This window comes from Dreissena polymorpha, chromosome 1 (genome assembly GCF_020536995.1).
Source record: "Dreissena polymorpha isolate Duluth1 chromosome 1, UMN_Dpol_1.0, whole genome shotgun sequence".
In the NCBI taxonomy this organism is placed as follows: Eukaryota; Metazoa; Mollusca; class Bivalvia; order Myida; family Dreissenidae; genus Dreissena; species Dreissena polymorpha.
Window position 1 is genome coordinate 66,739,198 of NC_068355.1, and position 128,179 is coordinate 66,867,376.

At 35.6% G+C, this 128,179-nt stretch overlaps 4 protein-coding genes, 2 long non-coding RNA genes and 1 other non-coding gene across 10 annotated transcripts; 4 read left to right on the forward strand and 3 right to left on the reverse strand.

The window, feature by feature from the left end:
- Window positions 1-3,910: 3,910 nt before the first annotated feature.
- Window positions 3,911-52,119, reverse strand: LOC127833220 (zinc finger CCHC domain-containing protein 8-like). 2 transcript variants are annotated; one of them, XM_052358390.1, is made up of 14 exons: window positions 51,703-52,119; window positions 43,833-43,875; window positions 43,283-43,345; window positions 37,818-37,911; window positions 36,845-36,925; window positions 31,799-31,902; window positions 28,874-28,954; window positions 27,545-27,682; window positions 16,917-16,985; window positions 12,309-12,454; window positions 8,028-8,122; window positions 7,616-7,693; window positions 5,672-5,759; window positions 3,911-4,774 (listed from the first exon to the last, which is right to left on the reverse strand). In XM_052358390.1, the coding sequence occupies exons 1-14, from the start codon at window positions 52,091-52,093 to the stop codon at window positions 4,209-4,211; spliced, it is 2,037 nt and encodes a 678-aa protein (XP_052214350.1). In that variant the 5' UTR covers window positions 52,094-52,119; the 3' UTR covers window positions 3,911-4,208. The 2 variants fall into 2 exon arrangements, with proteins under 2 accessions (XP_052214350.1, XP_052214341.1); XM_052358381.1 differs by having other exon boundaries at window positions 3,911-5,014.
- Window positions 38,854-38,935, forward strand: Trnas-aga (transfer RNA serine (anticodon AGA)). Its single transcript has one exon. It is a non-coding gene; the product is annotated as a tRNA-Ser (tRNA).
- LOC127833414 (uncharacterized) lies at window positions 45,630-51,691 on the reverse strand. 2 transcript variants are annotated; one of them, XR_008027404.1, is made up of 6 exons: window positions 48,299-51,691; window positions 47,522-47,985; window positions 47,233-47,351; window positions 46,372-46,495; window positions 45,981-46,242; window positions 45,630-45,841 (listed from the first exon to the last, which is right to left on the reverse strand). XR_008027404.1 is itself a non-coding variant. In XM_052358649.1 (4 exons), the coding sequence occupies exons 1-4, from the start codon at window positions 46,946-46,948 to the stop codon at window positions 45,677-45,679; spliced, it is 624 nt and encodes a 207-aa protein (XP_052214609.1). In that variant the 5' UTR covers window positions 46,949-47,202; the 3' UTR covers window positions 45,630-45,676. The 2 variants fall into 2 exon arrangements, 1 of the variants encoding a protein (XP_052214609.1); XM_052358649.1 differs by lacking the exons at window positions 47,233-47,351; window positions 47,522-47,985; window positions 48,299-51,691 and adding an exon at window positions 46,876-47,202.
- Window positions 52,120-55,100: 2,981 nt separating the features above from the next.
- Window positions 55,101-76,251, forward strand: LOC127833476 (protein Daple-like). Of its 2 annotated transcripts, XM_052358744.1 has the most exons (11): window positions 55,101-55,171; window positions 59,130-59,297; window positions 60,301-60,428; window positions 61,229-61,306; window positions 62,024-62,070; window positions 62,533-62,594; window positions 64,542-64,654; window positions 65,762-67,495; window positions 68,272-68,421; window positions 73,968-74,048; window positions 75,199-76,250. In XM_052358744.1, exons 1-11 carry the CDS (start codon window positions 55,141-55,143, stop codon window positions 75,337-75,339), a joined length of 2,733 nt encoding a protein of 910 aa, XP_052214704.1. In that variant the 5' UTR covers window positions 55,101-55,140; the 3' UTR covers window positions 75,340-76,250. The 2 variants fall into 2 exon arrangements, with proteins under 2 accessions (XP_052214704.1, XP_052214711.1); XM_052358751.1 differs by lacking the exons at window positions 55,101-55,171; window positions 59,130-59,297; window positions 60,301-60,428 and adding an exon at window positions 60,939-61,069 and having other exon boundaries at window positions 75,199-76,251.
- A 264-nt stretch (window positions 76,252-76,515) lies between these two features.
- LOC127833485 (uncharacterized) lies at window positions 76,516-81,778 on the forward strand. Its single transcript, XR_008027442.1, has 2 exons — window positions 76,516-79,179; window positions 79,337-81,778. It is a non-coding gene; the product is annotated as an uncharacterized LOC127833485 (long non-coding RNA).
- Window positions 81,779-89,834: 8,056 nt separating this feature from the next.
- LOC127833490 (pantetheinase-like) lies at window positions 89,835-92,886 on the forward strand. Its single transcript, XM_052358774.1, has 2 exons — window positions 89,835-90,593; window positions 90,944-92,886. Exons 1-2 carry the CDS (start codon window positions 90,375-90,377, stop codon window positions 92,321-92,323), a joined length of 1,599 nt encoding a protein of 532 aa, XP_052214734.1. The 5' UTR covers window positions 89,835-90,374; the 3' UTR covers window positions 92,324-92,886.
- Window positions 92,887-98,671: 5,785 nt separating this feature from the next.
- LOC127866458 (uncharacterized) lies at window positions 98,672-105,482 on the reverse strand. The gene is made up of 3 exons (XR_008043013.1): window positions 105,354-105,482; window positions 99,549-99,611; window positions 98,672-98,773 (listed from the first exon to the last, which is right to left on the reverse strand). It is a non-coding gene; the product is annotated as an uncharacterized LOC127866458 (long non-coding RNA).
- Window positions 105,483-128,179: the final 22,697 nt, after the last annotated feature.

The following is a 128,179-nucleotide window of genomic DNA, read 5'->3' on the forward strand; positions in this document are numbered from 1 at the left end:
AACATCATTGAGAAAAATTAAAATGTAAACATTGCCAAAAAAGGTTTAAAGTGTAAGGCTATGGCCTTAGGAGGTTAACCTTAATGTCCGTAATTATTTAAGATCTCCTCAAGTCTGATAATTCAGAGCAATAATTTACGAGACTACTTTTAGTCATTTGAATCTGAAGTGATGAGAGGCCAAGGGTACGAAGGGGCCGCAAACATGTTTAGTTGTCACCGCGGTGTCAAAGCCTGCGCATTCAACAAGTAGTTCCAAGAACACTTTATATGCATTGCAAAGCGCATTCATTGAATCTTGCTGTTATTCAAGCGTTCAAAGAGCCCTTTGCAAGAAACATGATGACGACCGTCTAGGAAATAGCATTTCTTTCCAGTACTTCAGCCAAGAGGTTATTACGGTTTCAATAATTCCTTAGCAATAGTGATGAGGATTGGATTGAGATGGACAAGAGGACCAAACTCAAAACTTTGTGCGAGACCCGGTGGGCGGCCAGAGCCGATACCCTTTTCACATTCAAGGCTTCATTTGGAACGGTTGTGCGCACACTTGATGATTTAGCCAAACACTATGATGCAAAGGCTGGCGCTTATAAAGCAGCTATTTCACAGTTTAGTTTCATTTTTACACTGGTGGTCGTAGAGCATGTTCTGTCTGCGTGTATGCCGCTCTCAAAACAACTTCAGGCTACTTTATTCATGCGATCTTCTGCAAGCTGCAATGGAAGATGAGGTCGTTAAAACACAGGTAGAGACAAAACGCAACGATCCCCTTCTATGGCAGGCATTGTTTGGAAAAAGCCGTTGAAATGGCAAGCTCCGTTGATGTTGAACCTACATTTCCACGCGCAGGACGACAGCAGAACCGCCCTAATGCACCGGCTGCTACCGCATTCGACTACTGGAGGGTCAATATGTATTTACCATTTGCAGACCATTTACTTGCAGAGCTTCAACAACGTAAGGCTTTTACAATGAAATGAAAGATATGCCATACAGTACCTATTACCAGATCGTGTCCAAGACCTCAATGATCAACGAACAAAAGCAATCGTCTCGGCAGCAAAGGCGGATTTGAAGTTAACCTAGAAACATTTCATATAAAAAAATCATTTCGAAATTCTGCTGTGAACAGACACAGATTCTATCTACGCCTTCTCTGGAAACCACGCTGCTCGCTCTACCGGAAGACTTGTATCGGAATGTTGCTAGGTGCTTCCACCTGTTGCTTGCGATGCCAGTATCAACTGCTTTAACAGAACTCTCGTTCAGTACCATGAGACGCCTTAAAACCTACTTGAGGTCAACTATGACTACTGGATGCATGTCTGGAGTTGGTCTCATAAACGTTCAGGGATAGGGAACTGAACGCAGCTAGAGTTCATGAGATATTTGCAGAAATGAGGAAAAGGCGTTTGGCACTTATCTTTCATGACAATGGAACTAGTAGATTTATACACAAGCCAAGCTAAATGACAATGACATACAATGTCTATCATTTGATAAATTAAACCAAAGAGTCAAATAGCAGAAATAAAGTTTGAACATAGTATTATCATTATTAGTTTATTAAGTCTCATGACTTCTTGGCCTGTCCCATCAAGTGAAAGCACTTTTCAGATAAATACAGGATGTAATATTAAGTGCCAAATATCCCCTCAAATACACCTCAGCGCCTTCCATTTATGTTATGATTTTTAAAAGTTTCTCGGGAGAGGCCCCCCGAATCCCCACCAGCGGGAGGAGGTCACCCCCTCCCCCATTTGTGCATAACATTCCTTTATGTCTGGCTACGCCCCTGTTACATCGAATCCAGCAAATGTTCTTTTTATTTTATGCTTGTTTCATTGTTTATTTACATTGCAAAAGAGTTGAACTGGATAATTTCGCTGGATTTATGACGTCATTTCGTCGAAAAAAAATGACGTCATTTCACAGCAAAACAGTGAAATACCAGTTTTATTTCACTGATATTTCTCTTTAAACCACCGGAAAGCATATAATAAAAATTTAAGGTCTGTGTTTGCATTTAAACTGTCATTTTGTAGAATATACTGTTATGTATATAAATATCATGCATATCACATGGACTTGTATGACACATATTGCTGTCGAATTTGTCGCATGTGTCATAATTAATTTCTGCAAATATTTTCATCTTGCTAGGTTTTACCAAAGGTTATCTGCTTTGAGTATTGTTTCAAACAAATGTACTTATACTTCAACGTCAAAGCATTCAGTATTCATAATCGCATGTTTCTAGAATGTCCATTTAACTGTGAAATGTCTTATGACACACACTCAATTAAAACTGCACTGGTAAAACTGAACATCAACTCCAACCTGTAAATATCATTCCATCAAAAAATTCATTCTTTGCTTATGTTTTCTTCAGTGCCAATACGTTGGCAATCGTTTGATGTCATGATTGTATACAGAATAACTTTAACAATCTTTAACGTCAGAATTCAGTTCATTATTTGTATTCTTGTCAAAGTATATCGGTGAAGGATGTTGTCAAAAAAACCACGATGCTTTCTATTTGGGTTTCCGAAAAATAAGCTATGTCGGGAACACATCGGGCTTGGTCGTGTGATCATTTTAGCATGTATTCACAGAGACATTTGAGATAAATTGCGGTATACACCCCGATACAAAACCGAACGAGTCGGATGAGACGCGGAAGGATGCCGATGATCAAAGAAAATGTTCTCAACTGATAACCGATCGTGCTGAACGGTTGTGGTTATACTAAAAAACAAGCTGAAGAATTCGCGATTTGCATTCTATACATAGATGGTGACGACACTACGTTATTGTCACAACAGTAAGACCGGTGTGTACACAATGCGCGATTTGTTGTTGATCGTTAACCGAAGTAGTGCCGATCTGATTATCGCTTTATATTCGTGATCGGTTGCTATTTGGATACTATGCGTATATGAAGTTTGCATGCCTACATATCGTTCGTGAGATTGATATTGCTTTTGATGTTGATTAAGAGTGGGATATGGTGGTGCAACATGTATATATATACAGATCACTGTTAATATGTGAGTGTCATTAAAACAACACATATGCTTCATTTTTGACACTACGCCATTTTACGTCGGTGTTCAATAACTGACGAAAAATTAAATAACGTGTATTCAGCTTTTCTTTTACATTTGTAAATTAGCAAGTTAAATACTGTTTTTCCTTTACGTTTTCAATTAAAATGTGACAAAACATTAATGTTTTCGTTTACTGTAGAAAATTAATTTTCTAACAAAAAACAACCTAGTGTCTTTAGACAGAACTGTAACAACCCGTTGTGCAATAAACCCGTTTTGCAATAAATTTATTGCAAAACGGGTTGGAGTGTGACTGTCTTATTGCAATTTCCTTTCTTTACAAAAACCCGTTTTGCAATAAAATCATCGCGCATTTATTTGCAATAATTTTATTGCAAAACGGGTTGGAGTGTCTTATTGCAATGTGAAAATTGTATAACAACCCGTTTTGCAATATAATCATCACTCTTTTATTAATTAATTTAAATGGATTGGAAGAGTTAAAAGGGAGTTTCAAGTGGTTTTAATTAACACAGACAAAATAATTGGTTAAACATCTCATAAACCGCATAATTGCAAGATAAAGTAATGGAGACTAAACATATAATAAGTAAATACACCTATGCAACATTCCTTTAAGTTTCATTAATTTCAGCTTAATACCTGTATTGACGCCAATAACTCTATGGTTCGAGTTTTAAGTTGTATCAAGACCCTGTGGGCCAATTTAAGATTGGTAATACCAGTCTTAAATGTTTGCTTGGAATTTAAGCAATATTTAACAAATTTTAAGTCATATAAACGTACCAACTTGAAAGTAAAAGTACAGGAAAAGGAATATTTAAAAGACATGAAAAATTAGCAGCCAGATTTTCTTTATTTATGACAGTTAAGTATTTTTCATGCAATTCATCAATAAATGAAAGTGATTTTTGAGTGAAAACCAAATGTTTGATATAAATTACAGATGTGAGATAATGAACACCTACTTGCATCTGAATATATATACTACAACACTCTTCACAACAATAGAAACATGATTTTTTACTTCAATTCATGATCATGAAACTTTTGTAATGAAATGCATGAACATGGTGATTAAAAAAATATATAGTCATACAATTTTAAAATCGCTGGAGCGTTTGAAAGCGCAGAATTATTCTGTCGCTTTCTTTGAAAATGATGGCTTTATCTTACGAATTTTGTTCATGATTAAGTCGCGCATTTTTTCGTAATTTCCAATTGCATTGGGCAGGTTTTCAAACGGTATGTGATCCTCGATTCCCACAGCAAACTTGGAATCGGAAGGCAAGTGATCAACGCTTCCTGAGCGTTTCATGATGGGGGTGCTAAAGTCACGGGATTTTGACACGGAGCCCTTAAAATCTGCCCTCAGATCATGGAAGGGGCTGTGAGTGGGCGTGCTGGGCTGAGAACTGATTGGGCTTCCAGTGCCCAGTTCGCCAAAAGTCTGTATAGAAGTAGTGGAACCTGATTTGTGAAGCCTTGGCTTGACAAATTCAAAATCATCAGCAGTGCTGTCTATTGAATCGTTGGCAATTTCAATCAGACACTTTGACGTTCCCCCATCTGTTTCATTAACGACGCTCTCCTGAGTGGTATCTAGATCTATTGGGTTTTGCGAACTCTCTCCTGTATTGGTATCATCCTCGCAACTATCGATCACCATTAAATCATCCCCAGTAATGCTGTCATCATCTCCTACAAGTAGAGAATTTTGTAACAGTTTGTATTTCTCTTCCAGTTCCTCCAAAGATGGAGACTCCGACCTAGTTTCCGAAGGTGCATGACTGGATTCACGTGAAAACTGGGGCAGCAGCGATTTGTGGATCGTGTCATCTGGTGTTGGGGGTGGGGTGGAGTTGGGTACAGGTGGGCGGGAGGGTGGTGTTTCAACAGGCAACGGGGGATCTAAAGTCTTGTTAAGAAAGTTGTCGCCTTCTGAAATAGTAAAAACGCCATATTTTTTTTGTTTTTTAATGTGTGTGATTATAATGTTGGACTGTCAAGGCTATATGAGTTAAATAAACATCAATTATAATTGTATTATACCGAAAATGCCTTGTCATTATATACATTGGTATGATTTTTATTCATGCATCATTAATGAAGTCAATACTGACTCTTTGAGTTTTATTGATCACAGCAGCACACTGAGAAATGCAGTTGTTGATACAAAAATCATTTCACACAGCACAAAAACACATGCAGGGTGAAGAACTATACAGACCTTATCTTTCATTCCAATCCCCATAAACATGTATGAAATTATATTTATAACAAATGTGTTTATATAAATGAGTCGAGCTCTAGGAAAACTGGGCTTAAAGCATGTGTGTAAAGTGTCGTCCCAGATTAGCCTGTGCAGTCCGCACAGGCTAATCAGGGACGACACTTTCCGCTTGTATGGTATTTTTAGTTTCAAGTTAGTCCCTCCTTACCGAAAATCAAGTTTAGGCGGAAAGTGTCATCCCAGATTAGCCTGTGCGGACTGCACAGGCTAATCTGGGACGACACTTTAAGCACATGCATTAAACCCAATTTTCTCAGAACGCGTCTCAAATATGTTTCAACTAAGTACAAATGCACTGCTCATACCATCTAGGTCCATGTCAGACATTTCCAGTTTCAGCTTCTTGCTAGACAGCTGCATCTCCTCATCATCATTCTGTCTTTTAGAAGCTGCCTGAAATAGCAAATAGAAAAAGTAGCATGTATAACTGCTTCAAGTGGTAAACTCTCAGGAGTAGTCCTGTACCATGTATAACTGCTTCAAGTGGTAAACTCTCTAAAGTAGTCCTGTAGGCAAGTGGTAAACTCTCTAGAGTAGTCCTGTAGGCAAGTGGTAAACCCTCTAGAGTAGTCCTGTAGGCAAGTGGTAAACTCTAGAGTAGTCCTGTAGGCAAGTGGTAAACTCTCTAGAGTAGTCCTGTAGGCAAGTGGTAAACTCTAGAGTAGTCCTGTATGCAAGTGGTAAACTCTCTAGAGTAGTCCTGTAGGCAAGTGGTAAACTCTCTAGAGTAGTCCTGTAGGCAAGTGGTAAACTCTCTAGAGTAGTCCTGTAGGCAAGTGGTAAACTCTCTAGAGAAGTCCTGTAGGCAATCAAATTAATTAAAAAAACTTCTTACTGGATTAAAGATTTAAAAGCTTCATTTCCGACCTGAATATACTGCTGAGCAGCAAACAGCACAAAATCAGAACAGCCTGTGAGTAACTCGTGGTCTGTTCAGGTTGCTTACAGTCATTTTCACTCTACTTGTAAGTGGGAAAGGGTTTAGGGGTTGAGGGATGTTTGTCTTATTCCCATCAAATAAATGCAAAAATAAGTAACAAATAGTCTTTCATTTCAAAGATCTATTTTGAAGTTTACAGTTTTGGTCAAGCCTGAGATAGTGGTATGGTATTTCTCTACACTGAAGTGTTACTTTGAATTAAACCACTTAAAAGTGAGCTGCCATCTTGCACATTTCTACTTACAGTTTATTTGGGTGGAATAAAAATCTAGACCGATTTTGATTTCAAACAAGGGCTGTTTGTAAAACATGCATGCCCCCCCCCCCCCAATATGGGCTCTCCGTTGTAGTGACAGCCATTGTGTAAATATGTTTTTTGTCACTGTGACCTTGACCTTTGACCTAGTGACCTGAAAATCAATAGGGGTCATCTTCCAGTCATGATCAATGTACCTATGAAGTTTCATGATCCTAGCCATAAGCGTTCTTGAGTTATCATCCGGAAACCATTTTACTATTTCGGGTCACCGTGACCTTGACCTTTTACCTAGTGACCTGAAAATCAATAGGGGTCATCTGCGAGTCATGATCAATCTACCTATCAAGTTTTATGACTTAGGAATAAGCGTTCTTCAGTTATCATCCGGAAACCATTTTACTATCTCGGGTCACTGTGACCTTGACCTTTGACCTAGTGACCTGAAAATCAATAGGGTTCATCTGCGAGTCATGATCAATGTACCAATGAAGTTTCATGATCCTAGGCATAAGTGTTCTTGAGTTATCATCCGGAAACCATTTTACTATTTCGGGTCACTGTGACCTTGACCTTTGACCCAGTGACCTGAAAATCAATAGGGGTCATCTGCGAGTCATGATCAATCTACCTATCAAGTTTCATGATCCTAGGCCTAAGTGTTCTTGAGTTATCATCCGGAAACCATTTTACTATTTCCGGTCACCGTGACCTTGACCTTTGATCTAGTGACCTCAAAATCAATAGGGGTCATCTGCGAGTCATGATCAATGTACCTATGAAGTTTCATGATCCTAGGCCCAAGCGTTCTTGAGTTATCAACCAGAAACCACCTGGTGGACCGACCGACCGACAGACCGACATGTGCAAAGCAATATACCCCCTCTTCTTCGAAGGGGGGCATACAAATATTTAATAAAAATCTGTATAAATTTGAAATTTTAGAAAACAACAAAGTAGACAACATCCGCTTTTTTCCAGATCCATCAGTTTCACAGTTTACATGTTCTACTCAGATATTGCCAACAAAACAACAGATCATGTAACACTTACCAATGAGCTGGTCTGGGCTAGAAGGGTTGCCTTGAGCTGATGTGGCTGAAGTGGAGGCAGTCCATACATTTCCCACTCCTAAAATAAATGCACACATTTGCCAGAAAAAAAAACGAATTAAACTTTCAGCTTTTGGATCAAAAGCTTTTGACACAGAGAAAAAAATACTTAAAACATATTAAACAGAGTAAAAAAGAAACAAACGATCTTATAATCTTATAATACATTTAATATTGATGTTTACAATTATAACCCTTTTTTTTTATAGATATCATGTATTTTCAGAGATTTAGAGATGGGAATTAGGTTAGGCAAGCCGCCTATAATTAACTCATATTAAGATCCCTATACCAAACTAAGTCCTGTATCAGTTTTTAATTAATAGTTCACTTAGTCTATAGACACCACTTACATCGGCATAACCATCTGGAACTTCCACAGTGAATCCTGGGTATTCTATAATCTTGTCAACATCTAGTACGGCTTGTGCCTCTATTTCACTGTCATCTACACAATAACAACAATACTTAAATGATCATTTGACAAGTTTTTTTTTTATATAATACAAATATTTTATTGATGTATAAAATTGGAATGAAATTTACTGAATATTATTTTAATGAGGTAATGACGCTAACTTTTAATAGCTTACATTTGGTATACCCGATTTTAATGTTTTGCTTTTTACAGCAGATACTGTTTACACACTGTTCATATAGTTACATTTATTCACAGTAACAGTAAACATTTAAGTAGTACAAAGAGGGCCACGATAGCCTTAAAACATTCACTTAAGTGTTTACCAAGGTACATCAACTTTTGAAGACTTTACCTTGTTACATAATTTTGACCCAAATAGATCCAGATTCACAAATGACCTTGATAATGTAATGATAATCATAACAACCAAGTTTTCTAAAAACTGAATCATAAACACAGTTTCTTAAGTGGTTATATTATTTTCTTATTTGACCCGGTGACCTTATTTTCTGACACACTTGAACCAGATTAAAACATGGCCCAATATTGTCAAGATAAACATTTTGATCAAGATTCATCACAATTGAGTCACAAAATGTGCCTACATGGAGTGTTAACATTGAGTTTAGAAAGTCTTTCTGGTTTATTGGTCATAATCAATGTAAATTAGAAAGTGCTGTCAGAGGCCAGCGCGCTCGACTATCCGAGTGCTTGACAGTATAACGTAAGCAATCATGGGGAAATTGTTCATATTCAATAAGCCTAATAAGGTCAAGGTAATATAGTCATATTCTTAGTGGAAGAGGACCATGACTGAAACATATTGATCGCTTATGTGTTATAGAAGTTGTACTTTATAGACGATTCTGAGTTCAGGTATATCTTCCACAATCTATTGAACATTTGTAAAGACATAAAACAAACTAATAAGATTTTATTTCAAGTTTGATAGCAATAGCTTGGGTGGGATGGTTGGACGGTCCTTAAAAATAAAACAAATAAATATTTGTTGTTGTTTTTTTAACATGTTGGGTGGGGGTCGGGGTGGAGAGGGGGTATTATGTGGGTGTGTGGTCATTTATTAGATGATTTTTCAAAAATAAAAATAAAGGAAAAAAATATTATTTTTGTTGGGGGGGGGGGGGGGGATTCTAGGGTGGGTTGTGGGGGATGGTTTGGGAGGAGTCCATTGTGGTATATTGTCAGGTAAGTGTTGTTTTGTCAAGGTATGAATGAAATCTCAAATCTGATCATAAATAAAGAAGTTTTGGCAATTTAATTAAAATTTGTAAATTTGACCTTGAGAGTCAAGGTCATTCAAAGGTCAATGTCAAATTCAACTTGCCAGGTACATGCAGTACCCTCATGCTAGTAAGAAGGTATATGAGGTTTGGAAGCAATAGCCTTGATACTTTAGAAGTAAAGTGGATCTAAACAGAAAACTTAACCAAATGTTAGATTAAAAGTATAAAAGGGGCCATAATTCTGTCAAAATGCCAGTCAGAGTTACATAACTTTGCCTGCACAGTCCCCTTATCATAGTTAGTAAGTGTTGCAGGTATGAAAGCAATAGCTTTGATACTTTAGGGATACATTGAGCCTTAACACAAAACTTGACCAAATTTTCAATTTTCTTAGTATAAAAAGGGAACTTAATTCTTACAAAATGCTTGATACAGTTGTCTGCTTTTGTTTATAGATTAGGGTGATGTTGGTAAAGGAGTATGCAAAATATAAAAGCTATATGACAAGGTACATAGACAATATTTGAGGTGGTACGCAAACTTTAACATAGATTTATCAAAAATATGCATATTCTAAGTGGGAAAAGGGCCATAATTCTAACAAAATGCTTGTTACAGTTGTCTGCTCTTGTTTATAGATTGGGGTCATGTTGGTTAAGAAGCATGCAAAATATGAAAGCAATATGTCAAGGGACATAATATTTGAGGTGGTACGCAAACTTTAACATGGATTTATCAATAAAATGCATAGTCTAAGTAAACAAGAGATGTGTTTGTCAGAAACACAATGCCCCCTATTGCACCGCTTTGAAGCCATATATTTGAGCTTTGACCTTGACCTTTCACCACTAAAAATGTGCAGCTCCATTAGATGAACATGCATGCCAGATATCAAGTTGATATCTTCAATAATGCAAAAGTAATTGCAAAACTTTAACCAAGGTTAAAGTTTTGGGACACACACAATTAATGAATGACAGATAGACAGGCCAAAAACAGTATGCCCCCCAATCTTTCGTTCCGGGGGCATAAAAAAAGGGCCATAATTCTTACAAAATGCTTGATACAGTTGTCTGCTCTTGTTTATAGGTTGGGGGTAATGTTGGCAAAGAAGTATGCAAAATATAAAAGCAATTTGTCAAGGGACATTGAAAATACTTGAGGTGGTACGCAAACTTTAACATTCATCCTAACGCCGACGCCGGGGTGAGTACGATAGCTCTACTATATATATTTCATATATTATAATAGTCGAGCTAAAAAGTAAACTATCCAGTAAAAAAAATGTAATGTCCAAAGTTTTGTTATCATCAAATACGCAAAAAAACATTACTTATATATGAAACCTATTTCAAAAAGATCTAACAAAAACATCAGAAATTCTTCCAAACAAGGCCCACATAACAATCCCATGTTTATCACCTACACAATGTCCATGTTTATTTCCCATGTTTGACAATACCCAAATACCATTTCCATGTTTATAACCTAGACAATGCCACCTACCCATTCCAATGTTTATCACCCAGACAATGCCCACCAACCGTTCCCATGTTTATCACCCAGACAATTCCAATGTATCCTCTCCATGTTTATCACCCAGGCAATACCCACCAACCATTCTCATGTTTATCACCCAGACAATGCCAACATATCCTTTCCATGTTTATCACATACACAATGCCCAACAACCGTTCCCATGTTTATCACCCAGACAATTCCAATGTATCCTCTCCATGTTTATCACCCAGGCAATGCCCACCAACCATTCCAATTTTTATCACACAGACAATGCCAGTGTATCCTTTCCATGTCTATCACCTAGACAATGCCCACCAACCATTCCATGTCTATCACCCAGACAATGCCCATGGTATCCTTTCCATGTTTATCACCCAGAAAATGCCCTATAACCATTCCCATGATTATCACCCAGACAATGCCAACCAACCATTCGCATGTATATCACACAGACAATGCCAACCATCCATTCACATGTTTATCGCCCAGACAATTTCCACATTCCATTATTATGTTTATCAAACACACAGACTATTCCAAAATACCATTACTATGTCAGACAGTGCCCATGTACCATTCCCATGAGTATCAAACCTTCATAGTGCCATTTCTGTGTACATCAAAAATATTCATACATACTATTCCTGTGTTTATCAAACATTCTGACGTACTCCCATTTCCTTGTTTATCCAATATTTCCATGTGCCATTCCCGTTTTTATCAAACTTTACAACATACCATTTCCATGTTTATCAAACATTCCCAGGAACCATTCCCATGTTTATCAAACATTGCCATGTACCAATCCCATTTTTATCAAACATTCCCATGTACCATTTCCATGTTTATCAAACATCCCAATACCTTTACCATGTTTATCAAACATTCCCACGTACCATTCCATGATTATCAAACATTCCCACATACCATTCTTGTGTTTATCAAACATTCCCACATACCATTTCTGTGATAATCAAACATTCCCACATACCATTCTTGTGTTTATCAAAAATTCCAACGTACCTTTCCCGTATTAATCAAACATTCCCATGTACCATTTCCGTGTTTATCAAACATTCCCATGTACCTTTACCATGTTTATCAAACATTCCCACGTACCATTCCATGATAATCAAACATTCCCACATACCATTCTTGTGTTTATCAAACATTCCCACATACAATTTCCGTGATAATCAAACATTCCCACATACCATTCTTGTGTTTATTAAACTTTCCAACATAACATTCCCGTATTAATCAAACATTCCCACGTACCATTTCCGTGTTTATCAAACATTCCCACCTACAATTACCCTGTTTATCATAAATTCCCACATACAGTTTTCATGTTTATCATCCAGATAATTCCCACATACAATTGCCATGTTTATCAAACATTCCCACATACCGTTCTCATGTTTATCATCCAGATAAGTCCAACGTACCATTGCCATGTTTATCAAACATGGAAAGTCCAGGTGCAGACTTTGCGTCCTCCATCCAGCCAGGTGGGTAGCCCATTGCCCGCATCTTGTATATGTACAGGGGCAGCTGGTCCGCTTCTAGGCCCAGGGCACTCCTCAAATCTTCACTGAAATCAGTGTTCGTTTGAAGTTTTGAGAATTTTACAGTTTTTAAATTACTTCAGTCATAACATACTCAACCTAGGCAGCCTTTGATTACAAAAAAATGCACTGAAACAACGTTGACTTCTCCAATTATATTGAAGCCATCCTTGACTTATCTATGATGGAAGAACATCAGAGATGTTTCGATTTAAGATGGTAAAGTTTAAACTCTTGGACCAGCCCTTTTCTAGTCCCATAAAACTCCTCAACTTAGCCAAGCAGTAATGGCATCTGTGGCTGAAGAAAAAATATTGATAATTCAAAAACTAGAGTTGCTACATTAGTAGTGCCAACCTCTTGATTTGCATTTCATATTGTTCAACAAGTTGTAATAATCATGTAATAGAAATTATAAACAAGAGCACCGCCTTGCGGGTGCAGACCGCTCATCTACCGGTATTTTCTTTTTAAAGGTGAAGGGACTCTCATTTTCAATAACAAAGGAGGGAGGGGTGGAGTGAAGAGGGGTGTATAGTGTGGGGGCGTGGACATTTATTACATTATTTTCCAAAAATGCGGAAAAAAAAATGCAAAAAAAAAAAATTCGAGGGGGGGGGGTGGGTGGGTGGGATTCTTGGGTGCCATGGTTGGACGGTATTTCAAACATAAAATAATAAAAATAAATATTTGTGTTTTTTTAACAGTTTAAAAAAAAAACCAAGGGACAAAATTGTCACAAAACCAGGTTTTCATTGTGAAAAAAAATCTGATAAAGGGAGAAAACTCAAACTGAACTTTTGAAATGAACAAACAAAATTAACCCCCTTTGTATTTTTTTTTTTTTTAATCTATTTTTAGTCGTGGCGACCTTGACATTGGAGATATTGATGTGATTCTTTCGTGCGACACACCGTCCCATGATGGTGAACAAATGTGCCAAATGATTTTAAAATCTCACAATGAATGACATAGTTATGGCCAGGACAAGCTCATTTATGGCCATTTTTGACCTTTGAACTCAAAGTGTGACCTTGACCTTGGAGATATCGACGTAATTATTTCGCGCGACACACCGTCCAATGATGGTGAACAAATGTGCCAAATGATTTTAAAATCTGACAATGAACGACATAGTTATGGCCCAAACAAGCTTGTTCCGCCCGCCAGTCCGCCAGCCAGCCAGCCCGCCAGCCCGCCTGCATTCGCCAATCTAATAACCAGTTTTTTCCTTCTGAAAACCTGGTTAAAAATTTGGGGGGGGGGGGTATAGTGTGAGGGTGTGGTGGTCATTTGTGAGATGATCTTAAAAAAAAAAAAAATTAGGGGGGGGGGGGGTATTCTTGGGTGTGATGGTTTGAAGCTATTTCAAACATAAAATAATAAAAATAAATATTTGTGTTTTTTAACCGTTACAAAAAAAAAATAAAATTGGGGGGGGGGGGTATGATAAAGTGTGAGGGTGTGGTGGTCATTTGTGAGATGATCTTTAAAAAAAAAAAAAATTAGGCCTGGGGGGGGGGGGGAGGGCACGGGCGATGGTTTGGGTGGAGTCTATTGTGGTATGTCAGGTAAGAGTAGTTTTGTCAAAGTATCAATCAAATCTAATCATAAATAAAGATGTTATGGCATTTTTAGCAAAATTTAATGATTTGACCTTAAGAGTCAAGGTCATTCAAAGGTCAAGGTAAAATTCAACTTGCCAGGTACAGTAACCTCATGATAGCATGAAAGTATTTGAAGTTTGAAAGCAATAGCCTTGATACTTTAGAAGTAAAGTGGATCGAAACACAAAATTTAACCATATATTCATTGTTACCAAGTCAAAAAAGGGCCATAATTCCGTAAAAATGACAACCAGAGTTACGCAACTTGTCCTTTTACTGTACCCTTATGATAGTTTGCGAGTGTTCCAAGTATGAAAGCAATATCTATGATAGTTTAGGGGTAAAGTGGACCAAAACACAAAACTTAACAAAATTTTTAATTTTCTAAGTATAAAGGGCCCATAATTCCGTCCAAATGCCAGTCCCCTTATGATAGTTAATAAGTGTTGCAAGTATGAAAGCAATAGCTTTGATACTGTAGGAATAAAGTGGACCTAAACACAAAACTTTACCAAATTTTCAATTTTCTAAGTATAAAAAGGGCACATAATTCTGTCAAAATGCCAGTCAGCGTTACATAACTTTGCCTGCACAGTCCCCTTATGATAGTTAGTAAGTGTTGCAAGTATGAAAGCAATAGCTTTGATACATAAGGAATAAAATGGACCTAAACACAAAACTTAACCAAAATTTTCAATTTTCTAAGTATAAAAAGGGCACATAATTCTGTCAAAATGCATGCCAGAGTTATCTAACTTTGCCTGCCCAGTCCCCTCATGATAGTAAGTAAGTGTACCAAGTTTGAATGCAATAGAATTGATACTTTCTGAGAAAAGTGGACCTAAACGCAAAACTTAACCGGACGCCGACGCCAAGGTGATGACAATAGCTCATAATTTTTTTTTCAAAAAATAGATGAGCTAATAAAAACTGAGCATAACTTTTGCAATTTTAAAGAATGATAAAAACATCCAAAACTTCATATGATAGACAAATACTTACAAGTTCAAGTGTAGAAGTTTGGGGCACTGTTTACTTTTTTATAGATATTTCTTGATATCAATAATTTCATTTTTGCATAAAACTTCGGTTACATTATCTGATATAAAAAAATGAATTTCTGATATCAATAAATGATGATCTGATACCAACAAATTAAATTGAATTTTTGATCTTAGGGAATACTGACTATTTATATTAACAAGAGAACCGCCTAACGAGTGCCAACGCTCAGCTACGGGTGCAGTTTTGAATAAATGAAAGCTTGTCAGAATATTTTTTTTAGAGGTCACAGTGATCTTGACCTTTGATCTAGTGACCCAAAAATTGGTGTGGCGTGTAGAAACTCATCAAGATGCATCTACATAATATGTATTATGATTATGATCATAATTATTATGAAGTTTCAAAGTTGTAGGTGGAAGCACTTTGATTATACATGTAGAGCAAAATGTCAAGGTTTTAGCACAACGCGGATGACACGACGAGCTGGCTATGACAATACCTCGGGTTTTCTCCGAAAAGCTAAAAAAATCAAGTAACTGATATCATTAAATTATTCCCCATATCTAAACAGATTCCTTGAAATAAGAAAATCATGTCTTGATGACAATGAAGGCATTTCCCTCATGAAAATGATATTTAACACTAACTGATCTTTTTTTTTTAAAGCAACGTGTTCAATAGACAATTGCCTGTTCAACCCTGTTCAATTAATTAGTCTGTTGTTGCTGTTTTGCCATTTGCAAAAGAGAAAATATATTGGACAAAGTGACTTGATTTATAAGACAGGAAAAGGTTGCATTTTTTAAAACTTAACGTAACAGTATCCCAGACTATATGCATTAAAAAAAACATAATTCAAGTATGTATCTTGTTGAATTCAAGCCATATGTTTTATATACGGTAGTTTTCACCTAATACAAACTTTGTCAGGAATGTGTAGGTACTTCTGGACATTCCATATAGTCAGACCAAAAAACACCGTTCTCTTGATATCAAGAAATGGATTCTGATTTTTGATATTCATAATTCTTTTTCTGGATATCAATAATTGACATATATAATTCCAGTTCATGATATAAAAGGAATTTCTGATATCAAGAATTAGATTGATATAAAAAATTATTTCTGACATCAATAATAACAATTCTTGAGGTAAACAATATGAACAATTTCCTGATATTTCAAAATATTTTTGTATAGCAATAATTAAATTTTTGTTATCAACCATTATATTTCTTCATATGAAGAATTATTTTTTTTGTTATCAATAAATTAATTTATTGATATCAATTATTACGTTTTTATTTTAACAATAACAAGAGCTGTCACCAAAGGATGACTTATGCCCCCTATAAACGCCCGATAGAAGCTATGAGCTTTTTTCAAAACCTAAACGCAGATTTCAAAACCTAAACGCGGACCCTAAGTTCAAGGTCAAGGGGTCAAAATTCGTGTGCGTATGGAAAGGCCTTGTCCATATACACATGCATGCTTAATATGAAATTGCTATCTGAAGCGACATAAAAGTTCTGAGCATTTTTCGAAACCTAAACGCAAAGTGTGATGGACAGATGCACGGACAGACAGTCCAATCACTATATGCCCTCCTTCAGGGGCATAAAAATTGATAACAAGAATTTGAATTATTTACATGTATTTTAAAATGTCTCAAAAATTTTAGAACTGCTTCCATATTGTACTTTGTTGGAACTATTTCTGATAAGTATGAACAAATAAATTTGTCTGAACAGTTTTGTCTATGGATAAATGGACAGACAATTCCAGTATAAACCCACTACTTCATTGCTGAATTTACATTATAAGTTTAATTATATTGTTTTGCAACATGACCTATGACTACTGTCTTTTCACCAACCTTATGACACCTGGCTTATACTTGGAATATCTTGGATCTTCATTTGCATCCACATGGTAGCGACCACCTCTGCAACATTAAACAAATATCTCTGTATTTATTTTGTAACAATGGCAACTTCAATTTATCCTCTCTTGGTTAGTCGGGGTATAAGGGCCCAACATCTTTCTAAGAACTTTCCTTTTTTCCATGTCTACAAACATATTCAGAATATTTTTTCCACTTATAGTGCAGACTTTGACAAGGACTATATTTGTTGTTTCCAAAAAGAAGTATTTTTTGTACAAAAAATGATTACATCAATAATATTCTAAAAGTCAGTCTAATATTTTATATGATAAAAGAAACAATTACAACAATTTTTTTTTATTTAAAGACTAAAGTCATAATCTGGCTTGATAAAAACATGACCTTCCACCCATCTTACTCAATAGATACTAGATTTGCAAAGATTTTACACATAGTGGAAGGTTGGTTATCAATAAAACAAGCATGAACAATCTAAAATTACTTTTTATACACCAATGCATACTATAAAATATATGATCATTTGTGGCAATGTACTATTTCTAAAAACAAGGTCTGATTGATCAAAGTATCGTTGATTATTTCTAAGTTTCTGGCATATGATGTTCTTAAACAACCAAACTAGCATGGATTTTTATCAATAATTATTAACGTTAAAATATAGAAATAAATTAAACAATAAACCGTTGGAGACGGGTGATGCTTCCCAATATTTTTTTGTCATAATATTGCACTATATATTCAGATAAAAGGAAACGTCTTGAGGGGCATAACTTTGGACAAAATAATACGATGGATGGTTAAGCAACTTAAAAATTTCAAAGGCCATAACTCTCTAAACTAGGCAAAAGCGTTCTTGAGTTATCATCCGAAAATCATTTTACTATTTCAGGTCACCGTGACCTTGACCTTTGACCTAGTGACCTCAAAATCATTAGGGGTCATCTGCGAGTCATGATCAATCTACCCATGAAGTTTCATGATCCTAGGCGTATGCATTCTTGAGTTATCATCCGGAAACCATTTTACTATTTCGGGTCACCGTGACCTTGACCTTTGACCTAGTGACCTCAAAATCAATAGGGGTCATCTGCGAGTCATGATCAATCTACCCATGAAGTTTCATGATCCTAGGCGTATGCGTTCTTGAGTTATCATTCAAAAACCATTTTACTATTTCGGGTCACCGTGACCTTGACCTTTGACCTAGTGACCTCAAAATCAATAGGGGTCATCTGCGAGTCATGATCAATGTACCTATGAAGTTTCATGATCCTAGGCCCAAGCGTTCTTGAGTTATCGTCTGACAACCACCTGGTGGACGGACCGACCGACCGACATACCAACAGAATGACATGAGCAAAGCAATATACCCCCTCTTCTTCGAAGGGGGGCATAATAAATCATCTAACCAGAACCCACTAATAACATGCGCATCTCCTCAAGGTAGTTAAGCTTCCCATAAAGCTTCATTGTATTCCAGTCAGTAGTTGGGGAGAAATAGCCCGGACAAGAATTGCACTATATGTACAGTTTATAGAAAATTTCAAAGGGCCGTAACTCTGTGAAAAATCATCCGACCAGAACCGGCTTATAATATGCACATCTCCTGTTGGTAGTGAAGCTTCCCATAAAGTTTCATTGGATTGCCGTAATAAGTTGCTGAGAAATAGCTCGGACAAGAATTGCACTATATGAACAATGGAAAATTTCAAAGGGCCATAACTCTGTGAAAAATCATCCAACGAGAACAGGCTAATAATATGCACATCTCCTCTTGGTAGTGAAGCTTCCCATAAAGTTTCATTGCATTCCCGTAATAAGTTGCTGAGAAATAGCTCGGACAAGAATTGCAATATATGTACAATGGAAAATTTCAAAGGGCCATAACTCTGTGAAAAATCATCCGACGAGAACCGGCTAATAATATGCACATCTCCTCTTGGTAGTGAAGCTTCCCATAAAGTTTCATTGAATTCTGGTCATTAGTTGCTGAGAAATAGCCCGGACAAGAAATGCACTATATGTACAGTTAATGGAAAATTTCAAAGGGCCATAACTCTGTAAAAAATCATCCGACCAGAACCCGCTGATAATATGCACATCTCCTCTTGGTAGTGAAGCTTCCCATAAAGTTTCATTGAATTCCGGTCTTTAATTGCTGAGAAATAGTCCAGACAAGAATTGCACTTTATGTTAAGTTAATGGAAAATGTCAAAGGGCCATAACTCTGTGAAAAATCATCTGACCAGAACCTGCTGATAATATGCACATCTCCTCTTGGTAGTGAAGCTTCCCATAAAGTTTCATTGAATTCCGGTAATTAGTTGCTGAGAAATAGCCAGGACAAAAATTGTACACGGATGGACGGAAACACGGACGGAAACACGGACGGACGGAGAGACGAAGCGGCGACTATATGCTCCCCCCAAATTCTTTTGGGGGAGCATAAATATTAACAAGAGCTTTATCACAGACAAAACAGCAGTATCCTACAAGGCAATTGTTGTTCAAGTAAAAAAAGGATCTCTATAAGTTTCATTAACCTAGCTTAAACACTTTTCAGTAAAGGCAGGATGCAGATTTTGGGTTTTCAAAAACTGTCTGCAACCATAGCAACCATTATAATGGTATGATAAAAAACTGAAATAACATTCATATTAAGCATAATTACATTTCTCCACATGGCGAGTTTCTTCAAACAAGCTTTACTATTTTTTGAGGATCCTGATTTTTCCAGATAGATAAAACCGAAATAAAATGCTTACTTCCCATGTGGGCCTCTATCAACTTATAATATCTCATCAACATAACTATGTACTTTGTGAACAATAGCATGATCCAGATTTTAGCTTGTAATTATGCCTGTACCCGTAGCATATGTAACCATAGCAAACACACATTTTTTTCACCAAAAAAACACTTAAATAACATGCATATTCCCCCCTTAGGCCCTCTACCAACACATCAAGTTTAATAAACCTAGATTGTAGTACTAAGGCCCTCTACCAACACATCAAGTTAAATCAACCTAGATTGTAGTACTAAGGCCCTCTACCAACACATCAAGTTAAATCAATCTAGATTGTAGTACTAAGGCCCACTACCAACACATCAAGTTTAATTAACCTAGATAGTAGTACTAAGGCCCTCTATCAACACATCAAGTTTAATCAACCTAGATAGTAGTACTAAGGCCCTCTACCAACACATCAAGTTTAATCAACCTAGATAGTAATACGAAGGCCCTCTATCAACACATCAAGTTTAATCAACCTAGATTGTAGTACTAATGCCCTCTACCAACACATCAAGTTTAATCAACCTAGATTGTAGTACTAAGGCCCTCTACTAACACATCAAGTTTAATCAACCTAGATTGTAGTACTAAGGCCCTTTACCTCTACCACTGTTGGAGTGGTTTTTAGATCTCCCCCATAGACACCAAGTACTGGTACTCGTATAAGGAAACAGACTCAAGAGCATTTCAAATAAGAAGTAAGTACTTTAAGGGATGTTGTGGCAGTTAATTTAACTGAGAATATATTTATAGCAACACCAATGATGCTATTATCACAACTCAATATTTTTGTTATCAGTATCATCAGAAATGACCGAGTTAGTTCATAATTCAATGGTCAGTGGTTCGATCCCAGGTGGGGGTAACTTTTTTTTGTACTTTTTTTTTATTTCTTTAATTTCATTCTTGTTTTATACTGGAGCTTTTTAGTCATGTCGTTTAAATTTATCAATTTAAAGCATTTAATCACAAACTTCAAATCAAGCCGAAATTTGTGAACAAGTACATGTAAGTTATTAATGATTAAGGTCGAGTTTGATACTGTATGGTATTATGTTTTGTGATTTAATATTGTTTTTTATTAATGTCTTTTGGTAAGCTATTGTGATTCCAGTTAAGACAATTTCAAATGTTTATGCATATTTCTTACAATCTATGTACCGGTACTTGGGTTTTGCCTAATTGATGTATTTTTATAAAATTTGAAGTAGTCAGTAGGGATAGTTAAAACAAAAATTCTCGTTTAAATTGTAGTGACCCCTTTTTTTATTTGTGTTTTATGATGACAACATGTATGAACATATTTGAGTAGTTTTGCAGAATTCTATTTGACATAATTTTTAAAAATAACATTTTGGTATTAAAATAGGAAAAAAATGATATTTTTTGGGGTGACATAAAAATTAAAAAAATTATTTAAAAAACAATTTAACTTGTGTTCTCCATTTTTTTGGCATTTTGTTTATATAAATAAATAATATTTATTTTTGCGGAAACAAATGTTGTTTACTGGTTTCTATAGATACGATTACGGATGTAACGTTATGTACGGGATGCTTCGCTGAGTTCGTTAAAACAATGAAATTACGCATTTCTGAACCATGTGATATTACGTCATTCCTCCTTTTGCAAACTGCCTCTGCTTTCGTTCGGATCGTCAACAAACTTAATTTAATTTAAATCTCAAATCATCTGAAATAATGCCGCGTGGAACAAAGTGGAAATTACCGGAAAATGTGGAGGAGGATGGAGAGGATGATACCCGGTTCTTACAACCAGACCCAGGTAGAGGTTTTATCGATTTTGAGAAGATAATAAGGGCATCTAAAATCATTCTTCCTAATAACAATACACGTAACGTTGAGGGGTGTGGTGTTAGCGGGGAATCAGCGTCAACTCTAAGTTTCCCTGGTTATCGAAAATACACAAGTTCAATCTCTTGCTTTGGCTATTAATCGGGGTCAAAACATGATCAGTTGTCAGGAGTTAACGCGCTTATCAAATGAGGACTTAGCTGCGCACGTGCCAGCCGCATTGAAACAACAAATTTCTAAAGGTGAATATGTCAATGTGACTTTACTGTTAAAAGGTGCCTTCGAATTATCCGCTTTTTGCAACAGTAGTGTTTTGCAACTTTCGGCAGAGTGCACTCTTGAATAGCGCCCTAAGGAGTGTAGGGATAAAATCCATAACATTGAACGGTGGTCATACGCTTTCTTGATTTATGCTTCTATCTACCTTAGCATGCCACCCGATAAAGTGCAGGAGATTTTTCATTACATGTAGACAATTCGCGAGTGTGCGTCACGTCAGGGGGGATTTGCATGGCGAGAGTATGATGAACAGTTTCGTCTGCGCCAGGCCTTGCACCCTACGTCTTGGGCGTCAATCAATAATGATCTTTGGTGGCGATGCATGCAAACACGGGCCCCTGAGCGACAGGGGACGCCAAAAGCTAATAACTTGTGTCACCACTATAACGAGGGACACTGCATGTGGCCCAATTGCCCATGTTCAGAATGCGGATCTCAACATCCGGTCATTAACTGTTCTTTGCGCCTCTGCCCTTTCAGCGTCGCGGGGGCGCCTCGTTTTCAAAGGGGACGGGGATTTAATCGATTTCGGTCACGGCCCCAATGGCGCGGGAACAACCGTGGCACCCCAAAAAGGTTCTATATCGATCGCTATTTTTCCCTGTAATCATGACCTACTTAATCTCGCACCATCGCCGGTGAATATCAAAATACTATGTAAATATTTAACATTGTATAATTCTACAGATCGAAATGACCTTTTAAATGGTTTTACAAATGGTTTTTCAATGCATTATGACGGACCCAGAGTCAGTAGATTTAGTAATAACTTAAAGTCTGCAATCGCAAATGCGGACATAATTCAAGATAAGATAAATAAGGAGATTTTGGCGGGGAGGATGGCTGGGCCTTTCAGCAAACAACCTTTTTCTAATTTCATGGTTTCCCCGGTTGGCCTGGTGCCAAAAAAAAACACCAGGTGATTTTAGGATGATTCATCACCTTTCTTTTCCAGAGGGTTACTCGGTTAATGACTTCATTGATAAAAAATACTCATCCGCTCAGTACACAAATTTCGGCGGTTCACATGGTTCAAGATTTAGGGCGACACTGTAAACTTCACAAAATGGATCTTAAGAATGCATTTTGCCTACTCCCAGTTTGGCGAGAAGATTTCGAAATACTTGGCATACAGTTTTATGGCATGTATTATGTGGATAAAGCACTACCATTCGGAGCTTCAGTCAGTTGCAAAACATTTGAACAGCTTTTCTCGTTCCTTGAATTCTGCGTTAAGAGTAAAATGTCATCGGGCAAGCTTATACACTATTAAGACGATTTTCTGGGTGGCGATAAATCTGAGCTAGGATGCCGCAAGGTGATGAATTCGTTAATCAATTGCATGCACGAGCTAAACGTGACGTTAGCCACGGAGAAAACAGAAGGGCCCACGGAAATAATCGTGTTCTTAGGCTTAGAATTAGATTCGGCGGAATTTCCGAGTCCGATATGGTCATGGATCTTATTCGAACTCTCACTTTAAGATGCTTGGAAATAAATGTTATCGTTCGGGCCTGTCACATACCAGGATCTCGGAACGTATTGTGCGATGAGTTATCTTGGTTTCAGATGAACAAATTCCGAGAGCTGGCACCGGAGGCCGATCCCACTCCGACACCGTGTCCGGGCCATCTGTGGAACGTCTTGAACATACAGCAAAGGCGTTAATGTTAAAAATAGTATGTCGGTTAATTTGTGGAGTTCGTATCATACCGCTTGCAGTGTGTTCAACAATTTTCGATCTGCATATAGTCTAAGCAGCAACTGGCCTGCAGATCAACAACATGTCGTTCTCTTTGTAGCCTATTGTTTTGAAAAGGGTCTATCACCTAAATCTATCAAGAGCTACATTTCCGGGTTGAGTTATATTCATAAATATATGGGCTGGTACGATATAAGTAACATTTTTGTAGTAAAGAAAATGCTTGAGAGCTGTTCTTGCTCGCGACAAACGGTTGATACACGGGCACCAATCACTCGGAAGGTCTTGACGGCTATTATCTCGCAATTAGCAATAGTGTGTTATAATGACTTCGAGCGCTCACTATTCAATACTATGTTTGCTCTGGCATATTTCGTTCTGTTCAGAGTCAGTGAATTGGTAGCAACAGCAACATGCAGTAATCAGTTGCTAATAGCTGACGTTAGGGTCACGGGGGATAAACACGCCATACTGGTCACACTCAGGAAACATAAAACAAATCAGCGCGGTATTCCGGTCACAATTAGGATCCCATACAAGCCGGAGTCTGCGTTGTGTCCAGTTTGGTCGTTTACAGACTATCTCACAGTACGACCCCATAGCATCGGCCCATGTTTTTGCCATGTCGATGGTCGCCCAGTCACTAGGAATCAATTCGCATCTGTTTTATCAAAGTGTCTTTTGTCTGGTCAGCTAAATAATCAGCATATCAAAACACACAGCTTCAGGATAGGTAGAGCCACGGACCTAGCCTCAGAGGGTATTCAGCCAACCACCATCAAACAGATGGGGCGTTGGTCATCGGGGGCGTATAACGCGTATATTCGATAGATTTCCGGAGTTTTCGTTGAAAGCAAGTCTTCTATTTTTCAGATATATGGGTAATCGGGGACTCAATCCCGTATTGGGCCGGCGTTCGCGCCTTACAGACAGGCAAGAGCGACCTGAGAACCCCCTGCGACAAACAAATCGGTTGGTGGGGCATGCGCAGAATGACGTGGGCGCAGTTCCGGCATGCAGTCGAGTCGAACGTGCTGTTAAATAAAGCACCCAACATTCTTTCTATTAACCTAGGGGGTAACGATCTTGCAAATACATCAGTGATTAAATTAAAGAACACCATTAATAGAGAATTGAACTACCTTCGGGCAGCCCTTCCAGATTCTGTGCTTGCGTGGATTGACATTTTACCTCGACTCACTTGGAACGGCGCTGGTGTTTCTGACCAAGTGATGGACATTAAGCAAAAGCTCATCAATCGCTGGGGTTGGCTGCGCGCAAAAAAGTTTACCAAGCACAAACTAGTGTCAGTGCCGATTGATTCCGCGACGCCAGGGTTTTTTCGGAGCGATGGTGTGCATCTGTCCGATGCAAGGCCTCGAACTGTATGGATTGCATTCGCAACGTCATCTTAAAGTTCTGTTAAAGGGCTAATCCAGAATTTGTGAGGGATAAATTTGTGAAATTTATTGTGGCGGAAAATTTTGTTTGCCGGGGGTGGGATGGGCATGCGCATTTATTCTAAAACATTTATCTGAATGGACTCTGTGACTACTTGCTTAGTTTATCATCTTTGTTCTTTCAGGTAATTCCAAGTTATTAAAGTTTAAGCTTAAAAAATAGAAGCAATACCTTAGGGGAAAAACGTTAAGGTGTCAAATCGCTGGTTGAGCGATAAGTTGTATTTTAATGTCCGATTAAGTATGAAAAAAGGTACAAGAAATATTATAGCAAGTGTGGCGATAAAAGTGTGATCACAAGTGTAATGATGAATGTCCGATTAAGTATGTAAAAAGTACAAGTAAAAGTATAATCGCAAGTGTGGCGATAAAAGTGTGATCACAAGTGTAGTGATCAAGTAAAAGTATTTTCGCAAGTGCGAAAATAGTGTGATCACAAGTGTAGTGATCAAGTAAAAGTATTGGTGTGTCATCAAGTGTCATGTAAAAGTGTTATATCGCAAGTGTAGCGATTATCATGTAAAAGTGTGATCCAATGGTCAAGCGATTGGTAGAACTAGGTTTAGCCCAGCAAAGTACATGGTTCTTCCTAGTTCGGTCGCTTGATGAGCAATAGCATTTTTTATTTTGGGCACACAGTGTTGCTACTATAACGGTGTTACTTTACGTGTTGTAATTTTAACGTGTGCTCATCCCCTCCGGTAGGCATATTTTCAAAGTAGCAGGTTTCCACGAGTGAGTAGCCGATCTTTCGGGGCTCGTGGTTTCCACCGGCTGTTTTTTCTTTGTGTAACGCTGCGGCCTTTTATATCCCACTTTTTACTCGTATAATATATTAAAGAGATCTGTTAGTGAATACTTTATGCATTCTATTACATTTTTGTGATGTTTATTGGGAGGCAAAATATATTGGAATCGGGTCATTAAACTAGTTAACTGGAGTAATGTGTTGTTTTATTGTGCAGTCGTAAAATAAATTGTTTTTTATGTATCTCAGCTTATATAATATCTATATGTTTTCTATTTCATAGGTTATTAATTGGTTTGAGGCAATTAGAGATTTTCAAGTTTAAACGAAAAAGTACATGTTATAAAATGGTGAATAAAATCAAAACAAGGCCAGTGACCCCATATTTTTATTTTATTTTTCATATAGTATTTGTATATAGTACTTGAATATAAATTTTGAACAAAATCTATTTGGTGGAAAAAAATCAGCAAAACTGCAGCAACAGTCCCCTTAAATGCAATCAAGCTAAACTAAATAGGTTAGAACTAAACATGCACAGGAGGTAATCTATAGCCTAATAAACTTACTTAAATTGACATTAATTTACACATTTTTATTTTATTTTATTTTTTTTAACAAATACAAGATCAGGCTCATAACATAGGCATTCGATGTCAATGACAATGTTTTTTTTAAATTTATTGATTTATTTTTTTGTTACCCGTTGTTTATTGTAATGCATACAAATACTAAATTAATACAAATCTTCCCACAAAACGTCTTCTTAAAAGAAGATAGTTCGACTATGTATGTATAGATATTGACAAGGTAAATCATTGCTATTTTCTAAAGCAACGGAAGTGCGTCATTATGCATAATTTAATCGCTGTCACCCCGCTCGCTTATTGAAATGCACGCGCACGTCCGGAACCTCGCTCTTTATACACAATAACAGCCACTAAACACTATGGGCGCCAGATTTGTTTTTTGATGTGCTGATTTTTTTTCTGGAAATCACCATGGCAGACGAAATCAAGTTAAACAATTGGTAAGGAATGATTCATGTGTATGCAGTTTACAATATCTTTTGTTGATTGCCCCATTAATTGAGTGAAGCAATAGTTACAAGGATTTATCACATCGTCTGTGGATGTATCTATTGAAACTGAAAGTAGATAAAGAGCGAGATTCCCGGAGTGCACGTGCATTTCAATAAGTGAGCGGGGTGAAAGCGATTTAATTATGCATAATGACGCACTTCTGTTGCTTTAGAAAATGGCGAGTGATTTATCTTGTAAATATCTATGTACATAGTCGAACTATCTTTTTTTAAGAAGACGTTTTATTGGAAGATTTTTATTAATTAAGTATGTGTATGCATTATAATAAACAACGGGTAACTAAAAAATAAATTAAATAATAATGAAAAACAAAACATTGTCATTGACATCAAGCGCCTATGGCTCATAAATGTATTTTTGTTTATCAGAAATAAATGCCGCCCTCATAATGTGAGGAGCAATAGAATATGTTATAATGTTTGTACTATATAAATGCTATGCATTTGTAATTACTTGAGCCGCACTCTATGGAAAGAGGGTTTATTGGATGTGCGTAAAGTGTCGCCCTGGATAAGCCTGTGCAGTCTGCACAGGCTAATAAGGATGGCACTTTCCATCTTAACTTGATATTTGCTAGGATGAGACTTTTTGAAACAAAAACATCATAAAAACAGCACATGCTAATCTGGGATGACAATTTACGCACGTCATGCATTAACCCCCTTATTCACACAGCACTGCTAATTTGTATTTACGTGGGTTTAGATCGCTGCTGCTGATTGCTAGAGGCCATGAATATCTTCTTGTTCTCGCTGATCTTTCCCTGGTTGCGTGGCAGCTTGCACTCCAGCAGCATATGCTCTCCGTCACAGTTCCAGCACTTTGGCTTCGCTCTGAAACACATTAATTGAACAGTGCTCAAGGAAAACAGGGCTTAATGCATGTGTCCTCCCAGATAAACCTGTGCAGTCCGCAAAGGCTCATCAGGGAGGACGCTTTCTGCTTTCATAGAACTTATTGTTTAAAAGAAGTGTGTAAAGAGAAGGCTTTCCACAAGGAACAGTAAACAACAATAAACAGTCCCTGACTTGGCCCCTAAATAAGCTGTTATTTATTAATAATAGTGCAAGCATTTTGATTTGCTTTTAAACAAATAAATTATGCAGAGTTAGAACAGTTTCAATTTCATGCACATACATGTAAGATTACTATCTGGTAAAAATATTAAATAATGATGCTCTATTTTACAAGTTCATACTTACATGAAAAAACTATAAAATCTTCCAGAACTAAAAAACCATACATTAGTAAACAAGAAACTGTCGGAGACGGGTGATGCTCCCCAAAGTTTTTTTGGTCACAATATTGCACTATATATTCAGATAAAAGGAAACGTCTTGAGGGGCATAACTTTGGACAAAATAATATGATGGATGGTTTAGCAACTTGAAAATTTCAAAGGGCCATAACTCTCTAAATAAATCATCTAACCAGAACCCACAAATAACTTGCGCATCTCCTCAAGGTAGTTAAGCTTCCCATAAAGCTTCATTGAATTCAGGTCATTAGTTGCTGAGAAATAGCCCGGACAAGAATTGCACTATATGTACAGTTAATGAAAAATTTCAAAGGGCCATAACTCTGTGAAAAATCATCCGACCAGAACAGGCTGATAATATGCACATTTCCTCTTGGTAGTGAAGTTTCCCATAAAGTTTAATTGAATTCCGGTCATTAGTTGCTGAGAAATAGCCCGGACAACAATTGCACTATATGTACAGTTAATAGAAAATTTCAAAGGGCCATAACTCTGTGAAAAATCATCCGACCAGAACTGGCTGATAATATGCACATCTCTTGGTAGTGAAGCTTCCCATAAAGTTTAATTGAATTCCGGTCATTAATTGCTGAGAAATAGCCCGGACAAAACTTGTGCACAGACAGACACACGCACGGACGGACGAAGCAGCGACTATATGCCACCCCCCCCAAAAAAAATTGTGGGAGCATAAAAATGTTTCTGGTTAAGTAACTAACTTTTCAATTAGCTGTTTTTTATTGTTCATCCTATTCAAGAAACATACCTTTCTCTTTCTTTCTTTTTTGCATTTGCCCGTACCAACTCCATGTCAAGAGGCAGCACATCTGTGAATACTTGTTCATATCTTGCTAGGTTAAGGAATAACAGGTCATGTATTCAATAAACATACATTTTTAACTGATTGAAGATTATGAAATACTTGTTCATATCTTAATAGGTCAAGAAATAACAGGTTAAGTATTCAAGAAACTTAAATTTTAAACTGATTTGAGATTATGAAATACTTGTTCATATCTAGCTAGGCCAAGAAATAACAGGTAAGGTATTCAAGAAACTTAAATTTTAAACTGATTTGAGATTATGAAATACTTGTTCATATCTAGCTAGGTAAAGGAATAACAGGTCATGTATTCAATAAACATACATTTTTAACTGATTTGAGATTATGAAATACTTGTTCATATCTTGCTAGGTCAAGAAATAACAGGTAAAGTATTCAAGAAACTTAAATTTTAAACTGATTTGAGATTATGAAATACTTGTTCATATCTAGCTAGGTTAAGGAATAACAGGTCATCTATTCAATAAACAAACATTTTTAACTGATTTAAGATTATGAAATACTTGTTCATATCTTGCTAGGTCAAGAAATAACAGGTAAGGTATTCAAGAAACTTAAATTTTAAACTGACTTGAGATTATGAAATTCTTGTTCATATCCAGCTAGGTTAAGGAATAACAGGTCATGTATTCTATAAACATACATTTCTAACTGATTTGAGATTATGAAATATTTGTTCATATCTTGCTAGGTCAAGAAATAACAGGTAAGATATTCAAGAAACTTAAATTTTAAACTGATTTGAGATTATGAAATACTTGTTCATATCTAGCTAGGTTAAGAAATAGCAGCTCAAGTATTCAATAAACTTAAATTTTAAACTGATTTGAGATTATAAAATACATGTTCATCTCTTGCTAGGTTATGAAATAACACAAAAAGTATACAAATAAGTTCAATTTTGAACTGATATGCAATGATGAAAATTTATCTCTGTCTCTTTCTGCTTAAGATCAATCAGAAAATTAACGCATAGAAGTACATTTTTTTAAATATATTTAACACATAAGACACATATAAACATAAACTGAACTAGGAACTATTGTATCTGACATTGAAAGCTTTAGAAATACAACTGCCACCAGAATCTAACAAGGGACAAAATTGTCACAAAACCAGGTTTTCAATTTGAAAAAAGTCTGATAAAGGGAGACAACTCAAACTGAACTGATTGTTTATAATAAGCCCCCTTTGTTTCAAAATAAATATACTTTTAGTCGTGGCGACCGTGACCTTGGAGATATTGATGTAATTTTTTCGCACGACACACCGTCCAATGATGGTGAACAAATGTGCCAAATGATTTTAATATCTCACAATGTACAACAAAGTTATGGCCCAGATAAGCTTGTTCCGCCCACCCGCCAGCCGACATTCCCCAATCTAATAACCAGTTTTTTTCTTTGGAAAACCTGGTTGAAAAAATCAACAAGAGGGCCTAGATGGCGCTTGTTCGCTCACCTGAGAGGAGTCGGTTCATTCAATCTTTGTCAAAAATATGACCTTGTGATCAAGTGTTTGAGCTAGATGAGTCAGATACGATTATTAATTTGAATTGCATCAAGAAAATCATTCTCTTTAAATGCTCAAGTATTAGGTGAACAAGCTGTGCTTGTAAAACACCATGTCCCCCATATCTTTGACCTTGAAGGATGACCTTGACCTTTCGCCACTTAAAATGTGCAGCTCCATGAGATACACATTCATGCCAAATATCAAGTTGCTATCTTCAATATTGCAAAAGTGATGGCCAATGTTAAAGTATGATGCAAACCAATGTTTAGACCAAGTTTCATGATGATTGGGCAAAAAATGTGACTTCTGGACTGTTCACAAGCCTTTTTTACTATATTAATATGTATAAGGAAAACTGCCCCGTCCCCCTGACAACCATGTTTTTCAACGGACCAGAACCATTTTTGAACTCTACTACGTATCTAGGAAACGTTCTGACCAAATTTCATGAAGATTGGACCAAAAATGTGACTTCTAGAGTGTTCACATGTTTGCACTATATACATATAGAGAAAACTGCCCAGACCCCTGGTTGCCATGTTTTTCCACTGATCTGGACCATTTTTGAACTTGTCCGAGATATCAATAAAACCAATGTTTTGACTAAGTTTCATGATGATTTGGCAAAAATTGTGACTTCTAGAGTGTTCACAAGGTTTCTCTATAGCCAAATAAGGAAAACTGCCCAGCCCACTGGCGGCCATGTTTTTCAATGGATCTAAACCACTTTTAAACTCAACCAACATATCATTAAGACAAACATTTTCACAAAGTTACATGAAGATTGGGCTTTAAATGTGACTTCTACAGTCTTTACAAGGTTTTTCTTTTTTTTGACCTAGTGACCTAGTTTTTGACAAGCAAGACATAGTTTTGAACTCAATCGAGGTATCATTGGGACAAATCTTCTGACCAAGTTTCATGAAGATGGGACAAGAAATGTGGCCTCTAAAGTGTTTACATACCAAAGGTGGACGGACAACGGACAAAGACCGATCCTAAAAGCTCACCTGAGCAATCAGGTGAGCTAAAAATTGTGATGTCTTTATTAAATTTGTGAGCTTTTATTTGGGAAAACTGGGCCAAATACATGTGCATTCAGTATTGTCCAAGATTGACCTGTGCAATCCACACAGGCTAATCAGGGACGACACTTTCCACCTAAACTGAATTATCCCTTAGAAAAGTCTTCCTTTAAACAAAAATTGTAGTGCTTTCCCTGATAAGCCTGCGCAGACTTCACAGGCTAATCTGGGACGACACTTTACAATCATGCATTAAGCCTAGTATTCCCACAAGGCAGCTCAATGGGTGCTGCTTTGGAGAAGATACGTAGGAATGTCCCAGGAGTCCGTGAGAGATGGGTTGTATTCCACCAATGGCCAGCCAAGGGTGTCCAGCAGACAGCAGCGATAAAACTGGGAGCAGCCTATTATCTGAAAATCAGTAGCAAATTGCAATCATCTGAAAAGCCATATCAAACTGCAAGTATCTTAATAGCAAATTTTTAACAAGAAATGTGTTTGTCAGAAGCACTATGTCCCCTTCTGCGCCGCTTTGATTTAGTTTTTTTTACCTTTGACCTTGAAGGATGACCTTGACGTTTTACCACTCAAATTGTGCAGCTCCATGAGATACACATGCATGCTAATTATGAAGTTGCTATCTTCAATATAGCAAAAGTTATTGCAAAATGTTAAAGTTGGCACAAACCAACAGCCAGACCAGCAGACAGGGCAGAAACAATATGTCCCCCACTATAGTGGTGGGGGACATAAAAATCTGAAATCAGTTTCAATTTGCAAGTATCTGGATCTCAAAACGCAATTTGCAAAATTCTTAAGATCTACACATGTATATCAAAGTTCTTCAAAATAAATGCAAATTGCAAGTATATGGAAATCAAAACACAATTTGCAAGATTCTTAAAATCTATATGAAAGCACTTCAAAACTAGAGCTTTGTCACAGACGTGACGAATACCCCCACATGCCGCATTGACACAAAATATTTTGCATGTCGTCTTCACAAAAAACAGCAGACACCATGCTCAATGTTTAAAACGCACTAAGTGACCCCTTGACCTAGTTTTTGACCCGGAAAGGCCCATGTTCTAACTTAGCCTTATGATAATCTCGATAAAACTTCTGACCTAGTTTGGTGAAGATCGGACCGGAACTACTTGAAATAGATAGCGGACACCATGCTGAATATTAAAAAAATGCACTAAGTGACCCCGTGATCTAGTTTTTGACCCTGCATGACCCATATTCAAACTTGACCTAGATATCATCTAGATACAACTTCTATCCAAGTTTGGTGAAGATTGGATGAAACTTCTTGAATTCGAGAGCGAACATGGTGATGTTGAAAACGCACTAAGTGACCCTGTGACCTAGTTTTTGACCCGGCATGACCCATATTCAAACTTGATCTAGACATCATCTAGATCAACTTCTGACCAAGTTTGGTGAAGATCGGATGAAAACTACGTGAATTAGAGAGCGGACACCATGCTGAATGTTAAAAAATGCACTAGGTGACCCCGTGACCTAGTTTTTGACCCGGCATTACCCATATTCCAACTTGACCTAGACATTATCTAGATACAACTTCTGACCAAGTTTGGTGAAGATCGGATGAGAACTACTTGAATTAGAGAGCGGACACTTAATACGGACCAACAGACCTACCGACCGACAGACAAGTTCACTCCTATATACAGTACCCCCCTCAACTTCTATTGTGGGGGTATAATAAATGCCAAATGGAAGTATCTGAAGATCAATCGCAAATTGTGAATATCTGCAAATCTGCAGCATATTGCAGGAATATGAAAATCTATAGCGTATTGCAGGAATATAAACATCAATAGTGATTTGCGAGTATCTGACAAATAACAAAGGCCAGAAGCCAATTCATAAAACTAGCTCAAGAAAAACAAGAGGGCCTGAAAGGCCCAAAGTCACTCACCTGAGATAAAAAGAAATTACCTGTTTTTCAACAACAATCTGACTAAACTATTTTTATTCTTTCCAAACATTCAACATTTAAACTTAAGCAATAATGCAAGCAATACAAACAATTCATATAGAAATACAGTTCATAAACTTTCAAAAGTTAATCATAGTTAAACAGGTTTTTTTTTCCACTTTTTGGGAAGATAGCCTATGGCTTTGGAATTGGGAATTTTATCGGCATTTTCATGAAATTGGGAAAATAAATTCATTAGCCTTTTTTTCCACACGAAAAGTCCACTGATTAGGGAAATACTAAATTTGATTTAACTCTTTATAATCATTCAAATTTAAAGAAAAAAATCATATAATACTTTGTTAGATGTAATTGAATTAAAATCGAGATTAAATACACATAAGACATCTTTCTAAAAAAAAAAAAAAAAAAATTTTTTTTTTTTTTTTGGCAATGGGGAATTGTTTGCCACATTTTGGGAAAAAAGTATACTTTTTGGGATTGGGAACATAGCCGAATTTCGGCTATAAAATCGGTCCAAACAAACCCCTGTTAAAACAAGGTTTCGAAAACAATTATACACTTTCATGGCTAAACTTGGTCAACAGTTTGTGTTCAGTATAAGGCAAATGCCTGTATAAAGCACTAGGATAAACAAACACCCGTGATCACTATAATTGAATTCACTCGATTCACTTCACTGAACAAATAATTAAGAACTCACTTTCATTGTATTATTCACTTAAGTCTACTGTAAGACACTTTCAGAAAACAAACAGTTTAAATCAATTTCTTCGGCTTTGATTAATCACTTATAACTTGCGTTAATCACAACACACTAAGTCACTTTAATTAAAAGATTAGCTGAGATTTGTCATTTAATAAATTCACTATGTTCACTCATCACTTAGTAAAAACACTAACTAAGTCCTGTTCTTTATTAAATCACAAACTCAATATTTTCACTTAGAGAAAAAAATACTAATTCACTTTGCCTTAGTAATCACTTAACTTATAATTGCACTTAGTTAAAAGAACTAAACTAACTCCACTAACTTAACATTCCCAGTTAGTTAACCAACCGACATCATTTGCGAACTCATCCAAGAGGTTATTGGGATGAATCTTCTGACCAAGTTTTATGAGGATTGGACAATAAATGTGGCCTCTAGAGTGTAAACAAGATTTTGCTAAAGACATATATAGCCATATAAGGAAAAATGCCCCGCCTCTTGGCAGCCATGTTTTTCAAGCAAACGTAACCATTTTCAAACTCATCCAAGATATCATTGAAACCAATCATCTGACCAAAGTTCATGAAGATTGGACAATAAATGTGGCCTCTAGAGAGTGAACAAGGCAAATGTTGATGTCGCACAACGGACGACGGACAAAAGGCGATCACAAAAGCTCACCATGAGCAAGTTGTGCTCAGGTGAGCTTAAAAGGAACAAAGAAACCATTTTTAACAAGAGCACCGCCTTGCGGGTGCAGACCGCTCATCTATTTTCTTTTTAAAGGTGAAGGGACTCTCATTTTCAATCACAAAGGAGGGAGGAGTGGAGTGAAGAAGTTAAAAAAAAAAAAAATCGGGGGGGGGGGGGGGGGGGGGTTGGGGGGTCGATGGGGGGGGGTTTGGGTACGATGGTTGGACGGTATTTCAAACATAACCGTTTTTAAAAAAAAATGGGGGGGGGGGGGTAAAGTGTGAGGGTGTGGTGGTAATTTGTGAGATGATCTTAAAAAAAAAAAAAAAAAAATCAAAAAAAAATTGGGGGGGGGGGGTGGGGTGGGGTGGGGGTATAGTGTGAGGGTGTGGTGGTCATTTGTGAGATGATCTTAAAAAAAAAAAAAAAAAAAAATTAGGGGGGGGGGGGAGGGGGGGGGGAGGGGGGGAGGGCACGGGGGATGGTTTGGGTGGAGTCTATATTGGTATGTCAGGTAAGAGTAGTTTCATCAAAGTATCAATCAAATCTAATCATAAATAAAGAAGTTATGGCAATTTTAGCAAAATTTAATAATGTGACCTTGAGAGTCAAGGTCATTCAAAGGTCAAAGTAAAATTCAAGTTGCCAGGTACAGTAACCTCATGATAGCATGTAAGTATTTGAAGTTTGAAAGCAATAGCCTTGATACTTAAGAAGTAAAGTGGATCGAAACACAAAATTTAACCATATATTAAAAGTTACTAAGTCAAAAAAGGGCCATAATTCCGTAACAATGACAACCAGAGTTATGCAACTTGTCCTTTTACTGTACCCTTATGATAGTTTGTGAGTGTTCCAAGTATGAAAGCAATATCTATGATACTTTAGGGGTAAAGTGGACCAAAACATAAATCTTAACCAAATTTTCAATTTTCTAAGTATAAAGGGCCCATAATTCCGTCCAAATGCCAGTCAGAGTTACATAACTTTGCCTGCACGGTCCCCTTATGATAGTTCATAAATCTTGCAAGTATGAAAGCAATAGCTTTGATACTGTAGGAATAAAGTGGACCTAAACACAAAACTTAATCAAATTTTCAATTTTCTAAGTATAAAAAGGGCACATAATTCTGTCAAAATGCCAGTCAGAGTTACATTACTTTGCCTGCACAGTCCCCTTATGATAGTTAGTAAGTGTTGCAAGTATGAAAGCAATAGCTTTGATGCTTAAGGAATAAAATGGACGGAAACACAAAACTTAACCAAAATTGTCAATTTTCTGAGTATAAAAAGGGCACATAATTCTGTCAAAATGCATGCCAGAGTTATCTAACTTTGCCTGCCCAGTCCCCTCATGATAGTAAGTAAGTGTACCAAGTTTGAATGCAATAGCATTGATACTTACTGAGAAAAGTGGAACTAAACGCAAAACTTAACCAAAATTTTCAATTTTTTAAGTATAAAAAGGGCACATAATTCTGTCAAAATGCACGCCAGAGTTATCTAACTTTGCCTGCCCAGTCCCCTCATGATAGTAAGTAAGTGTACCAAGTTTGAATGCAATAGCATTGATACTTTCTGAGAAAAGTGGACCTAAACGCAAAACTTAACCGGACGCCGACGCCAACGCCGACGCCGACGCCAAGGTGATGACAATAGCTCATAATTTTTTTTCAAAAAATAGATGAGCTAAAAATTGGAAAAATAATGTATGGTCTCTTTTTTTCATTTATACTTCTGCATCTGTACATCCAAAGCTTTCACCTGATGTCCTGATGTTATAAAGTTGGTTTTATAGTATTTTGAATGCAACAGTATGACACTATTTTTTTTAGAATAAGCACTAAAACTGAAAAAACACAATTTTATCACTTTTTTTAAGGTCGTGTGAAGCTAAAAGAAGACCTTCATATAATTTCTAAATAAAACCAGACAAACACTTCAGTCTAATAGTTAATGCAACATATCAATGGATTACTGCATGAGCTTGGAACATTTTGTCGGTGCGTTTCTCGACTGGTATCTTGTCATTTATATCCGAACAGCTAGGCACTGTGCTCTGTAAAAAAACAAATAATTTCATAACAAATATACACACTATCGAATGAATTACATAGACCGTGTAAAGCTCATGAGCAGAACAATGGAAGTTGGCATGTGTATTTATTTGATACAGTTAAAATGCGTGTTAGAAACAGTACATTAAATCAGTTTATTTAAAAATCCTTTTTTAACACTACATTACATTTTCGTTGTGAATATTATAACTTAAAATGTTTTAATACATCTTAGACTTAAAATACATAGTTAATATCACTGTGAACTTATGTTTTTGGCAAATTTGTACCTTTGAACTCTAAAAATCCCCTAAATCCTATATGTAGGTAGACTGGCATAAAACAAAACATTATGTCTACTCATGGCCCTTTGTAGTTAGTTAATTATAGATTTCATGATCAAAGACAAAATTTCAGTCTGGACAAGCTGTTTTACGGCCGAATTTGACCTAACCTCCAAATGATACCTTGACCAATGAGGTTCTGGTGACCTTTCGGATTCCTCCAAATGATACCTTGACCAATGAGGTTCTGGTGACCTTTCCTATAAATGATACCTTGATCAATGAGGTTCTGGTGACCTTTCCTCCAAATGATACCTTGACCAGTGAGGTTCTGGTGATCTTTCCTCCAAATAGTACATTGACCAGTGAGGTTGTTGTTTCAACTTACCTCCAAATGATACATTGACTCGTGAGGTTGTGGTTTGACCTTACCCCCAAATGATACCTTGACCAGTGAGGTTGTGGTGACCTTACCTCCAAATGATACCTTGACCAGTGAGGTTGTGGTGAGCTTATCAAAATTGCATGAAAAGTGACAAAGTTAATAGACTACTGTAACTGCTACATATACTTCTGCAAGCAGCCTCCAAAAAAATTAAGCTGTACAAACCCTGAGATCAAGTTTCTGAAGGGTTTCATGAGGCTGATTTTTATCCTTCTCTAGTAGACTGTATACAAAGTCTTCAATCTGAGTTTTGTACTTCCTAGAGAATAAACAGCATCATACAATATCAACACAATTCTCATAGTATCGGCCCTCCTCATTGTATAGTGCCTTTGACAAAAAACCCTCAAGAAATGCTGGGCAGTAAATGTTTTTCCATTTTTAGAAGTTTTAATTTATTTTCTGTTTATTTATAACTAGTAAGAGGATCTTTCTCACGATTTCCAGTTTTCGTTTTAAAGTATGTCATGTTTATTCCAAGCCGATATTATGATTACACATAATTGTGTTAGTTTGTTTTTGTTTTATTAGTAAGTTTATCAAATGTTGTACAAGCTGCTTATTTGTGGAAAAATAAAATAATTTAAGAGACACATGACCAAGAGTTTCGTTTTTCAATTAAGAAACGATTTATAGAAAACAAGAGATGTGTTCGTCAGAAACACAATGCCCCCATATTGCGTCGCTTTGAAATATTTTTATTTATTTTTTTACCTTAAAGGAAGACCATGACCTTGAACTTGCACCATTCAAAATGTGCAGCTTAATGAGATACACATGCATGCCAAATATCAAGTTGCTATCTTCAATATTGCAAAAGTTATGGCCAACGTTAATTTTTTTTTCCGGACGGACTGACATACTGACAGACAGTTCAACTGCTATATGCCACCCTACCGGGGGGCATAAAAAACATGCGCATAGTAACAAACCTTAGCAACCAATCAGAAGGGCCGATATTATGAGAAACAGTGTACATGATGCTTATTACTATATGGAGCTTAGTCTTCCCAGTATTTTGGCAAAAGATTACCGATTTAAATGCAGTTTTTTTTTTGTTATGTGCAAGATAACACATTTAACTAAAGATTGATGCATTATAGTAGCGCAACTGTAATGATATAGTGATTTCTTTGAAGATTGATGAGCCTTTTTACCTGTTTACTTATGGATATCTAATTTAAGCAGGTACTAATGTGAAGTTGTCTTGGCTGAGTGGTTAAGGCAATAGACTAGAAATCTTTTGGGATCTTCCCGCGCAGGTTCAAATCCTGCCGACAACGCATACTTTTTGTGACACATTTTATTTCTTTTCTAAAGTAATTTGATTTAATATAGCATATAAGCTATGTTTATTGTTAAATAGTAGTCCAGTTTTCCAGCAATAACACAAAAATTGCAATAACTTCCTGTATAAACCAAGCTTTGCATTGAAGTACAAATTTGTTATATTTTCTAGAGGGCCATGTGCTCACGAAAATATTGCAATTTTCTCACTTCTCATTGAAATAAATGTTTCATATTCAATCAAAACAAAAAATATCCTCTATTTATCTAACATAAGGAAACTTCTTTATAATATGTGTTATTAATAGAAGCTTTTGTCATAGTAGAATAGTACATATATATTGGCTTCAATTGTGAAAATGTTCTGTCAATATAGCCTCTTCAGTTACAGTTAATAGAATCAGATATGCTTGTATGCTAAAAATAATTACTTTGGATAGATTAACAATACTGCTTTCATTCATACTCATTATTTAACATGAAATATTTTGTAATTTTTATGCACATTCTTCAATTTTTAAAATTAAAACAAAGTTATGGCTAATTTCAGTAATTTGGGTGATTTACTGCTAAAAATACTAATCATGCATGTTGCATTTTTATTTCAAAAAGAAAACGGTATATCTGTCTATTTCTTGGCATTTTTGCTACACATATAGTGTACATGTATCTATAAAAAGTTCAAAATATTATTTAACTGATACTATTTTGAATTTTATGTCACTTTGTTTTTAACCAACCCAATTTCTACTTGGCTGAAACCACTTGTCAACATTTCATGGCGCTCTTCAATAGATAACAAGTTGTAAACAAGAGGGCCTGAAAGGCCCAAAGTCGCTCACCTGAGAGGAAAGGAACTGACCTGTTCTGTGCAGCACAAGATGTCATTAGAACAAAGTGTTCTTACCAACTTTCATGACTAGTGAACACCCTGGCAGCCACGTTTTTCAACAGACCACAACCATTTTCATACACATCCATGATATCATTCAAACAAATATTCTAACAAAGTTTCATGAAGATTCATGAAGCCATATAAGGAAAAATGCCCCGCCCCCTGGTGGCCATGTTTTTCAAGCAACTGGAACCATTTTCGAACTTGTCCAAGATATCATTCGGACAAATCTTCTGGCAAAGTTTCATGATGATCGGACAATAAATATGGGTTCTAGAGTGTTAACAAGGTTTAACTATAGCTACATAACGAAAAATGCCATGCCCCCTTGGTGGCCATGTTTTTCCACCAACCGGAACCATTTTCGAACTCATCCAAGATATAAATGGTACAAATCTTGTGACCAAGTTTCATGATGATCGGACAATAAATGTGGTCTCTAGAGTGTTAATAAGGTTTTACTACAGCAATATATAGCCATATTAGAAAAATGCCCGGCCCCCTGGACCCTGGTGGCCATGTTTTTAAAGCAACCGAAACCAATTTCAAACTCATCCAAGAAATCATTGGGACAAATCTTCTGACCAAGTTTCATGAAGATCGGAAAATTAAAGTGGCCTCTAAAGTGTTTACAAGGTTTTACTATAGCCATATAGGGAAAAATGCCCCGCCCCCTGGCGGCCATGTTTTTTAACCAACCTGCATCATTTTTGAACTCGTCCAAAATATTATTGGGATGAATCTTCTGATCAAGTTTCATGAAGATCGGACAATAAATGTGGTCTCTAGAGTGTTAACAAGATTTTACTATAGAAATACATGTACATGTATATAGCCATACATGTGTATATGGAAAAATGCCCCGCCCCCTGGTGGCCATGTTTTCAAAGCAACCGAAAACATTTTCGACCTAATCCAAGATATCATTGGGACCATTGTTCTGACTAAATTTCATGAAGATCGGAAAATAAATGTGGCCTCTAGAGTGTTAACAAGCTTTTACTATAGCCATATAAGGAAAAATGCCCCGCCCCCTCCCGGCCATGTTTTTCAACCAACCGGCACCATTTTCGAACTTGTCCAATATATTATTGGGATGAATTTTCCGATCAAGTTTCATTAAGATTGGACAATAAATGTGGCCTCTAGAGTGTTTTAAAAACAAGATTTTACTATAGCCATATAAGGAAAAATGCCCCGCCCCTTGGCAGCCATGTTTTTCAAGCAAAGGTTGCCATTTTTGAACTCATCCAAGATATCATTGGGACAAATCTTCTGAGCAAGTTTTATGAAGATCAGATAATAAATGTGGCCTCTAGAGTGTTAACAAGGTTTTACTATAGCCATATAAGGAAAAATGCCCCGCCCCCTGGCGGCCATGTTTTTCACCCAACCAGCATCATTTTCGAACTCGTCCAATATATAATTGGAATGAATCTTCTGACCAAGTTTCATGAAGATCAGACAATAATTGTGGCCCCTAGAGTGTTAACAAGATTTTACTATAGCCATATATAGCCATATGAGGAAAAATGCCCTGCCCCTTGGCAGCAATGTTTTTCAAGCAAACGTAACCATTTTCGAACTCATCCAAGATATCATTAACACCAATCTTCTGACCAAATTTCATGAAGATTGGACAATAAATGTGGCCTCTAGAGTGTAAACAAGGCAAATGTTGACGCCGGAAGACGCATGACGGACAAAAGGCGATCACAAAAGCTCACCATGAGCACGTTGTGCTCAGGTTAGCTAAAAATAAATGTCTGTAAAAGAGTACTTATTTTATCTTGTTTAAACTTAAAAAACCTTTACTGCATCTGTACACACCAACTGCATGCCCATAATATGAAATCTTGATGAATTTTGGAACTTTCATCTACTCCAGGGGTGCAAATAAACTGAACAAAAGCCGAGCGTGGGGGTGGTTTTGAAAAAAATCAGCATTTTTTTTAAAGGGGCCTTTTCACAGATTTTGGCATTTTTTAACTTATTCATTAAATGCTTTATAACGATAAATGTAAACATTGGATCGTAAAAGCTCCAGTAAAAAATCAAGAATAAAATTAAAAAAAGGAAAAGAACATTGCCCGGACCAGGTTTCGAACCAGTGACCCCTGGAGTCCTGCCAAAGTCCTGAAGTAAAAACGCTTTAGCCTACTGAGCTATTCCGCCGAGTACATGTACATGAAGTATTTTATACCTTATATAAGCAATCTTCGTAGTTTCACAAAATTTAACGACAAAAACAGAACTCTCCAAATTATTCAATCGTTTCGCGTTGCAACGCTTTATAATTTTTAGGTTTTAAAATCGTCAAAAGATGCATATAATGGCTATATTAGACAATGGTAAATGTTCAGTATTACTGTTTCCTCACAAATATCATAACTAAAACGAAAATTTGCGAATCTGAAACAACTTTTTTCAATTCTGTCAATTTACCAAAGCGTGAAAAGATCCCTTTAAAGCATGGAAAGCCTACCTAACTATGTGTATATAGTTCAGTGAAATGATGCTGATTAAGAAAAAAATACATTAAATTATACTTGGAAAGGTGCCCATTACAGGTGTGCTACCTTAAACACATATGTTTTTTTCAATCTTTTCACTTAACATATTTAGATGCTTACATTAAGAGGGCCGATACTAACGATAAACATGCTTCCTGTAAACTCAGGTCATCCTCTTGTGCAAAACAAAACATTTCCATATTACATGGATGCTCACACATTCCACTTTTGTTTCGAAACACAACATTTTCAAAGATGTTTTATGGCAAAATTTAACTTCTGTTCTCCATTCTCTTGCTCTTGATCTGCAGTAGGACTAGGAAACTGAACTTTTTTCCACTAAACTTTTGCTTGTTTCATATATTGTATTATGTTTTCCATAGAAAGGTATTAAACTTGTCAAAAGTGTAAAAGAAACAGGTGAATACAATGTACCATTCAGGTTTTTTTTCCCCACTTTTTGGGAAGATAGCCCATGGCTTTGGAATTGGGAATTTTATCGGCATTTTCATGAAATTGGGAAAATAAATTCATTAGCCTTTTTTTTCCACACGAAAAGTCCACTGATTAAGGAAATACTAATTTTGACATAACGCTTTATAATCATTCAAATTAAAAGAACAAAATCATATAATACTTTGTTAGTTGTAATGAAATAAAATTGAGATAAAATATGCATTAGACACTTCTTCTTTGGAAATTGGGAATTTTTTGCCACATTTTGGGAAAAAAGTATACTTTTTGGGATTCGGAACATAGCTGAATTTCGGCTATAAAATCGGGCCAAAAAAAACCCTGCCATTAATTATTATTATTATCAATTATTTGCATTTTAATTTTTTGTAATGCAATTATTCAGGTTAAATTCGGAAATTTTAGACAAAATATGTACCAGCTTTGCAAAAGGTAATTTATTGCATTAGGTTGTAACTAACCTTGAAAAAGAGTTGTTCTGAAAAATAATCTGCACTGCGGCTGACTCTTCATCTGGTTTGTTTCTGGAAATTAACAGATGCAACTTTTTAATTTATTTTCCAAAATCATGCCCTTAATGTCATGGAAACTTGGTCTTAAATGAGGTAAGGGCACAATACAAAATACATCAAAAGTTAACGAACAGTATGTTCTGCTTATGTATGTATTCATAATTCCTTTCTCAAACCATGCTTAAATTGCATCTATTAAAATGATGTGAGTTCTTAACTTGTCTAAAAAGATTTCAACAGTATTTCAGTCATATGGAGACGAACAGTTCACCAACTCAATTTTGGCTAACTGGTTAAGTGCACATACTTATCAATGCCAGTAACGAATATACGTCCTTGAATCAAAGGTAGGGTGAGAATGGCATTGGAAAAGATTACCAGACTAATCCACACACAAGTAACATGGCCGGGAAATAGACTGGAATTAGCAATCCTCAATTTGTAGAATAGTGCCCAACTCAGCTAGCCAGACTGAATGAAAAGTCCAATGATTACTTACCTGGTTGAGTCAATGATGTTGCAGTATTGCTTGAACTTATTGCCTTTGGGACAAGTTAAGGTTAACTGTTAATCAACATATGCTTCGCTGTTTATTAAAAAATATTTACCAAACAAAAAATGTAAGGTCAAAATAACAGGTAAATTGAGTGTTTAGCTTTGGTTTGGAATCCTCACATGCAGTCACATGTAACAACCTAATATCGCTCAATTGGTCATTGTCTGCTCAGGTACTACTTTAAGGTACCCCAAGTACTCTTAGGTATATATTAAGTTTAACGTACCCTAGGTACAATAAATATACTGAAACCAACTGGTGAAGTCTGAGGCTAATTGGTCATGGTGGATTTTTTCTTGAATTAACTATTTTCATATTTAAGTCAATATTCTGTGAAGTAGCCTCTATACTATAGAAACCCCCATTCAAAAAAGCATGTTGAGACAGGCTGTGTTCAAAGGAAGTTTTGTTTTGTATTGGGTAGAGTATTTTTGGAAATCAGATTTTGGGCAGAAATAAAACTCCAGCGCTTTCCACAGGCAATTTAACGGTCCCTCAGCGGGGCGCTTTAATTTTGAAATAAGAGTCCGCGGGCGCCTGAAATTTTCCGATCAGAGTATTTTGACAGTTATTGCAGCTTAAGATCAAAGCAATATTGACTTCGCAGAAAATTTTGAAAGCCAATTTACGATCCTTTGTCGCTTTATCCAACTAAAGCCTGCCTAAAAGCGGGGCGTCGCTGTATTAGAAAATCAATATTGGCCAATGAGAGTGCACGCTTTGTATGAGCGACAGCATTAGGCAGGCAATACCTGCAGTTAAATCATGCAGACGACTCGTGACATACATGTACATGTAATTGCCACAGAAATCTTAGCCAGTTACTTACAAGACTGATGATGGCAACTGGCTGTAATCCTCGTGGACAACGTGAACTTCATGCATAATTCCGTCAAAACATTTATTCGACTTGTATTAAAGTGTTAAACAAATTATTCAATTCATAACGCAACTGTTAATATTTGTTGAAAGCTCAAATGGGAATAATTAAATTTGTGATCTGAAACCCATTTCCATAAGTCGATGTTAACGCGTTTTTAATCTGAAACACACTTCCGAATGTTAATGTTACCGCGACGTTGAAATATTCTTGCTTCAAATTAGCAGTGCAAATTTATTTTGTGTCGAATCTTTATCTCAATTAAAAAGAGCGCGAAAATTATGCAGCATGCACAACGTCGCGTCATTTGCATAGAAAGCGTGCTTGTAATGAGCGTTTTAACAAGCACACAACACGTCAGGGAATTGACGCATGTTCAATATTTCATCAAATATATAAATAGTCACTTAAAATTTATTTGATACTATAGAAGAATGACAAGGTTTTTGTTAAAGAAATAATTGAGAGCTTTTATCATAAATATTTACCAGAAAGCAATTTATAAAATCGGAATAAACGGGATTATCGGGTAATAAATAGAAACTTAAAAAGTAGTTAGTATACAGTCAGGCATTGAAGAATTTTTCCAGAGCCACTCGCCCTGCAGGGCGAGTAGGGCTGACAATCCACTCGCCCTTCACTTTAATCCACTCGCCCTGCATAAAAAAAAATATATATCTATATTTATACTTTATATGATCAACCAGAATCTTTTTAACCTACGTAACATAGTGACACTACAGTCTTTCCCAAAACTATAATTCATTGCCGGCCAGGAGGTCCTATAATAATGCAGCCATTTCCGGCCCGGACTGATCATTTCAGGCCCAAAAAAAGACGATGAAAGCCAAAATGAGCTTTAAACAATATTTATATTTTTCATATCATATACAAGTGATGCATGCATTTATTCATTCAGAAATGCCAATATTTGTTTATCGTTTGTTTCTTTATCCTGAATGTCTGAATCCTCTTCTGCAGACATCTCTGAGTCATCTTCTTCATCGCTTGCATCACCATAAGACATAGCCTTGGCTGGGCGCTGATAATCTAGTTGACGAAGTCCATCTCCCTGTATCATGAGCATAGAATACTTAATATTTTTGCTAAGCTGTTGTAGGCTAGCACACCTTATAATAGTAAACCAACCTCATGTAAAATGTAACAACCTCATGAAATATTTAATTTTACATAAAACCATCGAATCTCACCAGCCACTTGTCTACAGCTGCTGAAGGGTCATAATCAGTAACATCAGGAGTGCTCAGTTTGATCATCATGAGAGAATTCAATGTGTCCTGACGCAATCTGAGACGCCTATGGGTCTTCAACAGCTTCAGATGGGAGAATGTAGATTCACATGGGACGCTAGTTGGCGGTAGACTCAGCAGCAGGTCCAGCAATGAGTACAAGTTGTCAAACTCTTCTGTGTACAGATCTGCCAACGACATACTCCCCAATGTAGTTGTGTATCTGAAGATCAATATACTGATAGTCATAAGCATTAGAAATACTTAAACTCCAGTCTTCATCAATATGCTGTGTTGTAAGTATATGAAGAATTTCTTAAAATGCTTGTTACAAAATTGTATTGCATCGAACCTCTTCCACATGACCCTTTTAAAGCATTTCCATTCTGAGACGCATTTCTCAGGGCACACATCATGTTTCTGGAGAACGTCATGGTAGAAGGTGGCAGCATGCTCCACTTCTTCATTTCCAAACTCTGTCAATATGAATAATAATGTAAAATATTTATGCTTTATATTTTGTTTAACTCTTAAACTTATTAGACTTACTGTTTTAAAATAATTTTATAACTGGACCTTTATACAAGAAATATCGTTTTAGCTTACTTTTTATTACTACACTAGAACAAATATACCACATAAAAGACAAGTTGCTAATTTTAATTATACATGTAGCAGGATAAAGGTGATTTAAGGTAACAGACATTTGTCTCATTTAACACTGTATTATATATAGCATAAACTTTCAATAATAAAACAGTAACAAATAAGGTAAAAAAACAATGAACTTTAACACAAAATACGTTTTTACATAAAATTGAAGCAAAAAAAACATTCTAACTGCAACATGTTTGACCTTGAAATTTATCTTGGTTCTTGCAAGGCCAAGATTCTGTGGACAATATCTTGGTTGCCTTGACTAGTGTCATTTCAGATGTTGTCTCAAGGCAAAAACGACTTTTAATTGCCACAAGAACACCATCAATGAGGGGGGGTATAAATGTCAAAGTTGCCTTTGGGCCCCGCAACTGAATGTCTTGGTAGATTCCATTTTCCACCACCTCATTCACTTTTTTCAATGGCCTGAGATAACCAACCAAAGTATACAGACTGAGGCATATGTGCAAAATTATCTTCTTTTGATGTAAATTTAAATATTCAAAAATTGCACGAAAAAAGGATAAGTTAGCCACAAACTACAGTTATAGTTTACCTGGATCTCAGCTCATCCACCATCTCGGCAGCTGTTTCCACATAGATCTGGGCATCTGCAAGGGTTATTGCTCTTTGCTGCAGCTTGGATGAGAGGATGCTCAGTGGCTCCAAAAGTTCCTGTTAGTGTTAGATATAAGTTTGTTGTTGATATGCTTAAACGAACTTCAAGTCACATAAGTTGTTGAGCATCGTTATTTGCATTAAAAATAATTAAGAAAGATTATTACGACTTGATTTTTCTATTTTATATGAAAATCATTACACAAATAATGTTCACTGTATCAAACCTTTAGAAAAAGGACATAAGGGACCACGCTTCTGTCTAAAAGCAATCGTGCCAGGCCTTCTGCCTTCGGGTTGGTGTGACTCACAGTTGATAGGTGGGCATGGTATGCTTTGAAGTTGTGTACCAAACTATCAACACCCTTGCCAAGATGTGGCAGCCATCGGGTACCAGTGGCTTTGGGAGGCATCAATGGTTTAACTTGTACAGCAGTGAAAGCGTTCATTAATCCTTTTTTGTTTTTGTACTGTTTGTGATACATATAATAAGGTCCAGTCAGCAAAGTAATCAGCTTATCATGAGTTTTGTTTTGTTTTATGGTGTCATGCCAGGCCAGTTCTAGACGATGATTGAAGCAATGAATATTTACGAAATGTACGCCGATATCCTGTTTGAGCTTTGCAGCTAAACCATTGCGTACCCCAACCATGTTTGCTGCCCCATCAGAACCTAATCCGATCAGCTTTTCTGGAATATTAAGATTCATTTTAATTATATGTTAATAGAGTTTGATGTGTTTTTTGCATTATATCTGACATGATTTTATGACATAATGATTGAGTAGAGATACAAATTAGGTCGAGTCCATTTGCCATTAAGTTTTTGTTATACCCCCTATAAACATCTACATGAAGTATTCAAAGAACAACTTTTGGCTACTGAGTGCATAATTTTGGATTGTTATCATGTAACTCATACCCAAAGGGTTTCATGATTGTAAAATGAAAATGTTGGTATTGTTTTCCAAATTGTCAGCTTTGCTGGTAGCAATGTTCTATACCTTTCTCAAGGCCGTTTTCCACCAGTAAATCATCGACAAAGGCCTTCAGATCACCCGCTGTGGTGCTACTTGGGGAGCCAATGGTCAAAAATCTTTCTTGCACATGTCCATTAATTGCAGCCCTTACAAATACACACTCCTGTTCGTCACCAGAAAGGTCTGTTGTTCCGTCGATGAGCAACGAAAAACCCTTGGCTGCTTCCATCATAGTTACCGTCTTTTCTTTTTCGGCACCTGCAATGTAAGAAAGAAACGCAAGAGCAGCTTTTCCATTGCGATAGGTTTTGCCAAGGTCAACACCATTGGCTTCAGTGACATTGCAAAGCCATGTGTAATCTGTTATGGGGCGGCCTTGTTTTCCCACAGCATGGGCATTTCTAAACAAATGCATCAACCGCTGGCGCTCTGATAAATGTAGCGATAGCATGGCTTTACCAGCTTGTGAACTGGCAATAGCTGTACTATCACTACATTTAGCAGCCATTTTTGCCGTAGCGTCAATGTGGGCTTTGCTCAGCTCATGGTCACTGACAGCTGATTTTTTCAAATTGGTGCTACCAGTGAGGAAGGTGTTGCATCCTTTCAGCCCAGAACCTATGCTTTTTGTTCCATAAAACTCAATGCATGTTAAGCAAGTCATGGCCCCTTTACTTTCATCAAAATTTAGCCAAGATCTCCCTTCTTTCCATGACTCTTTAAAAGGCCTGTCATTCCTTTTTTCCTCATATTTTGACCAACGCTTTTTGTTTTCCTCATTTTTTTCATCCTCAGTTTTTTTCCTTTTTATAGGCTGGCCTGGTTTGGCTCCTTCAACAAATTTTAATTGAAACATTCTGAGATAATTAACAATAAAATGAAAACGAAATCACCTGTTATAGATCTGGATACTCTGTTTTCCTTCCAAGTAATGTGTAGATGTTGACAGATCGCTTCAAACTCTTGCGTAGCTTTAACCACTGACAGATCGCGGAAAGGTCACACTGACCTGTGGAATTGACCGGCTTGCTAACGAATTAATCGGATATAACGGGAACCAAACGTACATGGTATTATCTCCCTTTGCGAATGTACTCATATAGTGATGACGTAGTGTGTAATTTGCCTTGACGACGAGGTAAACATCTTGTACAGCGTATATTCACTTACGTCATTAAAGAAATGCAACCAATGAAAACATGTTTACATGAATGGAGTATTTATAAATAATTCGGTAAATTCACACTATTGTCTTTAAACTTTTCTGAAAATAGCTTATGGAATTCCGAATTTTGCCATAATTTTTTACCGGACACGAGGTCCGACAATATTAGAATCATTTCCGGATTTTCCAAATTATTATCGGATAAATCCGAGGACCGACGGGATTTCGGAAAGACTGACACTAAACTGCAAACAAATTAACTACATTATCTGATGGATTCTATTTGCTTTCCTTACGTTTTCTGCACCTGTTTCCTTTTCCAAATACTTTCGGCATCTCCTTTTGATGACCTTTCTTTCTGTTCCCTGTCTCCACCACCTTGCAGATATTTTAAAATAGAACCATTTTCCATGCTGAGTTTGAATATTTCAGACGAACTTTTACTGAAAGACACGCTTGATTGACAAATGGTTACAATATGGTAAATTGTGGCTAAGGATTGTGATCATGAATTATTCTGTTTACCTGTATAAATAATTATTGTTTCTGTTTATTTTTAATTAAATATAAGAAGTATTATAATAAACCAGTTATGTATTTTTTTTTTTATTGATATTTACATTAAAATGAACTTTTATTCTTCACGATATGACCAATATATTTAACTGTTGTTTTTTTCTCACTTTTAATCGATTAGTTAAGAGCACTGACACCTACGAAAAGAGCGCAGCCGATTTCAAGAATTATTTTTACCGTGCCCATGACGTCATTTTTCATTGTCAAAACGAAAGTGGTTTCTTTGTGTACTAAATCTATCTTTAGTTCGTTGGAAAAATTGTTTGCAATTTGTATCGATGTGGCATGAGTTCTGGAACTGAATTTATATTTTCAACTTGAAAAACAGTACTCGCCTGGTCGGTCGAGTAGTTAACAAACTTTAACCGCCCGACCATCAACTTCACTCGCCTAAGCGAGTGGTCGAGTGGATTCTTTAATGCCTGACAGTAATAGTCTGGTTGAAATGGATGTATTGGGGAATTGTTCGAGTCGGGATTTTACTATCTATGCGGGAAAGTTTTGAAATAATTAAATAATATATATTTTAAAATGACTGGAAGATTTTCTTAAAGAGTCATAGCGCACCAAATGAAGTCTTTTGACGCTGTTTTTCTTTGAGTTATAACGCACCACAGAACGTCAATTGACATGTTAAATAAAAAAAAATCAATGTCGGGAGGGAGGGGACTACCTAATCAGGCCCGGGGCGCTAGCTGAAATAATTCGCGTTCAGAATAAATCTGAACGCTGAAACTCCGGTCTGCAAAAACCATAACGAAACAAAAATACAATACTATTATATCAATATGCTTAAAATTGCAAAATAACATTACCAACTCATACAGTTTTAGTTAATTAGTCCATTTTTACCTCAAATAGCGTCGATTTGAAGTTAAAAGGCATAATTTGTTTCAGTTAAACTTCTGCTTAAATCGCAATACAATCACTGACCTCTCGCCATGTTATGAAATATTTAAATATCAACCAATCAGAAGAAGGCATTACGGTGTTATAGGCTGCGTTATCGATTAAAATCTACCTGCCGTATACAGCGGGCACAGCGATTGGAATTGAAAATGTGAGTAGTGTGTTGATTTAAATTGGTCAGGCGTGCAAAATTGAAAGAGTCATTACATAATTCTTACGGAACATTATTGAGAAATGAATTATCTACACAGGTAAGTAAATATTATTGCAATCCGTTGATATTAACTGTCTGATATCGGGGCTTGAATTTTGCGCACCAAATTCCTTGCGCATCAATATAGACAAAGAAGGAAAACTCTGGCTATTAAAAAGATAGAGTGGACTATTGACGCCAAGAGTCTGCCAAAGCAAAAATCATCATTAGGCGGCAATTTATATTGACTACCCGGGGCGCCTGACAAAAATCCCGTAGAAAGCACTGAAATTCTGGTATAGTCTGAGTTGGCCCCAGTATGTGCTAGAACATTTTCTGTACCTGAGGTATATTTAAGTATACTTAAGTTGTACTTGAGCCAACAATGACCAATCAAGCCCTAGTACCTGATCAAGAAAAAAGTTTATCCACAACAACCATTATGGGAGCACAGAAACGTATCCAGACTTGTCATATGGTGTACAATTCAGAATAACATAAAAAAATGAACAGACTAAATCAGAGAGGCACAGACAAGTGCACTACCTAGTGGGTGTGGATTAAAAACACAACTGTAAAGGATACGCTCATAGTTCAGCTTATAGCTATTTGCTTGGTTTTGCCTGTCTTTGCTTATTAACCGCACTGGTCCATCTTCAGCTTCTGAAGAAGACTCGCCATCTGATGATGCCTTGTTTCCGTTATGAAGACTTCCTGAGTGTTGCTTTCTTAATTTACCCACAACAAACGCTACAGAATTTTCATTCTGTTTTACTTTCATTTTCTCTTCAAGTTCATCATCAGTTGTATCGTCAGACGAAGATTCGTTGCTCTCTTGAAAAACAAACTTGCTTTTATCTAAACTTCCTTGAGCGTCATTCTCAAATATGATGAAGGAACCAGACGGTTCTCTTTCTTTCTCGAATTCATCAAAAAGTTCGGAATCGCCGAAGAGCACATCACAATCATCCGCCATTTTTGTCAAGTGCAATAATCATAACAAAACTTTTTTTCACGGTCCATACAATCACCGAAAAGCACCGAATAGCACCGAAAGCACCGAATAGCACCGAAAAGCACTCAATTTCTCTATATAAATATGCAATATGTCGTTTCTAGTGTGTGTTAACGGGTTTAATTAGTTATTAATGGTTATATGATTGTATGTCTATACTACATTTGCCCAAAATGGTAAATATCGGCAATATGCCGACCGAAAAGCACTTCATGTGAAGACCGAAAAGCACTCAATTTCTCTCTCTATATATGAAAAATTGCGTTTCTATTGAGTGTAAACGGATTAAATTAAATATAAATGGTTATATTTCATGCATATTTATACTACCTTTTGTTTATTATGTGGTATTTATGTCAAAAAATTGATAAATATCGGCAATATACCGACCGAAAAGCACTTCATGTGAAGACCGAAAAGCGCTCAATTTCTCGCTATATATATATATATATATATATATATATATATATATATATATATATATATATATATGAAAAAGTGCATTTATATTGTGTGTAAACGGATTAAATTAGTTATAAATGTTTATATTTATACTACCTTGTGTTTATTATGAGGTATTAATGCCCAAAATTGGACACTTCATGTGAATATAAAGAAGTGAAACTCCAGCTGCTGGAGCAGTATTGAATTTTCATTAAAAACAATTAGTTGGTCCTTTATTTAAGGCAAGTGACCGATTGCCCAAACAGTACAAAACAGCACAATACAGCACAATACAAACCAACATAAACACAAAATATGAATAAAGCTGGGGTCACCGCCTTGGAACGGTCAATGCAAAGCATTGGGGGTTTAAACCTGGTTATAGAGCGCTCAACCTCACACTTGGCCCAGCAATATTCATAATACATTTAAGTGTACATAAAATTTAACGTCATAGCATTGTAACTCAAATTTAACAATAATAAAAGGGGATTAAAACGCATTCAATTTAATTACTATTTAATTACTCAATTGCATTGAAGATACAAGAGTAACAGAATAACAACTTTTTGACGAACGATCAAATAAAACCATTAACAGTTGTCAACTACATTCCTTCTTTATAGAAAAGATTTGAGAATATAGAATCATATAGTTAATATCTCAGATAATCATCGCGCAAATACAGGAAGAAGCAGCAATAATGGGTGTAAAAATTCCATATTACATAGCTTGGTTGTTTATGTGACTGCTAAACAAATTAAAAATAATTAAATCAAACAAGAAACGCCTATCAGAGAGAAAATATAAATAAAATGGAACGTTATAAACCCAATGACCTATGCATGTAGATTACAACTGGGAAAGTCGGTCGTATGACGTCACAAAAATCCATAATGACGTGAACAAATTGTGAAGACCGAAAAGCACTCAATTTCTCGCTATTTATATATATACAATTGTGTTTCTATTGTGTGTAAACGGATTAAATTAATTTTAAATATTTTTTAATTTTTTAATATTTCATGCATACTTAGACTACCATTTGTTTATTTTGACGTATTAATGTCCAAAATTGGATATATATCGGAAATATACCAACCAGAAAGCACTTCATGTGAAGACCGAAAAGCACTCAATTTCCTTCTATATATATATGAAACATTTCGTTTCTATTGTGTTTAAACGGATTCGATTAATGTTAAATGGTTATATTTCATGCATATTTATACTACCGTTTGTTTATTATGAGGAGATTTGCATATGCGGAATAAACTCCCTTCCATAGCGGAACAAAGCCCCTTTCATAATGAAATTATGTGAATGCAAAATGTGACAGTGTGTTTCTTCCGCCATGCCGTTTTTAGGGAAGGGTGATTCTTCCAAAAGAGATTTATTCCGTGGTTCAAGTAAAACAAAGTAATTTTGAGTGTTATTTAGATTGTACGATTTTGTTAATTATTTATTAATTGATATAAAATGTGTAAAAACTTATTATACTTATATTTCAATATAAATTAGATTAAAGTTAAGAAGAACACGCGTGGAAAAATACGAAATAAGCCAGATACTTAATTCTGAAATCGGAAATGTCTGTTCATATTAAAACTTAAATTAACGGATCATTTTAATTTCCTGCAACGATATCTATTCATACTACACACGAACACTAACTCCGATCCTAATTAAGAAGACAAAGACAAAAAAAGTCTAAAGTCATCATTAACAACTTGTGAACGAACGGCCGGTACGCTTCTTTAATCAGCACAATGCAGTTTGGAAATAGATTTTCGCACCTTCATTTAATTATATTCCAGATAAAAATAATAAACAAAAGGTATTATAAATATGCATGAACTATAACCATTTGTAACTAATTAAATCCGTTTACACACAATAGAAACGCAATTTTTCTACATATAGAGAGAGAAATCGAGTGCTTTTCGGTCTTCATATGAAATGCTTTTCGGTCGGTATATTGCCGATATTTACCTTTTTGGGCAAAATGTAGTATAGACATACAATCATATAACCATTAATAACTAATTAAACTCTATAACACACACAAGAAACGATATATTGCATATATATATGTATATATATATATATATATATATATATATATATATATATATATATATATATATATATATATATATATATATATATATATATATATATATATATATATATATAGAGAGAGAGAGAGAGAGAGAGAGAGAGAGAGAGAGAGAGAGAGAGAGAGAGAGAGAGAGAGAGAGAGAGAGAAATTGAGTGCTTTTCGGTGCTATTCGGTGCTTTTCGGTGATTGTATGCACCCTTTTTTTTCACTAAAGACGAATCGGTCTGAGTCGAGATGGATTTAAATATTTGACTGTGTTCACGACTTCTTTACCTATCATATGAGTGAACCTTTTGAAAAATGCATTTGTTTCGTATGTAATTTTTATTTTCCAAATTGAGATTCGATTCACATCAATATATCGAATACTGCAAAGAACCACTTTGACTTTACTTTCAACAACAACAACAACAACAAGGGATCTTGTAATCTAAGAGCAAAAATGATTTTCGTTAAACATTCGTCATTTAGATGTACGTTTTTGAAAAGCGTGGGAATATTGTTGTTTTCTCCGCCGTTTGTCCGTCTGTCTGTCCGTCCTGGCCACTATCCGCTCCTACACAATAAGCACTAGAACCTTGAAACTCGCACACATGGTATCTATGAGCATATGTTCGACCCTGCACTTTTTGGAATTTTGATCTGACCCCTGGGTCAAAAGTTATGGGGGTTGGGGTGGGTCCGGTTCAGACATTTTCACTCATTTTTATGCCCCCAGTATGGTGCACTGGCCATAACTTGCAATATTGCAGATAGCAATAAAATTAGCAACTTGATATTTGGCATGCATATGTATCTCATGGAGCTGCACATTTTGAGTGGTGTAAGGTAAAGGTCATCCTTCAAGGTCAAAGGTAAAAAACAAATCCAAGGGAAGTAATAACCTTTAAAGGGAGGTTAGTAATGAACCTGCCAATTGATAATTTTTTAAAGTGGCGCAGGAGGGGGCATTGTGTTTCTGACAAACACATCTCTTGTTTTATGCTATTTTACATTAACTTCTTCATTTCTTCACCCAGTCACTTCCAATTGATACTTAACATCTCTTATGACAATACGGTCAATATCAACTAAACTTGGCCCCATTACCAACCCTGGGGTGCCCCCTGGGTCAAACATACGGCGTGGGAATACACGTTGGCCTCTGCAACGCCATTTCTATTAATTTTTTTATAATAATTAGCGTAAATGATCGACACCCTGAATTGGTCATCAATTTGGAAGCCATGTTATGCAATATCAATAATCTGTCAAATGTTGTTTGACTGAAATAAAGTGTTTTATTGTAAAACAAATAAACTATGAGAATTAATATTGAAGTCAAACATTTATATTCAATGAATTTTCATTTTATTTGATGAGTATTAGAAATATGCAAAAACTTTTTTAGTCATTTGTTCCTTCTATATTATAAAATTGATTTATTTAGACGAAAAAATTGTTAAAAAACACACAACTGCATGCATTTTTCAAGGTTCAAGATACAATCGAAAGCATTATTAAGCTTGCTTAATTACTGGACAAACACCCGCCACCTGGGGGGGGAGGGGGGTCACACTTGGTCACTAATGTTTATGACACTCGTGTTGATAGTTAGAATCTGTCGAACAAATGGCAAATTAAACCCAGGATTACATGTGTCGACACGCATGAACACTAGTGCTGCAACAATATACCGGTATATTGAAAAATATCGCTATACGCAATCCGCATATTGTATTGCGATATGATTCTCATCATACCGGTACGAAAATTTTACAAAAAATTCATTCACATTTCGTCCAGAAAAGCCATCCGAAATAACGATATCAAGGTAAACAAAGCAAAGCGGTGTTAATAAATTTAACGTAAAAATAGCATTCTTAAAAGTGTATTTTAAGGAGTAGCGTTGTTACATGGGAGCATTCGTTCGATGCTTTTGAACAGATTATCGTTAAATTAATTGCGCACAACTGTAAATGTTTAGTTCGATTCTGAATTGAGCATTTTTAATTTGTAATTCGATTTTCTGAAACACGCTTCCAAATTTTAATGCTTACGCGACAATAAAAAAATAGCGTCAAATAAAAAGTGCTTTATCCTTTGACTCAATAAAAAGCGCGCGAAAATTATGCAGACATGTAGAACGTCGCATGGAAAGTATGGGTGTATTTTGTGTTGTATAAAAACGGGAACATCACGTCAGGCGAATTACGTGTGTTCAGTGAAAACAGAAACGGACTGGTTGGACGTTATTTCATCACATCTTTAAATAGTAACAAATGCCATAATGTTTTTGATACTTAAGAAAATTTGTGAATGTTTGTGTTTCTTGTTATTCTTGAGCACATTTATAGTAAATATTTACCAGAATTTGCTTTAAAAGTGGAATATACGGGATTATCGGGTAATTGGCAAGTTATAATTCTGGTACAAGTTAGCAATATATTGCGATATATTGCAATACGGGTTTTTGAACTGACAATATATCGCAATACAGTTTTTGCCGTATTGTTGCAGCACTAATGAACACATGCACATTTTTTTAAAGTGGGTATGCAAGATTTTTATATGTGTTAAATTGTGATATATTGATAAACAAATGTTACAATAACACAAAATAGGCAAGAAAAATTATACATTGAAGACGAATTTCATAAAATGCAGCAAAGACAAATAAGCGCTCTGAGCCGATTGTGACTAAGATATTTCGTGCATATTTTCCTACAATAACTGAAGCATTCGTCTTTTTATTAAGAACCAAGTTAGTGTTTGTGTGTCGTATGAATAGATATAATTGCAGGAAATTAAAATGACCATACAACTAAATTTAGATTCGCATCTTACATGCATGATATACATGCAGGCGAATTTGACTGTACAGACATTTAGAATGTTGTTCATTGTGAGATTGAAAAATCATTTGGAACATTTTGTTCACCATCATTGGACGGTGTGTCATGCGAAAGAATTACGTCGATATCTGCAACATCAAGGTCACACATTGAGTTCAAAGGTCAAAAATGGCCATAAATCATCTTGTCCGGGCCATAACTATGTCATTGATTGTGAGATTTTAAAATTACACTGTACATTTGTTCACACTACCGGTAATTGGACAGTGTGTCATGCCAAAGAATAACATTGATATGTCAAAGGTCAAGGTCACACTTGGAGTTCAAAAGTCAAAAATGGCCATAAATGAGCTTGTCTGGGCCATTACTACGTGTATGTCATTAATTGTGAGATTTTAAAATGACTGTACATTAATTTTGTTCATGGTCATTGGACGGTGTGTCATGCGAAAGAATTCAAGTATTGACCCCAGTGACCTCAAACCTCATATAATACCCTTGTCTGGATGGGATCTCAATTAAATCAAATTTAAGATAGAAATTAGAAATATGTCTCACATTTAAAGTGATATTATCGGCATTTTTCACTGTTGAGATGAGCTGAAAAGAATTAACAGGTCAAAAGAGTAAGTTAAAATGTGGTTACTGACCAATTATTTGCAACTCATCTTGCTACCAGTTGTTTATAAAAATATATTTTATATTTGATTTTTACGTGACTGGTGAGTCCTGTAAGCCGAAATGATCCGTAAAACAAAATTGTGTCTTTGTGTTGTATATATAATGAACGAATCTGCACTAAAACTAAATTGAGTAATACATCGGACATGCATGATCAGTTGTCAAACGTAAGTACGGTCGATATTCAAATGCATTATTTTTCTCTTTCCGGGATAATGTTTTAGTATGTTGATGCTGCATTAACAAATATAAGTGTATATGAAGTGAAAACACAAAAAATAAACAATGGTTGCGATAGACATCTATAAACTGTTAGATGCCCATAATATCACTTTAACTTATTTAAGTGCAGAATTTTTTAACATTTTTTTATCATCAAAATTGACAGTATTTGATTAAAAATGTTAGTGCTTTTGTGTGTGCTGAGTATGCAGACTGAAATTAAATACCGTGTTCAGGTTTTCCAACTTGAGAACAAATGTCCAAACTATTTACATAAATTGTCCATATTTTTTCTTGTAAAATTATGGCATGCATGCTTTATGAAAATATTCATTGTTTTGATAGGTCATGCAATTTTTTATTTGACAAAAAAAACACATATAAACAAAAAATACCAAGTAATGCTTGCAAATGAAGAACAAGGTATCTGCAACAAGATCCAGGGATTAAACCTCTTTTATTTGGAAAAACAATCAAAATGAAGGCTCTAAAATGTTAACCTCTTGGCTATTCTGAGAAATATAAATTAAAATATTCTTTCTTTATGTTATGCTAGTCATTTGTGTGATTTCACCAATTTACAATATCAATAAGTCACTCTGTTAACACGTATCCATAATCTTTTTTGTGTGGATAATGTGCTTTGTTTGTCAGCTGTAAAACTCCCCAAATATCACATTATTCTTTCTTATAGCGTTGAGATGGTGCCAGCTAAGGTTCTATCACACACTGCGTAGACGTTATGGAGACGTCACTAGCAATCATGCTGACCAGTATTCAGATGCAACGCCTGCGGAGAAGCGTGAAGAATCTCAATCAAAAATGAGCATGCCTCGTTTCCAAGCTGTTGAAAGAAATCCTGGTAATCTTGTTGTTTGATATTTCCATCCCAATTTAACATTTTATTAGCTCGGCTGTTTTTAGAGAAAACCCGAGGTATTGTCATAGCCAGCTCGTGGTGTCATGTTCGCCGTCCGCGTTGTGCTAAAACCTTAACATTTTGTCAAGGTTTTGAACATTGGCTCTAAAATCAAAGTGCTTCCACCTACAACTTTGAAACTTCATATGTAGCTGCACCTTGATGAGTTCTACATGCCACACCCATATTTGGGTCACTAGGTCAAAGGTCAAGGTCACTGTGACCTCTAAAAAAAAAAAATCTGACAAGCTTTCATTTCTTAAAAAATGCACCCGCAGCCAAGCATGGCACCCGCTATGCGGTGCTCTTGTTTTTATATATTTGGATGATGTGTATGTTCTTGCATTTAACATTTATATTCAGTGTCGCTCTTGCTGTTTTAAAACACTTGTACAATATTATAATATGAGTCGCGTTCTGAGAAAACTAGGCATAATGCATGTGCGTAAAGTGTAGTCCCAGATTAGCCTGTGCAGTCCACACAGGCTAATCAGGGTGGACACTTTCCGCTTTTATGACATTTTTGTTAAAATGAAGTCTCTTCATTGCAAAAATCTAATTTAGGCCGAAAGTGTCGTCCCTGATTAGCCTTACGGACTGCACATGCTAATCTGGGACGACAATTTATGAGCCTTATTCTTGAAAAACTGGGCTTAATGCTTCTGCCTACAGTGTTATCCCAGATAAGCCTATGCAATCCGCACAAGCAAATCAGGGAAAACACTTTCTGCCTGAACTTAATTTTCATTTTGAAGACAATTTTGTTTAAAGAAAAATTATATAAGAAGCAGAAAGTGTTGTTCCTAAACTGTCTATGTTAACTGCACAGGCTTATCTGGGATTACACGTGAGACACATCCATTAAACCCATTTTTCCCAAAACAAGGTTCATATATGTTGTAAGGTTTTGACATTAATTTACTTAATGTTGACTTACCCGTTCCAGGAAGTGCCTTCAAACAATACCTTATGCAGCCTGACACCCCCCCAGATGGGAAACTTCTCAGAGTAGCTATTCTCGGTGCACCTAATGCTGGCAAATCAACTTTCATCAATAAAATCATGGGATGGAAGGTTTGTCCCCCCCCCCCACCCCATTAAATAAGGGGAAACTGCCACATAGCCGTCAAACTGCTTTTCTGTATTTTTTTGTTAAATTTTAAGTCTCAGCAGACATAAGTTTTCCAGAATTATTTTGATGGATTTTTAGATAACTTTGCACAAAAGTTAACCCTCAGACAATGTGTTGCATGTGCCGTCCGTCTCTATTTCAAAAGTCAAGGTCAAACTTAGTGTTTAAAGGTCAACTTTGCCATGAAACAGCTTGTATTGACTGTAATATTGTCAATCATCATGCTATTTCAAAATACCTTACCACTTATGGCTACCATGAGTACTCTGCATTTGTCTGTGCAAACTGTCACTACCTCAGAGGTCAAGGTCACACTTAGAGGTCAGAGGTTAAATTTTGCTATAAAGCTGCCTGACATGGCTATTACTTGTCATAAATTATCTTATTTTAAGATAACTTATCGCATATCATGCAATTTTAAGATAACTTACCACATATCATACAATTTTAAGATAACTTACCACAAAGTGTCCATACAGATCTTGATTTTGACTGAAGCAGAGTGTTCAGACAAAAGTTGAATGTGTGCCACATGAAAACATGTTTTTTCTTTCAAACAGTAAAATTCACCAAGGCTCGGCAGGTAAAGGGGCCCCTTGCATTTGGCAGGTCCTTAGTTTCAACAGGAAACAATGTTTTATCACTTAGAACAACTGCTGTGTTACGCATGGATATACAAGTGTTAATTTTATTGTTGAATCATTTAGCTCGTAATATTTGACACTATATTGTTTTTCTTCAGCTGAATTCTGTGTCAAAAAAGGTGCACACCACGAAGAAGAACACCAACTCAGTGTTCACGGTTGATAATACTCAAATTGTAAGTATCTCATATATATTTGAGCCTTGTTCTGGGACAATTCGGCTTAATCCATGTGCATAAAGTCTTGTCCAAGATTAGCCTTTGCAGTCAGGTTGGCTTATCATGGACAACAGTTTCCTTATCATGGACAACAGTTTCCTTATCATGGACAACAGTTTCCTTATCATGGACAACAGTTTCCTTATCATGGACAACAGTTTCCTTATCATGGACAACAGTTTCCTTATCATGGACAACAGTTTCCTTATCATGGACAACAATTTCCTTATCAAGGACAACAGTTTCCTTATCATGGACAACAGTTTCCTTATCATGGACAACAGTTTCCTTATCATGGACAACAGTTTCCTTATCATGGACAACAGTTTCCTTATCATGGACAACAGTTTCCTTATCATGGACAACAGTTTCCACCTAAACAGGATTTTTTCTAGAAAGGGATTTACTTAAAACGAAAAATACCATACAATCGGAAATTGTTGTTGCGGACTACCCTGTGCAAACTGCACAGGCTAATCTAGGAGAACACTTTACGTACATGCATTAAGCCCAGTTTTCCCAGAACAAAGCTCATATTTAATTTTAGATGTTAGCAACTTAGTGTTTAATTATCATTTTGTTGGACATCAACATTATTCAAGTGAATTGTTTCCGAATATAATTATTACTCACAATTTAAAAATATTTTTATCATATTGCTATTTCGCATTTTAGATATTTGTTGATACACCAGGGGTCATAACTGATGCAGCGAAACGAAGGTAAGTAAGAAGTTCAAATGATTTATTTCCCTTTTTGCAGTCTGCAAGGCTCCTTAAGGATGATACTTTTCACTTTTATGGAATTGTTAATTGAAAGGAACTCTCTCCAGTCTAGGCGGAAAGATTTAAACCTGATTATTTGTACTGCACATGCTAACCTAAACACATTCATTAAGACCTGTTTTTCTTAGAATGTGGCTCTATTAAACTATTAAAGAACCGTCATGATAAACGCATTAGTTATTGTAGCGGTATCTGGATGATAGTTATATAGTTATAGTAAATGAGGATGAATTAAAAATCCCATTAAACTAACTCATATTTCCTGTGAAACATGTTCATCAACAAAACCGAGTTTACATTAAGTGTAAAACCAAAGATGCATACTTTTGAATGACATTTATTTTAAAAAAGAACACTTAACGATGTTAAACAAGAGTCAACAAAATATTTTAATTGCAAACATCAAGTGGATACTTCAGTCCAAAAAGAACCCGAGAGTAGTTTAGAAGAAGCAGATTTGGGTAAGGTTCTAAAACTGAAATGAAAGACTTTGGGCATAAATGTTCTTTACAAAATGTAATGAATAAGTCATTTGTAAGTGTTTTTCAAACTCAATGGAATTTAAAACCTATTATTTAAACATTACAAGCCACTTGTTTTCTGTACTCAAAGAAGGAAATCAATGTTGTTTTTCTCAATTAAGTAGTGACAGAGCCTAGTATTTTGAAAATACATATAGTTCTAAAGATCTCCAAGACATTGAACAGTGAACTGCATGTGCTAAAACGCACCGTGCCATGTTGTTACAAACTTACCCTTTCTGTGCAAACAACAAAATGTAACAAATACATAATGTATAGAGATGAAATCTGTTATAATATTTACACAAAATGTGAATGTTATTTAACTTTATTTTAGCTGTGTTTCTTATCATTTTACATATGCTATGTTATCAATTTAGTTACATCAATTTGGAACGTTGTTTTTCAATAAATCTGACATCATTTGCTTTTATGTTATTAATTAAATGGAGGCTGTATTCTTTTGATATGGTTAGATGACGTCATTTATAATTGGAAGTTAAACATATAGTCCTCAGGCATTAACTTTAAAAATACAATTTAAGAAAAAAGAAACCATGTTAGAATCTGAATGATATATTTTGTATCAAAGCTTGTTGTCAAATAACCTATTGTCAAGAGTATAGATGCTTGTTATCAAATTACTAGTACTTTGCTCTCTTGATTTAATTTCTAAGCATCAATACTCCAGACAGTGGGTTTTCAACAACAAACTATGATTGAAAAATATTTAATTATGTCCTCATCAACTTCGCAAATACACTTATACTAAGTGATACTATATATTGATGAAACATAAAGATATGTTTTTTGTTAACCATTTATCGATTATTATTGTTGTCAAAATTGCTTTGCACTGTTACACTTACCGTAATAAATGTAAGTTTTGGGACACTTAAAATTAATTAAAATTAAAATCAGAAAAATATTAAAATACTACAGGTGTCCGAAATTTTAGAGACAAAAATTAAGGTGTATAAAAATTAATATATTGAAATAAAAGCAATAAATAAATTTAATTTATTGTAATTTGTTTTTCTTTTTAACCAGGTTTTCTGAAGGAAAATAATGGTTATTAGATGGTTAATGTCAGCGGGCGGGCGTAGGAAAAATTCTTCCGAGCGCAACTCCTCCTTCATTTCTCAACATATTTCAATGAAACTTTCATAAAATGATTGTCACCAACTGCCCTGGTGCATATTGTAGGGATTTTATGATTTGGTCGAAATCAAAGTAGCCATGACAAAAAAATAGATTGAATTTGACACAAGGGGGTTACTAGGAACAATCAGTAACAATGCTTATTTTGAATTGTCTCCCTTTATCAGACTTTTTTTAAAACTTGAAAAACCTGGGTGTTTTTTTGACAATTTTGTCCCTTTTTCTGCTTTGAAATAAATACAACTGAACAGCTTTGCTAACACTTGTCTGAAATGATACAGAACAAAAAAAGTAAAAAACATAAAACATTCTGCTTCCTTTATAAAACAAAACTGTTGCAAATGCTGTTGGGTGATTCCATTGTTTTCTACCGGTATACATGGTTAACTTCCCAATTAGGCGAATGTAACTACTTAATGATGCTAATTTAATGGTCCATTGCCCTCAGGCATTCATCTGCCAGGTTTTATGCACTTAATCCGGTTGTAAAAATCCATCCACGAAATGTCACAAGATAATCAAAAACATGGCCGAAGTATATAGAATAGCGCTGTAAAATATACCATCCAAAAATGTACAAACATTAAATATGGACAAGAACCTGTAAGAGTCACAAAACAATTACTATTTTTGCTGAAAAAGAGGAATTCCAAAAATTTAGATTGTCCGAAAACTAAGAATAATTACAGTATTTCTATTTACCACTCATTGGGTTAACTATTCCAGTGGGTGTTGTGGTTGATGGCTCGAACAAGTTTACCAGGAACACTCTTCATCCGGAGATCATCAAAACACTTCTGCTCTACAGGAATGTGCCATCCTTCCTTATCATCAACAAGGTTAGTTTGCTGTGCGCTGTCATCTGTCATATGCGGCCAGCAGAGCTCGAGACCAGCCTGCGCTATTGCACAGACAGGTCAGGAGCGACCCTGTCCACTTATAAGACCACAACAAGCCTGTGTGATGTTGCTGACAGCGTAGCTCAAGCATACATCATGTCATAAAACACATGTTTAAATAACATGGCTCCAATTTTTGTTTCACATTCTTTTGTGTGTAGTTTATGATTTTATTATATGCTTTAACTTGTGTTCCATGTAATACAAGAAACCTTAAATATTCTTATCTCAAACATGTGAAATTTCTAAGAAAAGAAACTCAGTATTAAAATATTATATGAAGTGCCAACTTTTGTCAGATCTTACTCTTATATGTTTGATTTTCATAATTGTCTGTTTCAGTAATTGGTTTAGTCATAATTAAAGTTGATAAAAGAAAAATAAATCTTTTCCAGAAACAACTATTATCAAATTGGAAATGCAATATTTGGAGTAACATTCATTTTTGTTTTAATAATTTCCAATTTTATTCTGAAACTCAATTTGATGTCTTAATAATTTAATGTAACGCTTTGATATTGTACATACAAAAATATAAGTGATTTAAAAACGATAATTCACTGTTTAAAACGGTGAACAATAACTGAAAATTATTGATAATGTTCCCTTTTTAACTGAACAATTAACTATGTCCTTTTTTATGTCATTGAGTAATTATGTCCAAGAAATACTCCAGTTGTACTCTTAAAAAAGTATATAAAAGGTGAAAAAAGAATAAAAGAAGAAAACAATTTTTATTTGTATTATGTAGATTATCAATTTTTATTTAATTTTCATTATACAAATAAATATTTTCATCTGGGGCTGCACCACTGGTGAAAATATTAATTTCTCTGATAACTGTAGAATTAAATTCCACAATCCAACAAAGCAACAAAATACTCTCTTTTTAGACGCACTCTGGGAGTTAAATGCATAAAGTGTCCCCCCCAGAGGAGTCTGTGAAGTCCTCACATATTAGCCTGTACAGTCTGCACAGGCTAATCCAAGACAAATCTTCACATGCATTAAACTCCGTTTTCCCATAGTGCGGCTCATTTATTTCAGGTGGATGAGGTTAGTCAAAAGTATGTACTTCTCGAGGCTGCTCGTCTTCTGACTGGCGGCCTGATTGGAGGCAAAAAGTTTTCAACCAGCTCATACACCAAGAAAAAAGAGATTTCTTTAGAGTCCTTTAAAAAGCATCCACCAAAAATGTTCTCTTTCCTGGAGTCTAAATATGGAAAACTGGATGCAAAACATGCACAGTCAGGTAAAACACTGGATGCAGTGAGTAAAGGTGTAAATCAAGAGAAAGAAGAGGTGGATAAGTTATTTAATATCAGAAATGTGATGGAGAATGAAGAAAAGTTAAGAAAAGATGGGCAGAGGATGACGGAAATTTTATCAGAAGTTTCGAAGAAATCATTGACTCGTTTGACCAACCAGCGGCCAGCCACTTTGAAAGACTTACAGAACCAAAGACCAGCCACTGTGAAAGACTTACAGAACCAAAAGCCAGCCACTTTGAAAGACTTACAGAACCAAAGGCCAGCCTGTTTAAAAGACTTACAGAACCAAAGGCCAGCCACTTTGAGAGACTTACCTAACCAACAACCAGCCACTTTGAGAGACTTACCTAACCAACATCCAGCCACTTTGAAAGACTTACAGAACCAAAGGCCAGCCACTTTGAAAGACTTACAGAACCAAATGCCAGCCACTTTGAAAGACTTACAGAACCAAAGGCCAGCCACTTTGCAAGACTTACAGAACCAAAGGCCAGCCACTTTGAAAGACTTAGCTAACCAACAACCAGCCACTTTGAGAGACTTACCTAACCAACATCAAGCCACTTTGAAAGACTTACAGAACCAAAGGCCAGCCACTTTGAAAGACTTACAGAACCAAATGCCAGCCACTTTGAAAGACTTACCTAACCAACAACCAGCCACTTTGAAAGACTTATCTAACCAACAGCCAGCCACTCTAAAAAACTTACCTAACCAACAGCAAGCAACTTTGATAGACTTACGTGACCAAGGGCCAGCCACTCTAAAAGACTTGCATAACCAACAGCCAGACACTTTGAAAGGCTTGTGTAGAGGTGATAATTTATCTCAAAACAATGTAGATTCAATGAAAACTCTCACTTATGACTATGAGACTTTTTCAACAGCAGTTGAAATTAATGAAGAAACCCGTGATAATTTGTTTCAAAATGATGCAATGTCAATTGAAACTCTAACTGCTGACTATGAAACTTTTGCAAAACCAGTTGAAACTAATGAAGAAACTTGGAAAACATGTGATAATATTGAAAATAATCTACTTTCCAGATTGAACAAATTAAAGATGTTACAAAGTAATGAGGAACTTATGTTTGAATACACTACTGAAGATGGTGGTTATGAAATTAAACATGCTGGCATAGACAGTAAATCAAATGTAGAAGTGATTAGCACTGATAAAGAATTCGATCAATGGAATACAAACATTATTGAAAAACTGGAGCAGGAAAATGTAGACACAACACCTGAAGGATTGGTTAAGGAATCAGCAGAAAATGGTTTAGTAGTTCAGGATAAATCATACCAGTCAGATTTTCTTACACAATTATTTTCCATTAGATACAAAGAATATTCAATTCCACGAAGGTCAGACAAAGATAGGGAGGAGGAAGAATGGAGGAAAAAAGTGGCGGAAGCGACCAAGGCTGCCAAAGACATGACGAAATGGCCCCATTTTGAGCGAGTGTTCATTACGTCCTCCGTATCTGGAATAGGCATTGATGATGTGAAGGTATGGGTCTGACTAGTATTTTTTCACCATTTTGGAAATGATTATGGAGATATTTTGATTAGGAAATGTTGTGTCGTTATGACTGAAAACTGGGAAATTTATTTGTGTGTTTTTTTTGCTGGTAAATACTATAATGAATGAAAGTGGTTTTCACTTTATATTTGCTAAGGTTTAACTCATCAAACATGTTCGGAAGATGAACTGAATGATTGTTGCAATTTATAATTTTTGTATTCTTCGTAAATAAGAGTTGTTGACTTTTAGTTATTATGTTCCCCCAAAATTTATTTTGGGGGGAGCATATAGGCGCCGCTTTGTCTGTCCGTCCATGTGTCCGTCCGTGCACAATTTTTGTCCGGGCTATTTCTCAGCAACTAATGACCCGAATTCAATGAAACTTTATGGGAAGCTTCACTACCAAGAAGAGATGTGCATATTATCAGCGGGTTCTGGTCGGGTGATTTTTCACTGCATTATGGCCTTTGCAGTCTGCACCACAGGTACTTGAAAAAATTTTTTTTTTGATCCTTATATGTATAATTTATTCTTTCATTAAATATATATAAGGACCCACCATTTTTTTTCAAGCACCTGTGGTCTGCAAAGGCTAATCAGGGACAAAACTGTGCTAAGACTTGATTTTTGCTAAAAAATACTACAAAAAGTGTTGTCCCGGATTAGCCTGTCCTAACTGCACCGGCTTATCTGGGATGAAACTTTATAAACATGCATTAAATTTAGTCTTCACAGAGCGGGGTTCATATCACATTTCACAGGAGTACCTGCTTGAGCAAGCCAAGCCAGCTGATTGGCAGTTCCACAGCAGTGTGGTTACTGAGCAACACCCTTATGAGATTGCACTCTTGGTGACGAGGCAGGCTCTACTAGATCACATAGCCGGGTGGGTCCCGTATAAACTGCAACCGGTATGTACCGTTCTGCTTGCGGAAAGTATTTTTTGTTCGGTTCAAAATCTTATATAGCCTCGCTTTGGGAAACTAGGGCTTAATGCTTGTCAGTTTTCCCAAATTTTTGTCCCTGATTAGCCTTATATGGACTAAGTTTTTTGACAACCGGTATATCTGTTCGCTCAACCCTTTCCCACTCAGAACCAAAGTGAAAATAGTTAATGCAACCAGCATAAAACCAGAACAGCCTTCGAGTAACTCACACGCTATTCAGGTTTTATGCTGTATGCTACTCATCAGTATCTTAGGTTGGGAAATGATGCCTACATTACAAATCTGTTCAGAAAGGATTTTTAATTTAATTTATTAAGTGACTGAAAAGAAGTCAAATTATATGTCTGAGATGTAAAGGATTAAGAAAAATCTAATTGATTAACGCTATTAATATGTGTATCGTTTTATGTGAATATTTATCATGGCTTGCCAAAATGTCTCTCTCTTGTTTGTCATGAGTGTTAATTAACTGTTAAGGGTTATCAAATGTGGATGTAGTATATTACTGTCATTTGAAGTCAGATTTGATGTAGGTACAATGTATTAATTTCAAAGTTTTATTTTCTCTCAATAATTTATGGTCAAACAAACACCATTTTGTCTAGTGGACACTTTTGATTTTAGATCAAATAAAGAGTGGCTTTGAGTTTAACATAATTTAAGGAAACTATTGTGAAAGTTAGCATGGTTTGCTGGAGAATTAATAGGGTAACACAAATTACAATTTCTAAGTACTAGAGAGTACATGTACATGTACTACATTATCATTATTTTACGACTGCAACGATATCAATTAAACAACACATTTGTTCAGTTGACTAGTTTAATGACATGATAAAAATATATTTTGCCTCCCAATAAACATCACACAAATGAAATCGAATGTACATGTATAAAGTATTCACTAACAGATATATATAATATATTATGCAAGTAAAAGAGTGGGATATAATGGCCGCAGTGTTAACCAGAAACAGCCATTGGTAACCACGAGCCCCGAAAGAGTGGATGACACACTCGTGGAAGTTAGCCGAAAGATAATTATGCCTACCGGGGATGGAAGAGCACACGTTGATGTGAAGTAACAACGCTATAGTAGCAACACCCCCTACCCAAATAAAAATGCGCTTGATCATCAAGCGACTGGGCAAGGAAAAACCATTTACTTGATTGGGCTAGACCTAGCTCTACCAGTCGCTTGACCTCTTAATAACCATGATCGCTACATTTGCGATCACACTTAACTTGATCGCTCCACTTGCGATCACACTTTATTTGATTGCTACACTTGCGATCACACTTAACTTAATCGTTACACTTGCGATCACACTTTACTTGATCACTACACTTACACCTGCGATAACACTTTTACTTATCACACTTTTACTTGATCGCTACACTTGCGATCATATCACTTTTTATACCAATGGTCACTTGACCATTACACACTTTTTAACTCGGACATTTAGTACCAATGGTCACTTGACCATTACACACTTTACCAATGTTCACTTGACCATTACGCACTGTTTAACTCGGACATTTAATATCAATGGTCACTTGACCATTACACACTTTTTAACTCAGACATTTAATACCACGGACATTTAATACCAATGGTCACTTGACCATTACACACTTTTTAACTCGGACATAACTCGGACATTTAATACATCTCGGACATTTAATACCAATAACCGCTATACAAGTTTTTTCCCTGCGGCATTGCTACTATATTTAAAGCTTAACCTTTAAATTAGGTCGATATACTACGCCTGAAATCCAGAGTCCATTCGAGCCAATGTGTTGATTCATTGTCGCTCAGGTTAGCTTGTAGAGATAAATGTTGTAGAATAAGTACGCATGCCCCTCCAATCCCCCGGCAAACAAAATTTTCCGCCGCTGCGGCAGAATCATATAACAAAAACATTTTAAACATTATTTCTGTAAGATATGGTAACGCATTGAATTTGTGTATCTTTAACTGTGGACCTCCGACCAGTCTCGATATTAATCAGGGTGCAGTGGGTGGGTTTTTTGACGATCATAACACCAGCACAGGCAGTTAACAAAATGCGGAATGACGTCATATCACATTGTACGCAAATTGCATAATTATATAGTACTAACGATCTCGACCAAGGCAATCCAAACAGACAAAGTAGTCCGTAAACGTATCTATAGAAACCAGAAAACAACAATTGTTTCCGCGAAAATAAATGTTATTAATTTATATTCAGATATTAATAAGTCTTATTTCAAACTGCCATATTTATAGCATATATGCTGATGTTTTAAATCAGGCCAACATGCAAGATATATCTTTATCATTTCAGAAATGTAAGATTCAGTCTATGAATTAATTGAACTTTACTAAGCTTACACAGTTTATGATGGCGACATTGCATATTATTTAAAATTACTTTACCTAGCAAGGCATATCGATTATAAGTTTTAAGATGAAGATTAAGATAGTTAGTATTTCACTTTGGGAGGTCTACAAGACTGATTTAATAAGAGAACAGGATAGAGCCGTGTATGATTTAGTAACAGTTTTTTTCACAAAATATGTCACAAAATGTAAGCACAAGGGATCAGAATAGCACTTCTAATATACTTTTTACGGCTAAAGTGCAGAGTATTTTTTAAATTTTACTACTTCGTAACATCTTGGTTTACTGAAAAATAACTGTAAAATCAAGAGTTGATTGTTTCCTTTAAGCTTACTTACCCCTTCATTTTTGCCCCAACCCTAAAGTTTTTTTTAAAAGAATAATTGTTTGTCCCTATTCACTAAGTTTATTATCTTGTTTGCAGTAATTTTTATATACTTGATTATATTATTCAATTTTCTTTCAAATTAACAAAAAAAAGAAAAGTGGAGTATTAAATAAAATATAGTAGGATATCTGCATGTCATTGCGTATTCTTGTTTAATTTGGGAATCTTAACAAATGTACAAAACAATTTGTTTAGCCAGCTTTTATTTGTTTTTACAGATGTCAGTGGAAACATGTGACATTTCCTTTTGTCCTTATATTAGGTGACATCATACTTTTCTTATATTAGGTGATATCATACTGTCCTTATATTAGGTGATATCATACTGTCCTTATATTAGGTGACATCATACTGTCCTTATATTAGGTGATATCATACTGTCCTTATATTAGGTGATATCATACTGTCCTTATATTAGGTGACATCATACTGTCCTTATATTAGGTGACATCATACTGTCCTTATATTAGGTGATATCATACTGTCCTTATATTAGGTGATATCATACTGTCCTTATATTAGGTGATATCATACTGTCCTTATATTAGGTGATATCATACTGTCCTTATATTAGGTGATATCATACTGTCCTTATATTAGGTGATATCATACTGTCCTTATATTAGGTGATATCATACTGTCCTTATATTAGGTGATATCATACTGTCCTTATATTAGGTGACATCATACTGTCCTTATATTAGGTGATATCATACTGTCCTTATATTAGGTGCTATCATACTGTCCTTATATTAGGTGACATCATACTGTCCTTATATTAGGTGATATCATACTGTCCTTATATTAGGTGATATCATACTGTCCTTATATTAGGTGATATCATACTGTCCTTATATTAGGTGATATCATACTGTCCTAATATTAGGTGATATCATACTGTCCTTATATTAGGTGCTATCATACTGTCCTTATATTAGGTGATATCATACTGTCCTTATATTAGATGACATCATACTGTCCTTATATTAGGTGATATCATACTGTCCTTATATTAGGTGACATCATACTGTCCTTATATTAGGTGATATCATACTGTCCTTATATTAGGTGATATCATACTGTCTTTATATAAGGTGATATCATACTGTCCTTATATTAGGTGATATCATACTGTCCTTATATTAGGTGATATCATACTGTCCTTATATTAGGTGATATCATACTGTCCTTATATTAGGTGATATCATACTGTCCTTATATTAGGTGATATCATACTGTCCTTATATTAGGTGATATCATACTGTCCTTATATTAGGTGATATCATACTGTCCTTATATAAGGTGATATCAAACTGTCCTTATATTAGGTGATATCATACTGTCTTTATATTAGGTGACATCATACTGTCCTTATATTAGGTGACATCATACTGTCCTTATATTAGGTGATATCATACTGTCCTTATATTAGGTGATATCATACCGTCCTTATATTAGGTGACATCATACTGTCCTTATATTAGGTGATATCATACTGTCCTTATATTAGGTGATATACTGTCCTTATATTAGGTGATATCATACTGTCCTTATATTAGGTGACATCATACTGTCCTTATATTAGGTGATATCACACTGTCCTTATATTAAGTGATATCATACTGTCCTTATATTAGGTGATATCATACTGTCCTTATATTAGGTGATATCACACTGTCCTTATATTAGGTGATATCATACTGTCCTTATATTAGGTGATATCATACTGTCCTTATATTAGGTGATATCATACTGTCCTTATATTAGGTGATATCATACTGTCCTTATATAAGGTGACATCATACTGTCCTTATATTAGGTGATATCATACTGTCCTTATATTAGGTGATATCATACTGTCCTTATATTAGGTGATATCATACTGTCCTTATATTAGGTGACATCATACTGTCCTTATATTAGGTGATATCACACTGTCCTTATATTAGGTGATATCATACTGTCCTTATATTAGGTGATATCATACTGTCCTTATATAAGGTGATATCATACTGTCCTTATATTAGGTGACATCATACTGTCCTTATATTAGGTGATATCACACTGTCCTTATATTAGGTGATATCATACTGTCCTTATATTAGGTGATATCATACTGTCCTTATATAAGGTGATATCACATTGTCCTTATATTAGGTGATATCATACTGTCCTTATATTAGGTGATATCATGCTGTCCTTATATTAGGTGATATCATACTGTCCTTATATTAGGTGATATCATACTGTCCTTATATTAGATGATATCATACTGTCCTTATATTTGGTGATAGCATACTGTCCTTATATTAGGTGATATCATACTGTCCTTATATTAGGTGATATCATACTGTCCTTATATTAGGTGACATCATACTGTCCTTATATTAGGTGATATCATACTGTCTTTATATTAGGTGATATCATACTGTCCTTATATTAGGTGACATCATACTGTCCTTATATTAGGTGACATCATACTGTACTTATATTAGGTGATATCATACTGTCCTTATATTAGGTGATATCATACTGTCCTTATATTAGGTGATATCATACTGTCCTTATATTAGGTGATATCATACTGTCCTTATATTAGGTGATATCATACTGTCCTTATATTAGCTGATATCATACTGTCCTTATATTAGGTGATATCATACTGTCTTTATATTAGGTGATATCATACTGTCTTTATATTAGGTGATATCATACTGTCCTTATATTAGGTGATTTCATACTGGGATGTGCACGATGACAACAGTCTTCACGTCTCTATCGACCTGAATGTGAGCTGTAAAGAACACATGGTAAGTTGAACATATTCAAGCTGATTTTTAATCCAAAACTTCTTGGCAAAATGTACTTGGTGAACAATTTTATGAAATTTTCTGGTGATAATAACTGTTTGGATATTAAAATGTATATATCAAATGAAATAATTTCAGAATATTGGTGATAGACAATGCTTGTTAAGTTGTTTTATGCTCAAGACCAATACATGACAATGTAAAAAGTTGAATATAACCTTGGTTTCAAGTAAAGCACTTGCATTTTTGCTAGGTACATCACATTGAAATACATGGCATACTTGAAACAAAATATTTTAAATAAAAATTTAGTTTTTTTATGATTGGCTGTTTATATAATGATCAAAGGCAGCAACTTGAAACTTACTTAGTAGCTAGATTTCATTACTGGGATGTGCATCACACAAGAACTATAACTTTTGCTTCCTATAATTAGCTCACCTGAGCAGCACAACGTGCTAATGGTGAGCTTTTGTGATCGCTTTTTGTCCGTCGTGCGTCGTCTGTCGTGCGCCGTCAACATTTGCCTTGTTAACTCTCTAGCGGCCACATTTATTGTCCAATCTTCATAAAATTTGGTCAGAAGATTGGTCACAATGATATCTTGGATGAGTTTGAAATTGGTTACGTTTGCTTGAAAAACATGGCTGCCCAGGGGTGGGGCATTTTTCTTTATATGGCTTTATATGGCTATAGTAAATCTTGTTAACACTATATAAATAAAGGCCTTAAAGGCCCGGCCCTTCCCTTTGATTCATGATATAAAAAATAATTTTTTTGACATATGACAATTTTATTAATCTTGTATTACATTGTAATAAATTTATTCCTTAATATATACATTTTATTTGTATGGTTTAATACTTATGAGAATAATATATTCTAACAATTATTAATACAATAGAAAATTAATATGCAACAGGGAGCGTTCAAGATACACCCACGGACTTGAAAGTGCCCCTTTGACAAAATACTGCGCTTTGAAAGTGCCCTATTGACAATGACAAATAGCTCCCCCTGCCCTTGTCCAATCCTAGCTGGAGCACTGTATCATTATATGGTTTTAATAAACATTGATGTTTAATAAAAAAGGCAATCTTAAATGTTCACCATATGTTGTGATGATGGATGCCTTGGTTGTTTGTTTCAGAGGCAAATCATTGGCAATAACTCCGAGACTATAAGGGCCATTTCTTACGATACAAAGCAAGCACTCATGGACGCATTTCATTGCGAAGTTAAATTAAGGCTATGCATAAATGTGAAGAAACGGAGAGGAAGTCGACAATAGAACCATTTCTGTTACAAAGGAAAACTGTTATTGTTTTTAGATCATCTATTTTTTGAAAAAAAAATTATGAGCTATTGTCAACACCTTGGCGTCCGCGTTGGCGTCCGGTTAAGTTTTGCGTTTAGGTCCACTTTTCTCAGAAAGTATCAATGCTATTGCATTCAAACTTTTTACACTTACTTACTATCATGAGGGGACTGGGCAGGCAAAGTTAGATTACTCTGGCGTGCATTTTGACAGAATTATGTGCCCTTTTTATACTTAGAAAATTGAAAATTTTGGTTAAGTTTTGTGTTTAGGTCCACTTTATTCCTTAAGTATCAAAGCTATTGCTTTCATACTTGCAACACTTATTAACAATCATAAGGGGACTGTGCCGGCAAAGTTATGTAACTCTGACTGGCATTTGGACGGAATTATGGGCCCTTTATACTTAGAAAATTGAAAATTTTGTTAAGTTTTGTGTTTTGGTCCACTTTACCCCCTAGAGTATCATAGATATTGCTTTCATACTTGGAACACTGACAAACTATCATAAGGGTACAGTGAAAAGACAAGTTGCATAACTCTGGTTGTCATTTTTACGGAATTATGGCCCTTTTTTGACTTAGTAACTTTGAATATATGGTTAAATTTTGTGTTTCTATCCACTTTAATTCTAAAGTATCAAGGCTATTGCTTTCAAACTTCAAATACTTTCATGCTATCATGAGGTTACTGTACCTGGCTAGTTGAATTTTACCTTGACCTTTGAATGACCTTGACTCTCAAGGTCAAATTATTAAATTTTGCTAAAATTGCCATTTATGATTAGATTTGATTGATACTTTGACAAAACTACTCTTACCTGACATACCACAATAGACTCCACCCAAACCATCCCCCGTGCCCTCACCCCCCCCCCACAACGAAACCCCCCCCTCCCACTATAATTTTTTTTTTTAAATCATCTCACAAATGACCACCACACCCTTACACTATACCCCCCCACCCCACCACCCCCAAATTATTTTTTTTGAAACGGTTAAAAAACACAAATATTTATTTTTATTATTTAATTTTTGAAATACCGTCCAACCATCGCACCCAAGAATCCCCTCCCCCCCACCCACCCCCCCCACCCCCATTTTTATTTTATTTTATTTTTTTCATTTTTTTTTGCATTTTTTGGAAGATAATGTAATAAATGTCCACATCCCCACACTATACACCCCTCTTGACTCCACCCCTCCCTCCTTTGTGATTTTAATTGAGAGTCCCTTCACCTTTAAAAAGAAAATAGATGAGCGGTCTGCACCCGCAAGGCGGTGCTCTTGTTATATATAGCAATTACCAAAATACTACACTCAATTGTGTTGTTGTTGTTTTTTACAATAAAAAGCCCATATATATTTTTCAAGCATGTTCATTCTCTTACGATCTAACGATTTGTGTCAGAAATATGTTAACAAAATTAAAGCCACACACCTTGAAATGAAATACATGTTAATCAATACGTAAAGATGCAATTTGTAAGTGTGCAAAATTTTCATTAAATCTATAGCCTAGTTAGCAAGTAATTTATTATTTAAATTTTTAAACCGAAAGTAGGATTTCTATACGTTTATGTCCATTTGGACAGCGTGATTATTTTTAAGTTTTAAAGCTCAAAAAAGACGGATTTCTACCTTGTAACCACCAGATATATTCTCATTGGCATAGATAAAATTAAATCTATAGCATAGTTAGCAATTATTGTATTTTTTTATTATTTTAAAACCAAAAGTAGGATTTCTATATGTATACGTCCATTTCGACACAGATTATTATTTTTAAGTTTTAAAGCGCAAAAAAGACGGATTTCTACCTTGTAATCACAAGATATATTCTGATAGGCATAGATTAAATTAAATCTATAGCCTAGTTTGCAAGTAATTTATTATTTTTCAAAAGGACCCGCTTTGAAAAACCGAAAGTAGGATTTCTAGACGTATACGTCCATTTCAACAAACGCGTTTATTTTTATACGCCCGTCTATGACGGGACGTATTATGGTATACCCCGCGTCTGTCCGTCCGTCCGTCCGTCTGTCCGTCCGTCCGTCTGTTAATGTCGTACGCTACGTCAAATATCCTTTGACAGATATTCTTCAAATTTTAACACAATCTTAATATTGATAAACCCTGATCCCCTTTCGTTTTTGACGGAATTCTGAATTGTCGTTCCAGAGTTATGGGACTTTGTTCGTCAAAATTTCGTGATTTCATTGAATGTCCTACTGTAGCTCAAATATCCTTCGATGGATTTTTTTCAAATTTCAACACAATCTTAATATTGATAAACCCTGATCCCCTTTCGTTTTTGACGGAATTCTGAATTGTCGTTCCAGAGTTATGGGACTTTGTTCGTCAAAATTTCGTGATTTCATTGAATGTCCTACTGTAGCTCAAATATCCTTCGATGGATTTTTTTCAAATTTCAACACAATCTTAATATTGATAAACCCTGATCCCATTTCGTTTTTGACGGAATTCTGAATTGTCGTTCCAGAGTTATGGGACTTTGTTCGTCAAAAATTGAACAAGGTGAGCTTTTTTCTATTCCGATTGTACACTACCACTTACCCATCTACATTTCTCTTTTATTATTGGTCAAAATATCTATAACAGGTTTACTTCAACTCCATATCCTCTAAAGAAATGCATACATATACTCAAAAAAAGATATGGTATGAATGTCAAGGAGACGGCGCTCCATGCTCATGTACTTATAAAATAAACCATGTATTCAAATACAAATAAACTGAAGTAAACAAATGATTCAAAGGGTTATTTATTACCTTACTACTTCATTGGCGAACGACGGGCGTATCATGCGCTCATGGCGCAGCTCCTCAGTTTAGTTTTAGAGCACAAAAAATACGGATTTCTACATTGTTACCACCAGATATATAATAAATTGTTTTTGTTAAATGCTTTTGCCAGGCCCGTGGTATTGACAGTCACTATTGATTAAATGGTTAAGAAATAGCGGCCCTAATAATTGTTATAATTTTTTATCGTGGTGAGAGTTTATCACAGTGTTACTTTAATATTGCTCACTATCATAAAGGCGCCGTTCATCCGATAATAACCCCCATAAAACTTGACAATAGCAGTAAAAACACCGTTTGTAACACTTACACACTTCAGTGATTTCACTCTGCTTGGTCAAAATTCCTGCCAAATACCCGAATGACGAGCGCTGTGAATGGTTGCTTATCAATTTTCAATAGGTAATTTACTACGCTAGGGGGAGGAGTTTCGTCGATTCGGTCAGTTGATTGACTTTGGCGTGTACAGTAATAAACAGAAGCCACTTAGATAGCGCTGCGGATATGATAATTGGCAGATTTTAGGGCGAAGTGATATCGCCGATGCTTTTGATCTGGGCGATTAAAGGGAAGCCACGGCGATATAATCGCCCAAAACGCCCAGTTGCTTGATCCCTGATATTCTAATTGGCATAGATAAAATATGTTTCTTATTTATACTAAAATTTACTTTCATTTCAAGGTGTGTTGCTTTAATAAATGGCCCTTCTACATAATATATAAGTAGGCTGTTTATCTGGTGACATTTAATTAGCTTATGTTTTGACATATTTTTAAAAGGGAAACTCATTATACCCCCACAAACGAAGTTTAGGGGGGTATATAGCAGGGAACTTGTCTGTCGGTCGGTCGGTCTGTCGGTCCGTATTAAGTGTCCGCTCTCTAATTCAAGTAGTTTTCATCCGATCTTCACCAAACTTGGTCAGAAGTTATATCTAGATGATGTCTAGGCTAAGTTCGAACATGGGCCTTGCCGGGTCAAAAACTAGGTCACGGGGTCACTTAGTGCCTTTTAAACATTCAGCATGTTGTCCGCTCTCTAATTCAAGTAGTTTTCATCCGATCTTCAACAAACTTGGTCAGAAGTTGTATCTACATGATGTCTAGGCAAAGTTCGAACATGGGCCTTGCCGGGTCAAAAACTAGGTCACGGGGTCACTTGGTGCGTTTTAAACATTCAGCATGGTGTCCTCTCTCTTATTCAAGTAGTTTTCATCTGATCTTCACCAAACTTGGTCAGAAGTTGTATCTAGATGATCTCAAGGCCAAGTTCGAATATGGGCCTTGCCGGGTCAAAAACTAGGTCACAGGGTCACTTAGTACGTTTTACACATTGAGCATGGTGTCCGCTCTCTATTTCAAGTAGTTTAAATCCGATCTTCACCACACTTGGTCAGTAGTTGTAACTAGATGATGTGTAGGTCAAGTTCGAACATGGGCCATGCCGGGTCCAAAACTAGGTCACGGGGTCACTTTGTGTGTTTTAAACCTCACCATGTTTTCCGCTCTCTAATTCAAGTAGTTTTTATCCAATCTTCACCAAAATTGGTCAGAAGTAGTATCTTGATAATGTCTAGGGCAAGTTTGAATATGGGTCATGCCAGGTCAAAACAAGGTCACGGGGTCACTTAGTGCGTTTTAAACATCACAATGTTGTCCGCGATCTAATTCAAGTAGTTTTCATCCAATCTTCACCAAACTTGGTCAGAAGTTGTATCTAGATGAGGTCTAGGTTAAGTTTGAATATGGGTCATGCCGGGTCAAAAACTAGGTCCTGGGGTATCTTAGTGCGTTTTAAACCTCACCATGTTGTCCGCTCTCTAATTCAAGTAGTTTTCATCCAATCCTCACCAAACTTGGTCACAAGTTTTATCTAAATGAACCCTAGGACAAGTTTTAACATGGGCCATTCCGGGCCTAAAACTAGGTAACAGGGTCACTTAGTGCATTTTTTAACATTCAGTATGGTGTCCGCTCTCTAATTCAAGAAGTTTACATCCGATCTTCACCAAACTTGGTCAGAAGTTTTATGGAGATGATCTTAAGGCCAAGTTAGAATATGGGCCTTTCTGGGTCAAAAACTAGTTCCAGAGGTGAATTAGTGCGTTTTAAAAAATTGAGCATGGTGTCCGCTGTTTTTTGTAAAGACGACATGCAAATATTATGTGTCAATGCGGCATGTGGGGGTATTCGTCACGTCTGTGACAAAGCTCTAGTTTCAATTTGACTACTCGTACATTAGTTTGAGTTGTACAACCCAATGTTTATTGCAATCAACATTATTCTCTTCTTTAGGTTGCATTCAATTATTCGATTTCTCTTTAATTATTGTTGGAATTAAATTTCAACTCATCACATGTCTTAAAGGTCAGTGTGTGTGGTCTCTTACCAAGGCCCAGAAGTTCGATTGGAAGCAGACGTCACTTCTATTTGTACTTAAAAAATGCAGGTTATAGTTGGCATTCAAGCAGTGTCAATATCTTCTACAGATATTAAATAAAACTTAACATTTATGTTCTCAGTCTTTATATACAGTCAGGATATAAACTTAAAATTGTGAACATCTCATTTGCAGAATTTTTCCTCTTTTTGCACTGGAACAGTTAGGTTAAGTTTTTGCATACAAGATGAAAATCTGTAAAGGTTTTTGTGCAATGAGTACATGTATACATGTATATCTCAGTAACAACTACAGAGTGTCAATTTAAGCGTTTAAATAGCTGGGACATTATTTTATTATTATTATTATATAATAAAATTATTTATTATTTTAAACTACTGATCAACCCTGCAATGAAGAAAATGTTTTACCTATGTGTAAATGTAGGAAAATCAGGGTAAGGTTTATTTATATTGTAACATCTACTAAAATTGAATTTAATTTCAATTATGTCTTTATGTTCTTTATTGTAGGCCAGTGACTGACAAATACTTTTCCATAATACAATCGAGTAGAGAAAGCTGTAATGGGACTTTTCTTATCCAAAGATATGTTCATAAACATTTTTTTAATGATAGGATGGATGCATAAATAATTAGTTTTTTTTAACTTAAATTATGTAAATGATGATAAATATATGTGCATATGTTAGGTAAAACATTAAGACATTCCAGAATAATAGTATAGATATAAATTCCTTAGATTTGTTTATTAGAAATTATGTTCCCAATTTTTTTTTTTAAAGATTCTTTTTAATTTAAATATATGTTGAATGTTTTATAATTTATTAAGCAATTGTACAGCTGCCTGTCTATTTACATACATCAACATACAAAATATATGTTATAAGTTACTGGGCACACTTGCATAACAAACCTTATACCTAACAAAAACTGACCATAATGGTTATTTTTATTTGCAGGTGTCAATGTGGTCACTGGGCATGATATTTTCAGGCATATTAATTATTTTTAGGGCAAAAATGACTGATATTACAGTACTGTGCCATGTATAAACATTAAATTACTATGCTGTGGGCAAGGTTGTGATGATGACAGGTTCTTGTTATTGTTATTTGAAGTCAAGTCTGTGGCTGTTAAATAAAAAAATATGTAGAGAATACAAGAATACACATGTACATATTTTTAGCTGTGTTTTTCTCCATTATCCCTTGAATGTCAGTTGAATTACGGCAGTCAGTTAACCAACTAACTCTTTCTTGGGTAAGCTGGTTAACCAGTAGCTGCACATAATTATGGCAGTAAATTACAACTGCCCTACTTGAATCAACGATCAGGAGAACATGGCTGTAAAAGGATTTCATGGCCAATACCCATGCAAGTTATGTGGCCAGGCTGGGATCCTTGACTTTGTAGTTAGCACTAACTTAACTAGACAAATTAATTTGAATTTCATTAAAAAATACATAACAACACAATACAACATAAAAGTGCTAACATAATTGTTCATGCTAATAGGGAACATTTTATAGTGTTTCTAAAATACAGTGATTTATTATATGTATTTAATTATTTAAATATTAAATAAATAAAATGTGTAATAAATAAATGATCAGGTACATGAAGGAAAAAGAATTAACAACAATTAAAAAGATGCAAACATGTGTCCAAAACAAACTCATTTATCGAGAAAAACAACTCTGTGGAGATCAATCAGTATTTATGGAGACAGTCTGTATTTACATCCATTCAAATACAAATATATGTTTAAGTTACTTCACACAGTTGTATACCAACATGAATACTTATGGTATTTCACCAGGATGGTCAAACTAAAGTAGAAAAGACATATTGAAATCCTGTTGCCAATGAAGCAAGTGTTTTGTACACAATTAAGCCCATGCTGATGAATGCTTCCATCTCCATATTTTAACAGGAAATATATGTATTTTCATAAAAATATATTATGTTACTCGATTCTCAAATGCAGTGTGTGATTTTTATGCTCCCCCAAAATTTATTTTGGGGGTAGCACATAGTCGCCGCTTCGTCTGTCGGTGCGTGCGTCCGTCCGTGCACAATTTTTGTCCGGGCTATTTCTCTGCAACTAATGACCGAAATTCAATGAAACTTTATGGAAAGCTTCACTACCAAGAGGAGATGTGCATATTATCAGCGGGTTCTGGCCGGATGATTTTTCACAGAGTAATGGCCGTTTGAAATTTTCCATTAACTGTTCATATAGTATAATTTTTGTCCGGGCTATTTTTCAGCAACTAATGACCGGAATTCATTGAAACTTTATGGGAAGCTTCACTACCAAGAGGGGATGTGCATATTATCAGCGATTTCTGGTCGGATGATACATGTGTTGAATATATAGTCCCACAAAAACAGTATTTTGTATCTTGTTACATCTATGTTTCCATACTACATAAGGCGTTGAAATTGTGGCTATTGTTATAAGGAAGACGCATCTGACAGAGCAAGGCAAGAAAATGATACCGTGGACAACTACCTGTCCAACGTGACCAAACTGACCTATCAGATGGCCAAGGCAGCCGCCGAAGACCCCTCCAAACCGGCGTTGATCCTCAATACCGACATGATCACGATACCAGCGTTCAACGCGAAGAAGGCACAGATGCAACGTTTTGGATACACTGTCAAGACCATCCTAAATTACATTAAGCACTTCACGCTATTCTTGAGGTTCCTTCTGATGGATGCACATGTGGATCTCCAAGCACGACAACCGCACGAGCACCAGAGAATCAAATGTGTTCTTGACAACGTTGCTAACGCCCGAAAGGGACTGGACAACGCCATGTGCAGGTTATTTCGGTCAGAGAAGGCCGTCAAGGAGATGCCGCCTACGCCCTACATGTGTTCGGAGGTGATCCGCGCGGCACAAACCAATTTTGACCAGCACATGATCGCCATACGGACACCCGGGGTAGTGGGATCATATGGTGAAATGATTGTTCACTTGTTGATAAAAGCAACAAACTTGGCAGATTTGTAGATTCAAGTATTTTATTCAATTTTAGCTATGGACCCATCTCCAATTTTCAAAATGGCCGCCATTTTCAAGATGGCTGCAAAAATTAAGGAAATTACATGTTACTGCAATATTTGATTGAAGTATTCTGTTTTTGGCATCGAAATTAGCTGTTTTATGTTATTAATCAATTAAAATATGTTTCTACGTGGAAAAAAAAAGAATTACATATTGCATATAAGTCGAAATGGCTTCCAAAATGGCCGCCTAAAGTACAAAAAATAGGATTTTCCTTCTCCAATCTATAATTTCGATATTCATTGAACGCATGTTACATAAACAAGTGTTTTTCTTTTTTTGTATTTACAGATACAGTGTACCTTCATTTGTATAATATTCTCAACATACTGTTTCAGTCCTTAAATAAAGAAATAACTGTATTCCACGAGTTCATACTTCCAGACCTTAAAGCTGCCTTAAAATCTATCCGCGGTCACATCCTCCACCACACAGACAAAGGGCTGTGCACAACAAGTCAGCTTAAATACACTTGCACCTCCCATGGCAATCGATCTGGGGACTGCAACCACACTTTAATAACTCCTTGCACAATTCTGACGCTTGCGGTAGTGCTGTCCAGAACGGTACCCAAGTGTTGTCCTGGTCTCTTACCCAAACCCCAATTACTTGGACAAGGGAGTTCTAGTGAGGACAATAGTGCCTGTCCCCAGCAGTATCCAGCCTGGTATGCGGTACGCTTAGTGTGCTGCAGTAGGGCGTCTTGTGTTGGTGGAATTCCAACTATTGATCTACCATTGCATGTGAAGAGGTCCTTTCGGGCATCATTGATACATTCAGCAGCATTCGAACAATCATACATTAGTTTTATAAAACGTTCCAATGTTGGCATGATAGTGGCAATGGATTCGTCTGTTGGAGTTTGACCAATAATCTTGAATGCTTCTGTTGCGGCTCCATATGTCTTTAACGTTCCCCATGCTGTTTTTTTTACCTTTACCACAGAATGCTGAGGTCTGGTCACATCCAGTAAATGCATGTAATGCCAATAGACCGCTCGTGATATCCTGACCAAGAACATTACACAGTTTATGTACAGCTATATATCTAAACTGTTTTCGTGTACCAAATGCTATCCAAAGTTCTTCTACATTCATATGTTAAAAAGCTGCTGAAGCTATGACAACTACATCTGTATCAACTGTTCGTATTAGGATGTTCTTATTGTTCTGGTTGGCAGCATGATTCGCATGAAGTAAGAGTCTTGTATCTGCTTCTTCATGTGAACATTGTGATAAGCTACTGCTTTCTTCGATCGGTAAATTACTCAGAACGTTTTTACCTTTGGTGACGACAATCTGCTTATCTATTTCACAAGTCATTGTACTCGCCTGATCAGCTAAATATCCGAATAGCTCTGTTTAGTTTTCGTTCACTCGAAGAAATGCTTCCCAACTTCCAGGAAGACTGGAATCTGGCTCTTCTACGGATACCATGCCCACGCTTGCCTCTGGTTGCAGATTTAAGACTATTTGTTCGGTATTCATCCCATACAATATTCACTCTAGAAACACTCTGTTTTTCACGCGCAACAAAAGGCATGAACACATTCTGCGAATACTCCTGAAATGTTTGACAACCATTTGGCTTCAGCATGTTAATACTGGCTGCACCGTCCAGAATCTTCTAATCTACAGCTGGCGTTTCATGGAAGTACATACTTGTTCCAGGTTATCTTACAGTTCAGACTTACTTCCAAATCTTAGATGTCCAAACTGTGCAATTGAAGGCGGATATCTGCTTCATTTTATGACGGAAAAACTCTTTCAGGTCTCCTTTGCGCGCTTGACTATTGACAAAGCTGATGTGTTAAAGCAAGTCCCTGATACAGTTGTAAAATTGAAAGAATGTACCATTGAAGGCAATCCTTAACCCACAGCAAGCCCCAAGTATGTCAATTATGACATTGGAAAGCATGAATCAGAATGCATAGATGCTGAAAAGCAAGACCTCATCTGGCTTGTAGGTAGATTTATTAATAGATACAAACATGTAAATACAGACATTCAGGACCAGAATAGAACAACAATCCCAGTATGGAGGGCAAACAACTCTTTGATAACATCTCGAGACTTGAAAAAAAGTATCAGTGACAAGGGACATACATTACCCATTATTAACTCTAGTGCAAGTGTTTGGAAAACCTTATTGACTGTTCTAAAGAACGTGTATGACCTTAATAAGATAGCATGCCCTGATTTAGGCAAAGTAATAGTAACCGTTGATATGGATCTGTATAAGAGAGCATTAAAACTAGAATACATTGATCCCCAACACTATGGTGGAAAATGGTGGTTTGCCCCTGGGCTATTCCACACAAGTTTGTGTGCTGGGCGTTGTCTTGGGAAGACTATAGAAAAGAGTGGTATCGATGACCCGTGGGTGAAGAGTGGGCTCTATAGTGATGTGGTTTGTAATCAAATTATCAACGGAAGCCACTATTACAAGGCTATGGCAGCAGCCCCTGAGACAACACTTCAAGTATTTACAGACCTGTGGCTGCCAGCTTTCTTTGGAAGCCGCAAAAGAATATATGCTGCATCAATTGCAGACTTCAGCAAAGTGTGTTTTGCATTCTGGTTCACATGAAGAAATAAAGAAAGCTCACCAAGATCTGAACATAACAATTTAATCCATTAACCTAGAAAAGCAGTTGGCAGATTTTGATAAAGAAAATGAACAGCATCCAATGTTTGCTTACAACAGAGATTACATTCGCCAAGTTATGACATTATAAGGATTTCAAAGGTCCATTAACGATAAACAGCTGTTTCTGTATTTTAGCATCCTAAGAAAGGCTAAGCACGTACTTCTTCGCTTTTAACCGTTAAGATTATACACAGAACATAATAGAATGTGTTGCTAGGTCATACGAATCGATAATTTCCAAGTCTGAAGGACATCTTGATATAAAAGATACGGGTTCAAACTGCGAACTACTCTTCGTTAATAAGACACTTATGAAAGGGGATGGGTCTTTGAAGACATGCCATTACAAACATGAATTAAGAAAATCGCTAGAAGAATATGACACAGACGTGATTGATGCCTAATCAATTACAACTGAAAGAGATGATAGTATACAGGTAATTGTTGATGGAATGGCAGTGGTACAGTCAGTTGTTAATGGGTGTAATAAAAGTGTTAACACAACTTGTGAAGTAATGTCTAAAATATTCATTTCTACCATTGACAATATTGCTAAAAAGTACTTTTGCACACAAGTAATTTTTGACAATTATGCAAAACCTCATAGTTTCAAAGACAGATTAAGGTATGACGCCAATTAAACTAGTGACATAATTGTTGACGACGAAACAGCTATTGACAGAATATTTCCCAGTAGAAAAACAAAAGACAGATTAACACTGTACTTGGCTGAAAAACATTTTAACAATGACAATGAAACAATAGTGACAGTAACAAGTGAAGGTGTTCGGTCAAACAATAATGAAGTTAATCCAGCCACACCAGTAAGTACACAGGAAGAGGCAGACACACTCATGATCATTCATGCTGTAGAAATTGTACAAACTGGATTCTCTGTTGATCTCATCAGCCAAGACACAGATTGGTTTGTTCTTTTACTGAGAGACATGATATATTAGGGACATTACCAAGGATGTTGATTGGCCATAAGGACCCGAGGAGAATAATTTCTATAACCAACATTTACAACGCAATAGGTGAGAAGAAAGCGAAAGCATTACCAGCTCTGCATACACTCACCAGTTCAGACACAACAGGTCATTTCCACGGAGTAGGCACGAAAATTGCACTAAAATGTCTTTTGGATTGTTCTGATGAAGCTCTTGATGTAATAGCTCGACTCGGAGAAGGTGATTTACCATCACCTGATGTAGTGAATGAATGTATGAGGCACTTGTGCTCTTTTAGCAGTCCAAACTTGAGACCTGGTGAAATACGTTGGAAAACATTTCTGGGATTATCATCTGTTACAGGTATTGATAAAATTCCACCACCATATGGAACTTGGTATCAACACATTGCGGGCCCACTTGCAAGCTTATGTTTGGCTTTAGGATACAATTGTCGACCCAGTGTATTAAGACCCATTGAAGTGTGGTTGGGAAGTGTCTTATAATAAAGTGCGGCCTGTTTTGCCTTTTGATTATATCGCCGCAACTGACACTCTAGCAAAGCTAATATAATGTAGCTGTGGTATCAGCAAATTTGCAAGAAGGTGCACATGTCGACAAAACAATTATACATGTAATGAGCTGTGTAAATGTACTGGTAATGAGGACTGCTTAAGCACACATGCAATATTGGAGGAAGAGGAGGACATTTAAATTCCTAATGTGAATTTTCATATTGGTCCATGTTTGTACTACTTTGATTTATAGAGGAAAACTAATGTGCACATTAAGAGCTCATGACTAGTTATCAATACTATACATTTTAAGGGTTTCAGTTATGTTGACAAAGTAGGGAGTAATGATTAAGATATAGAAATTACTAATAGACTGAACAACTTATTAATTAAGTTATTAACCAATTTGTGTCTTACCTTTCACAGTCTTAACCAAACAGAGATGAAACTCTAGTTTACATATCAACACAATACAAGTTTATCCAAAGCATGTATACCTAGTTTTCCATTTCAGTACATTCGAAACTCCAAATTAACAACAAAATATTGTAGAAATACTGTTTCTTATACTGTTGTATCGTTTAATTTCAATTATATTAATATCTTATTTATTTCATATTAAATCATAACAAGTACATGGAATTGTTCTACAGTGTTTTATTAACATTGAGACACCTTTTTGGTCATTTTATACCAACAAATGTCCAAGTTGTGAGAGTTTTTCTGTTTTGTTACCAAATTTCCAGGCGGCCATTTTAAAATCCAAGATCGCCAAATCACTGACATTCAAAATTGACACAGAAATGTCCCTAAGTGTGTCGTGAGCATTTTGACAACCTTTTGGTCCTTTTATACCCACAAATATCCAAGTAATGAGTGTTTTTCTGTTATTTTACCAATTTTCGTGGCGGCCATTTTAAAATTTAAGATGGCCGCCAAATCAATGACATTGAAATTTGACACGAAAATGTTTAACAGTATATTATGCGCATTTTAACACCATTTTGGTCATTTTATACCCACAAATGTCCAAGTAACGAGCGTTTGACAATTGTGCTTCCAATTTCTGTGACGGCCATTTTGAAATCCAAGATGGTCGCCAAAATATTGACATGAAAATTTGAGCTTAATAAAATTATTTGACCTTACATGTCATAGAATGATATAAACCCAGTTTTAAAAAATATAGGAAAAGTAAAATCTGGTTTACCATTCCAAACTGACTATTCAAAAGTACGACAACTTTTAAAGAAAAACGTTGAAAAAACTGTAAAGGAAGTGATCGCCTGCTTTACAGTCAAATGGGGGAATACCAAACAAAGAGAAGTAACTGTGCTATTTTTTTCATGAATAGCATGAAGAAAATAGTTGTGAAAAAAGATGCACACATATAGGGCAGCATTTTAATATATCATGATATATTTCAACTTTAGATAGATTTTGTTCGTTGGTTTCAAAAAGTGTACATGTGGCTCTAGAAAGTTAGACTTTATAAATAACACAATTGCATGCATACCGTCAGCCCAAAACTTTGTATTGCATAAAATATACAAAAATCTAAATAAAAAAATACCATTTTAAAACTCGGTGACCTTTATGGATTTATTTATTATATTAGGTTTATGAATATTTGCCAAAAAAGCATAATTTCGCCCCCAAAAATGACCTTTTGACCTCACAAAAAGTACAAAATTAACAAAATACTAAAAATACATGTTTTTCTAGCAAAGATTTTTGATTATCAGCATAATTAGTAATAAAGTATTGTAATATTTCATTTGATTTGTAAAAGATCGAAACAAACGATCAGCACCTCGATTTTTTCTCCTTTTTTTTAAAGGTTGGCGGCCATTTTGAAAATGGCGGCCATTTTGAAAAATATGAATTGGGTCCATAGCCTATTTTGCCTTAAATACTTTATACAAAGTGTGTTGCTTTTATCAAAAAGTGATGAATTCCCCTGAATTCAAGCACCATATGATCTCGCTATAAGTCCCCTCCGGTGAAACCGGTAGGGAACAAAAATAGAAGTGAATGTCACCTCTATGCCACCGTACAGAACACAAGGGTTATGGATGATTTACATAGCTTTTCTTCGGTTGTGAAAGCAGTGAAGCACGTCTTCTACATAAATACTTAATTGAATTGATATACGTAGAGGATGCCGTAAGAATATTTATATATAAGGATAAGCGATTCTAAAACTAATGCGTGCATCGTAAGACCGTCATGTTTATTTTGCAATGTGCCATTGAAAGATGAATACTTGTTATGGGCGCTTTATAATCGTCGAATGTATATGAAAACAACCTGAATGGAATTTTGAAGCTTATTGCGTGGTTAGATAAGAGGACGTGTTAAGTAAAGTGTTTGGTATTGATCTTAACATTGCCCTGACCTTTTCCGGATGTATATTGAGTGTATACGAAAGTGTGGGGGAGCATGAAATGTGACCATTAAAAACAGGTCAAATAACAGTTGCATGGCAAATAAAAACAATTATGAATGCCATTTAAATACAGAATTTGCGGAACTTCGTTAGCTTATGCAGTATTATGAGTCAGTGTGTTATTTTACCTCCATAAAAAGTCATGGTTCCGTACAACAACGTCGGATATTTTCTGAGATTGGGGTGGCTTGTTTTAATGGCGCATATTGTGCAGAGTGTGAAGGTTAAAGTTGCCGTGTATGAACACGCTGTGATATCTCATCAAAACGCGAATGGGAGCTTCACAAGAGCGGAAGCATTTGAGTTTATGAAAAATAATCTACACTTTATAGATACAATAGCTGACGAAGCATCAAAACAGGCAAGTAGAAAATAATCAAGGTTGTAGAATGTGAAACCTGTTTATTCAGCGCATAAAATCAGTTCTATTGAGTGTAATTGCATTTTTTTGCATTCGAAATGTAAATTTGTCTTGTGTACTGAAATAAGAGGATTCTTTTATTTGATTATAGAATTATTAAATGTATTAAAGGTATTAAAACACATTGATATAGTGGAGAATTGTTTTCTGTTTAATAATCATAAACTGATCAGGAATAAGATATAATTATTTTAACGTTATTGTAAACACATGGGCCAGAACTGTTTCTCATAATCGTTTTTTTCCTGGTATTTCATTTTATTTAGTGCGTAAACATGTTTTTATTTTAGGGCGCGAGAATAGTTATCTTTCCGGAGTATGGCATCACTGGATTCTACCACACACGAGATTCGATGATTCCTTTCTTGGAAAACATCCCAGATGGATCCCTAGTCTGGAACCCGTGCGAGGAACCTGAGCGCTTTAATAACACAAAGGTGCTTAAAGTCTTAAGTTGCCGGGCAAAGACGTCAGGTATATACATCGTAGCAAACATGGGTGACATAAAACCGTGCAGCAAAGCAACCGACAAGTCTTGTCCCGTAGATGGTAGGTACCAGTTTAACACCAACGTCGTGTTTGACGACAATGGGCGTCTGATAGCTCGTTATCACAAACGGAATATGTTCGATGAAACGCCTTTATTCGATCCTGCGCCCAACAATGAATTCGTCTTTTTCACTACCGACTTCGGGAGGTTCGGAACTGTTGTGTGCTTTGATCTGTTACATGAGAACCCGACACAAACTTTGATTGAACAATATGGGATTCGGAACTTACTTGTTACTTCCGCCTGGAATGTTTTTTATCCGTTTGTATTACCGGTGCAAATGTATGCTGGAATTTCAATCAATAACATCACCATAGCTGTTTCCAATGCTCGGAGCTATGATCAAAAAATGGCTGGATCTGGAATATATGGAAACGAAGTGGAAGTAAGTTCAAATATGGATGTAGAAAATTCTGAGGGTGAATTACTAGTTAAAGAGATCGACACCTTTGACAACATGGACATTACGATCAATCAAAAAGAGCCTTCTTTACAAGGTTTTGGTGTCATAGCTGCAAATGACTTTGCACAATACATGAACTCTTCCATCAGCGGGCTTTACATTTTTGGCATGAATATGTCATTGGTTATGTTAACCGGTGATTCAGGCTGGGCGTTCACTTGCTATGAGAAAGTATGCTGTGCAGTTGAGTACGACTTCAATGTAAAGAACGAAACGGAACTGTTTGTTTTGAGTGCCTTAGACTATTTCATGCTTTCTCCTGGATATATACATATGCAGTTTTGTGCCATCCACATATGTGCCACGAACGAAACTGCGTCGTGCGGTAGACCAGTCGATAAAGCCTCGTCTACATTTTCTTACGTAAAACTTCAGGGATTCTTTAATCCTGGCGTTGTGTTTCCATTTCTTTCGACATCCTCTGATGGTCAACACCACACTATGGAACTGAACAAATATAATTTCAGCAGAAGCAAAGCCATAATAGAAAGCGATGCATTTGACAAACCAATGTTGGCAATTGTTGTTTTTAACAGCGTCTCGGCAGAATATGAACAATCAAATAGTGATGCATCAAGTGAAGCCGAACATTCTCTGCCGTCAAAAAGTTTTCATTTCATGTGTATTTCATATGTTATTTCATGTTGTTTTATCTAGCAAATTTGCTTGGCGCTTGATTACTTTCGTATTATTGGTAAAACGTTCAAGTAATTTTTATGCCCCCAAAGGAGGGCATATAGTGATCGCACTGTCCGTCCGTCTGTCCGTTACACTTTTGCGTTTAGGTTTTGAAAAATGCTCATAACTTCTATGTCGCTTCAGATGTAAACTTTATATTTGGTATGCATGTGTATATGAACATTGCCTTTTCATACGCACACATTTGTTTACCCCTTTGACCTTGACCTTGAACTTAAAGTACGCGTTTAGGTTTCGGAATCTGCGTTTAGGTTTCGAAAAAGCGTTTTTCGGGGGCATATGTCTTCCGATGGAGACAGCTCTTGTTCATACTCGTGTTGCAAATTCTGTTTTTTACCCATTTGTTATAAAAAGAATTTCGCCCCAATTTTTCAATTAAATATAATTATTGAAAATGTTCAGTATTTCATTTTGCAGGAAAAATTAGTATTAATATCAATAAGCATGACAGAAACAGAAATTAATAAAGCGCATGGTATTATATTTGGCTTTTTCTACAATAATAAATGATACAAGACTAAGGATTGCCTGGTTGTGTTGCTCACGATTTAATTCAGCTATTCTTTTATTAGACACCTTTTTGCCAACCAAGACAAAACATAATAGTAAAAAAAAATATAGTTAACATGTAAAAACTATTTTTTATGTTGATCGGCACCAGTAACGACCATTTATGACAATTATGAATTGAGAGTTTTTAATAGCAATATTAAGTCCTTTTTATTATGAAATATATTGAGATATTTTAACTTAATTAATTGCCTCATACACGAATTACCCATATTGCCACAGACAAAAATGGTTAGTCACCGGAATGAAATATTGAAATATACGCGGCTATCTATTTCGCGTCATATTTTCACTAAATGGCAAATGAATTAATCCTTCTATCACATGTATTTTCTTATTATAAAAAGGCTGTATTACTTTGTAAGTGTGCGCGTGACCTATGCGATTTTGACAAAAGTTGTTTTCATGATTGGCATTACCATAAAGGTGATCACGTGTGTCAAGATAATTAAAAACTACTTGCCATAGTATTAAGGTTTAGTCCCGACAAGATATCAGAACAAACTGACGTACACACTGACATATAGACGGAAAACTACACCGTTAAATTCCTCTTGTTTTGTGGCAGAATAAAAGTGTAGTTGCATACTTTTTGCAAATTGCAAAACGTTTATCATTCTGTAAGTAGGAAATGCAAGTAAGTGGAAGTAAGGACACACGTAGTGAAAGTTATGGCAAAGCCCAAGTGATGCGCAGTGGCTAATCCATGATGTCTTTAAAAAAAATCTCGATCAGGGATTGTTTTTGCATTTCTATGCTGTTGCTTCAATGCTGATATGCATACGAAAAACTAATTTTTTTATTTGTTTGTCAGAACACACTTTGCCACTATCTGATTGCGTTTGGTGTTAGACCTTTCAGTACAGCTGATACTTATGGCGGTTGTAGTCGGCAATGATAGCTCAGTTAGTATAGCGCTGGACTACAAAAAAATTTAAAACGGCGAACGTCTATCTGATTGAATATACTTATCGTAGATTAATACATATACAAAAATAAATATTTATGCGATATTAAATAAATGTTCTACTCAAATCGACCGTTGTTCTCTGTCATTTACAGTTATATTAACATGAGTGTTTTATTGTATAGTTCGACCGATATGTAGACCTTTCCCGAGGGACACTACAGCGTCTTATTTTTCAATGCATTCAATTACCATTTGCTGCCATATAAGAATTGGAGCATTAATACATTACTGTGAAATACTTTGCTATTACCAACAAATCAGGGGTGAATAACATCGTATCTTTATTAATACAAGTATAGTTTCTGACGTAAATAAGGAATCTATGCTGCACAAAGAGCTTATGGCATTGTTGTAAAATAGCGAATGTTTGGGGCATCATTGTATAAATATAATAATCGAATTTTGACCAACGCGATAAACCAAATTTCATACATTTTTATGAAAGACACTCACTCCATAAACGTGGCAATTATGATTAGTTTGACGACCATCATTTCCTTGCCTCGGGTATAAAACGTCAATAAGTGTTTGACAATCCGGTTTTAATCATAACTTGTTTATTAACGTATGTCAAAATTAGCGTCAAAACATCGGTTTATTCCGTGTGTATTCGTTACATTCCGTTGCATATGTCGTATTTACGTTGTACTTTTTTGACACTTTCCTCTGCACACGTCCCGGCGAAAATTGCACACGTTACCATCGAGTGTTTCAATGTTTATTAACTTATTCACTTGAGTAGTTTGAAATTACCACACACACAGCCGGTGATAGAGGACACAAAACGTGTTGTTGTAGTGAGGCCGTTATGCCTCGTTTTGATCTTGTATTTTACGACGTTGGAAAGCGTTCGTGTTTTAACGTAAGGAGCAAACTAAACAGCCATTTAAACTTTGTTAACTTGTGTACATTATTGTGATCCACCGACTTAGTCTTATTTATAAGACGCGCCAAGAATTTAGAGATACTTTTTATATGGGCTCCAAATATTACCAATATATAAAGAAGCTTAATATTTGAGAGCGTCAACAAGTTGGACTACCACCGACTAGGTTACATTGTGTTCCGTGTGCCTTTTTATTTCAAGCTTCAGCAATGAGCCACTTAATAAGCAAACACACTGGTACGTGTTCACGACCGTCTCGAAGCGGAGTACATGCATACACTATTCGCCAGACACCATTTACCACACACATTATTTAAACTATTTAGAATAGCAATGAAGCGAATGATATTCAGAATTAATGTCGTGTTTTTTAAGAGCATGCGAATAGTTACTCAATGATATGCGGGACTTATTTTGCCAGATTTAGAGAAGATCGAGAAATTAAAGACGGTTGACGATTGAATTGAACTCAGTTACAAACCTGCTATTTATTTTATTAGTCTAGTTTTCAAAACTGACATGAAAACTGCGTTCACCGGACAGCCATTGTGCATTTCTTCGGACACATACAAATCACCATGTAGACTTTATCCATGCTTAATCTATGTCTCTGCGAACTTAAATATACGCATATATCACATGCATGTCTATATATATTTTGCTATGCATAAGTCACATTAAAGTATTCTCAACATGGTTCAAAAGGGAAAAAATATCAAACTGCAGCTGTTCGTCTTGATCAAAAACCGCATATTACTTTCGATGTTGCCATGTTTAGGCACAGTCAGACTATCGTGTTTCTTATGTTATTTGAATAAAAAACTTGAAATATACTACATCATCGGCAACCTATGAAATTCCAATGTCATCACCTTCCCCATCCCGTGTAAGAGGTGTGTTGACACTATTTAAATGTTATGTTAATTTTATTTTGCATTGGATATTTTTGTACAGTGAATGATAGTATTGAAGCTTTGTTAGATATCCAGTGTACAAAACAGACGGACGTGGTGCAAATCGAACTGCCTGTGACTGTATATTAACTATCTTAATTCAAGATTATGATTGATAAATATATACCATTTTATATTGTAAGTTTGTATTCTCGGAAACATTATTGCACCACGTAGTAATCAAACGAAAATATTGTTTTAATTATTATTTGGTTTTTTTTTCCCAGCAGGTTTCATTTCAATACTGCATATACTCACATAAACAGATTGACATTTAATACAATAATATAATGCACTCAGGGATGAACAGGGTGAATAAGTTACATATATGAATTCTCTAATTAATAAAATAAAAATTAAAGTGTTACTTCAGTTGCGTGTAATTCTGAGTTCGAAAAAACAATACTGAAAATTACATTCAACACAATACGACAGTTATAAAAGAAATCAAAGCGCTGAAGGCACTGAAGTTGTTCGCTATTACATCATTTAAGACGCAACTCATTTTTCAAAATTAATCGCCAGTTTGAAGTGAGCACACGCCATTCAAATTTATAAAGAGTGTGTCATAACGCACGGGTCGAGATTTGTGTGCACTTTTTATCATCCTATTTATTTTATAGAGATAACTTAGACAAAATAACAACAACATTGCCCATTTTGTCGTTCTGAAGGCATATAAAGACAATTTGCAATCACCATCATATTAAATGAATATTGTTGGAATATCGAATACCTACCTCACTAAGAATATAATTACATAATGGAAATTCCCTGTACAAAACTTTTGATTTTTGACACCATATACAAATTCAAAATATACAATAAGATAATTGATGAAAATAAATAAGTAAAACATATCTGCGAGCAATACGTTTTACTAACGAATTAGGTAGTCATTAAGACAGCCATGTTGACCCGTACTTTGTTGTTTGTGCATTACTTGTTACCCTAGCAGTTCACACGGTGTCAACAACTCTGACCTAAACATAGGTATAGAGCACTAATGCACTTTTCCGGCATAGCTGTTTTACCCAGCTTTTCACCTTAAATGACTTACATAACGCCAGCAGACACGCATGAATATTTTCGAATATTTCATAGGCTGGTTCGAGATAAAACCTCTGAATTTTTGTTACATCACTGTGTCTGTGCTCAGCGCAAAGGATGTAGCACTGTTCAGTGTAAGGAATTTCGGACTACTCTCTGTAAGTTCAAACGACACAAATTGTGGCCTTGGTACAATTTCGCGTTAAAATCCATCTCGCAGAATTTCAGGGTCAGTACTCGTTCACTAAATCGTCCGGGGAAAATATAATTGACTATCGATAAACACAGTTTTGCCTTGAAGATGAGAAAACAAACATTTTCGAAATAGTATAGTGTCCCGATAAGAGGAAGATCGTTTAATTACCCAACTACAAATGTTTGCCGTACTCGATCAGCGTCTGGAAATCGTTCCTGAACGCCTGGATAGGCTGCTCTTATATACAAGTTTGCTATTTTGAATTCAATTTTGTATCGACAAGAATTGTGCTCAAATGTGCCATTTAAAATTCGCAATGAGATTTTAAATGACAATCGTCATGCGAAAATGGGTCTTATTCCATATGCACCAATCATATATATAGCCCACTCAGCCTGCGCATCTCCCCGTCTGGTCAGGAGATACATAATGCGACCATAACGCATTGAGTGATTTTATAGCGAACAGCATCGCCTCTGACCAGAGTTCGTAAATGCACATGTTTGGCTTACGATACGCTGGCCGAAACGCATAAGACCCATTTTCGCATGACGCGTCTATGAAAGTGTGATTTAAATGTGTATAAAGAAAACTGCGTGTAAATCAAATATTAACAGACGATATATTTCGATGGTGAAGAAATATACACATAATAAGGAATGTGAGGGCACATATGATGTGCACTCCCGTAGTATAATTTTTATCTACTTACACTAATGTGTGGTTTGACAATGATAGTAGGGTAATTTGAAAAATCTCGCGGCAATTTTGTTAGGTGCCTTTAGGTGCGGGTCAAGTTGAGGTCAAATCGATCGATAGTCCAGGTGCAAGGGTGTGAGTTATTGGTTTTCACTGGTGCTGTTATGTATGTATTCGCTTAGGGGTATGGTTATAAATCGGTGTTTATTGTTTTCGGTGTAATGAGCGTGTAATTCACTTGTCAGTTGTGCGTGACTTCTTGGTATTAGATTGATAAGCGATTTCACAATATCAGCGCACACATGATTTAAACTATTGGCGCTTTTTTTTCGCCAAACCCGATATGATTTTGAATGTATTTGAAAAGCGAGCGGTATTGAAACACATTATCGGCGCGCAAACGTTTTAAATGATTGGTGCTTTTTCGTGCGAACCCGATATATTTTCGAATGTACTTGAAGAGTGTTATTTACTATGACACAAGCGCAACTGATGTTTACGAAAGAAAGCTTACAATTATTAGATGGATTTGAAAGTGTGCAGTGGCATCCCACATTACAGAAAATTTTATGTAGTTTTGGAGAGTACACGATCAATTTGAAATTAAAACGCAGAAGGTTGTATGTACATTGTTAAAATCATTAATCCATCATTCGCTTAGAATTGGACCAGTTTTTATCGTTATGTGATTTAAAAGAAAGTGTTTTGTCGCTAGCTTCATTTCTTGAAAATCAACAGTCACAATTTCTTTTTGAAAACATGGAGATTGAAGGACTGACATTTGATGCATCAGATCTGAAATATGACAGCAACAGACTTGATACGTTTGACGCTTGGCCTTTACAATTACTACCTAACAAATATCAGTTAACTTCCGCTGGATTTTATTATATTGGTAGAGGTGATATTGTACAATGTTTTTCGTGTTCACTTAGACTTAGTCAGTGGAAAACGGATGATAACGTTATTGAACAACTCAAAATCAATTTACCAAATTGTTTATTTATACGCAGTATTACACACACAAGTCAAGACAAGTTTGTATCTGAATCGTTGTGGAGCCCATGGCGGTCACGCTTGCATCCTGAAACTTTAAAAATGTGAATATTTGAGCGGGAACCTAACTAGGATATAAATTGATGCACATTCGTTACACTACATTCTACTCAGAACGATAGACAAGGAATCATGTCATCCCACTTTGAAACTAGCGGACAGATTACGTTGAATCACATTACTAAACCCGAAACATGTGTGACACTTATGAACTCTTACTTTGATTATATACGCAAAAGCATTGATAGAAGTTAAATATAGCGTGATAAAGAACCAATGTTATGGATGTTATATAGACCATCCGTCTCAATTACAACACGATTGTTTGATGCGTGATTTATGGGAAGACGACCAGCTTGTATACGATTTATATTTTGATGATATGGAAGAGGCAGTGCACGAAATGAACATTCTTCTTGCATGGGGAGATACGGTTCGAGGACTCAACCTAAGTAATTCTTTGATCGAACTGCATAAGAAAGTCATTTCGAGCAAGGACTGTTTACAGATGATGAAAACGGATTCATGGAAAAGAAAAATGCACAGAACGATTCAAACAATATTACACGCGGAAAACCGTCTTTTTAAGCAGAAATAAAAGACGAGTTAGCTTGAAACATTTGTCAGTGTCAATTTGAATTTTGTGCTAGTAAGAATGAAACAACCAACAAAAGCTGATGAGTCTGATGGGAAATTGATTTATGAGCAAACCAAATCGGATCTGTTTGATGTAGAACATGGATAATCTGTATGTTCAAGGACTAGTTAATGTAATTTAACGGTAGTAAAATGGATTGGCATACTTTTGATGATTATTACGACTGCGTATCCCGGTTACGTGTTGATAGGAAGAGAGCCTCCTCATCCTGAAACGAGAACGATGGAAAATTGGAACCATTCAATGTGTATGAATGTAAAGCAGTTTGATCTAACTCAAAATGTGTATTTAACTGTGTGTAAACAACCGAGATATACGTTAATAGACATAAGGAAGTTTGTATATGGAACTACTACCATACTCGGTATCCACTTGAAAATGTTTCAATGGAACACTTTAAAGCGATAAGTATCTTTTATTGATAATGTCATTGCTAATGAATAAATTCTGTTTGTTTATGTGTAGAATGTGTTACATTTGATCATATTGATGTTGTAGTATGCTGTATTTGTGTGTTTTGATGTAATATGATGCGAATAAAACTATAATGTCAGATATTGCATTTGTTAGCTTTATTTAAAGAATGGTTTGTTATTAGGTTAACCATACTACGTTTACTTTTAGAAATGGATGTATCGCAATAGGAGAACATTCTTTCAAAATATTATTTTAATGCGAAAAAGCCTGGACGTTACTTAGGAGATGTAAAATTACATATATTATTAAACAGAAATTATTCGGGAGAATTAAGCATTCATTTTATACAGAAATGGCTTAACAAAAAGGACTCGTACGCGTTGCAGAAACAAATTCAACATAGATATAAAACGCCAAAAGTTCAAGTGTTGGTTAAAATGATCAAGCAGATATCGACTTGATGAGTGTTGAAAATCTATTCAAGGATAATAATGGTTACAAGTTTATACTTATAGTAATTGACATTTTTTCACGTTTTCTTTTAGTGAAACCGCTTTTAAATAAGAAAGCAACTACTGTGTTGACAGCTATCAAGGATATATTAAAGATTTAAGCAAATAACAGCTGATAAAGGGTCAGAATTTGTAAACACAGACTATAACAAATTTATGAAAAAGAATGGAGTTTATGTTTTTACAACACAAAATGTATCAAAAGCCAATTATGCGTAGAGAGTTATTCGTACATTGCGTAGTATGATGTTTCGGTTTATGCGAAAAAAGCGGGATTCTAGATACATCGATCATTTACAGGACGTTGTAAGAAGTTATAATCAATCGCCTCATAGAAGTTTGAATGGTTTATCACTAGTGCTATAAATAAAAACAACGAGATTGAAGTTTGGTCAAAAATGTACTTAAGACCAAAGACAATAAAAAAAGTCTCTGCGAAATAAATTTCGTTTGGGTAATTTAGTAAGAATAAGCTTTGTGAAACATCCATTTCAACCTATACACATTTTCCAACTCCATCCAAGAATACATCGCCTTTTGAAATGGAACGATATGCATTGGCATATGAAGATACTACAATTTCACTTACTCTAAACAAACCAGAAATGCAGCTCTAAAAAGAATAGTTTCATAATTGTCATAGCAAATACTACAGTAGGCAGACTAGCAGAAATATCAGACACAATATTTATGGTGATTGGCAAACGTATATCTTTAGTTCTCCTCTGCCTAAAACAGCCTTCTAACACTTTCTTAACTAGAAAAGATTCCCTCAAGTCTCGAAAACCCATTAATTTATGCTTGTGATTAACGCCTGCTACATAGGTGTTAATTGTGTTTGGGGAAAGATTTCTTTCAAAACAGTAAGTAATAAACAACACAAGATGATTTGGACTAATAGGGTAAGTTTTAGGCAAACCAAATTCACTCAAAAAACTACTAAATGCACATTATGCAGTCTTATAGGCTAATGCGGTATTGGGTGCTAAACTGGCACCCAACAATCGATTTACTCCCCGTCCCAAATCTGCTAAAGAAAGTCTGGCACCAACTGGGGGCTTGGGTCCGCTTCCGGTGCATGAGTCCGAAATTTGTCCACCTGTTACCGAGACAATTCGCAGTTCCTGGTATATGACAGGCCCATCTGGCGATACATTGGCGCAAACATACTAAAGTTATGTGTCGCAAAATAACCATCACCCTATCAGATTTTGAAGTCATACTATTTATTATGTCAACTACAGCCTTATTATCACACATGAACCTTATCTTTATACGAGATAAATCTGACCCCCATAAATGTAAACATACCAGTATAGGGAACAATTCTAAAACTGTTATGCCCGATGTTATTCCTTCGAGACACCATGCTTCAGGCCATGCAGAATATGCCCAATGACCACTAAAATATACACCAAATCCTTGCCCACCTGAACTATTACTGTATAATTGTTCATCGTCATTCGTAACCCAAAATTTGTTATGAAACATTGAAATACCATTGTGATTTGGGAAAAATTATAACCACATCGCTAAATCAAGCCGAATGCTTCTACTAACTCTTAGATGATGATGAGGTTTGCTGAGCCCACATATGACATTAATTAACCGTCTGCAGAATGGCCTGCCTGTCACCACTGCTCTACAAGCAAAATTTAAGGAGCCAATTAAACTTTGCATTTCTCTAAGAGTTGCCTTTGACCTACTAAGGATTGAGTTAATTTTCGAAACAATTCCCTCTACTTTTTCATTGGGATTTCGAACGATTGTGTCAATTTCCAAACCCAAAAACACCAGCATTTCTGATGGCCCCTCGGTTTTTTCCTTAGCTAACGGAACACTTAAATCATTTAAACAATCTGCAAAGAATTGCATCGCTAACTCGCAACTTAACAAGTCTTTAGCTCCACATAAAAAATCATCAAAGTAGTGAATAAAAAAACAACCTGACATTTTACTCTTGATATGAAACTCCAGAAAGGTTGCAAATCTTTCAAAACGGTGGCAGCTTATAGAACAGCCCATTGACAATGCTTTATCAACATAAAAATGGTTTCTTAATTGAAAACCTAACAACTCAATATCTTCCAATCTAACTGGCAATAGACGAAAAGCGTTCTTTAAATCCATTTTAAATAATTTGCATTTTTTTCCCAAATTGTGAATCATATAAACAGCATCGTCAAAACTTGCATACTGGACTGAGCATATTTTAGAATCGATAAAATCATTTATAAACCCATTTACTGGACTGGACAAGTGATGTATTAATCTAAATTCGCCCGCACTTTTTTTTAGGTACAATCCCAATTGGAGAGCACTGCAAATTTGGCAAAGGTCGATCCTTAAAGGGGCCAGCTATTCGACCGGCTAAAGTTTCTTGGTAGCCTTGGCCCAGAATAGTGTAACTTGAAACCATTTGCAAAACCATCCAAAATAATATCAGCATCTACCCGATTTTCATATGCTGCTAGTGCCCTCGACAAAGAAGTGAAGTTGACTGGAGTAGGGGCAATGGAAGACAAATCAAAATTACAAGGGTCTTGCTTGACGGGATTGGCCATTACTGGCCCCTCTGTTAAAGCTAGGCCTGTACCCTGGACTGGAAAAACGAAGGCCGGGCTTCTTGAGGGGGCCAATACCTCTCTCCTGAAGCATGATGTGGCTGGATGATTAGCCCCACAATGTGTACAAACGTGGGCGAACCTACAAACAGGCCAAGCACATGAGCCCTTGTTGAAATCAATACAAGGGTAAGAGTTACCAGTCCTACCCCTTGCTGTTTCGCTGGAAGATTGCATATTATCCCTTGAAAGGGAGCACCGCCACAAAAGATCTGTATTGATCAATGCCCAAGGCGCTGGATTGACTTCCTATCTAAGTCTAAACTGCACGTCATAAGCTCGCCAAGCAAATCCTATTTGCTTGTTTGCAGCCTCCCTAATGTTGAACATGTATTTCAATAGACTAGGGGCCTCATCTTTATGGTGAACTATGTATACGGCCATGAAGATAATAAATGCATCAGTCCATTGATTGATAATTTGGACCTGAGAGTTGTCCACTTTGGATTTTAGTTACAATCTCCCCATTTGGGCCCTGACATTATGTGCCCCAGCACAAAATTCCTGCAGCTCTGACGAGCCCCTCAACAACAATACTAAATTAATATATTGGCCTTTCCAATTTTTGTCTCTTATCTGGATTGGGACATGTGAAAACACTTCGTCGCTTGTGCAACGAGTCATGTTCAAACCAGCCAAAGAAGAGGAACCAATACCACCACACCCCGAAGCCATGTTCAAACATTTGGTTGTTTGAACATCTTGAGTTGAAACAATATTTGAATCGCGGATTATTTTGTCAAAATCTATAACAGAATTTCCCGCTGGCCGATCAACAGTCGGCTCAGGCAATATCTCCGTTGTTGCGGCTACCGTTGTTGCCTTCCGTTTGATACCTCTTCCTCGAAGCAGGGCGATGCAAATGGATAAATTTACGTACTTGCCTGATGCGAGAAAAGCTGCGGAAAGATTAATGAAACCGGATGCTCAGTTAAATTGACTGGTGCATATTCGTATCTGAGAAAATGCGTTTATATCGAAAATATTATTGTGGCACAGTCTAGAAACTGCTACACTGCGCCCAACGAAACACCACAATAACGATAAAGACCAAACATTCTGTAGAAATGTCAACAAAATAACCGTGTTTATTTTTTTAATAGATAAACCTTAGTATTTAAAGCGGGTATATACGATTTTGTCAAATATTTATGAATTTATATAAAATGTGTAAAAAAACGTATTATATGTATATTTCAATATAAATTGAAATAAAAGTTAAGAAGAACATGTGTCGAAATATGCGAAATAAGCCAGATATTTAATTCTGAAATTGAAAACGGCTGTACAGCCGAATTCGCCAGCATGTATATCATACATTTACGATGTGAATCTAAACTTAGTTTAACGGTTTATTTAAATTCCTGCAACGATATCTATTCATACGACACACGAACACTAACTCCAATCCTAATACAAAGACGAATGCTTCGGTTATTGTAGGAAAATATGTACGTCACAATCGGCTCGGGCCGCTAATTTGTCTTTGCTGCATTTTATGAAATTCGGCTTTAGTAATTTGTCCTTGCTGCATTTTATGAAATTCGGCTTTAATGTATAATTTTTCTTGCCTATTTTATGTAATTGTAACATATTCTATCAATATATTACAATTAAACACATATAAAAAATCGTATATACCCGCTTTAAAATAACGGAAAGAATGTTAAATCAAGGAATACCGCAATATAAAGTTATACATTTTTATGACGAACCTGTTTTAGGATACATGAATGAACATGAACTTCTTTTAGTGGATAAAGATGAAGATAGCTTGTGGTTTATTGAGCAAATTCTAACAACAAGAACAATACAAGGGAAAAAATAATATTTTGTCAAGTTATTTAATCAATGGATCGATGCTAGTCAAGTACGAGAAAAATAAACATGGAACGATATGTTTATATAAGAAGTGATTAATGTAAATACATGTTTAATGGCATTTCACCCAATAATTTTAAAGTGCAGTTAAAATTAACATTGAGGTTAAATGGTAATTGGAAAGTGGCATTATGTGATATATCGTTTACTAATAGTTCAAACATGAAAAACGTTGATCATGTGTTTATTTACTCAGATATTTGTGGGGAAAGTATTTTTTATGGAGAAGAACATTTCGTTTTACAAAGAATAGATAAACGGCTTAGTAATAATAAATGGTTATCAATATATATAAATAGATATATATATGATTTTCCATTTTATATACCGATAAAAAGAATGGAAATATATCAATTAAGTTTCAGTACTAAAACAGAAGACGGACAGTTAGCATCTTTAATAACATCACCCGTGCATATGACTCTTCATTTTAAGGCATCATGAATTTATCTAATGTATATGTACCTAACCCACAGTCATGGATCAAGTACTATATGGACAAAAGATTAATCATACCATCTCAATCGAAGGATGAGGTTTGTTCCGTAAATATAAAAGCTGTGTCGCCCGCGCAACAAACAGTTGATCAAGCGAAGAGTGAGCTAAAACGAGAGGATACAAACTCGTTAAATTCAGCAGAAATAAACGTTATAAAATCGAGAAATTTGACCAAAAAAGAGCGCAAAAACGCTACAAAAGAGAAAAAACGTTACAAAATCGAATAAATTTATCAAAAAAGAGAGGATAGAGGTTACAAACTCAAAAACATTTGCTAAGAAAAATAGCAAAAGCGTTACAAAATCAAACCAAACGAAGAACAAAAACGTTACAAAATAACAAAATCGAGCGAAAAACAGACTTTAATCTATATCAACTAAACAGAAAACGTTATTTGTTATATATTGTTTACAGATAAATGAGTCGTATTTATCAGCAAACAGCTTTAGTGAGGGGATACCAGAGAGTTTGCAATTATTTGATGTACCACCAACCCAAGTTTCTGTGGAATATGTTTACTATCAAGAGGTACGACCATCCTCACAAGTGTCGGAAAATACTCCGATTGAGTTTCGAATCAGAGGAACAAATTCTATGGACTATTTAGACTTGAAAGGAACCCAACTTCATGTAAAACTAAGAGTATGTAAACCAGATGGAACTTACATTACCAGCAAGAAAGTAGGTCCTGTGAACATGCTTTTACAAGCATTATTTTCTGCAAGCGAAGTTACATTGCAAAATAAAACCATAATTGCATGCAACTATAATCCTTATATCGCTTTGATTCGAACATTAATGAATTATGATGCTACTGCTACCAATTCACACCTTTTATCTCAACTTTTTTGGGATAATTTATTTCATGGTCAACAACCAAGTCGGGTTGTAGTAGCACTCGTTAAATCTAAAGCACTTTCTGGTGAGTATAAATCAAATTCTTTTCATTTCTTAAATTGTAATATACAGAGTATTTGTTTGTATGTAGACGGTGTACCCGTAGGTGGTAACCCGTTACAGCTTAATTTCGATTCTAAGCAAGTACAGACGTTTATGATGGCATATACAAATTTATTTACAGCAAATGGTACGTGGAACAAAAGTGAAGGTGTTGATATTAGTAGAGAGGACTTTGCAAATACTTTTTTCAAATCAACAAGGAACGTGATATAATCACATAATAATGATTTAAAAATGATTTTTTCAATGTATACATTCAATATTTATCAGTGTTTTTAAATCATATAGACGAGTCAAATATGTATAATGGTGTTGTTTCATAGACATTTTGAATCAACTTTGTAGATTTTGCTTAATTGTGTGTGTGTGTGTTGAAAAATTAAGTAGTCATGAAAAAAATACTGTGTTGTTTTGCTATGCGATCATTGATTATAAAGTTGTATAACTGTTCACATCATGTCACTTTTACCGTTTGAAAGTCCAGCTACGTGTATTTTATCATACCACCACATTGATATCTGCTTGATATCCTGTTGCCTGATATCTTTTTTTATCACGGTCAACAGAAAGTTCATAAATCAGTCATTTTGTGGAGACAACTAAGACTTAATTAAAATGTTTTGTTCTATTGTAAAACTGAATCAGATTTATTAAAACAAACAATTTTATACCTAAAGACATTACATTTAATCCACAAACAGCAACAAAAACAGAAAAAAGTATTTTTCAAATATTAAGAATGAATAAGTGCATGCTGATGACGTCATATAACAAACGGACTACTTTTTTGACACGCCTTCATATACAAACATCAAAGGTCAAACGTTATGTCAAAAGTTCAGCAATTATTATTAACAGACAAAACAAATAAACCAAACAATAAAAAAGTAGTAAAAATAAAATAGAAACACACTTCGAAATAAAACCCAATGTAATATGCATTAAATAATGATTTAATTTTAAGTTATAAATTATTATTAAGGTTGCCGCATTATCTGACTAAGAAATACAAAAACTCTACACAGACAACATTTTGGGTGCAACAATACCAAAATCACTCCTGAATACCATTTGGTTAAACAACTCCCTGCATTTCGGCCTACGAGGAACCCATGAGCAGTACAATTTAAGGTTAGCTAAATTATTAAATGACAGACTTTCAATGCTAAAAATGAGAGTCTTAAATTTGATAAATGTTTGGGAATGCATATCTTTATATAATCCCGTATTAAACCAAATTAATTTGTTTAACCTCAAACATCTTGAATTTTACATGAAACGTCCTGAATACTAACTTAAATATAATAAACACAACTTCTGATTATTATACACATTTTTTTAAGATGGGGTGATGTCAAACTCAAGACAGATGCTTCAGGAAATGAATTTCTTGAGTTCAATGAACGGCAGACAAAGACCCGAATTGGAGCAAATGCATCAGATGCCAGAAAAATTCATCCTAAGGTGTTTTTCCTCCCCACAATTGAGAAATAGGGACCCTATTTACATTTACAAACAGTACAGTGATTAAAGGCCACCCGGCACTGATGATAGCCCATTCTACCTGGCAACAAGAACCGTGCCCTTAACTGACAGTTCTGATCAGTGGTACCTACGGCAAAAACTTGGTGAAAAAAAATTGCCAAGATGTTGAAAACTATGGCCGGTTTTGAAAAAAAACATAAGTAATCATTCTGCTAGAAAATGCCTTGTTCAGTAACTAAGGGATTCCAATATCGCACCCACCGAAATCATGCATATAACAGGACACAAAAACGTACAGTCAATAATCAATTACAGTGAAATATCTATCTCTATCTCTCGGTTAATGTCCAGATTTATTTGTATAGCTCTCCCATCATAGCCTTGAAGACATCTATGGACATGGAAGTGACCACCTGTTCTGGGAGACCATTCCAGAGGCGTATTCCAGTTGGGAAAAATGAAAACTGGTAGGCGTTGACGGTGGTTAATGGCACTATGTAGCAGTTTGCATGGCCCCTGGTGTGCACTCCTGCTGGTATAAGTACACTTCTGGCGTTGATGTCCACTAAGTTGTTAATGATCCTGTAAATCATGACATCTTTGGGGCTTTAGCCGTTTTACGTCTGGATTCAAGTGTTGTCCAACCAAGCTTGTTCATCATTGCAGAAATTTCCGAACAAACACAAAAAAAATGTTCAAACCTTTTGGCATCCATCTGTTTCATGCACTTCTGTCAACACTTCCGAAATAAACATTTCTCTCCCCACCCACCCGGCAGTTTCACAAGCACAATTTCCTGGCCAAAATCCAATAAATAGCATGCTTTTGGAGCTGTACTTAACGTGCAGAACCTCATATCTACGCACAACCACCACAGTAAACGATCGCGCAGTATATATTCGAAATTTTAATAAAAACATCATTCAGTTCTTTACACATGTTGACACACTGCGAAGACGTGAGCGACTGCACTTGCCTTGACATGTTACAACGGTTATCAAGTTTTGCCTTTAAAATGTATAATATATGCTTTCATTTTGTGTAATAAAGTATTGATGCTTAAAGTTGTGTTGCAGAATTAAAGAAGAAAGAGAAAGAAACAGCGTTATTAAATTACAATCAATGGCGCTACTTTTCGTGTCGAGGAACATTGATATTTTTAGAAAAATTCATGCGCGATTAACGAATGCAGTTTCTCCAGGGCGTAGCGATTATTTTCCTTTATTTCTTGAAAAACGGGGTGAGTGGTGTCAGTGGTATGATAAACAGAAAAAAAGGTTACTGCCTTATCGTTTTGTTATATATCAGGCTCGGCACGAATAAAATAACGGCCTGATATATTACAAAACGATCAGGCAGTAACCTGTTATTCTCTATGTAGCAGGACCTAGTTCTAGCGGGAAATCTACTTGTGTGTTTAATCTTCTGAAAAATATGGATGTAATGTTAAAAATGATACCTAAGAAAATAATTTACTGCTACTACTCAACAGATCAATCGTTATTTAAGAAGAAAGACAGTGTAAATCAAATTGAATTTTTTAAAGGACTACCAATAAAGCAAAATATGGATGCTTGGTCTCTTGAAACAGGATTAAAAGTTTTAATTTTAGATGATTTAGCTCAAAAGGCGAATGAAAGTATCGATATTGTTAATTTATTTACCGTATATAGCCATCATAAGATTTTTTTTGTTTCGTTTCGACGATAATCACAACATTTCCCAATACTATTTACATCGGTTTCTATTCGCTAGTATGGGTAATAGAGCCATGGACGTCAGCGATACTTCTATTTCGCCCGAACAACAGTTTCTGATGGAGAACGGTTTTGGATCGAGTCTTACAGAGGACATGGTCAAACGAGTGCCCGGAGTTGACTCTCATTCTCGTAAGAAAAGGGCCGTGGTTGGCCGTGGTGATAGCGGATATGGTTCACGCCTTGACGCAAGACAACAATTTTGCTCATGACAATTTACAGAAGAAACTAGTCGATGATATCAGTAAAAGAGCCACTGTAATTGCAAACGGATACGGTTCTCGTATTGACGCTGCTCAGAACGTTGCTAACGACAATTTACTGAAGTATATATTCGCTAATCTGGGTAAAATGTCCGCGGTAAGTTACAACAGATATAGTTCTCGCCTCCTCGACGCTGGTCACAACGTTGCTAATAACAGTTTGCAGAAGTATCTTTTCGCTGATCTGGGTAAAAGAGCCGTGAATGTCACCGACATGTGATGTTAAAGGGCATAATGTTTTCCCTGACTTTTCCTCCAGATTTGATAAAGTCAATAAATATCAATTTTTTTGTAAAGCGTCGATTGAGGACTTAGTGCAATTGTTTTGGTGCGTTTCGAAAAAAATGTTTGATAGTTTGGATAATAAAGTAAGAAAATAACGAAAATTAGGCATTCATAATTGTTTAATACCGGTAGTTGTAACTCGGGTCTCCATAACTTTAGAAAGGGTACAAACTAAGGTACACACAGCGCTGATACTTTTTTTCCCACAAGCCATATGTTCATTCAAGTTATAACCTTGATACGTTATGTTATTTTGAAAGGATTTAAATGTGTACCCTCACATAAGTTGGTTTTACAAATTAACATATTTTCATAGTCTACACTTTGGGCGCTTACTTAGATCTAAGTGACAATTAAACAAGTTTTTTGCTTTGATTTAGATATTATAAATTCCAACATTCACAATAATTATTTTTTGTGATTGCCAACAAATTCATGCAACTGAACTTTACGAATTTGTTGTTTTGCATTAAATACCACTGTTTTAAATTTCTGTGAATCATTCATTTATAATTAACTTTCGAAATATGTTTTCAGTCATTGTTGATTGTAGATCTCATCTGATTTATGATACTATTGTTTGTGTATGATGATTTTTCTTTAAAATAGCGCTTTAATAGTCATATTAACATTAAATTCCTTCATTTTAAGAACTTAGCAATATTAAAAAAATAAATGATTTCACGTACACGATAATCACTCACTAAACACTGTACGAATGCATTGAAAAGTACTTTTTTTTAATAGGATGTTTTCTGATAGACAAAATGTACAAATATACGCATTTTATATAAATGCATGTTAAAACCAAATTTTAACACCTGCAGCTTGACATAACATGCCATTTAAACTGTTAACTTTTATGTATATAACATGAATATGTGTTATATACTACGAGGAAAATAACATTAAGTAATTTTTTCGTTTTGATCCGTTGTTTCGTTATATGCGTATTTTTGATAATTTCAAAACGTCAAGTGTACGCTTCTGGCATTAACAATGGAATCAATTGTGAATGGCCAAATGTATATGACTTACACCTTTGTACATTTACCTAGTGACATTGATTCATTAAATAAGCCATCAGATAAAAACATCTTGAATAAATACAATGTACATAATAATACATGCCTTTCATAAACATATTATATCATTGACATGCTCCGCATTGGCATGGCATTCAGAGGTACGAGTAATAGTCGAAGGCGAAGCTTCGCGTATTAAAACACGTCGTAGTACACATGGACCGCTTTCAGTTTCATTCTAGGATATTCCAAAAAAATTTTAGTAGATGAAGTCTTCAGCTTAACAATAGACCCTTTCAATTATTCGCATTTACTTGTGTAAGAGTTGTGTCCCTTAGCCGGATGTGACGTAATGAGATGATACAAAATCCGGAATACGGACAAAACCCCTCCCGTATAAAAACCCTCCCGTCATTTTCATAGGGGGCGGACGAAAACCCTCCCATGAATAAACATGGGCGGACAAAAAACCTCCCATGAAAAAACGGGGGAGGACAAAAACCCTCCCATGAAAAAAGGAGGCGGACAATTACCTCCCGTAAAAGAAATTTAACACTTAGTGTTGCATTTATTAATCCGACAAAATTACCCATTGTGTGTATTGAGTATTGAAAATGTGTATCCATTAACTGTAAATATACCGCTTTCTAATGTGCATATATATCCGATAATCCAATATAATAACAACATCAATTAAAACAATGAGACCATTTATAGACAAGTGAATTTAAATTTAAATTGAATGCAATACGATACAGTGAAACTTTTTTCGCGTCATACGCTCATTCATGCAAAAAACGTACTTTCCGGGAAGTTTCTGAAAACTTTGCGAAAATGAAAGTAATATTCTGTTAACAACTAACAATTCGTTAGCATGTAAATAATTAACTAATTAATGGCATACAATAATATATATCAAAATAGCAAACTGTGAATCTGCAACTGCGGACAAAAACCCTCCCGTGAAAGCAATTAAACACCGACAAATGTAATTGCTTCACATATTGTTGCATTCATTAATCCGCAAAATTTACTCCGAATAGCAAATTGTGAATCTGTAACTACTTTTAGTTGTTAACTAGTTTAATCACAGAATCAATTAAAAGCAATTAAACGCCGACAAATGTATTTGCTTCACACAATGTTGCATTCATTAATCCGAAAAAATCACTCAATGCTGACAACATTTGCTCAAAATATCATACTGTGAATCTGCAACATATAAAAAGCAATTTGTTTGTGTAAAGGCACACATCCAAATGGAAATCATCACCACTTCAGCTGGAAAGAAAAGACTCGCGCACAATGGCTTCGTCTACACTAAGAAGAAAACGTCAAAATCGACTAAACGCTGGGAATGTTCTCAACGCGTGGCAAAGTCTTGTAAGGGCGCTGTAGTCACGAACATAAATATGACGACAATAAACTCAACCACAAGTCACAGCCATGAGGGAGATAAGTTTCACGTCGAAGCGATGGAACTGCGTGAAGACAAACGAAATAAAGAATGTATTGGGAAGCCTGTGTCCGCCTCTGTTATTTTTGCGATGATGAATAAAAAAAAAGAAACACGACTTTGATGTTCTTAATGCACTGACCGGCGCACAATTTAATATTTTATATATTTTATATAAACACCCTACTTGTTATTCATACTCAGTAATCATGAATATCGTAGTTCTTATCATATTTCACTGTCCGGAACGCACCAGACACGTAGGTAGCGTCAAAGTAGTGCACTACTGATGTGAGGACGTCTGGTGCGGACTGCTTCAAGTAAGCCATCCCGCTGGCGACATCGTCCACGGGTAAGAACGCAAGGCCGTCTAACATGCCACAGAAGTGACGGATTTCCTCATCTTCCATGTAGACACTTGCCAATCCCTCGGCCTTGATGTGTCGCCAAGATATTATACAATATTTATAGTAAAATATTTTTTATTATATATAACACTTAAATGATAGTATTTATAATTTAAAATGCGTAGACAGACTAATATATTACTATGCTAATATATACTAATATATTATTATATTAATAACTATGACATTATTACCTGTACTGGAAATTGGACCAGCTTGTCGGCCAGTATCTGTCCTGGCTGACCCCTGTTCGCGTGTGCAGCGTTCATGATTTCAAATCGTAATTTGTTCGCCTCAATCATGTGATGATCTGCTTCTTGCGAATGAGGATTTGTACCGTTCACTTGTGTTACCTGAACTCAGAAGTTATATTTATATAATAGCAAAGAACTAGTATGTATATAACAATAAAATTTAATTTAAAACATGTGATTCTGGAAAATTAGGTAGCAACAATCAAACAGTCTTAATAATACGCAAACATCCTTTTCAAGTACAATCTTTCAATAAATACCATTTAATCAATAATTGCTATATCAACAATAGTAGTATCAATGGATTGCCAGCGCAAGAGCGTTTGTACTTAAAGGCTATGTTCTCATATTAAGTACTGACTTCCATATTCCTGTCAACATGTTAACATGTAAAAGTAAAAAGAGCAGTGGAAGCGTGGCCTCACTTTAATGCATTGCATTTCAACCCGCGAGGTATCAGGATCAGTTCGCGGCCGTTGTGTGTGAATGTCAGAGTTTATTTACAGGTCATCGCTGCGTCTTCACGACTACTTTATGTGCTGACCTGAGTTCGCGGCCAGTAAAATAATCCTGATATAATACATACGCTATTGCGTGAAGTAGGTGAACTGGAATTTTCTTGAAACCAGAAATATGTTAAATGAAGATATTAAGCGATATAAGTATGGTATGTCAAGAATAGATTCTTAATGTGTTTTCAACAATACCATGATAAATATTATTTTTGATTAATTTAACAAGAATTATTCCACCATATTGACTAATGTATTAAGCATGAGCGCGATGATTCTCGATACTGTTAATAATCGAATCAAATCACAGGCAGCAGTATCATAAATTTGCCCCCCCCCCGGGACCTTCCCCCCCCCACCGAGCTTACCCCAGGGGTTTAAGATTGTTAAATGTACACCTATTGTGTATGGTTTGACTTTTCAACAACGAATATTGACAAAAATACTCAGTTTGAACAAATAACCCGTGTTAACTGCATGGGATCATGTGTGTTCTCGACGAAAACGGTCACGTCCCGTGTTCCACAATCTTTCAGCAATAGGCATATAGTGCGTCTCGTACCTTGTGTATATATAATACATATACGAGGTTTAATTTTTCAAACTGTGTATTTTTGTTAATATTCGTTGTTGGAAAGTCAAACCATACACAATAGGTGTACATTTAACAATTTGGAACCCCTGGGTCAAGCTCGGGGGGGGGGGGTAGAGTCCGGGGGGGGGGTAGAGGTCCGGGGGGGGGGGTCAAATTTATGACTGCTGCCTGTGAATCAAATAGCAATTCCCGACAAACCACTCAAACAGGTTGTTCGAAAAACGCGTGTATAAATATTTAAAATATGTACGGATACTTTGCGTGTGGCCGGTTGACTCATATGTTTTAATTTCACTTACATTCTTCTTTTGGTTTTCTGTTTTGTATCTATAGGTTTATGACCAGCAATATGTAATAATGTAAAATAAGATGCGAAAACTCTGCGTAACACCCCGTACTGCGTGTGATGCAGCTAAGAACTGCACAGAAAAAGACATTCGCTATCCTTGATCTCATTCATTGAACTCTTTACCTTTCACAAACTCCAACCACAATCAACGCACGCCGTATATCTTTTTTAAAAATATTTCTTGTTTCATGTCAAACAATTATGTCTCACGTATGTCTATAAGATTATAAATGTCGAATGTCTGTTCAATCAACCTAATATGCCCACATACACTTACTTTAGGCCTCTACAAAGCAAAGAAATTGCAACAAAATGGCTGAACAAGAATAATAAAGTCACTGCCCACATATGGTTTCCTGGTCTTCCCCAGATGGTATCAATGATTTCCCAACATGGTCATTAAAAACGCAAATTTTTCCACAATAAATAGTATTCTGGAGAAACCCTGCTGAGAGGTTATGGCAGACACGTGAAAGTTTGTATAAATCCTTTAATAATGGTAGTGGCTTGCAAATTAAAGCAGTTTTTTCTCCCCTAAATGCCTGAACATGGCCTGTTTTGCCCGATCTTCTACTTTAGGGAGCCACATTTCGCTCCTTTTTTTAAGAAAATTTGTCAGGATTTTGTCAAAATGTAGGCCAATTCCTTTATTATCGATGTTAATACACAGTTGTTTCAAACTGGACTTTGAAAAATTTAATTTTCCAATTTACTTACCATATGTAAATTCATGCCAAAGTGCACAGCACAGTCCCCAATGATATTACACGACCCGCAAGGTATCGGGTTTCCTGGGTTGTTGTGACAAACACATATAAAGATGCACCATTTTTCTTTAAAAGGTTTACAAAAAACATGCAGATGTTTCTTCGCCACCTGGCTTTATATCGAATTTATCCGATAACTTGCTGCATTTAACAATCTGTGAATGGTTTGTGAATGTTTTGTTAAGATTGCTAAAGAGCATTGTTTTTATAACCTGCACACTGAGTATAATATTTCTTGTTCCCTTTAGATACACATTAATCTGCCTATGACATTACACATAATGTTTGTCGGTGACCAGTTTTTAATTAACCTTAAGGATGTATACACAATTCAAAATGGAAATCAGCACGTCTGTCCATCCAGCCGTCCATTTTGCCTAAGTACTGTTTTTACTAGTGTTGAAAAAATCAGGAAACTGTGTTAAGAACAAGTGTGTTTTTTTTAATCAGATAAAGCTTGTTATATTGACATAAAAATGTAATTCTTATTCTCTTTGTACGTTTTGAACATTACATCAACAAGCGATTATGGATATTTCCGCAAGGAGAAATCTCAATACTATTCTACTACTGCTTTAGGCATTCGTTTATACTGGGACATTACACATCATCATGGAAGCAAAGATATTAACAGGCTACCTATTTGTGTTTAAATTGTGTCGATGTTAAGAAGAAAGTGTACACAGTGTACATCGAAGTGTATCGGAAATATATATGAGATACACTTCACATGGATGTTCTTTACCTTAGGAACAGGGATTATTACATGAGATTTTTTTCTTGGACCGGAAAGTTTGTCAAATGTATATTTGAATCACCCGATTGAATTGCCTGGTTGACTATGATGATGTGTTGGGCTATAGTGATACATGGTTTAGATATCAACATAACATTGGACAGGTCTGGGTGTACATTGAGTAACTGAGAAAACGTGGGCAACAACGCAATGTTACTTTATTTAAAACTAGGACAATAACAGATAAGCAATACAATTCTTAAGGATAGTGAGCACGATAACAATTCATTCGTCGTTATATAATCGCAGATACACCTGGTTGTATATACAATATATACAACAACAACAGCAACATGTATTCATCATTAAAGCCAATACGAGTTCATAGCCCTCACATATGAAAATGAGCATTAATTAAATATATGCAAGAATACAACAACAACAACATTTATTTATCAATAAAGCCTATACAAGTTTATAGCCCTCACATATGAAAACGAGCATTAATTATATATATGCAAATAGACAACAACAACAACATTTATTCATCAATAAAGCCTACACATGTTCATATCCCTCACATTTGAAAATGAGCATTAATTTTATATATGCAAGTAATGGCAAAAGCACACAATGTACACTTTCCTAGCATGCTTGTGTATCAATTTTACAATTAACATCAAGATTTCTTATTGATTACTGATTAAATATATAGTTACGAATCGAGATGCTGTCTTAAGTAATGGAACCCCAGTCCAGTCACATAACTTGCATTGGAACCATAATCCAATCACATGACTTGTTTTGGATCCCTAGTCTAGCCTAATCACTTGTATTGGAACCCCATTCAAGTCACATGACTTGTATGGGAACCCCAGTCCAGTCACATAACTTGTATTGGAACCTCAGTCCAGTCACATGACTTGTATTAAAACCCCAGTCCAGTCACATGACTTGCATTGGTACCCCAACACGCTATAACATGCTTTCTACCTTTAATTCTCCTACCTCTGTACAACTAAGTATGTGCACAGAGCTTAGTTCAGCTAAGCTAGCACAGGAAAGTATCTTTACTGATTTCCATTAAGTGCCTGTTATTGTGTTCAAGTCAGTACAGACTATACACCCATGTTATTCAGTTTCACGTTCACTTAATTTAAACAATGTTTCAAATCAGATTGGCAGCACCAATTACAAGTATAGCATTAGTTTTTGTTTCAACAGTTTTCTTGTCACTGGAAATATATTGATGAAATTTTATAACCTGATTAATGCAAGTCTTTTGTTTGTGTAGATTGAATTAGGTTAACCAGTATGTTTAAAGCCAGATATGTAAATGAGATTAAATCTTAACATTGAATTCGCAAGTTGGTTGGTGAATGACAGATGATTGATGTATTGCTTTTGGGTAGCATGCTGTCTTGAATGAATGACTGAGAACACCACAATTCTGTAGATAAACAACAATTTACATAAAATTAATTTCATTTCATATAATCCAGATTTACTGTTAACGTAAACCATGAATGACTGAAGGCCCATTTAAATTGTAATGCATGGTTATGAAAGAGTGAAATATAACTTTTTCCCTATAGGGCAAGGTTTCAAATTAAATTGTTTTAATGTATATTGCCTTTTATAATTTGTTTGTTTTAGGTAATACTGAGTTATGTATTATTATGTTTAAAGACATGTTTTTGATCGATCCTATTCCTTGAAATTGACAAAAAAATTACGTTAGTTGAAACCTTTCCCCCATAAGAAGCAAAGTGAACATGGCATTTGCAACCAGCATAAAATCAGAACAGCCTGCGAGTAACTCGCAGGCTGTTCATGTTTTATGCTGTTTGCTGCTCATCAGTAACTAAGGGCTGGAAATGAAGCCTTTAAAACTTGAATTTAGTAAGAAAGGTATTTAATTAAATGTAACTTTCTATGCCACTACAAATGCGCCAAAATACGTATCTAAGTTGTAAAGGGTTAAGTAGTACCCTGGGTTTTACCTTCACATAACCTATCATGTTTAAGTACCTGGTTTGAATTTGACAGATCTGTTTTGACCAAATTATGAAATGTAGTTTGCAGCCAATTTTATTGAGTAGATTTAAACAAAAGAATGTGCCCATTATAACATAGTCTAGCTCATCTGCACAAGATACATATGATAAGTTTGTCAAGAACCAGGACTGTGTCATGCAAAAATAGGTCATATACCATTTGTGGCCAGCATAGCAACTGACCAGCCTGCTCAATCGCACAGTAAAGTTTGGAGCAACCAAGTCCGCTATAAAGTCAAACAAGGTTTTGTGGTCTCATTAGCGTACAGGGTAGCTCCCGACTAGACCGCAAGGAAGCCCAGGCTGGGCTGCAGCTATGCTAACCGCATATGGCAAAACATCCATTGTGGCATGACACAGCTTATTGAATCAATGAAAAAGCTTCTGACCTCTAGAGGCAACTTTAAAAGCCTAATAAATGGGACATTTGCTCAGATGCCTTGTCTAGATGGGAATATATTATACATGTGTAAGACTGTTTCAAGAGAAATCTTAGCTTGATAAAACTTGCTCAGAACATTTAATATGTACTGCATTTGAGTGACCCAGGGTCTCATGACCCTCTTGAGTTGTTAACATTGTTGGAAATTGTGCTCTATTCGTTAGGGCAAGGTAGTGCATGCTTTGATAAGCAGTCAATGACATTGTCTCATAGAAACAGTCAATGACAATAACTTATAGAACCAGTAAGGACATCATCTCATAGAACCAGTCAATGACATCATCTCATAGAACCAGTCAATGCCATCATCTCATAGTACCAGTCAATTACACCAGCACTGGAGGCTGCTACCACATTCATTTTCAAGGAAAATCGGTTTTACTGAAAATAAACTTGAGAAATTGATGCCTCGATGAAGAGATTGTTAATAATCATTATCTATGCTAGCAATTGCGTTTGGTTTTGTTATTTGCTGGTCAACATATCAGTTGTTGTAACACACTAAATTATATAAATATTTGTGTAGACTAAAAGAGATATTTTATGAAAGCATTATTTTAGTACATTTTATTATATAAATACTTGTAGTGTATTTTTGACATCATGAATATAGTGAATGAATATGGTAATGCGATGCTACATGCAGATGGGAGCTGGTGTCAGTTGATTTTCCAATGTAATTATGTACGTGACTTTTATTACGCCATTCTTTGGAAGATGCATTGGTATATATGTACATGTATTGCTTTGCACATTGGTCATGCCTGTCAGCATTTTGAGAATGCTTTCACTGTTAACCTAACCATACATGACCATTGTAAACATTACTTACAAGTGTTATATATGATGTCTTAAAAACGCCCATTATTTCATTATTATATTCATACACAATGGTTTTAGGTTTTTTAATATAATAACAAGATTAGTATTGATGCAAAGAATCAAAGGGCGACGGGAATTTCAGTGTAAAAGGCACTCAATGAAGTTACATGGAACGATTTTTTTTCTACTGTAAATATTAATATTTTGGCCGATTATTTTAAACAAAATAGAAAAAGATACTGGTATAACCATTATCTAAAATTTTGTGTTATAACCCCCAAATAACTATTATTTATGATGTTGTGTTATAAACTCCCAAATAACCATTATCTATGATTTTGTAACCCCCAAATATTTCATAGTTCATTTTATTTACATTGGTTTCCTTTTTGTACTGGCATCCGTGTGCAGTTTTCATTAATGAAACAGAACTGTGTAGGTTTTAAAAAATCTGCTTCATCTTGTAAGCGTTATTTCATATTTTTCTCAACTTCAAGGGGAAATGATTCTGAACTTATTCTTACGTTGCTCATTTACGATAGGGGTTGAGTACTCATTGATATAAAAACACTGCAAAAGTTTGAAAAAAAAATGAATGAAAACTGAAATTGCATACATAAGCTGCATTTCACAATACTTTGAAATTCAGTAAAAGATCATAATAGATTGATTGCTCTGATATTCATCATTTTCAATAGGGTTCGAGTAATACTGATATAAAACACTTAACAAGTTTGGAAAGATTCAGACGAAAGTTGTGAAATCTTTTAAACAAGTGGACATTTTTTATTTTGTCAAATTTAATAGACACAAATTCTGGACTTATTGTTCCGATGTTTCTCATTTTTAATGAGGTAAAAATGCTCATTGATATAAAGACACTGTAAGTTTGGAAAGAATCTGATGAAAAATGTTGACATAATCACCTAACCAAGCAGTTTTTCACTTTTATTTTTAAATTCAAAGAGACATAATTCTGGACTCATGGTCCGATATTGCTCATGTAGAGAGTTTGGGTTGGGTCCTCATTGATTAAAAAACCTGTGCAAGTTTGGGAACAATCGGATGAAAATTTTGGACTTCGAACAACGATTTCAAAATTTCTCAAATTCTAAGGAAGATAACTATGGACGTAATGGTCGGATAATGCTAAAGGGCCCATACCACCTGGATAGTATTCGTGTCACGCTTCGCGCTCTATATGTGGTTAAAAAAATCCAAGGAGTTCTTGACTCTAGGGGAACGGGTTGCTGGGACACAGCTCCTCCTTGATAAGCGGCTGCTTCCTTTATCGCAACTCATTGTTACAATCAATAATACGTGTCGCGCTTCGCGCTCTATATGTGGTAGGGATAGTACTTAGGGCCTATGATAGACAACCATAAAAATACATGGATAATAGATTTGTTGTTTGCATTTATTTGTTAATATAAAACACGTGTATTTTTTATAAGATATTTAAGTGATGTAACAAATTTTAATTAACGTTGTCACCACGCGGCATCCATTAATTTTAATAAAAATGTCCAATTGTATTAAAATGGATTTTAAAATGTCTACATAAAATAAAGCTTTATTATATTTATTAACCTGACTGAAATAAATTGTCAGCCGCCGAACTGTTTCGTTCGTGCCGGAACCCGGGATTGAACCGGGAGCCTTTAGATGATTGTTGCGTAAATAACTTCAGTCTAACGCTCTCTCAACTGACTGCTGACATCATTTATGTACTGCTATTGGGTGAAGTTGTGTATAGCGATCGTCTATGAATAAACTAATACATTGTACGTTTTCGTTTTCCGTATAATAACTTCTCCTCCCATAAGCGAAAAAAATGCATTACATACTAGTCGCCGCTCTCCAGAGCGACGCCAATAATTGATATAATACGTATACTGGTATGCATGAATATGTCGCTCTCTACTTATGTTTGTTTACTTCATACTTATTCAAACATAGCTAGGCATGTTTAATGTCTGCATAATATCAATGAAACATTTTGGTGGTGTTTGTTGGTGTGTGATGCTACATAGCTGGTTGCAGGTAAAAATACTAATTAAGAAAGAGTCATCAGCTGCAACATTATAACACTCAATGCTCACCATGAACATTTTATGCACCCATCCATAGGACAGGGTCCGTAATTATTCAGCATCTTAGATAAAACTTAGGTTAATTTGAGAAATTCATCAAATTTGCCAATGCTCTTTTTACGTAAGGATAAAATTTGCTTAAATTATATCTTATTTCACCAATTTGTAAACATAATTAAATAGACAATATAGTTAGTTTAGTGTTAGTTGTGATATGATTTAAGAGTTTTATGAAAATCAGACCAATTAGTTATGGTTATTTAATAGTAAAATACGAAATACCTGTGCAAAAGTCTTAAGCATTCCATGTGAATTGAGATTAAATACAATATGTTGCAAATTAAAAACAAAGTAATTAAAGATTTAGCTTACGAGTGTTGTAGTGAGGGACCATTGTGTATAAAGTTTCCAGTGGAAATATTAAAGTAAATATATGTGTGTCCATATAAATGGCTGGTTATAAGATTAATCTTGTCTAAGATGTGACATGTTAGATATTTTATACCAGTGCTCCATGTAAGATATTGTATACCTTTTTTCTTGATTTGGGGAAAGAGCCTGGCCTTCCATTTTGGGGTAAAAAATACAGACACAACTGAAAAAGGGTAAGAAATGACCCAAACTAAGCTTGACATTTGGGAAAAATGACATAATTTAATTTTTATTATCTTGGGCCGTTAGGGGAAGGGGCCTTTCTCTTGTGGCAACTATATAAAGCCCTTGCTAAAGAAGGGAAAGGCCCCTGTATACAGTAGTTAAAAATAAAGTATAATCCAGAAATAATGTATGCCAAATATCCTTTTGGCATCTGGCTTAAAGATACGAGCCGCATGATGGAAAAATGGTTCTTACTTCAAATGCGCGCAGCATAGCTCCAGATCAGCTTGTACATATGGGCAGTTTTTGAGAAGCTTCCATGTCCCCTTTAAAGTCATGCAAGGTTTTCTGGTCTCTTTAACAATCAAGGTATCACTATGGAAGTCTGTCTGTGTGTCTGTTAGTGGCTGTTGGTCTGTCTTTCCACTGATACAAACTTGTCCGCTTGTCATTCATACTCTTTTCAAGAAACAACCTTCTAAACTTGGAGGATTGTTCCGTATATGTAGTTGAGCAATTTAAATTGTAATTTTCCTTTTTTAAACATTTCAACAGATATGCCATTTTTTAAGCTTAGCATAGAAGATATGTATATTAACTTGTGTTACTATTGACGTAATAAGTTAAATAAACTTCATAATCCAGGTATATTTGGTTTGTAACAATGTATTTTTGCCGTCTTCAACTCATGACCTTGGGTTAAAAACTGACCGCACCCAGGTTGGGGGTTCATATGATTTATATAGACTTGTACAGAAGACTTATTTTTTAAGTTTTCCAAATGTGTAAAAATGTAAATGTACAAAATGCTCATTGATATAAAGACACTGTAAGTTTGGAAAGAATCTGATGAAAAATGTTGACATAATCACCTAACCAAGCAGTTTTTCACTTTTACTTTTAAATTCAAAGGGACATAATTCTGGACTCATGGTCCGATATTGCTCATGTAGAGAGTTTGGTTTGGGTCCTCATTGATTAAAAAACCTGTGCAAGTTTGGGAACAATCGGATGAAAATTTTGGACTTTGAACAACGATTTCAAAATTTCTCAAATTCTAAGGAAGATAACTATGGACGTAATGGTCGGATAATGCTAAAGGGCCCATACCACCTGAATAGTAATACGTTTCACGCTTCGCGCTCTATATGTGGTTAAAAAATCCAGGGAGTGCTTGACTCTAGGGAAACGGGTTGCTGGGACACAGCTCCTCCTTGATAAGCGGCTGCTTCCTTTATCGCAACTGATTGTTACAATCAATAATACGTGTCGCGCTTCGCGCTCTATATGTGGTAGGGATAGTACTTAGGGCCTATGATAGACAACCATAAAAATACATGGATAATAGATTTATTGTTTGCATTTATTTGTTAATATAAAAACACGTGTATTTTTTTATAAGATATTTAAGTGATGTAACAAATTTTAATTAACGTTGTCACCACGCGGCATCCATTAATTTTAATAAAAATGTCCAATTGTATTAAAATGGATTTTAAAATGTCTACATAAAATAAAGCTTTATTATATGTATTAACCTGAGTGAAATAAATTGTCAGCCGCCGAACTGTTCCGTTCGTGCCGGAACCCGGGATTGAACCGGGAGCCTTTAGATGATTGTTGCGTAAATAACTTCAGTCTAACGCTCTCCCAACTGACTGCTGACATCATTTATGTACTGCTATTTGGTGAAGTTGTGTATAGCGATCGTTATTATATGTCTATGAATAAACTAATACATTGTACGTTTTCGTTTTCCGTATAATAACTTCTCCTCCCATAAGCGAAAAAAATGCATTACATACTAGTCGCCGCTCTCCAGAGCGACGCCAATAATTGATATAATACGTATAATGGTATGCATGAATATGTCGCTCTCTACTTATGTTTGTTTACTTCATACTTATTCAAACATAGCTAAGCATGTTTAATGTCTGCATTATACCAATGAAACATTTTGGTGGTGGTTGTTGGTGTTTGATGCTACGTTGCTGGTTGCAGGTAAAAATACTAATTAAGAAAGAGTCATCAGCTGCAACATTATAACACTCAATGCTCACCATAAACATTTTATGCACCCATCCATACGACAGGGTCCGTTATTATTCAGCATCTTAGATAAAACTTAGGTTAATTTGAGAAATTCATAAAATTTGTCAATGCTCTTTTTACGTAAGGATAAAATTTGCTTAAATTATATCTTATTTCACCAGTTTGTAAACATAATTAATTAGACAATATAGTTAGTTTAGTGTTAGTTGTGATATAATTTAAGAGTTTTATGAACATCAGACCAATTAGTTATGGTTATTTAATAGTAAAATACGAAATACCTGTGCAAAAGTCTTTAGCATTCCATGTGAATTGAGATTAAATACAATATGTTGCAAATTAAAAACAAAGTAATTAAAGATTTAGCTTACGAGTGTTGTAGTGAGGGACCATTGTGTATATAGTTTCCAGTGGAAATATTAAAGTAAATATATGTGTGTCCATATAAATGGCTGGTTATAAGATTGATCTTTTCTAAGATGTGCCATGTTAGATATTTTATACCAGTGCTCCATGTAAGATATTGTATACCTTTTTTCTTGATTTGGGGAAAGAGCCTGGCCTTCCATTTTGGGGTAAAAAATACAGACAAAACTGAAAAAGGGTAAGAAATGACGCAAACTAAGCTTGACATTTGGGAAAAATGACATCATTTAATTTTTTTTTACCTTGGGCCGTTAGGGGAAGGGGCCTTTCTCTTGTGGCAACTATATAAAGCCCTTGCTAAAGAAGGGAAAGGCCCCTGTATACAGTAGTTAAAAAAAGTATAATCCAGAAATAATGTATTCCAAATATCCTTTTGCCATTTGGCTTAAAGATACGAGCCGCATGATGGGAAAATGGTTCTTATTTCAAATGCGCGCAGCATAGTTTCAGATCAGCTTGTACATATGGGCAGTTTTTGAGAAGCTTCCATGTCCCCTTTAAAGTCATGCAAGTTTGTCTGGTCTCTTTAACAATCAAGGGATCACTATGGAAGTCTGTCTGTGTGTCTGTTACTGGCTGTTGGTCTGTCTTTCCACTGATACAAACTTGTCCGCTTGTCGTTCATACTCTTTTCAAGAAACAACCTTCTAAACTTGCAGGATTGTTCCGTATATGTAGTTGAGCAATTTAAATTGTAATTTTCCTTTTTTAAACATTACAACAGATATGCCATTTTTTAGCTTAGCATAGAAGATATGTATATTTACTTGTGTTACTATTGACGTAATTAGTTAAATAAACTTCATAATCCAGGTATATTTGGTTTGTAACAATGTATTTTTGCCGTCCTCAACTTATGACCTTGGGTTAAAAACTGACCGCACCCAGGTTGGGGGTTCATATGATTTATACAGCCTTGTACAGAATACAAAAAGATTCCCCTGGGGTCAAAACTGGGCGCACCCATGGTCATTTTTTTTATTAATACCACTTGCATAATCTTGTGCTATGGAGCTGCTAGGGTGTTATTTATCACTGTGATTGTAAAACTAATGTAAAATTGTAAAATACTTTCTTGACTAAATTGAATTGTACTGAATCATGTAATGTGTGATGCTGCATGTTTTGTTGTCAATATTTTTATATCACATTTAAGTTTAAATTAAAATGAAATTTTGTTATTTACTTTATCAAAGTGCTAAATATGTATAAAAACATACTGAACGAAGTATATTACATAATTGGACTAGAGGGTGGATAGCAATAAATACTCTGTAATCACTCTAAAGGTCTCATTTATTTATTTATAAAAATGACTATTTTGGCAAAATCTAGTCCAACCTCCCATCTGAACCATGTTTGTCCAAAAACTAGGTCACCGGGTCACATTTTCGAACAACCTTTTTACCACTATAGAGGCCACGTTTATGACTCAATTGTGATGAAACTTGATCAGACTGTTTACTTTGACAATATCTAGGCAAAGTTGAAAATTCTTGAATAAATCTGTGCACCACTTTAGTCTTTACATTAATGAGTCAATCTTGATAAAAAATTTCCAGAAGGTTATTTTAAAAATTGTCAATGTCGAGTTTGAATTTGTTTAACGTGCTTCCAAAAACTAGGTTATCAGATACAACCTTAGAAATGTATTGGTACCATTATAGAGGCTAAATGTTTGTCAGAATGCTTATATTGACAATGTCTTAGGTGAGGCTGAAATCTGAGTCATGTGCATAAAAAAAAAACTAGGTCATCTGGTAAAATCTTATAAAAACCTTGTTACCACTCAAGTGGGTGTTTTGTTGACTCCAATGGATCATGGTCTGAATGTTTATCAATATGTAGACTGAGTTCGAATCTGGTTCAAGTGTCCAAAAAATGGCTCACCATGTCAAATGTTAGGAAAACCTTGTTACCACTCTAGAGGCTACTTTTATGGCTCAGCCTTGATGGCACTTGACCAGAATGTTTATCTTGACAATATATTGGATTAATAGGAAACTGAATAATGTGGAGTAAAAAATTAAGCCACCAGATAAAGTCTTCGAAAAGTGGTATTCCTTAAATTGATGGTGAGCACTTTATAGCAATTGGGTCCCTCGTGTCGTTAAACAAACTTACCAATGTGTGTATCAGAATCAATACTGGGTAAATGTATGCATCAATTGTAAATTCGCATTGAAATCAGTACAACAAAAAAATCGTCACTTACTAGTCTCATTCCGATGTGGTTTTCGTTATTATACTTCAAATCGTTAGTTGATAGAAATATGTGTTAGATATGATAAGATTATGGGATATATTGGTTTAAATTTCTAGTTTTGTTTCTTGTCATACAATGCTTTAAGATGTTCATTATTTTGATTGTTATTATAAGAACTATAACTGTGTATTTTGTTCTTTGTTCTATGGTTTTGATATAAATATGTATACGTCTGTAATAGTGTTTTGTCATGCCTAACTCTATGTGAGATGTTTGTCATGCAATTCGGTTGACCTTCATTTAATGCAATGCGTGTTTGAAGACCTGCATTTAATGTCATAACGTTATTAAAATGTGTAATACATATAGAGAGACGATTATTTAAGGGAAAATGGCGAATAATTGGTTATTTCGTATTTCTCAAACTTGTAATGCAGATGTATTAGGCGGACTAGGTAAAGTGCATTTATAATTCATACGAAAACAAACGGCATTAAATTACTGGCATAATGATAAGAGCAATCTAAAATTGCTTCATACAAATTTAACATGCTCGTTGACCAGGATGCTTCGTCCAATGTCAGAAGTGACGGTGCAAACAGATTTTTAAACGCTTGATGTGTGACTTCAAAGAACGCGAGACTTGCTTCGGGCAGCGTCAGAAGAACGACGTATTCATGAGAACTACGTCGTTCTCCTGAAGCTAAAAGCCTAATAAAAATGTGAAGATACAATTATCAAAATATGGAATGTTGTTCACATAGCGTACTAAAAGAGAAAGGTATATATAATCGTACGAAACAGAAAATGTAACGGCTTTTCGTGATTTCTTTTTGTGCAAATTCAAAAATGGACTACACATTTCGAACGTTGCTGAACACATAGTGTCACAGGATATGTAAGAAATTGTAATAGTACGGGAATTGTATGCTTTAATTTAGTTTGTAATGACGGCGCTACTAATTGTCGAACATGTTTGAATGCTGAGACTTCGGTTGGCTGTTACTTTGATGTATCCTACCAATAATAGACGGAACAAGATTGAAAACGCTGGTCAAGCGCGATAATAGCGATGCATATCAATGCAGATAATAAACATAACATTAATAATTAAAATCTGTCTACATAAGTTTGATAATTTCATATTTATATTGGGATATTGTGAGGCGAAGGTTTATTAAGTATCTAAGGTGTACAGACTACCTACCGAACGTTATCGTCGACACGTTAAAATCGCTATGCTTCACCTATCATACAACTTTTAAAATGATAATACGGGAATTGTATGCCTTAATTTA

Bases quoted from the DNA above. Each gene is read 5' to 3' on its own strand.
- LOC127833220 (XM_052358381.1), bottom strand. From the start codon at position 52,093: ATGGCGGATGATTGTGATGTGCTCTTCGGCGATTCCGAACTTTTTGAT. The intron at 12,455-16,916 runs GTTGGTGAAAAG...CACTGATTTCAG, and splicing joins TATAAGCCAGGTGTCATAAG to TGAAGATTTGAGGAGTGCCC. The intron at 8,123-12,308 runs GTACGTTGGACT...GTTATTGTGTAG, and splicing joins GTTTGATAAACATGGCAATG to ATGACAGTGAAATAGAGGCA.
- LOC127833490 (XM_052358774.1), top strand. From the start codon at position 90,375: ATGGTTCCGTACAACAACGTCGGATATTTTCTGAGATTGGGGTGGCTT. The intron at 90,594-90,943 runs GCAAGTAGAAAA...TTTTTATTTTAG, and splicing joins CTGACGAAGCATCAAAACAG to GGCGCGAGAATAGTTATCTT.
- LOC127833476 (XM_052358744.1), top strand. From the start codon at position 55,141: ATGATTTTCGTTAAACATTCGTCATTTAGAT. The intron at 62,071-62,532 runs GTAAGTAAGAAG...TTTTAATTGCAA, and splicing joins ACTGATGCAGCGAAACGAAG to ACATCAAGTGGATACTTCAG. The intron at 62,595-64,541 runs GTAAGGTTCTAA...TAACTATTCCAG, and splicing joins TTTAGAAGAAGCAGATTTGG to TGGGTGTTGTGGTTGATGGC.
- LOC127833414 (XM_052358649.1), bottom strand. From the start codon at position 46,948: ATGACACTAGTCAAGGCAACCAAGATATTGTCCACAGAATCTTGGCCT. The intron at 46,496-46,875 runs GTCAAACATGTT...TCATATTGACAG, and splicing joins GAACCAAGATAAATTTCAAG to AGTTTGGAAATGAAGAAGTG. The intron at 45,842-45,980 runs GTGAGATTCGAT...CTCATGATACAG, and splicing joins CAGCTGTAGACAAGTGGCTG to GGAGATGGACTTCGTCAACT.